Source organism: Camellia sinensis, chromosome 8 (assembly GCF_055761805.1).
Source record: "Camellia sinensis isolate YWXY chromosome 8, ASM5576180v1, whole genome shotgun sequence".
NCBI classification, from domain to species: domain Eukaryota; kingdom Viridiplantae; phylum Streptophyta; class Magnoliopsida; order Ericales; family Theaceae; genus Camellia; species Camellia sinensis.
In genome coordinates, this window is record NC_138968.1 from 190,953,145 (window position 1) to 191,097,323 (window position 144,179).

General features: G+C 37.3%; 3 protein-coding genes and 1 long non-coding RNA gene across 5 annotated transcripts; 1 reads left to right on the plus strand and 3 right to left on the minus strand.

Moving 5' to 3' along the window:
• Positions 1 to 3,158: 3,158 nt before the first annotated feature.
• LOC114268701 (rho GDP-dissociation inhibitor 1) lies at positions 3,159 to 7,041 on the minus strand. Its single transcript, XM_028209913.2, has 5 exons — positions 6,297 to 7,041; positions 6,121 to 6,187; positions 4,795 to 5,013; positions 4,571 to 4,695; positions 3,159 to 3,638 (listed from the first exon to the last, which is right to left on the minus strand). The coding sequence occupies exons 1-5, from the start codon at positions 6,504 to 6,506 to the stop codon at positions 3,564 to 3,566; spliced, it is 696 nt and encodes a 231-aa protein (XP_028065714.1). The 5' UTR covers positions 6,507 to 7,041; the 3' UTR covers positions 3,159 to 3,563.
• A 50,773-nt stretch (positions 7,042 to 57,814) lies between these two features.
• Positions 57,815 to 61,756, plus strand: LOC114268727 (uncharacterized). Its single transcript, XM_082884449.1, has 6 exons — positions 57,815 to 58,468; positions 59,148 to 59,259; positions 59,359 to 59,530; positions 59,658 to 59,845; positions 60,295 to 60,439; positions 61,433 to 61,756. The coding sequence occupies exons 1-5, from the start codon at positions 57,954 to 57,956 to the stop codon at positions 60,415 to 60,417; spliced, it is 1,110 nt and encodes a 369-aa protein (XP_082740575.1). The 5' UTR covers positions 57,815 to 57,953; the 3' UTR covers positions 60,418 to 60,439; positions 61,433 to 61,756.
• A 1,276-nt stretch (positions 61,757 to 63,032) lies between these two features.
• Positions 63,033 to 77,339, minus strand: NHX3 (Na+/H+ (sodium hydrogen) exchanger 3). Of its 2 annotated transcripts, none has more exons than XM_028209915.2 (14): positions 77,130 to 77,339; positions 75,987 to 76,105; positions 75,790 to 75,887; positions 75,592 to 75,651; positions 75,423 to 75,469; positions 75,130 to 75,324; positions 74,406 to 74,452; positions 74,258 to 74,324; positions 66,995 to 67,095; positions 66,679 to 66,780; positions 65,604 to 65,748; positions 65,460 to 65,522; positions 65,221 to 65,304; positions 63,033 to 63,664 (listed from the first exon to the last, which is right to left on the minus strand). In XM_028209915.2, exons 1-14 carry the CDS (start codon positions 77,286 to 77,288, stop codon positions 63,392 to 63,394), a joined length of 1,560 nt encoding a protein of 519 aa, XP_028065716.2. In that variant the 5' UTR covers positions 77,289 to 77,339; the 3' UTR covers positions 63,033 to 63,391. The 2 variants fall into 2 exon arrangements, with proteins under 2 accessions (XP_028065716.2, XP_028065718.2); XM_028209917.2 differs by having other exon boundaries at positions 65,163 to 65,304.
• A 9,207-nt stretch (positions 77,340 to 86,546) lies between these two features.
• Positions 86,547 to 88,562, minus strand: LOC114268734 (uncharacterized). The gene is made up of 2 exons (XR_003631394.2): positions 87,991 to 88,562; positions 86,547 to 87,162 (listed from the first exon to the last, which is right to left on the minus strand). It is a non-coding gene; the product is annotated as an uncharacterized LOC114268734 (long non-coding RNA).
• Positions 88,563 to 144,179: the final 55,617 nt, after the last annotated feature.

Consider the following 144,179-nt stretch of genomic DNA (forward strand, 5'->3'; position numbering starts at 1 on the left):
CACTTTCCAAACACCCACTAGTCTATTTAATTCCCCATTGACTCAAAAAGTCACCGGCCAACTGGCCATTTGTCTTATTTCTTTGCACGATCTCCTCTTCTTGATTTGCTATTATTATTTGTTTGTTATTTAGGTCAAGTTTAACGTATTGTAAAAAAATTAAAAAATTAAAAAGTTATTTAAAAATTAAAAAGTTAATACTATTCATCAAAAATTAACAATTATGGCTCCACAACTCACCATCCTAATTTTTTCCTACAAATCAATTTTTATAATTTTTTATTACACATTTTTTCATAAAAAGTCAAAAAATTAATCAAAACATTCATATTTTCTTTCTTAATTTTGTAATCCAAAAAGATAAAAAATACATTTATTTTAAATACCCTAAATAACCCCTTATTTTTTCTACAAATCACAAAGAGAAGAACAAAATTTTAAGAGGCAGTAGTTAATTCCCAATCTCAACAACATGCTATAATATAGAGATCGGAACCATTAATTTATGAGATTAGCCCTGTTTAGTAAAGTTGTGGGAAAGTGCTTATAGTTTATGCCTAAACAGCTTATAGCTTATAACTATGAACATAAACTGATTTATGACTTATAAATTAAGCATCTCCTGTCCCACTCAAAGAATAAGCTGATTTCTAACTTCCAAAAAGCTGTAAGCTATAAGTTATAAGTTAAACCAAACACATCAAAATAGCTTAAATTAAGTTGAAAGCTAAAATAAGCTGCTTTTAAGTTCTGCCAAACAGGCACATTAAAGCGAAGGGGTTCATCATGAATTGAGTGAGCGAGCGCCATTTTTAGAACTTTCATAAAAAGTCACGTTTTTTTATCATTTTATGAAAACGTAAGTAGCTAAAAACGTAATAAAATTAGTTTGGAAAGGGTAAAAAACGTAAGTGTGAAATTATAAATTAGGGCATATGATAAAAAAATAAAAAATAAATAAATTTCTTATGTTGGGTAAAGATATTTTAGTCATTTTAATTTGATTTGACACTATAAATAAATATTAAACAAAAAAGTAAAAAGTCAACTTTTTATCAACTTTCCAAATCACTTTTCAAAAAGCTAAAAAACTTGGTAAAAAATCAAAAATCCACTTTTTACTAACTTTTCAAAACATTCATTCATCATATTAACATTAGGAGTTTTCTTAAGTGTGCAAGTGCACACCATGTGCCACTTACACAAAAAGTGTAAGTGTAAGGTGTAAGTATAAGTATAAGGTGTAAGTGTAAGGTGTAAGTGTAAGGTGTAAGGTGTAAGTGGGTTGCACATGGTGTGCAACCTCAAAAAAGGTGTAAGTGTAAGGTTTAATTTTTTACAAAAGGTGTAAGTGTAAGGTGTAAGTGTAAGGTATAAGGTGTAAGGTGTAAGTTGCACACCATAACCAAACCCTTAACATTATTATCTGCAGGAGTTTGTGCATCCAGAACACTCATGAAAAGTACACATTTGCCCAAACAACATTGATTTAAGCCACTACTTTTAGTGCTCTAATAGAACACTAATAACATAACAATAAACAAAAAATATAAAATAAAAACAAATCAAAACTAAAACATCACATCACTGTAGGTGAAATTTACTGACAACTTATTAGAGTTATCTTTAAAGCTCAAAAATTAGAGTGTTTCAAAGCATTTTTCTTTGCCCAAGAGATCAATTACTTAGGAACCAACATTCATTTAAGTCAATGTGGTTAGATGAGGATGCAACCAGCAAGCTCTCTATGCATTTTTCTTGATTATCAAGTTGCATCCACAGTAGCTTCGACCCATTACCCATTGAGCAAGGATCCTCTAAAGTGATTTTTTCCTAAAGTTTCCTAAAGTGTTACATTGTGTGGTTGAGATTTACTGGCAAGTCACATCAATTTTTCTGATGTGACTTGCCAGTAAATCTCAACCACACAATGTAGGGAAACTTTAGGAAAATTTGTTTGGTAAATAGTTTTGGAAAAGAGGTTTGATTTGAGTGGAGAATTATTGATGTGACATTTGATATGTGATATAAAAATTTACAACTCATAACTAAATATTCAATTCAAAATTATTTTAAAGCACATAAAAAATTTAAAAATTTTCAGAAAATATTTGTCATGATTATGTAAATCAATTGCAAAAAAAAATTAAAAAAAATAAAAAATAAAAAAAATCTGGAAATCAGCCGGACATCCGGGTGGACATCTGGGTGGTCTACCGGGTGGTCTTCCTTTGGACAGAAAACACGCCTGTGTGCACAGAGTTCTCTGCAGAGAGTGTAGAAAATTGATTTGAAAACGTAACCAAACATCATGCTCCAAAACACACGTAGAAAATTGATTTGAGAATACAAACAAACAGAGCCTATGTAATTCATAGAGACAATAGAATAATAATTCAACAGCACTAAATAATTTTTCTTCGTAAAGACTATCTGAACATAGAAAAAAAAAATCCAAAACTCATTTAAATAACCCTTAATTCATAATCAACTATTGTTTGAGGACACTTAGGCTCGTTTGGGAAGCGACCGGTTTAGTCAAAAAGTCAAAAAGTTATTAAAAAAAATCAAAAAGTCAACAACACATAAAAAAAAATAAAAAATTCTCTTTTCTCTCTACTTTTTACACATCTTTTCGTAAAAAGCTAAAAAATCATCCAAAACATACTAGTTTTTTTTATATCACATTTTATTCAAAAAATTAAAAAATTACTAAAAAAATCTATTCCCAAACAAGGCCTTAGACATAAAATAAATCTTTAATATATACTTTTTAAAATTGATAGAAGAGACATAAAGAAAGGAAAACCATCGTCACACAACAAATAAATAAGTTTCAAATCCATGTATTACACCTACAAAAGGGATAAAGCATCTTACGCATTAACTCAATCCTGAAGTCTTCATACCTAAAATGATTCAAAGACACAGATTACTTGTTATGGGTATGTTTTTTAGAGTAGCTAGTTGTCAAAAGATTCATAAAAGAGAGAAAAACGAGATTCTATACCTCTACGATAATATAAGAGCAATAGTAATATGCCTGGAAGAAATGCAATCAAAATTATTTGAGTTGAGATGAAGCAATGATCTCCATCTTTATCACCAGTACTTAAAAAAATTGCCAAAGATAAAGTGATCAGTGTTGGATCTGATCATACTTCAATTGGGAAATCCTGTGTTATTAAACACAAAATTGATACATGGCCATTTTCAACTCTTCTTGGTAATGACAAAAGATGGTCAATGAACCATGATATACATTCTTGTCAACTGTTGACAGTAGTTATACAAAAATGGCTTAACCAAGGCAAAAAGATGTGCTTAATAACATCTAGAATGCCTCGTTTGCACAGGTCTAGAAGCGCAGACGAGAACAAAAAAAAGCAATCAAATATGATGGAAAATCCGGAGTCTTTTTTTTTTTATTGGAGATTACAACTCAAGAGAAACTCTCTAGCCGCCTCCTTTTTCTATTCTCCGATACTAATGGATTGCATTGCAGTTCCAGCAGCAGGATTCAGAGTGGTAATTGAGAGCGAGAGCAAGGAAAGTTTATTGGTTTAGATTGGCCATTCTTTCTGGATACCAAATGTGTAGTTAATTTCCAAGTAGCACTTGTTGTCATCATCAATAAACTGCATAGAGGTGTGAAAACAATGAGAAATCAAAATGGTATAGGCAAACAAAAGCGATCATATTGTACTTGGCTTTTGAAAACATACGTCCGTGGTATCGTATACAGTCAAAACAAGCAACCACCCCAAGAAATCATATTAAAACAGGGTATGGGTATAATTAAAAACTCTGTTATTCTATCACCAAACTTTTATAATATGTCATCAGATTGCTATCTGTGGTCCCAGTTCAATGTTTAAGATTGATTAACAGCAAGAAGTAATAGTTCGATTAAATTATATCATAATTTTCAAAAAGTTGGTGACCATCGTTTATTTATTAGAAGTTTCTCAATTGATTATTAGGACAAGGAAAAGCACCCACTGGGCACTAGAAGGTAAAGTTGATTGCTTTCACAAAATAGAATATTAAAAATGAATTCAGTTCATACACAAGGAGAGATCAATGTCTGTTTGGCAAGAAATGCAGGAAATAAATGCCAACTCGGATTGAGAAACATTAAAAATGCAAAAATGCTATTCTTCCAAAATTTTCATATAGAATCATGTGTCCATGGCAATTTTGTTATTGCAAGCATTTTGATGGGTTCAAAGTCTAACAGCACATCATTCTGTATTTATTATTAATTTTTTTACATGTTTTCTATTTGTATGTCATTACTCTTTAAAATGCACCATTCACAAACTAAACGAAAAATGCATCTTTATTACTCCTATTTGTCAACCAAGTTTAAGAAGACCTTGCATCATGCCAGAAGATCATTTTACATTTGAGTGCAGTAGAAGTCATTCTTTGTTGAAGTTGCTTCCAAAGATACATGTAATTGATTTTACACTGGGAAGATTTTAAGATCATGAACATTCCTGATTATAATGAATCTTAGAACCACACACACACATGCACACACAAAAAAGAAAAAAAGATTGTTTACCTTTGTTTTTGCTGAATATGATCCTCTTGCAAACATACCGGAGGGGGTAGTCTCTTCCGGCATCTCGTGTATGTAAGGCTCCGCCTGAGGACTGAAGGTTCCAAGCATCTCCTTCGAGCTGTCGACTGAAACCAAAAACACTCAGAGTCTTAACATCAAACTTTTTTGGAGATTCATTCAAAAGAATGAACCTTATTTCTGAGAGAGAGAGAGAGGGAGTGTACCCTTGAGACCAGTTTTCCAAACAGTGTTGATGTACCTCAGGCCGGAAACAATATTATTGCTGACCTGAACTGCGAATCTCAGACAGTAATGGGTTCCTTCTTTCAGTGTAAACCACACTCCTTTGGGGTCCCCATTCTCAGGAATTTGAAGAACAATATCAGATCTACCAGGGCAGAGGATAGTAAGGCTCAAAATCTTGACATCTGGTTCTAGAGTTTCTACAAAATAGAAGAACAGTTGAAGATAAAAATGTACAAGCCTCATCATCCCATTTGAAAGTAAACCAATAAATTTAGTTGAAAACAGAATCAAGAATTGAGAGACTACTAAAATTTGTAAAGCTCAATTCCTGTTATAGATAATCACAAATTAAAACGTGGAAGGCATAAGATGTTGACTGGCAAATAACAAGATAATAACAGACCAAGTTTCCCCTCTCCAAATATATATATATATATATATATGTATTTGTTTTTTTTGGTAAAGCAAAAAATAATTTGTTTATTTCTTGGTTAATGCAAAACAAACAAAATATGAGATGTTTCACCCAACCCGCACCAAATAGTTCAGAAAAAGACTTTGCAGAGTTAAAAATAGAAGAAAGTACTAGCTGTGTTTATAGTTTCAGTTACAAGAATATGCTGAACAGGAATCAAAATTGAACAGGAATCAAATCAAAATTGAACAGGAATCAAAATTGAACCCTGTTAGAAATTTGTACCATTTTCTTTTTAAGTTGACAGTTAAAAGTTAGTAGAAACTACAATGAGTCAGTCCCAAATACTAGAATGGAAAATTTATTTCGATCATGTTTGACAAAAACAACGGAAACTAGTTCTGTTCTGTCCCCTTCAAGAAATTATTTATAACAAACAGTGAACAATTGAATATATTCTAGAAATAATGAAATGTTGTTATCATGTCATAGCAGGAACTCTATCGGATTTAGTCCGTTCGTAAACTAAGGGAGAGAAGTAGAAAGATTATGGTTTCTCACTTAGGTGGAGAAAAAAAAAATTGTTCACGATTTTTTTGGAAGACGAGGACCCATGTTGTTTCATTTTCTTTATTTTGTATTTAAATGGTAGTCTCCAAATCTAGCCAATTTTGATGAAAACTTATCTCTTTCCCTTTCACATCAATTATCTTATCTCATCAATCATCCAAACAATTGATAATAATTCTCTTTCTTTTTTCTCATCAAACCCCTCGATTTCAAACGGGTTGTTGACAAGTTGTATCTACATATTTGTTTGTTTGTGTTTGGTCAGACTCTTTACACTTCAATTGTTGATTAACAAACAAACATATATGCAACAAAGTACCTCCAACCGAATTGACATCAACACTGCCAAGAAGCTGTTCTTTCCACCGCCTCAAACTCTCGTCATCCTGACCCAACACAGAATCACAAGTTCAAGAACATCTTGATAACAATCAAGAACATACTAATAACTTTGATTTTTCAAAAAAAAAAAAACAAACAAACAAACCAACCAACCTTGTCCTTTTCAAGATGTTCTTTGATACTACACTTGGGACCCAACTGCAAACGTGCCTCTTCTTCCTCCTCCTCTGTCGCATAAAAAGAAGCTTCACTCGGCTGTCTGCTAAGCACCTCTCCATCACTCGAATCTTCTACTTGCCCTGTTGAAACTCTCGGTTGGGTTGGTTTTGTTTCAGAGGCTTCATTATCTTCATCCAAACCCATTGTTTTACAGAACTCAAAACAACCCCAAATTTCTCAAATACCCACCAAAAAGCAGTGAAAACTCGGCAGACCCACAAAACTCAAACAATCAAAATCACAAAAACAACGAGACCCAGAAAAGAATACCTTTTTGGGGGTCAAAGAATCACAAGAAGGTAATGATTAAACCATGTGTAGGGAAATTGGATTTGGGGGTTTTGATTTGAGAGGTGTTTGTGGTGGAAAAAATGATGATGAAAGGGAGAGGAGAAAGAGAGGTGTGAAAGTGTTTGAACGAATTGGGAAAGGGTCGTGTGGTGATCCGGAGATGGGAATTGTGGAGAGATTGGAGGTAAAGTGGATTTGTGTGTCTGCTTGAAAGCATTGCCATGATTGTAGTGAAAAACTGACAAAAACTACAATCCCACAGAGCGCAAAGGAAGGCGATAAACCCGCCATTTTGGGCTTTTGACCGCTCCCTCGGGGGCATCTTGTTTCCCCAACAAAACCCTAAGGCCTTGTTTGTTTGAGAAGTAATATTTTGACAAATTACAAATAAGTGGAACAGTTATAAAATAATTGCATAATAAATATTAAAAAATAAAAAAAATAGTGTAATTTTGACGCACAGGAAGAGGAGTTACGCCCAACACAAAAATAGATTTCCACCATGCAAGTGAATTGCACCACCATCCACCATGAAATTGTGATATTTTTACACTGTTCTACTGAAATGTCATGTTTGCTAATATTTCACATTAAAAAGTCAAAAAAATATTATAAATTGGCAAATTATTTTGTCTATTTTTTACACTTTTTTTTTTTTTATAAAAACTTATTAAAAAAATTAATTTCCGAACAAATTTTAAAATAAAATTTTCCATTTCAAACCTAATTTGGTGGTTTGCTATTTTACTCTTTATGCGCCATTCGTATAAAAAAAAAAAAAAATAGATTCATTGAATATATAAACCAAATGTTGGAATGATAGTTATTTACAAAAGAAATTGATGCTATATTTTTTAAATCATGCTTATAATTGATTTTTTCAATATAAATGTATTTTCATCACTTATTATTAATATCCGATCAAGTTACCTTTTGGCATTGATGGATAGCTCTCCTACCCAAAATTTTACCAAAGAGAAGCTTATCCTTTGGTTGATTAAATCTATTTGTTCATTTTTAAAAGTTTTTTTTTTATATGTAAATTATTTATAAGGAAAATAAAAATATGAGCATTGTCTAGTGTTCATGTCCAAATATTTAAATATTAAAATAGTTGCATAATTGCTAAATTAAATATGTCATGTAATAGTAATAATAAGAAAATTTGTTTAATGATCAGGCTTTTATTGAACTCCATCTTTTCATTTGATCCCATGTAAATTTTGACAATTAATCAGTGTATTTGATTTTAGTTTTATGAATTTATCTAAAAATTTAGTTTTTTGTTTTTCGCTTTGTTTTTTAGTGAATATTTTAAAATTTTAAGCCATTTTTTTACTTTTTAGATGCACTTTGCTTATATGTATCTAAATAGTAAAATATTTGTGAAAAAATATTTTATAAAATTAGTAAATACACAAAAAATGTATTAATTTTTTTAATATATTTTTGGTATTTGGTGAATTTTTAAAAAAAAATTTCACAAATATTATATATTTTTAAGTATATTTATGTTAGGTGTGTCTAAACATTAAAAAAAAATACTTAAAATATTAAAAAAAATTCAGTTAAAACAAAAAAAATACAGAAAACGAAAAAATAAATTTTTCTAAAAAATGAATATTAAAAACTGAAAACAAACCGAGTCAATAATTTTTTTTATACTAAACATTATTTGTTGTTCTCATAAAGTAGTAATTTTGAGTTGGTTGAAATGATTAAAAAAAAAAAAAACACTTTCAATTCTTGTAACAAAAATGTTTTGGAACTCTAATTTGTGAGTTCTAATAGCTCTAATAGTCCTGCTAGGTAGCTCGAATCCATCAAGGCTTGAATTGCTCGAGGTGCCAAAATGACGTCGTTTTGGCACCCTTTTTTTTTTTTTTTTTTTCTTCTTTTCTCCTTCCATAACTTAGAATATAAAAAAAAAGATATAGAGGAGAGAAAAAATCAAAAAAATGAAACAAGATCTATGCTGGTTAGATCTATGTATATACAGATCTACTCTACCATCCCTCTGTTTCTTCTCTTATTATTCTTCTTTTGTACTTTCTGCTCCACCACCACAACACCCAAAATCAAAATCAAAATCAAAAATCACAGATCAGGGAGCAGAGAGATAGAGATACACAGAACAGAGAGAGAGAGATCTATACAGATCGGGGAACAGAAAAAGAAAGAGATACACACAGAGAGAGAGATATACACATAACAGAGAGAGAGATATAGATCTGTGTATACACACAGAGGATGGCGGCGCCCTTGGGTGGAGCTCTCTCTCTCCCTGTTCCCTCTCATTCTTCTCTCTTTTCTCTTCATCTCTCTTCTCTCTCTCTTCCTCATTCCCTCTGTTTAAGAGATAAAAGAAAGGGCAAAAAAAATCCAAAATGATGTCGTTTTGAAATTCGGGCTACTTAAGCCTTGGAAATTTCAAGCTTTGAAACAATTTTTTAGATCTAATGTGTGTGTGGGGCCATCTAATGTGATATTTTGGCATTTTTTTTATTTTTTATTTTTTATTTTCCACCTCACTAGAGCTCAATTAGAGCTCTAGTTTTAGAGGAATATATCATTATTGTACTTGTAAAACTTACGAGTCTTCCATCATGTTTTTCTATCTGTGTTTCATTTGATGTTACATTCAATAAAAATCAAAACTTATTTCATTTAGGATTGTTTTGAGAAGTTAGTTAAAAGTTATTTTTTTTATAAAAAAATGTAAAAATATAGAGAGATGATATAACTCAAAATAAGTTAAAAATTAAAAGAATATTTTTAACCATCTTTCCAAAAGAAGTCTTATGTTTTAGGCCAACTAAATTTTGTTTACTAATTATTATTGCATATCAAAAGATGTTTGTTTACTTTTGATTTACTCCAAGGTAAAAGGCACGGAACAAAATTAGTAGAAGAATTTTTGGGAGTCCATCAATAAAAAATTGTTAAACACACTTTATATATATATATATATATATATATTTAGACTATATGAACTATTGGGGATATATATAATTTAGACTATAAGAATTATTGGGGAGGATGTCAATAAATAATAAGAAAATGTGATAGCATTTAACAAAGTTAAAAATGAATATATAATAATTATTTTAGGAAAAATGTTACAAACTTGCAATTTAGAAGTATAATTCATTTACAATGATATGTTAGAGTTGAACCTTAAATAATTAAATTTATATAAATTTACGACAAATAAAAAATTAATACTTAATTTATCATGTCATTGTGAATAAATCTAGAGACTTGTCATGAGTCTAAATTTTTTTCTCTTATTTTAAACGTCAAGTGACTTTAGACCACTTCTTACAAAAACTCTTACTATACAAATTATATATAGCAACGAATTTTTATACAACTCTAAATTTTTTAAATAAATATTATCCCATCTAAAATAAATAAATAAAAATAATATTTATAAGTAAAAAGTGTTGGACAATATTCACTGTATTTAAAAAGATTTAATTCTGTTGTTTACAAAACAACAACAAGAATAAAAGAAATAGAGAAAATGAGAGAATATGTTTGATTACTAAAATCAAACTCGAAATAAAAATAAATAAATAAAAAAAAAAGCAGATTTTATTTTGTTACAAAAACAAAATTAAAATCTGAATAAATAAAAAATAAAAACAACACTGAAAGTAATTAAATAACTTACTTGATTTAATTTCTTCGAATTATTTTTCTGATCAAGTCCAGTGTTTAACACTGTGTCCTTAAGACAGATTCGTCCTCTCCACGGTGCTTTCAGAATTCGGACGTCTATCTCCCAGGATGAAATCCAATTTAATTTGAATTCTGGATTTTATTTTAATAAAAAATAGAATTAAATTCAAATGTTTTTGGCCCAAAAAGATTAGAAGCCCAACCCGACCGGACGGACGGCGGCGGCGGCGGGCGCGCGCGTGTGGTGATTTTTTGGGTCCAATGGGTCTAGCCCATTTTGCCCATAACCTCTCCCTCTAAAACACTTGGGTACCCCTTGGGGCACACCCCAAGTATCTCACCCTAAGCCTTATAAACCCTTTCAAACCTTCCCACCAAATCAATGTGGGACAAGCCAATTTACAACCTTAAGGAATTTCCACCAAAACTCCATTTCCATGGAGCACACTTTGGCTTCAATTTCCCATTCACTCGGTAATGGTTTTGAGCAACCAAATATACAACGTGAATCACAACGCGGCATAGAACGCGTTACCACTTTGACCCGAGTAAATCGACACTCGGGGCCCACCTAAAAAATAGACCGAACTTAGGAAAAAATTCTTGTTTTGTCCAGAATTTTATAACCATTTCCAACAATCCCCCACATGAATGGAATTTGATGACAACGGAAATGCAACAATATGCAGACTTTAACGAAAGAGTATAAGTCGAAAATATCTTGCATCAGGATAGGTAGTTTTCGGCTTTGAACCTTCCCTAGTGATAACCTATCGGACTTACTGGCTAACCAATGGACGCGATGCCTTGAATTGTTCAGCTGTTTGTGTAAGCCAAGACAATAGATTTCAAACAAAATATCTTCTAACACATCGTGGTTCTCACTGCTGTGTTCATTCTGGCCTTGAACGCGCCTGGTTTTCATAAGTGTTTCTAGAGAATTTAGCCTTTGCATTCTCATAGAACCGGCCCCAGTTCAACACTCATATAGGTGATTCTTATTGTGAGTATCTCTTTATACTCGTCTTGATTTTATGCCTTAATCAAGATATAAGTAATCATTAAAAGCAAAGCTTATCCTTATACCCCTGCAGACAACATATGTTGCAGATATCACTCTCACCATAGGAATGGGTAGGAATTTTAATCCCTTGGTGATTTCTGGTGAGCCATACATAACTTAGTTGTTCCTTTGAACTTAGTTCTTGGGATCTCCAGTCATATAAGTAGGGTTACCATTATGACGACTCTTATGTAATAGGCTTTAATCCCATCCCCTTCGATGAACTATACACTAGCTCTTTTGTCAAACCTTTTGTTAACGGATCCGCAATATTCTCTTTAGATTTTATATAATCTATTGAGATTATTCCGTTTGACAACAATTGCCTTACGGTATTATGTCGACGACGAATATGTCGTGACTTACCATTATACATATGATTCTGTGCCCTGCCTATTGCAGATTGACTATCACAATGAATGCAAATAGCTGGCACAGGTTTTGGCCACATTGGAATGTCTTCTAAGAAGTGACGAAGCCATTCTGCTTCTTCACCTGCTTTGTCTAAAGCAATGAACTCGGATTCCATTGTGGATCGTGCGATGCACGTTTGTTTCGTGGACTTCCAAGAAACAGCAGCGCCTCCTAGAGTAAAGACATATCCACTAGTGGATTTTGAATCTTTAGTATCCGATATCCAATTGGCATCACAATAACCTTCGAGTACTGTTGGATATCGAGTAAAGTTCAAACCATGATCACGAGTAAATCTTAGATATCTAAGAACTCGAATGATCGCTTTCCAATGGTCTTCTCCAGGGTTACTAGTGTACCTACTCAATTTACTTATAGCATAAGCTATATCAGGACGAGTACAATTCATTAGGTACATTAGGCTTCCAATGATTTGGGAGTATTTTAACTGAGACACTGCATCACCTTTATTTTTCGATAAATAAAGACTGATGTCTACAGGTGTTCTAGCTAAATTCAAATCATCCTTGATAAATTTATCAAGAATTTTCTCAATATAATGAGATTGAGATAATGCATATCCGTCAGATGTTTTAGTAATTTTCATTCCTAATATAACATCTGCGACCCCCATATCTTTCATATCAAATCTTTTGTTAAGCATCTGCTTAGTTGATTTGATCATGTTTTGACTGCTTCCAATGATAAGCATGTCATCCACATAAAGACAAACTATGACATATCCTTGGTCAGTGTTTTTAACATAGACGCATTTGTCACATTCGTTTATCTTAAACCCATTAGTAAGCATTGCATGATCAAATTTTTCATGCCATTGCTTAGGTGCTTGTTTTAATCCATAAAGGGATTTTACAAGTCGACAAACTTTCTTTTCTTGCCCTGATACTACAAACCCTTCGGGTTGTTCCATATAGATCTCTTCATTTAGATCACCGTTTAAGAAAGCTGTTTAACATCCATTTGATGTATTTCTAATTTAAACAACGCTGCTATAGAAATAAGCATGCGAATGGATGTTATTCTTGTCACAGGGGAATATGTGTTAAAATAGTCCAGACCTTCCTTTTGTCTGTAACCTTTAACAACAAGTCTTGCTTTATACTTGTCAATTGAACCATCTGCTTTCATTTTTCTCTTGAATATCCATTTATATCCAAGAGGTTTAGAACCTGGTGGAAGATCCACCAATTCCCAAGTATGATTTTGCATAATGGATTCAATTTCATTATTAACAGCCTCTTTCCACAAAGGTGCTTCAGGACCTGTCATTGCTGCCTTAAAGCTTTGAGGTTCATTTTCTAACAAGTATGTCAGAAAATCTGGACCAAAGGATTTTGATGTTCTCGCTCTTTTACTTCGTCTTGGTTCATCATTAGTTAAATCCTGTTGGTCGAGACTATTACTAGTCTCTTGTGTTTGATTGTCATTAATCTCTTGACTTTGTGTACAATCATAAGTTCTTTTCTGTGAACTTAATTCCTGTCCTTTCTTGTAAGGAAAGACATGTTCAAAAAACACAGCATTCCTTGACTCTATAATAGTGTTCACATTTATATCAGGTATATCTGATTTATAAGTCAGAAACCGATATGCACTACTATTCTGAGCATAACCAATAAACACACAATCTACTGTTTTTGGTCCTATCTTAGTCTTTTTAGGAACAGGTACTTCAACTTTTGCCAAACACCCCCACACTTTTAAGTATTTGTAGGAAGGTGGTCGACCTTTCCACAATTCATAAGGAATGCTTTTGGTTTTCTTGTGGGGTATTCTATTAAGAACATAATTAGCAGACAATATTGCTTCCCCCCACAAGTTCTGTGGTAAGCCTGAACTTAGTAACATGGCATTCATCATTTCTTTTACGGTTCTATTCTTCCTTTCAGCAATTCCATTTTGCTGTGGAGAATAAGGGGCTGTAGTTTGGTGAATAATGCCATGTTGTGCACAAAATTCATTTAATGGTGCATCATATTCACCACCCCTATCACTTCTAACCATTTTAATGGTTTTACCAAGTTGATTTTCAACTTCTGTTTTGTAGAGTTTAAACATTTCTAAGGCTTCATCTTTACTTCTAAGTAAATAAACATAACAATATCTTGTGCAATCATCGATAAATGTTATGAAATACTTTTTGCCACCTCTAGTTTGAATAAATTTTAAATCACATACATCAGTATGAATTAATTCTAGAGGTTCGGTTTTTCTTTCAACCGATTTAAATGGAGCCTTAGTTAGTTTCGCTTCTACACAAATTTCACATTTATGATTAGGATTAATTTCAAACTTTGGTATATAATCTAAACCAATTAATCTACGCAAAGCATCAAAATTCACATGTCCTAATCTACCATGCCATAAATTTGACTCAAGAATATAAACAAAAGATGTGTTATTCTTATTCATAGCAACTTTTGGTACAACTGTCATTACATTCAACTTAAAGAGACCATCACTCATGTATCCCTTACCAACATACATACCACTTTTTGTTAATACAAATTTATCAGACTCAAATACAAGCCTAAAACCATTTTTACTTAACAAAGACCCAGAAACTAAATTCTTCCGGATGTCAGGTACATGTAGTACGTTGTTGAGGGTCAGTTCTTTCCCTGATGTCATCTTCAAGATTACTTTCCCTTGTCCAGCCACAGTAGAAGTAGAAGAATTTCCCATGAAAAGTTGTTCACCATTTGCAGCCTCATTGTAGGTAGTGAACATCTTCTTGTCCGCACATATGTGACGAGTTGCTCCAGTGTCAACCCACCACTCTTTGGGATTTCCAACCAAGTTAGCCTCAGACACCACAGCAGAAAGGTTGATGTCATTCACTCCGTCAGAGATGTAATCCAATTCTGTTACATTGGCCTGATTGATGGTCTTCTTACTTGTACTTCCATGATTCTTTTTAGGGCGGCGGCAGTCAGAAGCTCGATGTCCAGTTTTGCCACAGTTATAGCATTTTCCTTTGAACTTCTTGCTACTATCGCCTTGTTTAGGACCATCTTCAGTAAACTTCCTCTTTTTGTTATGTGGTTTATGAACTTGTTCAACCACATTTGCCTTGGACTCAATGGGATTTTTCCCATTCCTCTTTTCAGCCTTTCGGTTATCTTCTTCAATTCTTAATCTTACAATCAATTCATCCATAGTCATCTCTTTGCGTTTATGTTTTAAATAATTTTTGAAATCTTTCCAAGCCGGTGGTAACTTTTCCACTAAAGCAGCGACTTGGAATGACTCGCTAATAGACATACCTTCTGAATGAATATCATGCAAAATTATTTGAAAACTTTGAACTTGAGATATCACCGTTTGGGAGTCTACCATAACAAAGTCCAGAAATTTACCGACGACAAATTTCTTCGTGCCGGTATCTTCTGTCTTGTATTTCTTCTCCAAAGAATCCCACAATTCTTTTGCTGTTTTCAGAGGACTGTATACATTATATAGCATATTGTCAAGGCCATTTAGGATGTAGTTTCTGCACAGGAAATCTGAATGTTTCCAAGCATCTACAGCGGCAACAACTTGCCGATCACTTTCACCCTCTTTAAGTGCTGGAGCCTCTTCATGGAGAAACCGGGCCAAATTAAGAGTTGTAAGATAGAACAGCATCTTCTGCTGCCATCTCTTAAACTCGGTACCATTAAATTTTTCCGGTTTTTCTCCATGATTGATTGGTACATGAACATGGTTCTGGATAGGGACCGATGTAGGTGTAACAATAGGAGTACCACTGCCAGATGCAGTTTCAGTTGTAGTAGCCATAATCTCTGATTACAAAAATCAGAAAATATTAAAACACAAATTAATTTTTTAGTTACTAAAACCAGAAAATAATTATAACAACAAAATAATTTTATTTTCCTTGTTACTAAAACTAGAAAAATAAAATATCACAAGAATTTTCGGTAATACCAAATAATATTCTGAATTGTTAATGACACCAGTATCGTACTACTAGTAGTTGTCAAAGAAAAGAGACAGTATATTACTACTATCTGTCAAATAGCATAAATCACTATTTGTTTTTCCAACCAGAATATTAATTTGAAAACACAGAAAATTAAATACAATGAAGATACCCAAAAAGGAATCTGTCTTAAGATTGTTGGACAATCTTCACTGTATTTAAAAAGATTTAATTCTGTTGTGTACAAAACAACAACAAGAATAAAAGAAATAGAGAAAAGGAGAGAATATGTTTGATTACTAAAATCAAACTCGAAATAAAAATAAATAAATAAAAAAAAACAGATTTTATTTTGTTACAAAAATAAAATTAAAATCTGAATAAATAAACAAATAAAAACAACACTGAAAGTAATTAAATAACTTACTTGATTTAATTTCTTCGAATTATTTTTCTGATCAAGTCCAGTGTTTAACACTGTGTCCTTAAGACAGATTCGTCCTCTCCACGGTGCTTTCAGAATTCGGACGTCTATCTTCCAAGATGAAATGATCCACCACAAACAATAGCAGCACTACTAACTGTTTGCCTTACGAACACACTAAGTGTTTACACTCTTTCTTTCGGAAATAAAATGCAGCAAGATGAAGAATAGAATTAACAGAGGTGAAATACGAAATTTCTGAATGCAAAACATCAAATGAGGGTGGTCCTATTTATAGATGTGAAGGTGGCTCTTGGATTTGAATTGAACAGGTATGTGGCTCTTGGTTTTGAATTGAACATGTATGATACCTGTTGGTTTTTGAATTTCAAACAGATAGCAATTACGGGAAGGGCCCTGTTTGGGTGTGCACTAATTCTAAAACAGTTTATTTCTGTTTGAAAACGGGAAGGGCCCTGTTTGGATGAACAAAAAATCCAAACCAATTTAATTTGAATTCTGGATTTTATTTTAATAAAAAATAGAATTAAATTCAAATGTTTTTGGCCCAAAAAAATTAGAAGCCCAACCCGCCCGACCGGACGGACGGCGGCGGGCGCGCGCGTGTGGTGATTTTTTGGGTCCAATGGGTCTAGCCCATTTTGCCCATAACCTCTCCCTCTAAAACACTTGGGTACCCCTTGGGGCACACCTCAAGTATCTCACCCTAAGCCTTATAAACCCTTTCAAACCTTCCCACCAAATCAATGTGGGACAAGCCAATTTACAACCTTAAGGAATTTCCACCAAAACTCCATTTCCATGGAGCACACTTTGGCTTCAATTTCTCATTCACTCGGTAATGGTTTTGAGCAACCAAATATACAACGTGAATCACAACGCGGCATAGAACGCGTTACCACTTTGACCCGAGTAAATCGACACTCGGGGCCCACCTAAAAAATAGACCGAACTTAGGAAAAAATTCTGGTTTTATTCAGAATTTTATAACCATTTCCAACAAAAAGTTTATCCTATAATATTTAAACTATTTTTTATCTAAAAAAATAGACCAAAATAAATATGTGAATAGCAATGATATAAAAAATTCATTGTTACTAATAATGCGTTTCTTACTAAGAGATTTTTATTTCTCGTAATTTTTTTGCTATCTAAACAGAGTCTTAAGAAAAAAATATATTTTTTTTTATAAAAATTATAATTATCAAATTTTATTTATTCTTAGTAGTTAATACTTGCAAGGAAAAAAGAAGGGGAATTTTTTTTAAGGTCTCTATTATTAAAATTTTATAGGATAAATGACATGTAATATTTTCATAGTAGTTGCGATTCCTTAACATTTTTTTAGAGAAATTTTGATTCAGATAAATTTTGATCCAGAGAAATTTTAATCTAGAAAAATTTCAGAAATTTCAATCCAGAGAAATTTTGATCCAAATAAATTTCAAACAAAATTCTACATGTTTTGAAATTTCTCTGTTTGCTCAATTTCTATGAATTTCTCTATATTTTCAAATTTCTTTATATTTTAAAATTTTTTTGATTTGAAATTTCTCTGATTTTCTCATAACTTTATCTGTGTTGACCAAATCAATAAAAAATGTGTTTTGATTCAACTAGAGAAACAAGACGTTTGTTTTGTCAAAAAAATGTTTTACAGAAAATATTTTCCTCACTTTCCTGGCATCTGAAAAAGTTTTTTTTTTTTAATTTTTTTATGATCTAGAAAATAAACTTATTTGGTCTAAATTACTAGAACATTAATTTTGAGATTGCAAAAAGAGGTGGTTTGAGATATTCTAAATAAATATATTTTTTGACTTTTCATAAAAAAATTGTGTAAAAAAATAAAGAAGAGAGATTGATAGATATTGATTGATGTGACCTAAATAAATGTATATATAAAAAATATTTTTTTTTTTTTAGGGTATGGCTTCTGTCCAGTCCGGGATTGGACTGGACCGTGCTGTTGGGCCCATGGGGGCACACTAAGGATCCCGTTTTGATAATCTGAACTGCAATATGTAGAACTCGTCGAGTACTATATGCCTGTAAAAAATCACATTGATCGGATATCGATAGCTATATGATCAAATCAATTTTTTGTCAACCGTTAATTTGTTCACCGTCCAATTTTTTTAATACGAAACTGATTTGATCACATAGCTATAGATATCCGATCAACGTGATTTTTTACAAGCATATAGTACTCGACGCGTTCTACACATTGAACGGTTCAAATGATCAAAATGAGACCCGTTATGGGCCCCCACGGGCCCAACAGCACAATCCAATCCAATCCTTGACGGGACAGAAGTCATACCCTTTTTTTTAATACATACCAAACACAGAAAAGTTTTTTAAAAATATGTTTTAGGGCAAATTACACTATAATTTGGGACTCGTGTCACTTTAGTCCCTGACTTTTCAATTGTGACACATTTGATCCTGAATTTTAAATATTGTTCCAAATAAGGACAATTGAAGATACCATTGTTTAATTTCAAGGGCAAAATTGTCAATTTAATAAAATATAAACTAATTTGATAAAAATAAATATCAAAAAAATATTTCTAATTTTTTTAAAATTATTTTAATCCACCAATGATAAAATTATGTAAAATTGATAAAAATTAATAAAAATTACATGATTAATTTTTAAAAATTAATTTTACATGATCATCATCCAAACACATAATAAAAATTAATTTGGTAAAAAAAATAAATAAATATCTAAAAGATTTATCGATTTTATATAATTTTATTTTTAGTGGCTAAAAATAATTTTTAAAAATTAAAAAATATTTGTTTGACATTTATTTTTGTCAAATTAATTTATATTTTATCAAATTTACGATTTTTCCCTTGAAAAATCTAATGATATCTTTAATTATCCTTATTTGAAACGAAATTCAAAATTCATAGTCAAATATGTCACAATTAAAAAGTTAAACACTAAATTAACATAAACTCTAAATTATAAAAACTATTAATGTAATTCACCCTATGTTTTATATATAGCCGAAACAAATGAGATAGTGGAAAGTAGATATAAACCTTTCTATTTGTTTGGTTCCACAATAGACATCTTAGACTCTGTTAATGGCCTCAGCTGCTAGCTGTAATAGGAGGCGAGAGTGAACCATTTTTGGCCTACGAGCGTTCTGATTAGGCACTCGGTCGTGTCTTGAGGCCGCGTTGCACCACTGTTCCAGCACAGTATTGAAGACACGACCCCCGTCAAAAACCTTCGAAACTCAAACTCTCTCTCGTGAGTCTTCATCTCTCTCCAAAATTAGAGTCAAATACAAGGCAACAATTCAACATTCAAGCAATCAGCAACAAATGGCATTCCGAAAACGAGGCAATTGAGACGGATGTCGGAGCTTTGTGGATCTGTGTGGCAGAAGCGAAGAGATTGAAACCGTTCGATGCTTGGAGATAGCGAAGTCAAGAAGAAAGTATAGAGAGAGTGAGTATGACATATATATATATATATATATATAGAGTAGCGTATATTCATGTCTGAAGGCACGGTCTAAGATTAGAATATAATTGTAATCTCAATACTATTTAATAAATTATTAATTATCAATTATTAATTTAATATAATTGTAGTCTCAACCCTTCTTGTCTTAAAATTAAATTATCAATTATAAAGATGAAATTATGCCTTCAACCTGTAAATTCAAGTTTCTATACCAAGAAAATGGCATAGGCAAACAACTATTGTTGAGCTTTGGTAACCCACCATGAAACAAACTCAAAAACATCTATCTAAGTTTACAGAAGCGGTGGGAGTTTCCAATCAAATGAAGGGATTTGAAATTAAAGTTTATAAGAACATAGGCGAGTTTTCAAATGAAATTCAATTGAGGCCCAAATAATTTTATTTTAGTTTAATTACGTGTTTATGCGATCTTTAAGTTGTTGTTTTGTTCTTTCATTTACTGTCAACAATAAAGCAAAAAGTTTTGCAAGCGGGTAAAGAACAAAGTTTTCTAACAATCAAAACACATCCAAACTCAATGTTTGAACTTTCAAGGAAGGAGAAAAAAAGAAGCTTGAAAACAAAAACCTATTTGAAATATTTTTGACAAATTTTCTACCGACTTAAAAGCTTAGAAATAAAACGTCCACTGTTTAATTGAGATTGAGATGGGATCAACTCCAAAATATATTATTATTAACTCTAAAATTGGACATCTGTATGAAGTTACATGTCAAATAGAAGACTGATTATTGCAAAAGGGAAGCACTGTGTGCTGTACATGAAATCTTAAAAGTAATACAAAATATTATCAACCAACAAATCCAAAAAACAAATCTTTCAGGATTCAGAATTCAAACAACAAATCCAAACAACATAATCAACCAACAACAACGATCAAGAGCAGAGAAAGGGAAATTCAAGAGACAATGTAAAATACCTCTATTTTGGTGTTGAACGATAGGTCTTGAAGCCACTATTGGGAAATTAAAAAACAATAAAAAAAATTTGAGTTATTGACATAGAATGGTAAAGCTAAAGAAGTCTCAAGAAGGTCTATTAGTGTGTCTCCAATCTGGGAGTCCTTTGCATAATATATAAGACAATCAGTAGCGATGGGTCATCACTCATGTCCATTTATGTGTGTCCATCTCTCACCTCACCCTTTGCCTTCTTCTATGCAAACATTTCAACTGTCATATTTGTAATCTCTCAATCTCTTCTTCTGTGTATCTATGCTATTTTCATCTTACCCCTTCAAATACCAACCACCAATCTTATCATTCTCTGTAATAATTTTTAGCATAATAATCTTGTAATTTAAACATCTAATTGATTGTCTTTTGGGGTTTGAACTATCCTTAAATCACCCATGCAAGATTATTATACATTTTTTGTGTGTGCATAGAATCCTAGTATCTATATATACACACATAGTGAATACATTGCTTGATTATTCACGATGATTTCAAATGAGGGCACGTCGAAAGATTGTTCACTAAATAATTTGACCATTTCTATAATTAGAGGATGATTAGTCAGTTGCGCAAAGCATGGGGTTGCCAAATCAAAAAAAATATTGCAAATGAAAAAGAGAAAAAAAGATAAGTGTGTGCATGTTTGATTAGCAAGCCACAAAATTAAATACAGACACAGTTAGCAGAATTACTATTAAAGGGTTTTGACACATATGTATACTACTAACTAATGATGCGCTTGGAATGTGTCCTATGCATTCATAAACACTGGAATGTAGCCCATGCATTAATAGAGCGAGAAGACCAGCAAGAAAAAATTATGGGATGAAAAGTTTCTGCAGCAAGAAAAGTTTCTAGGCTGATAAGAAAAAAATAAAATTTTACCTGGGTTTCTTTGTAAGGCTATGTGCTTTGTTGCAAAGGAGGGGCTTTGTTTGCAGTTTCAAATCCTTAGACTATATCACATTTATACAAATAGATTATCATATCAAAACCCAAATAAAAATGTTAGATTCCCACACCCTCACATTTACACAAATCATATCACATTTTACACAAATAGAAAACCCAAATAAAACTCCTTGATTCTCACACCCTCTTCCAAAAAAAACCCTAACCCAACATGGTACAAATGAAAATACAACGGAACAATAACAAAGGAGAGGGAAAAAAAGTGAGAATTCAACCTTTTACATTGGAGTTGTGTGAATTGAGCTGTATAAAGGAAAGTCGGATGGTGCTAATGTGGTAGAGAGAGAGAGAGCTTGGGAAGAGGAAGAGGTGTGGTGAAAATGAGAGGAAGAGGTGTGAAAGAGAATGAAGTTTCAAATTTTGAAATCAAAATGAGGGTGAAAGAGAGAAGATGTCTGTGACATGTGAGAGTTAAGACATGTTTGAGATGTGAGAGACATGAGAGTTGGGTGGGAACCCAAATAGCTAAATCTGGACCATTCAAACTGAATAAAACTGATCTTAACCATTGAAATATCCCAATAAAACTCTTCTCAACTGTATTTAGGCTCTATTTGAAAATTGCTAACTTAGTTAATTTTCTAATTTTCGACCAAAAAAAAAGAATCTATAAAAAAATGATAAAATATTTTATAGTGATTTTAAAATTTTTAATTAGAAATTATAATTTTGAAACAGACTTTAAATTTATTTATTTTTTACACACCCAACCCAAAGAGCTAAAGGGCCGAGTCGACTCAATTTTTTTTCCACTCTCATTCAAACCATAATTCCCAAACGGGTTGCAAATCATAATTCGATTAGAAGCAGGTGAGTTTTTTTTCATCCAATCTTGTCAAGTCGGTCGACCAATGAATGATAAAATTGAGCCTCAACTTGTGAACTATACATAACACAATACTATCTTAGTTAAAAAAATGTTACATGAATCATCCAAAAGCACACAACATAGAAAAACCAAAGCAATGAAACCCAAGGATCTCAAAACTCAAAAACAGGTTCTAATTGCTTCTTTGAAATCAATGTTAAAGGGAAAATATAACTAAAATTAAACCCAAGGTTCATTAAATAAAATTAACTGTACTATTTTTTAAACAAAGATTACAACCAAATACTTAAGCATACATCCACATATATGAATGTTTCATAAGGGTAAAGTTTTGTCAAGATTTGGGGTTAGCAGTTCAGATTATACAGAATTAGAAATGAGCAACCAAACGAACCCCTAAGAAGTGAGGCAGTGACTTGAAGAATAAAAAAATGTTTCTAACAAATTGCTATCAAAATGGTGAGTTTTCTTACCTATCAAAATGATGTTGAGGTTTTCATTTTCTAGAGTTCCAAGAATTAAAAACCCATAATACCTTTTGTGGGTAACAAAACAGAGCAGAAAGAGAAGAAGAAAGAGATTACCTTGTGTTGGCTACATATTTTGTAAAAGCCAGTTACAGTTCGACACGTGACAGAGTAAGGGTAATAAAGGAAGGTTATTCAAGTCTTCAATCCTGATCGTACACGTGGCAATAAATATTGGTTCCCACATGATCTGAGTAACACTAGATCAATAACGGGATGCAAGATAACATAGTTTCAACGGTTATTCATATTCAAATTCAAGTACAAGAGGGAAGTTCAACTGCCAGTAATGGCGTAATGGAGCTACTTGTAAGGAAGCATGATCAGCGATCATGGAGGAGCAGTTCGACGGTTCGAAGTGCAGTTCGAAGGTCATCACTGACGAGTATAAATAGCAAGGCAGCCCCCAGAAGAAAAGGGGACTCAGATCATACAAATCAGTCATTTACTTCATATATTTTCTTTTCCAGTCTTTTACATTTTCAGTCTTTAAATACCTGTTCTTTAAATACCTGCACTTTAAATACCCGCACTGCACTTCGATTCATAGGAGTAGCTTCAAGTAAATTCAAGTAGATTGCTGTTGTAAACCTCTCCAAGGCTGAGTCTGGACCATTGTAAGTGTTCATTTTTATGAAATACTTCAATTGTTCTTCATATTACTGTTATTCCTTTTAATTTCTCCTAAGTCAAGCCACCAGTAAAAGTCCTATTCATTGAGGCTGAAAGAACTAAAACACAATCGTCTGGTAATTGGTTGGCAATCACAATTTCTGTAAGGACTGATTGATCCTTGCTGGCACGCTCATATTTACAAAAATACCCTTCGAAAAGCCAAAAAGTCAACATATATTTTTGGCACGCCCAGTGGGACCTAATTAAAAATGGCTAGAAGAAGACGACAAAGAGAAAATGAACGCTTGGAAGAAGGCGTGGAAGGAGAGGTAGAAATACCAAATGCAGAGGATAATGTGGTAACACATCCTGTGGAAACTCCTATATTGTCAGAACCTATGGTCGAACAGACCAGTACTTCTGGACAAGAACCATATGTTCATATTATTGGACGAAACCAAGGAATTGGACCATCCACTGTGCCATTTACTCAACCAACAAATCCATGGGATGGTTTAGTAGATGCCATGGGACAACAATTAATGAACACAATGGAAAGGTGGACAACATCCTTTTTGGATCGAATGAATAACCACCAACCAACAAACACAAGATATACGGAGGAAGTTGTAAATGTCCCCCAACAAAGATTGGCTAGAGAAAAACAGCCTATGCAAGTTAATGGACATCATAATGGTCAAACTAGTACCCAAAACTTTGAAAGACCATCACCTCAGTCTTGGTATGAACCCATTTCAAGGCCTATAGCAGGCCAAAATGCCTCAGTACTTAATAATGAAGCCACACAAGTTGGTGGATCTGGCCAAGTACAAGAAACTGGCATAAGAATGGTTACAAATCCCATGTTCGAAGCCATACCTGGCACAAGGGGGTACACTAATCCCTTATTCGAATTTACACCCGGGGGGTTTGAGGGTTTTCCTACAAATGGCAGAGACACAACACCTGTTCCAGCACCTTTTGCAGGTCCTTTCGCAGGTCATGCTCAAAGGGGTTACCCATACCCTCAACAGCAACCTGCACTGCAAGGACAACCAGCCCCAAATTTACCACCTTATGGACCAAGAGGACCACAAGCACAAGTTTGTCTACCAAATCCTGTGTTTGTCCCTCCAGTAGTGGTTCAGCAGGCACAAAATATGGTCCCTAGAGACCAGATTGCTGATATTGTTAGGGAGATATGTGGACCAATGGCTCGGGGGGTCCAGACTCCTATATACAGAAAACCATACCCAGAATGGGTAGATAGGGTACATGAATACCCAAGGGGATTCAGGATACCAGATTTTACCCTTTTTTATGGGACTGGAAATCAATCAACGATAGAACATATTGCTAGGTTTGCTGCTCAATGCGGTGAATTTACTAACCATGACTATATGAAACTGAGATTATTTCCAAATTCCCTAACGGGGGGAGCATTTGTTTGGTACATCAACCTTACACCTGGCTCCATTCAAAATTGGCAACAAATGGAAGAGGCATTTCATGCCCAATTCTTCCAATCAGAGCCAGAAGTATCTATGGCAGATTTGGCTAGATTGAGTCAAAGGCCTGAAGAAAAGGCTACTCAGTTTGTTGCCAGATTTAAAAGGGCTCGAAATAAATGTAGAGTCATCCTGCCAGAGCCAGAATTCATCAGATTGGCTCAAAATGGTTTAGAATTCAGGCTTCGAAAGAAGTTTGATTCAACTGAATTCAGAGATTTGGTCGAACTGACCTATAAGGTGTCTCGATATGAAGCATTATTAGAAGAGGAACAAGATCGAAATAATGCATCATATAAGACATATTATAGAGATCCTAATTATGAAATAGATGCAGCAGAGATTGTAGGCAAAGAACCTGTAATCTGTGAAGCATTAATTCATAAGGATACAACTATAGACCAGCAGTTTAAAAAGAAAGACTTTCACAGAAAATACTCTTTCGATTTAACAAAAGCAGATGACATCTTGGATCATTTGCTCGCGGCTAATTTCCTTAAGTTACCTAAAGGAGTAAAACTACCATCTCCAGATGAACTGAAAGGAAAAGTATACTGTAAATGGCATAATTCTTGGTCTCACTCGACTAAAAACTGCATTGTTTTTCGAGACAGGATCCAAGAACAGATTCGAAAAGGAAGTTTGAAGTTCTCAGCTAAAACAGAAAAAGCCATGGGAATTGACAGTGATCCCTTTCCAGAAGTTGGAGAGGCAGCAGCCAATGTCATTACATCAGACTTCCAGAACTTGTCCTTGACAGAATTGGAGGAAGTTAATGTGCAGATGCATGTTGCTAATCAAACCAACATCAAGAAGAATACTAGAAGCCCACCAGTTGTTGAACAGGGTTTCTCGCACCAAAGGGAACACTCTGATGAAGAATCACTGGATGATGATTCTTTAGAAGCAGCGGTGATGCAGAGAATGTGCCCCAGGTGCAGACTCAGTTACAAGTGGTTGAAGGGGCTTCCAACTGATGGGAAGCAATACTACAGGGATGTTCAGAGACGTCCTAAGTCAACCAATGCTTACAACAAAAGGCCGTATCCGGCTAGTGATAGGCAGAGACCACCAGTGGTTGAGCCTGTGGTGAACAGAATGCATGACAAAGGCAAGAAGCTCTTGCATGAATCCAGGCCACATAACTATTATAGAATGGAGAGTAGCCATTCTGAAAGAAAACTGAAGAGAGGTTCAGTTCATGGAATCAAAGCCAGAGATTGGCCCCCTAGACCAGTTTCACGCAGGACAGAAAATGGTCACCCTTATCGAAGGTCTGAATCAGATTCAAAACATGAGGACAAAACCAAGCACTTACCTTCACGGCCAGTTTCGAAGATGGCTTCGAAGGTAGAAAAGGGCAGATCAGCGTCTGAATCAGCAAGTTCATGGGTACCTGGAGTCCCAGACTGGTTTGTAATGCAAAACAAACCTAGAGAATTGCCTGTTCGAGGAGATGTTGTAAACCAAGGCAGGATGATCAGGCCTCCTATGGTGGCTCCGAATAACTGGGTGCTGCTTAAACACCCAAAGACAAGGGAACCAGACATGGTCCCAGTCATCTCAAGATCACAGAGAAGAAAAATTCAGCGCAGGTACACCCAGTATCAGAAAGATCTGAAGGAAAGTGGAGAAAATTCTTCACCAATCAAAACGGAAGGAAGGCAGAACCCAAAGTCAGACTATGCTCCAAAGCCAGTTCCACAGAGCAAAGTGGTCTGCAGCCGAGAACAGTTGGCCAAGGTTCATTCTGAACTGAAAACTAGAGAGAAGGCTAGTTTGGTAGGGTTGGAGAAAGCTCTGATGGAGACAGATAGTGAGACCGAAGAAGAGATTAGCATAAGCCAGAAGAAAGAGGTCGTGGAGGAAGAGATGTTCGAAGCCTTCATGGCTAAGCAAACGTTTCTGACTGAAGAGCCAGTTGAGAAAGATCCTTCGAAGGGATCAGTTAGCAATGAAATACCAGAATGCATCATGCAGGATGTTTCTGAGGGAGACGACCAAAGTAACCAAGAGGGGCAACAAGTACAGCCAGCCATCCAGTTTGGCTCATTTCCCCCAGTATCAGTGAACATGGTACACATACTACCACAGGAATTCCAAGCTGGAGATGAAAATCAAGAGGGCAGGAAGCTGATCCAGTTCAGATCTCTAGTGAAGACTCGCAAGCAAGTATGGTGCAAGATAATTTCGAAATGGTTACCCCGATGGAAGATGAATATGAAAGTGAGGAAGTGGTAAGCATCAATCTATCGTATCCATTTGAGTACCCCTCAGATTCGATGACACAGCACGTCAGGCCTTTGTACATCAAGGCTTTCTTTGATGGGATACAGCTGAACCGAGTCCTGATAGACAATGGGGCAGCAGTAAACCTACTCCCGAAATCTTCTTTGAAGAAACTAGGAAAAAAGAATCCCAGGTTGATACCAACCAGCACAACCATTGCTGGTTTTGCTGGAGATAAGCAAATGGCTCAGGGGATTCTACCCATTAATTTAAGTGTGGGAACCAGGGATTGCATGACAGCATTCTTCGTAATCGACAGTAATGCTAAATATAATGCTTTGCTTGGAAGGGATTGGATCCACACTAACAAATGTGTTCCTTCTTCTTTACATCAGAAAATCATGATGGCTTTAGGCAATGGAGAGACAGAGGAAATCGATGCAGATCCTCAACCCTTCATAGCCTGTGCAGACTTTGCGGAGGCTAAATTGTATATTGAGGGAGTGACACCGCTCAGTATACTGATGAAAGATGACAGTTCAGCCGAAGTGACGGCTGATGAGGAGGTGACACACCTGAAGCACTTAGTCCAAGAAAGTGCTGATGAAGAGGTTGTCCTTAGAGATGACAATGATGCCTGGTTATAGGCAAAGAGAGGAACCACAAGAAGCCAAGTCCTTGGCTTTGATTAAATTTTCAGCATTGGATATAAAAGCAATAGTCCAGAAAGTTCAGGAGCAAGAGAGAGAGGCCATGATAATTGGCTGCAAACAGCAGCAGCAACAGGCTAGAGTCTTGACTCTTGGTAAGTACTGTGCCTTGGACATTGAAACAAAAGTCCAGGAGATACAGGAAGAGGAAGCCTTGTGGACAGATTTTGTCTATGAGGAGGAGGGCAGAGATATTGAATTGAAGAACTTGGGGGCAGAACCAAGCTTGAAGATCACTTCAAAGGTAGAAGAAACCAGAGGGAGTTCTCATACACAAGACCCTTTAGAAGAAGTAAATCTAGGGGAAGGTTCTGTACAACAGCCCACTTATATAAGTGCTTGTTTGAATGCTCTGGACAGAAACCAGCTATTGGTTGTTCTGAAGAAATACAAAGATTGCTTTGCATGGTCTTATAATGAACTACCAGGATTGGATAGGTCATTAGTGGAACATAGGCTCCCCATGAAGCCTAATTTCAAGCCTTACAAGCAGAAACCAAGGAGGATGAGTCCAGAAGTAATTCAGAAGGTTAAGGAAGAGATCCTTAGACTCCTCAAGGCAGGTTTTATTAGAACAGCCAGGTATGTCGAGTGGCTATCTAATATTGTGCCTGTAGTCAAGAAGAATGGCAAAATGAGAGTATGTATCGATTTCAGAAACTTAAATCTGGCGACTCCCAAAGATGAGTACCCTATGCCTATAGTGGACTTGCTGGTAGACAGTTCAGCAGGTCACCAAGTCTTGTCAATGATGGATGGGCATTCCGGCTATAACCAAATCTGCATTGCAGAGGAAGATATCCACAAGACAGCATTCAGAAGTCCTGGGAATATTGGCACCTTTGAATGGGTTAAAATGCCATTTGGTCTAAAGAATGCTGGAGCTACATATCAAAGAGCCATGAACACTATCTTTCATGACCTCATTGGAGGGTATTTAGAATGTTATATTGATGACATTGTGGTTAAATCCCAATCCATGGAAGAGCACCTGTTTCACTTAGAAGCAGCCTTTGAAAGAATGAGGAGGTTCAAATTAAAGCTCAACCCTCTTAAATGTGCCTTTGGCGTATCATCTGGAAACTTCTTGGGTTATGTGGTACACAAGAAAGGAATACAGATTGACCAGAACAAAGCCAAAACCATCATTGCAGCCAGGCCTCCATCAAGTAAGAAAGAATTGCAGAAGTTCCTTGGACAGGTTAACTTTCTTCGAAGGTTTATTTCTAACACTGCAGGGAAAACTAAAGTATTTTCTTCCTTGTTAAGGCTGAAAGCTGAAGAAGAATTCGTGTGGTTAGCAGAGCATCAAATTGCTTTCGAAGGTATCAAAGCCTACTTGGCTAACCCTCCAGTGCTGATGCCACCAAAGGGGAACAAGCCCTTGAAGTTGTACATAGCTGCAGCAGAGGATTCATTGGGAGCCTTCTTGGCCCAAGACAACGAAGAAGGCAAGGAGCAAGCTATTTATTACCTTAGTAGGTTTTTAAATTCTTGTGAATGTAAATATTCAGCTGTTGAAAAGCTATGTCTTGCTTTATATTTTGCTGCAATAAAATTGAGATATTATCTTTTGCCTACAACTGTCTTGGTAATTGCAACCACAGATTTGGTTAAATATATGTTATCTAGACCAATGTTGAGGGGAAGAATTGGCAAATGGATACTTGCCTTGTCAGAATTTCATCTAGAATATGTCCCTCAAAGGGCAGTAAAAGGGCAGGTTTTAGCCAATTTTTTGGCAGATCATCCATCTCACACAGAGAGCCAGGAGATAATGGAGCTTGGTATGGTTAATGTCGAGCCATGGCAGATGTGGTTTGATGGGTCGAAAGCCAATGGTTTAATTGGAATTGGTGTTGTAATAAGATCTCCACAAGGGGTAGAAACCACACATGGTTTCAGAGTAGATGAAACTACCTGTTCTAATAACCAGGCTGAATATGAAGCCTTAATTGTGGGACTAGAGATTCTTATTGGATTACAAGTACATGCAGTTGACATATTCGGAGATTCTCAATTGGTGGTTAACCAAGTGAAAGGAATTTTCAAATGTCAAAGCATAAGTATCTTGCCATATTATGTTGTTGCATTACATTTGCTTTCTCAGTTTCAAATAGCAAATGTAACCCATGTTCCAAGATTCTTGAATAATAGAGCCAATGATGTGGCTCAGAAAGCTTCGAACTTCAAGAGAAGGGATAATACCCAAAGGGACATAAGCCAAACAACATATCAGAGATTAATACAACCTTCGAATAAAAGGAATGTGATCTTGGAAGTCAATCATAATGACTTACAAGAACAAGATTGGAGGCATCCAATAATGCAGTACTTGGCTGGTCCATCTTCGAAGGCCAGTAGAAAAGTCAAATTGCAGTCTATGCAATATATGATATATGGTAATGCTCTCTACAAAAGGGGGGAGATGGCTTATTGTTAGAATGCTTAGGCCCGAAAGAAGCATTAACAGCCATGGCTGAGGTTCATGAAGGCATCTGTGGTGCTCATCAACCTGGTGTAAAAATGAGGTGGTTGCTTCGAAGGCATTCCTATTATTGGCCAACTGTAACAACCCTCATACTGTTTACTGATTAGGGACTGATTGATTACCGATAATCACCGATTACTGCTAAACGAAACTGATAATGATTGATAACTGACTGATAATCGAACTGAATGAAATACTGAACTGACTGACTGAAATTGAAACTGAATTGACTGAGTATATGTTAGTTAATTGCATTCTATCTGTTTGATTGTCTGATTATCTGTTCATGTTTATATGTTTAAACTGCTAATTGAAGGCCTTATCGGCGGCCGAAGTAGAAACCGATTGATGTTCCGTGACCCTCATAATTTATGTGATTTTGTAGTATAATTATCTGAAAATTGATTAGGTATGATTAAATTAGATTAAAATAAGCTAATTAAAGAGTTTGGTTTATTTACCATATTGCCACCCTTAGTGGCACATTACCTAGTGATGCTAGAGCCTTGCATACTTGACTCAAAACATTTCCATCAGCCATTTCTCTTGAGCCTAGCCGACCATGGGAGGGAGAGAGTGAGAGAACTTGTCTTCCATCTTGGGTTTGCTTGCTAATTGAAGAATTGTTGAAGTGTTGATTGCTACTTTGAACTCCTAGACCTTGAACACAAGACTAAGGTAGGACATTCATCTTCTTGTTGTTGTCTTAGAATCCATTCTTGCACAATTCATGCTTTAATTGTAGAGTTAAGCCATGTTTTGGTGCATACATGTTGGATTGAAGCTCATCTCTTGCATGCATGTTAGTATTGTTGCATTTTGAGGTTGATTACATGGACATTAGTACATGCATGCTCATATTGTTGTTATAGACCATGTTTTCATCTGGTTTTGAAGAAATGAGCTCATTTGAACAAGCTTTGGAGCTTTAATTTGGTTTAAAAACTCATGCATGACATGTTTGAATGTTGTTCTTGAAAATGGGTTTGAATGTGGTTTTAATTGACTCACCTTTGGGGCTTGAATTCATAAATTGAGCTTTGAAACTTGTTATACATTGAATTTAGTGATGTTTTCCAGAATTTGGGCCCAAGAGGTCGAGTTTGGAGTGGTAGAATGCTTGGTTTGAGCTTGGGAGGCAGATCTGGAAATTCCAGATTTGGCTTCCTCGCTCGAGCGAAGGGTTCCCCGCTCGAGCGAGCACCTTTGTCCAGGGCTCCGCTCGAGCGACCATCGAGCGACCATCGCACGTAAAATCTCAGCATCCAGTACTTTTACTGTTTTGCAGACCGCTCGAGCGAAGGATTCCTCGCTCGAGCGAAGCCTTTGATTTTGGACTTACGCTCGAGCGGAGAAAGTCTCGCTCGAGCGAAGCCCCTATTTTCAGCAAAGTTTGCGAAATGTTTTCTAAGTGTATCTTTGCATCCTCATCTCATCCTAGGCATTCTTAGGCCTAGTTTAAGACATTTAGATGAGGATATCGTTGTAGAACACACCAAGGCAAATTAGGGATTAAGTTATGATATTTCCCAACTGTGTAGCTTAGTGTGTGTTCAATCTGTTAACTGTGTAGGGTTGGCGACTGGGGAGACACGCTCTAGCATACTGTAGCCCAGAACTCTGTGAGTAACGATTGTGTAAAGATATGTTCACAAATGATTATTTTCTGAACAACTGAACTGTACTGTTTTCTGAACTGATTACTGTTAACTGAATGAATGTATGTCCTTTATTTCTGAACTGTACTGTGGCATCCTTAGTACCTACTGTTACTGTTACTGTTACAGAGATCTCTGTCGGTTCCCTCGTGGAACCACTACTATTTACTGACTGATGGCCATCATTACTGTTCGGTCTTTCAAGACCTACTGTTACTGTTATGCTAATGGATGTACCACATATGACTGTTTACTGTACTGAACGACTGAAATACTGATTGAATTGAACTGTTTTCATTACTGTAAGGACATTCATTCTAAACCTCTTTACGCTTTATGTTATTCACTGGGCTTTAGCTCACTGCTCATATATATATGTAGGTGTACAGGCACCAGACCACAGCTAGAGGCGTCAGGGTTACTCCAGTTTTGTCAAGCCAGCCTTTGTGCCTCACTGCGAGGTTCCGAGTTGCCATGCTATGGCTTGGGGGTGTTTTGTTTGTTTTTCCCCCTTCTGTACTGTTTTACTGTTCTGTATAGACCGAGTGTTACTGTACTGTTATCTAGGGTCGAGTCCCTAGTCTGAATGATTGTAAATATTGTGTATACTGTTCTGTACTGTTTATGTATAAATGTATGAAAAGCCTTTTTGCATACAGACTGTCACAGCTCAATGGACACTATTTATTTACTGTATTGGCTTCCGCCAGGCCCTGTACTCTGTTTTACTGTATTACTGTTCTGCAGGCCTTCGGTAATCTCGGATTACTGGCCGGTTACGGTGCTAAACCCATAGGGCGGGGTTTGGGTCGTGACACCAACCATCCTTAAAGACTGCATAGAATATGCAAAGGGGTGTCAGGCATGTCAAAAGCATGGCACAATAAGGCACGTGCCCATAACTGACCTACATGCAGTAGTGAAGCCTTGGCCATTCAGAGGGTAGGCCATGGATATGATGGGAAAAATACACCCACCTTCTTCGAAACATCATTGTTTCATTCTAGTGGCCACTGATTACTTCACTAAATGGGTCGAAGCTAAGCCATACAAGGCTGTAGACCAAACAGAGGTTATTGGTTTTATTAAAGATTTGATCCATAGATTTGGCATCCCGCAAACCATAACAGTTGATAATGGAACTGTGTTTGATGGGAAGATGGTGAAGTCTTTTGTGGCAGAATTTGGAATTAGTCTTATTAATTCCACACCCTATTATGCACAAGCTAATGGTCAAGCTGAGTCATCCAATAAGTCTTTGAAAAAAGGAATACAAAAGGTTGTGGATGACAATCCCAGGGATTGGCATAACCTATTGTTGGATGTTCTGTGGGCATATAGAACCTCACCGAGGTCAAGCACAGGAGTCACTCCCTATGCCTTGGTATATGGACATGATGCAGTCTTACCTGTAGAGATTAATGTTAAATCTTTGAGAGTAAGATGTCAAGATCAATTGAATCCTGAACAATACCATCAAAGTATGTGCTTAGAATTAGAAGGCATAGATGAAGCCAGAATTTTGGCATTAAATAGCATTCTTTTTCAAAAGAAGAAAGCAGCCAAGAATTATAATAAGAAAGTCAAACATATTGGCTTTGATGAAGGTGATTTGGTATGGAAAACAATACTCCCAATTGGGATTAAAAGCCATGAGTTTGGCAAATGGTCACCTAACTGAGAAGGACCATATCAAATTCATAGGGTTCTGCCTTTTGGAGCATACCATTTAAGAAATTTGAATGGTTATGTACATCCCAAAAAGATTAATGGCAGATATTTAAAACCTTATTTTCCAACCATTTGGAAAACACAAGGGATAGAGTAAACACCACATGCAAAAACACAAGCTTGCTCAAATGATATACAAAATATTGTGCTTTCATAAAGAATCAAGTACATTGTGCCACAAATTGGCCCAAAAATCATTACAATGCTTTAATTGTTTTTGTACAATAGCTTTCCTATTACTAAGGGAAGGAAATAATTGAATAGCCACAGCCATGTCTTCTTTTCGATCAGCCAGCCCTTGATTGGTGATGTGCAGTTTCTTATCAGTTCGAACCAAGGCTTGGTTTACTGCGGCTAACTCCTCTTCAAGCTGAGCTTTCTTCTCCAGAAGTTGGACTCGAAAGTGGGAGGCAAAAGAGTGTTGTTCTTTCAGAGTTGATACTTCAGTATGCACTTGAGAAACAAAACTCTGGTCCTTAGCCAGCTTCTCATCCGCAGTCTTAGCAGCATGGCAAATGTTGAGATAAAAATCAATAGTAGCTGCAGCCTGAGATAGATGACTTAAGACACTCATGGCAGACTGCTCAGCAATGTTACAGCATTGAAGGAACCCATTCCTGATGATAGGCCGTTGTAAAGCCTCGAAGGGGATCCTTGAAAAAGAAGTCAACAGTTGCAAACATGTGTCCAAATCTACTGAAGGTGCAAAAGGCTTGTTGCTGGAGGAAGGAGAACTCTTGAAGATTTCCAGTAGGGAGTCAGCCAAGGCTAATGGCTCAGCTTCAGCAGTAGAGGTGGGAGAGGTAGAAGGTATGTCAAAGAGACTAGCTAGTCTTCCTTCAAAAATGTCTACCTCGTCCCTTGACATGAAGGGCATAGAGAGTGTTGTGGTGGAAGACACAAAGGGCTGCATAGGGATGGGAGAAACGGATGGAGCATCTTTGGCACCCTCTATGGTCTTGGCCACCAGCAAATCAAGTGAAGAGGGGCTGGAAGTGGGCATTGGTGATGAGCCATGAATTGAAGAGCTACTAGTGTCCTCTGCGGGAGAATCAACTGCCACTGGGAATGGAGCAGCAGCTGGGGTTTCTGTAAAGGACGGAAAAAGAGCAAGGCTCGAAGGAAAAATAGACTGAGGTAGGTCATGAGCCAAAAAAGGGAGGTATGACTTTAATCCAAGAAGAAGAGATGCAGGAATACTGGGACTTAAGGAAGGTACGTCAAATATAGGCTTTGGAAGTGGAAATACGATTCGAACAACCCTGACATTCTGCATTTGATCAACCTCAACCGAAATTGAGGAAGGCCTCATTGGAAAGGTGAGTGCAGTAGTTGTCGCTGCAAAAGGAAGAAATGCAGAACAATGTTAAACTTCAATACCACAAGCTGACAAAGTAAAAAACAGTAGAGGTATGAAAGAAATTACTTGTTCCAGAGGCACTGGTACTGATGGGAGAACTGCGGAGAGAATAGTGTCCAGCAGTCTGTTGTTTTCTGGCTAGTTCCCTTTGCAATGCATCAGCAGCAGCAGCTCTCTCTCTTAAAATTTGTTGCTGCCGTCTTTTCTCAGCCCTTTCAAAGACGACTATGGCTTTGGAATGTTCTCGTTCCACGGCCTTGGTGGCTGCCTCATGAAGGAGATCTTCGATCAAGGCAGTAGTTGAAGCAGTCATTTTCCTTCTCTTTCCTATTGCTTGGGCAATTGTCTCAGAATCAGAATCCTCATCAAAGTTGGAAGGGGAGATATCAAACTCAGAAGAAGAGACAGTAATCTTTCTTCTCTTTTTTCTTTGAATTGGCATTGTCTGCTCCTTAATTGTTTTCTCAGCTCCTTCAGCCTGAGGTTCGGATTCCTTAAAAATAACCTTCTCCTCTACTTCCCTAATGGTTGTCTCTTCTTGGGACAAATCAATCATCCTTTTCCTCCTCATCAAGGGTGACGCATACTCTTGATCTTTTGCATCTTCTTTTCCTTTTTCTTGCACCTCAATTGTTTTCTTCTCAGGCTCAAGCAGTCTCTGCTTCTTTTGTTTCTGATCACCTTCAACTAAATAAACTTCCATATTACTCACCCACCAACTCTGATATCTCTTCAAAAAGGTGCCTTGAGGAATGAAAGAGATGTACTCAAAAGTGGCCAGATCATCCATAAACTTGAAGGTTGCCTCTTCTAGCCTTGACTTTCGAACCTTCAAATCTCTTTTGGTCAGAGTTAGGTTGGTGTTGCTGCAGAGAGGTATTGGAACTCCTTGTGTGAGGCCAAATTGTCTAGCAAATTGAGTAGGACAATAAGGCTCAGCTATGCATTTATAGGCTTTGGGGTTGGTGGTCCCAATAAACAGTTCTCTAGGGATCAGTAGGGAAGCCCACATATCTTTGTGAATAGGCAAGGCACAGAGCCTGTCACTGAGGAAGTGGTTCAACCAGGCTGGACCTATGCTAGCTTCGAAGGGACGGAAACAGTGATCAGGTAGAGCAGCTGGTAGTTGATGAAAGAAGGAGAAATAAAAGGCAAAAGTAGCTGGATAAAGTGAAGCATTGGCTAGTTTTATGCCATGAGTAAGAGAGTGTAGCCCAGAAAATTTAAGACATTTGGATTGTAGTTCAGTAAAATAGGCAAAGAGCCAAAGCTGAAGGATCCAAAATGGTCCCCCTTGATTAGCATCTAAGGGTTTCTCACAAAAGAGGGAACAAACTCTATATACATGACCCAGAATGTATGGGGCTAAGGCTACTCTTTTCTGCAAAACCAAGGCTTTGGCAATAGGAGCAAATTCAGGCATGATTCTTTGGGAGGAGGTGCAGAAAAGAAATTTGCAAAGCCAATATAACAAAAAGGAAAAGAATTCCCTATCAGTTACTGGACCTACTCTTTTGTTCTCGGCTCTAACAAAATCACTGTAAGATGAATTGAGAGAGGGGAGGGAGAAAGGAACTGCTAAGTCAGAAAAATCTGGTGTGATGGGGGTACCAATGGGGGATACTCCTAATAGATGGCAAATATCAAGAACAGTGGGGGCCATCATCCCACATCTGAATTGAAAGAAATTGAAGACGGGGTTCCAAAAGCACAAAACAGTAGGAACTAGGAAAGGGTCCTCTGAGATAGTTACCCTAGATAGTCGAAGGGCATCGAGGAGGCAGAGCTCTTGGAGATCCAGTGTCTTAGCAGGAATGATCCGATCATACCATTCTTGCCATTCCGGTCTTATCGTGGGCCAGCATCGATGAGGACGATTGCTTTTCCAGTTCTTCCAGTCAAGGCCACCTTCATAAAGGAGACGTTGGTCCACCAGACGCGGATATAAGGTTGGGAGCTCAGTAAGGACTTCCTTAAAAATTGGTCCGAGCACGTAGTTCTGCTGCTCATGATGACGAGGGACGAAGATACGCCCATCGATAGCGCTTTTCTCTCCAGCCTTGTACTTCTCACATTCTGCGTCAATAAGCCTCTTCAAAGCTAAAGATGAGCCCACGCGCTCTGGGGCTGGCACTTTTTGTGAAGAAGAAGCCATTGATGATACACTCTTCAGAAGATGAAGACCGAAGCAAAGAGGAACCAGTAGAGAGAAGGGTTTGTAAAAGGCAAGAGATTTCGGAACACGAAACGAGAGGGTTTTAAAATCTTTGTGTCCGAAATTATACCCCGTGAGTCGTTAAGTACTAAAAGTACGAATGCGAGGAATCTCTTTCAATATTGATAGTTTTGGAGGGAAAAAGCTTATTCCGGGATTGGGGCCAGCTTCGAAATGAAATATTTGGCTTCGAAGACAAGATGTTGGCGCCAAAAAATTAAATAACAACGGCTTCGAAATACATAAGCCGGCTTCGAAGCCTATTATATGCGTAAAGGTGCCAAATTGCTTGATTATTGGTCTATTTCAAAGGGTTTAAAGACCTGTTTAGGGATTATGAATCAAAGTAACGACCTTCGGAGCAAACCCTAATATTCTCTGAGTATGAGAAACACTGTTCAAAGCGTCAAAACCAATTGTTGGTTTTTTATACATATTACTCTTCGAAAGAAAAAATGGTCAATTTGAAATTGATTGATTATATTAACCATGACCATATGTTGGTTGTAATTGGTTTTGAGGAGTAATATTGTTAAAATTTAAAGCATTAATTCCAGACGATATTGGCCAGAATTGTCAATTTTACTCCATAAATTGGAATAAGACATGTTGGTTCTTTTAGTACTTCATTAAACAATTGACTCGAATGATGAGATTGTTCAATTCGAAGTTATGAGTTAGCTTTTAGAGATAAAAGGAAACAGAGTCAAACAGTGTTAAGTACAGAAAGACTTTGTTTATATTAAAGCCAAGACGATTACATTAAGTGACCCTATCTGGGTACAAATTCAAGTTCATAAAAATAAGGAATAGAATAAATAACAAGGTCATGAAATTTTGTCCAGCAATGGTCAATAAATTTCTGTTCTTTCTTTATTATTTCTTCTATCTCTTCTAAAGTTGGCTGCATAAGCTGATGAGCTCTCACTTCATAATAGAGTTCTTCAGCCTTTGTTTCGAAAGCCTCTTCCCTCGATTTTTGTTCCAATTCATCCATAACCAAATCGTCCCAGTACGCAGAATATTTATTCTTGAAGTCATCGAACTCTTCGATAAAATTTTCTGCTTCATACTGGGCATGAATTCGGAGAGATAAAAGTTGATCCAGAGATTGGATGGTGATCTTAGAATTCCGATGCCAGTAGAGGAGCACCGGAAGTTGATCTAGGAACATGTGAAGCTCTGCTTGGGCAAGAGGGTTGAGGACACAACCCCTAGCCAGGACATCACAAGCCCATTGAAAGTTCTTAAGAGGTATGTCATCCTCAAGAACATTGAAGGGCAGGTGGGAGAAAGCCGCGAGCAGAAGTTGAGCTTGCTTTCGCTCGGCTGGAGAAGGGGGTGACGGAGGTTGGTAAGGTGGAAAAACTTTGTCCATTGGAAGGGCAAGTCTTAGTTTCTCTGTCCAGGAAAGAATGGGAGAAGGAGGAGGAGAAGATGGTCCTGCTTCGGAAGATGGAAAGGGAATAGATGGCTCTGCTTCAGAAGACAAAGGGGAGGGAGCAGATGTTTCTATCTCAGAAGATGCAGAAGAAGGTGTGGATGCCTCTATCATGGGAGATGACATGAGAGCAGAAGGGACAAAGGCGTTCATATAATCAAGCCAATCAGAAGAACAAATCTTCGCCTTCTTGGCTAAGAATGAAGGGGTGTACCCTTGTGCTTCTTCTGGGCGCTGGGCAGGGTGCGTTATCTTTGTAGGCATGAAAGAAGTATACCAAGCCACAAGCAGAGTCTCTTCCAAGCTACGTCGAAGGTCAATGGGCACGTAAGGGTAGACCACTGAGCTTCGAGCGTAGGAGGGAAACTCCAAGGGGTCAGTAAACTCAACAAAATGGTGATTGATTCGCTCCCTTAAATCATAAGTCTCAGGAGTTGACCAGCTTGTCCAGCCAGAAGCTCCAGAGGGTGAAGAGGTTACAGCTTCATCCCATGCAGAGGTCTGTGAAGAAGAGTTTCCTAAGTCCATATTTGCAACTTGTCGAAGCAAAGGCTTGAGAGTAGTTCGGTCAAAATACAAAGGGAGCTTGGGGGAAGAACTCTTTGTATCTGTAAGTTTGTAAACCAAGGGATTAAAGGCAATGTGTTCGTAGTCCAAAGGTTTATAATCTGCAAAAGCCTCCATTACCTGAATAGAGAAGGGTGGGTAAAGGTGGCTAATGAATGCGTGGAGGTTCTTTCGAGGGGGAATAACATCACTCAAAGGCTCTTCATATGCTTGATCAGTAGAAAGGGAAGTTGATACAGCCATAGCCTGTTCGAATACTAAGGTATTGGGATGTTCGACGAGTTAATGCAAATGATCACCAAATGGATGACGGTTGTGTTTCCAGAATTTGGACTCCATACACGTTCTAGAGGCGCGGGAAAACTGTAATCCACTAATATCACCAAGTATTGGGTATATTAGTGCGGGGGTAATGTTGGCTACATATTTTGTAAAAGCCAGTTACAGTTCGACACGTGACAGAGTAAGGGTAATAAAGGAAGGTTATTCAAGCCTTCAATCTTGATCGTACACGTGGCAATAAATATTGGTTCCCACATGATCTGAGTAACACTAGATCAATAACGGGATGCAAGATAACATAGTTTCAACGGTTATTCATATTCAAATTCAAGTACAAGAGGGAAGTTCAACTGCCAGTAATGACGTAATGGAGCTACTTGTAAGGAAGCATGATCAGCGATCATGGAGGAGCAGTTCGACGGTTCGAAGTGCAGTTCGAAGGTCATCACTGAAGAGTATAAATAGCAGGGCAGCCCCCAGAAGAAAAGGGGACTCAGATCATACAAATCAGTCATTTACTTCATATATTTTCTTTTCCAGTCTTTTACATTTCCAGTCTTTAAATACCTGTTCTTTAAATATTTGCACTTTAAATACCCGCACTGCACTTCGATTCATAGGAGTAGCTTCAAGTAAATTCAAGTAGATTGCTGTTGTAAACCTCTCCAAGGCTGAGTCTGGACCATTGTAAGTGTTCATTTTTATGAAATACTTCAATTGTTCTTCATATTACTGTTATTCCTTTTAATTTCTCCTAAGTCAAGCCACCAGTAAAAGTCCTCTTCATTGAGGCTGAAAGAACTAAAACACAATCGTCTGGTAATTGGTTGGCAATCACAATTTCTGTAAGGACTGATTGATCCTTGCTGGCACGCTCACATTTACAAAAATACCCTTCGAAAAGCCAAAAAGCCAACACCTTGGTGAGAATAAATTCAGTTACTGCTCTAGAGTCGGAAATTTCTATTTGGTAATTGGAAAAAACAATGATATCAAAAATGAAAGAGAAGCGAGGAATTTCAAAAATTAACAATTGTATATTTCAATGAGAGGAAAGAAAAATTTATATAATATCTTAAAACAGGAAAAACAATTCACACCTTAATTTAAAAAATAGAAAATAAATAAACTTCTATCATTAAAACAGGTAAAACAATCAAACAATAGATCATTGAAAAAGAATACTCTTCTATCATTAAAACAAACATTGCAAAATCAATAAAACATTGTGAAGAGGAAATATAATTTTTTATAATATCTCCTCTATGACATGAAAATATTACTTCAAACCCCAATGACAACATTTTCAGATTAATGTTGGGATGACAATTGCTATAAAATTGATGTTGGGATTAATCCCAATATCTCCAAACATTTTGTCCCAAGATTAATCCTAAGATTAATGTTGGGATGACAATTGCTATAAAATTGATGTTGGGATTAATCCCAATATCTCCAAACATTTTGTCCCAAGATTAATCCCAAGATTAATGTTGGGATGACAGTGTATACCCGTAATAAAATTGGACAAGAGAAGATTAATCCCAAGATTATTTCTCCTTTAGCAATGAGAGGAAAGAAAAATTTAATTCACACCTTAATTAAAAAAAAAATAGAAAATAAATAAACCTCTATCATTAAAACAGGTAAAACAATCAAAAAATAGCTCATTGAAAAAGAAAACTCTTCTATCATTAAAACAAACATTGCAAAATCAATAGAACATTGTGAAGAGGAAAGAAAAATTTATATAATATCTCCTCTATGACATGAAATTATTACTTCAAACCCCAATGACAACATTTTGAGATTAATGTTAAGATGACAGTTGCTATAAAATTGATGTTGGGATTAATCCTGAGACAATAAAAAGACCCCAATGACATGAAACAAACAATATTACTTCAAACCCCAATGACAACATTTTGAGATTAATGTTGGGATAACAGTTGCTATAAAATTGATGTTGGGATTAATGTTCGAAAATAATTTCATAATTGAAACAATAAATGATGGGGGAAAAAATTAAAAATTAAAAATAATACTAATGGAGAATTCTAAGAAAATAAAAAGATCTTCACTAATGAGATTAATTAAAGTTTGAACAGTATGATGGTATACTTGATATACTCGATATACTTAGAGGAGTCAACATGAGAAGAAGAAGCAGCACAAAAAGAAATTGACAATATCAAAAAACAATAAATTTATGTTTCTATACTGAACACAAAACTAATTAGGTAAATAGAAATCAAGTCGATTACTCGGTTCCATGTGCAGTATTGCTGATGTGTCCAGAAGATTGAGGTCTTCAGTTATACAACCACCCTTCAATCCAAATTACCTGCTTCAAATAATTAAAAAGAGTTTCAAATTTAATGTTGTCCCGTTACCTTTCTAATACAGATTTCACTTAGGTATGCTACACTTGGTTGGCGTTAAACAAAAGAAAAATTTATAATAACAAAAGAAAGGTAACGGGATAACATGAAAAAGAAAAAAATCAATTAACAGAATTTCAAAATCAATTAACTGAAAAAGATTCATATCCTAACAATTAACAGAATAAAAATTTAAAGCCATGGTTGTCTAACTTGGCCATACAAATCCTAACTATTAACACATTCATTCATCAAATTGTAGGTATGTTTTTTTTTATTTCATCATTAACACATGACACATGACCAAAAAAATAAAAAATAATTTTTTTTTTGTTGTGTTCAATCATATACCTACAAATCATACATATAGCAAGCATGATGGATGATAATTTCCTACAAATCAAAATAGTTTATGGATGAAATCACAACCACTCCAACCACAGAGGATATCAATCATATACCTACAAATCAACAATTTTATGGGAAGAAGAATGCCATGGTTGCAATAAGAGTAATGAATTTCTAGTTAAAAGTAGAAATCAAACACATAAGAATACCATGTAATCCTCTTTATCATCAAATGTTGTTTCATATTTGTGTGGGTGTATTTTGAGTTATTGACTCCTAATATTATTGTTTCATACAAATTTAAATAAACCCATCAAATCCATTTCAAATTATTAGAAATCAAAACCCATCAAACCCATTTCAGAAATCACAACCACTCCAACCACAACAATTAAAATAGTTTACACTGAATTAAAGTTAGAGACTTACAGTTTTCACCATCTCTCTACGTTTACTTTGGGAAGACAAATTATTAGAAATTAGAAATCAAATTATTAGAAATCCATTTAACTTCGAATTTTTACGAATTAAACCCATCAAATCCATTTCAAATTTCAGAAATCAAAACCCATCAAACCCATTTCAGAAATCACAACGTACTCAATTTTCAAATAAATATAAAATGCATAACACAATGTCAACCAATAGCTAAAGGATCAACTATGGAATAAGTACAGAGCTAAGCACAAATTTCAACTTATTGTTTTGTAAACCTTTTGCCAATCCTAGAATAAAAATATATGGGAGAAAGAAAAAGAATATTACACAGTTGCAGCAACTGGGTTCCTTGGCAATCACATAACTAAGCCAATTATGTATTACCTAACGGGCCAATTCAAAATATAAATGCACAAATAGATAAATAAATAAATAAATTTTTAAAGGATATTAGACCTCGTTTGGAATAAGTTATTTTAATAATTTTAATTTTTTTATTAAAATATAAGGTAAAAAAATTAATATATTTTGAATAACTTTTTAATTTTTTATGAAAAATTGTACAAAATAGAGAGAAATTTTTTTCTTTTTATTTTTTGGTATAGGTAGTTTACTTTTAATTTTTTGTTTGATTTTTAAAATTTTAAGCTAAAATATTGAGAGCTAAGACAATGAAATTCTCAAAAGACAATGAAATTCTTAAATTTTTTCTTTTCTAGTCAACTACCATGAAATCAAGAAAAGACCCATATCGAGACTCATAAAACACTAAAGGAAAAATGAATAACTCCATAGAATTGTTCAAATCTCTAGTTACAGAAGCGAATTTAAATGCCAATGAATGAAAATCAAACCTATAAATGAACGAATCCAGTTGATCTTGAACCACAAAATATCTATAAAATTCAATAAAATATTTATATATGTACATACAATCTCCCTCTCTATATTAGTGTGTGTGTAGTAAAGATTAAATCATGCTACATACTGCTAAGTAGGGCTGCAAATGAACCGAGCTGTTCATGAACAGCTCGAAGCTCGGCTCGTTAACAGCTCGTTTAAGCTAGTTCGATTACCAAACGAGCCGAGCCGAGCTCGAGCTTTGTTACCAAGCTCGATTATTAAACGAGTCGAGCTCGAGCTAATATGAGCTCGGCTCGATTAGGCTCGGCTCGATTACATTACATTATATTATATTATATTAGTCACAAAAAAAAAAATAAAAAATATTAATTATAACCAGTTTCCAAGTCATCAATAAATAATAAAATCTCCAAGTTATTAAAAAATAATAAACAATTAACAAAGCATTGTCCAGCAAAAAAGAAGTAAGAGAATGGAAAACAATTTATAATGGGTAAGATTCCTTCAAGTTGCCTTATCATTCGATGTGGGACAGCCACTGAACAAACTTCAAGTTGCCTTATCAAGTATCCCACATCGCTTATTTGACAAAATCAAAAGGGACAAGGGCTCTATATAAGTGGAGAAAGCCAACAACCAACCATTGCTTCAGCCTCACGAGCTGAGCTCGAGTTTTGCTTCAGTCTCACGAGTCGAGCTCGAGCTAAGTAATGTTGAGCTCGATTCGAGCTCGAGTCGAGCTCGAGCACTTAAAAATTTATTTGAGCCGAGCTAGAGCACGATGATGCTCGATTCGGCTCGGCTCGTTTGCAGCCCTACTGCTAAGCATATCTTCACACAAACTCACAAGGTACTATTGTTGACTTCCTCATTGACTTGTTACATTTAAAAACAAACACAGGTCTTAATCTCTGCAATTTCCAAATCAAATAATATGTAGAGCAATCCCATTACTATATTTTCTTTCTGTCAACAGGCTATTTACAATCTCAATTATGCATGATTATAGATTTTTTCTTTATATAGTGAAAAATTGAACAAACAAAACAACACCAACAACACCACCATCAATCCAAATCATCAATCGACTAAAAACACAACAATTAGTTACCTTACCCGTATTTTCTCTACCACGTTTGCCTTGTCGCTCTTCACCATCGACAGTTACCTCTGTTTCATGAATCTTCTTCTCTAACACACGTTACTTTTCCTTTGAATCCTTATCTTTTCGCCCCAAATTTTTTTCAGACTTCTGTTTTGACTCAACTTTGTTGCTACTCTTACTCTCATTTTTCTCTCCCACTAAACCCACACTCTCATATTTTTTCTCACCACCACCACCATCGTGCTTTTTACTACTTTTACTCTTCGAATCAACCAAAGCTTTCGACTTTGAAGTCTTATCCATATCGATCCTTGAACTTTCCACTTTCATCTCATCCCTACAACTATTCCACCTATCCAAATCGGCTTTCTCTTCCGACGCTTCGAACCGACATAATCTTCCGAAGCATCACCATTAGCATGACCAGACAGATCTTTACGATTCTCGCTCAAGACCGAATCCCTACAAACCGTACCTGAACCTTCCTCTTTGCCGTTCCGTTCCTTCATCTTCACATCCAATTTCGATTTCGAGTGCTCTCGAGCGTCTCTGGAACTGTGTTTGCTCTGTTTGTGAGATTTGTGGCGTGAACTCTGCGTCATAACTATGAAATAGCAGGAATAGAATGAGCCAAAAAACGATAATTCAAAACCCTCATTACCAAGTCCCCGCGGACCAAGTTCACGGCGGTCTCCGATTCAGTTGATGCAAGGAGACAGGATGTTGTAATGCGAAGGAAAGAGAGTGAGAGAGAACCCTATCTGAGAGAGAACCATATCAGTTTCACCATCTCTCTGCGTTTACTTTGGGAAGACATGGTGACGACAGAGGACGATCTGAGATCTGAGAAGGAGAGGAGATGAAGAGTGGCTGTCGGAGGAGATGAAGAGTGGCTGTCGGTGGAGATCGGAGGCGGCGCAACGGTGGAAGCGGAGCGACAGTGGAGAGGAGGGAGATGAAGAGAGAGAGAGCTCTTGAGACCTGAGAAATTGGAGAGAGAGTGAGAGAGTGTGCAAATAATGTTTGGGTGCAGGAGACAGGATTGTTTTGGGCGGGACGTTGAAAATATTACAAAGCATCTCAGTCATTCATGCTTAAAAACAACTCATCTCAACCGTTAAATTGAAATGTATCTCTGATACATTTTCACACAAATTCAAAAACTCTTCTCCCTTATTATATAGAAATATGGTTGTGGGTGAGATACATGAACGATCTTATGGCATCAGTAATAGAGCTGTTAATGTGTATTTTAGTGTCAGAATTTAATTTTTGGCCTGCCAAGAACAACAATGATTGGTACTATTAATTTTGTAGCACTAAACTAACACTAATGGGTTAGAAAATCAAAAGAAAAAAATAATAATAATAATACAAAAGTAAAACATCCTATCATGTGGGACTCATACCAATATTAGAGCTATTAGTACTCATCTTTTAGTGGCTGACAAGTGTATGTTTTTTGCAAACGATATCGTGCTAGTGGATGAGACTAGAGAAAGAATTAATACAAAGTTGGAGATTTGGAGAAAAATGCTTGAATCTAATGGTTTCCGAATAAACAGAAATAAGATAGAGTACATAAAGTGTAAATTTAGTAACAATAATAATGAAAGCAGATGAGAAGTGAAGATTGAGAACTAAGAATTGCCTAAGAGTGAACATTTTCGTTATTTATGGTCGATTATCACAATAGTGGAGGAGATTGATGCGAATATGGCCCATACGATTAAAGCGGGATGGTATAAGTGGAGAAGTGCGTCTGGGGTACTGTGCGATAAACGAATGCCCACTAGACTAAAATGTAAGTTCTATAGAATGGCTATTAGACCAGCGATGTTGTATGGGACGGAGTGTTGAGCAAACAAGAAACAACAAGTAGATAAGATGAGTGTGGTTGAGATGAGGATGCTAAAGTGGATGTGTAGCAAGACTAGACAATATATAATTATGAATGAGTGTATTCGGGAATGGGTAGGAGTAGCACCGATAGAAGATAAGTTGAGAGATAATCGATTGAGATGATTTGGTCACATTCAACGGAGACCAACAGATGCAGTAGTGAAGAGATGCGATACTGTAACGGTAGAGGGGAGTATTAGGAGACGAGGTACGCCTAAATTAACGTTGGCTAACGTTGTAAATAGAGATATGGATCTACTTAATTTGACTAACGAAATGACCTTTGATAGGGCCGCGTGGAGAAGAAGGATTCATGTAGTCGACCTCATTTGATAAGACTTAAGGCTTGGTTTGGTTTGGTTTGGGATATACATGTATATATTCTTAACACACACTTTAATATATCAATTGCACCATTATTCACTCTCTAAAATTAACAAACTCTTAACATACCTTAACATACATTTTTAGACTTCACTTTTATCACTTTTTGTTATATGACACGCTTTAACAAACATTTTTAGCCATCCAATTGTGGATGCTCTTAAGCTTAAAAAAAAATATTTTGGATCTTTTCTATTATTTAAATTTAGAGTGGAATGTTAAACTAAATATTAAAAAAAATAACTAAATGGAAAAAAAAGTGTTATTTGATTTGTCTTTTACTATGATGAGCTTATGAGGTGTTTTGAAAAGATGGTTAAAGTTGTCTTTTTTGTTTTTTTGAATTTTTTTGTGTAAAAAACATAAGAGATGACGTGACTCAAAATGAGTTGAAAACTAACTTTGACTTTTTTCATTGTTCCCAAATAGCCCCTATATTTTATCGTTACCATAAAAAAATATAAAAAAATAAAAGGACAATACTAAAGTGAAAAAGTTATTTATACTATATTTAGTTAAGAAATTTTAAAATATATATATATATATATATATTTCGAAGTAACTCATCAGTAAGTTCTAGGTCAACAACTTTGCCCTCCATACCTAATCAAGGGTTAGTCATTAATGAAGAAGATGTTGAAATACAAAATAATAACATTAATTTAAACTGGAACATCCCAAAATCACCAATTAAAGAAATTTATAAGACTACTTTTTTGCAGAATACTTTTCATGTTAATTTGCATGTTAAAACCATTGAACAAGTTTATGCCTTAACAAAACCTAGAGAAACCTGTCAATTATTTGATTCTAATCTAATCAAAAGACATTTAAAAAATGGTAAGAATTTCATTCATCTCGGATTAATCCAAGTCGGTGTTAAGCCATTAACCCCACAAGGAAAAGATGCTTCTGTTTTACTATGTCTAAGAGATGCTCGTTTTATTGATTACAATGATAGTTTAATGGGAATGATGGAAACTGGTCTACATAAAGGTCCAGCTCATTTTGATTGTTTTCCTGATTTCACACTTAATTTACGTGATCCACATATTTTGAAAGCATTAACTTTAAATATTCAATTAAATAGTTCATTTACTAATATGTTAGAAAATGTTCATAATATTGCTCTAATTTATCGTGTTCATTATAAATGCATGAAAACGAATTTAAACGTTCAGGCCTTACACAAAAGTCCAAAAGATAAAACTCTGTTAATTCAAAGTAGTAATAATGAATCACATATTAATGTTCCCTAAATGATTGAATGGAAAAACATTACTCTTCCCGATCAATGGCTTACCACTAATGAAAATTATAAACATAATCAACAACAATCTTCAATTCAAGATGTCCAAGATATTCAACAATATAATGATGGTTCTATTCGAATCAAATTTAATCGGAGTCAATCCTCTAGGCATAGTACATCTAGTGTTCCTTCTGAAATTACAACTGAAGATGAAATATTTAATACTCCTTTATTTCGAAAAAATAGTCAAATCCATCAAGGTCAAACCACTCAAACTTCCCACAATAAACTAAAAGGCATTGATAATTCTACCACTTCTCAGATTAGTAAACCTGTTTATACTACGACTACACATTTTCCTGAAGAAGAAATAGCCTCAAATAATTCCCCAACTCAAACTGATTTCGAAGAATTGATACCACCTGTGAATCCCCAGTTAATGACAATTAAAAAGGATTTTCAACCTAATTTAGATAAATTACTTATTGAATTTAGATCCAAAGAAAACAGAACTAAACGACATGCTTACCGTGCTAAATATAATTCTGCTCAGCAATCCAGAATAACTAGAGAATGGTATGATTTTATGGTTCAATATGGTTTTGAATTATCCTTCTTTGATTATATGGATCAATATTACAAAAAGATCAACACAATCACCAAACATAAATGGAAAACTTCTCCTAATACTTCTGTTAGCTCCAATCATCCTCCATTGGCAACTATAATTATTGATCATCAGGGTTCTGAAGTTCCAGCCTCTCCTTTTAAATTACCTGGTACTGATTCTGAAATGAAAAAAGTTATTGAACAAAATAATTATACTAATCAATGTTTAACAACAATTGGTAAGCAATTAGATAAACTAGAAATTAATTTAGAGGAACAACAATCTGCTAAAACTACTAAAACCCTAGATCAACCTTTACTAAATCTTCCCAGTCATCGTTCTAAACGAACCAGCCTAGTTACTAATGATCAGTCTACCGTCAAAGCTATTGAACAATTATTTACTAAATTAACTCCCAATGATACTTCTACATCTAAAGATAAAGGTCTTACTGTTTTAAATCAACAACCTATTACCAACACTGTTTCTGATCACTCCGAAACTGACACTACTGATAATGAAATAAATCAATTAGCCCAACAGTTCCAACCTTCTAATCTTAATAAAATTCATTATCCCACAGTTAATCCTCAAACTACTAAAAATTGGTATTCTCGACCTACTCCACCTGACCTCCAATTTGAAGAAACTAATATTAGTAATCAATTTTCTGTTTCTGCTAAACGATTATATGAATGGAATATTGATGGTCAAAGTGAAGATCAAATCCTGCAAAAATTAAATCATTTATCCATGGTAGCAAATAGTTATCTTAGTAATTATCCTCAATATTCTCAACCTGAAATTGTTTCCTTACTCACCTCTGGTTTTACTGGTATGCTCAAATCTTGGTGGGAAAAATACCTTACTGAAGAACAACGCGATACAATCATCTATGCTAATCAAACTGATGAAAATGGTCTACCCATCTTTGATGAATCTATAGGATGTTGTCACCCTGATGGTATTAATCAACTAATATATACAATAGTTCGACATTTTATTGGTACACCTACAAATATTTATTCTCGAATCCATGATCAACTAAGTAATCTTAACTGTCCAACCTTAAGTGATTTTAGATGGTATAAAGATGTATTCACCTCTAGAGTTATGTTAAGAGACGACTGTACTAAACCCTTCTGGAAAGAGAAATTTATTAATGGATTACCTAGCTTATTTGCTCACAAAATTAGAGATGTTCTTAGTCAACCTACTGGTATTATTGAATATGATAATTTAACATATGGTGATATCATTAGCACTATACAAAAAGAAGGTTTAAAAATGTGTATTGATCTTAAACTTACTCAGAAAGCTAATAAAGATAAACATAAAACTAAATATGAATTAGGCAATTTCTGTGAACAATATGGTTTACCTCCTGTTGCACCCTCTCGTAGGAAATCACACAAATACTCCAAACATAAATCATCATACAAACATTCCAATAAATATAAATATAAGAAGAACTATACACCTTCCAAATCCAATGATAAATTCTATACTAAACCCAAAAAGAAATATTATAAATCCAAATCCCATCCAAAATCTAAATCAACTAAAGATGTTACTTGTTATAATTGTGGTCAAAAATGACATTATTCAAATAAATGTAAAGACAAACAAAAATTAAAAGACAAAGTTAATCAACTCCAAATTGATGATAATTCCAAAAATCAATTATATGAAATCTTTCAATTAAATCAAACTATTAGTAGTTCTTCTTCTGATCATCCAGATACTTCATCTAATTCCCAATCACCTAGTGATGATTCCGATAATGATATTAAAATAGGTTGTAATAATGTTTGTTGTAAACCGGTTAAACAAATTACTGTTCTCACCAAAAGTACCCAAGAAGAATTCACTCTAATCGACCTAATTAGTAAATTAGACAATCCCAAGTTAAAACAAAAATATACTGATAAATTAAAATCCTTATTAATCCATTCGGATACCAAACCAAAGTTTGACAAACCAATAATCAGTCTATCCAAAACTTTAGAAAGATTTAAAACTAAACAAAAAGAAGCAACATTACAAGATTTACAACAAGAAATCAATCAAATTAAACAAACAATCAAAGAATTACAACATAAAGATAAAAAACTAGAAGATGAAATTATTACTTTAAAAATTAATAAAAGTTTAGATAATTTCCAACCTAATAATCAGGAATCTCCACATGAATCTGAACATGATTCTGATCCTAATCCAGATAACTTAATATTTGATAACCAATCACGTCAATCTCAATCCAATCATCCTGAAGAAAAACGACTAAGTCTAATCAACAAACTTTACATTCAAAAGTGGTATTCTAAAATCAAAATAATTGTTAATGATTTTGAATTAGAATTAATTGCTTTAATTAATACTGGTGCTGATTTAAATTGCATACAAGAAGGATTACTTCCTACTACATATTATGAAAAATGTCAAGAAAAATTAACTTATGCTAATGGTACTAAAATGCATATCAAATGTAAATTACCAAAAGTACATGTTTGCCAAGACAATGTATGTTTTAAAACCTCTTTTGTTCTAGTTACCAATATGACTGATAAAATTATTTTAGGATCTCCATTTATCTATTTATTATATCCTTTTACTACATCTAGTACAGGAATAACTACGCATGTTTTAGGACAACCTGTTACGTTCAAATTTTTATCTCCTCCTGAACTATTACACTTAAACCAATTAAAAGATTGTTCTATTTCTCATCAAATTAACCGCCTAACTCGACATTTAAAATTTCTTAAAGAAGAAATAAATCACAAACGCATTGACCAACAATTAACTAATCCAGTTCTTGTTTCCCAAATTAATGATTTTAAATTAAAACTTGAATCAACTGTTTGCTCCACTTTACCTACTGCATTTTGGCATAGGAAAAAACATGTAGTTACCTTACCATATATTAAAAATTTTGATGAAAGACATATCCCTACTAAATCTAGACCAATTCAAATGAATCATGAATTACTTGAAATGTGCAAAAAAGAAATTAATGACTTACTACAAAATCGAATCATTAGTCCAAGTAAATCACCATGGTCTTGCTCTGCTTTTTATGTTAATAAAAATGCTGAATTAGAACGCGGTGTTCCTCGCCTAGTTATCAATTATAAACCTTTGAATGATGTTTTAGAATGGATTCGGTATCCTATTCCTAATAAAAAAGATTTAATTAAATGACTTAGTCAAGCCGTTATTTTTAGTAAGTTCGATTTAAAAAGTGGTTTTTGGCAAATACAAATTCATCCTAAAGATAGATATAAAACTGCATTCAACACACCCTTTGGTCAATATGAATGGAATGTCATGCCATTTGGTTTAAAAAATGCTCCTAGCGAATTTCAACATATCATGAATGACATATTCAACCCTTTTAGTCATTTTTCCATTGTTTACATTGACGATATACTAATTTTTTCAAAATCACTTAGTGAACATTGGAAACATTTAACTGCATTCTTTTACACAATTAAAAGTCATGGTCTTGTTATTTCTGCTCCTAAAATTAAATTATTTCAAACGAAAATTCGCTTTTTAGGATATGATATTCATCATAATACTATCCTACCCATTAGTCGATCCATTGAATTTGTATCCAAATTTCCTGATGAAATTCTTGATAAAACTCAATTACAAAGGTTCTTAGGTTCCCTCAATTATATTGCTGAATTTTATAAAGACCTTAGGAAAACTTGTCAACCTCTATTTGATAGGTTAAAGGATAATCCTCCTCATTGGTCTTCTGTTCATACTTCTATTGTCCAACAAGTCAAACAATATGTCAAGTCCCTTCCTTGTCTTGGTATTCCCACTGAAAATTCATTCAAAATTATTCAAACTGATGCCTCCGATATTGGTTATGGTGGCATTCTACTTCAGCAACTTACTCATCGCATTCACCGCCTCAAATTAGCTCGACCAACTACCAAAAGAGCCCAATACATCAATTACCAACAGATTCAAGCTCGCCGCAATTTACTTGCTCACAACTACAACTGTTTACATCATCATCAAGATTATTTAGATCTTCTTTCTGGTTGCTAATCACTGTTTATTATTTCACAGATGTCTCGCCCAAAGCCTCCTTCCAAGGCTTTGGTCCCCTCTTCCAGCAAACCAAATCAACTTATTGTCCCTCCTCCTTTGGAATCAATCACCCCATCCTATTCACTTGATATGGCTAATCGTTACCAAGCTCTTGGTAACCTTTGTCGCCCTGATTACTCTACTGCATTGGCTTCTGATCCTTTTGCTCCTAGTCAATCAGTTTCAGTCACTCCATTCCCAGCTAACCCAGTCCGGTCATCCAAAACTGAATACACCAAATCACATATTACCAACTTATTCTATAAAGAACCCAGTCACCCAAAGAGCCAAATCCTTAATGACATTGCTAAATCCTATTTTGGTCCTGGATGCCATTTCACCCTTTCACATCCAGAGAAAACACTCTCCTATTACAAAGATATTTTGCTTCATCATCAATCAATCCTGATCAAACCGATCCAAGATCGCACTTATGCTTATAAGATTCTGTACCATTCCATTTACATTCACAACATTGTTTTCTTAGCTGAATGGGGTCCTCCATACCAGCTTCGTGATTTGCCTGGTCATTCTATTCAGTATAATTACCATGATTACATTGATGCCTGGTTCAAGATTTTCTTGTACCAGAATGAAACTTTTAGCCATTCTTGGTTCATTTCATTTGATCAAAAATTCAAGTCTGAATTACCTTCCTGGTTTCTGAGATGGTGGAATCACTATGGTGCCATTTCAGATATCCTCCCTGATAATCTACTTGAATTAATCAACTATTTTGCTGCTGTTTACCCATTCACCACTCATCAGAGATCATTCCCACTATTGTTAATTTTTATAGCCAAGTATAAAATCCCTTGGATATTTAAATGGCATTATGGGATTGATGGTAACATAATTATCCGACATCACTCAGTCAAATGGTGGGCTAAATTCAATTTGCCCCGCATATTTGAAATTGTTCATGAAGAATTTCCATGTGCTCCAACCCCTGCAATGGTCAAAGCCCAGCAGATCCCAACTGCTGCAATCAGTCAAAGAAGTCAGCCCAGCCTTTCTCCAATCAATCTTGGAAGCCCCTCATCCAGTGGTTTCAAGCCCAAATCCAAATCAGTTCAATCAACACATTCAAAATCAAAGGCTAAGACCAAAGCTTCTGCAGCTCCGGCCCAGCCCAAAGACCAGGCCAAATCCAAATCAAAATCCAAAGCTACGGCTAAGCCCATTTCACCTCCTGCTCAGCCCAAAGCTAAATCAAAGGTCAAGCCCAAGTTATCCAGAGATGAACTGCTCCAATTAGCAAGACAAATTACAGATCAAGTTGAAGCCCAATCTGCTTCCAGTTCAGACCAGTCAGAAGAAGGTTCAACCAGCATACATTCTTCTGAAGAATCAACTAATCAGTATTCAGGCCCAGAGTTTCAAGATGCGCAGGACCCATTTGCATAATCAACATAGGATTCCCTATAAATACAAATTAGCTTCAATCAATACTCTTTTGAGAAAAGCTGCTAATTTATATTTATATTGATTCCTTTATTCACATGTTCCACCTAAAGTAGTGAATAGTAAAAGTTACTGTTCACTTTTACTGTTCACCGTCACTATTCACCCAATCAACTTTTGCTAAAGGCTGCTCAGTTGTGCAATCACTCCACCGAAAGCATCCGACAGCATCTCCTTTGCTGCATAATCTGCCAGCTGCTTTCAGAAGTCACATGCTCACTGTTCTGCTTTTTATTCCTTTATATTGTAGTCAATTGTAAGCATTCAGGCATTCGAAAATTTTCTTCTCCTTCATTGTTGTAAGAAAAACCAGAGTGTGCTGAGTGCTCCTTCAGTTTTTCCCTTTGCACCTAGTTAAGATCCTTGTAGTTGCTACAATTGTAATTGTAAGTTGTTTTCTGTTATTAAAAATGTTTTGATTATGTTTTGATTAAACATATTTTGATTAAACATATTTTGAAAACATATTTCCAGTGCTTAGTTCTTATCTGATGTTCTTATTTTGATTTCGTAATCCATCTTCCTTCATATATATATATGCTGCTCCCGCCTTATATATATATATATATATATAATTAAATAAAATATAAGTATATTTTATTTATATTCTACATATTTTTTTATAAAAAATTTCCTCAAACTTTTCAATGTAAAAAGAAAAAAATTAAAGATTTGAGAATACCAGCGGATTAGATTGATTTGGACAGGTTGATGGTAAAATTGACAAATGGATATGCGGATAACATTTGCCAATCCACCTATATATATAAAGGAAAATGTTTGAGGGTCATAATTTTTGTGATCATAATGGCTCAAAATTATTAAAATGATGTCGTTTTGATATGTTTTGCACCCAAAACGATGTCGTTTTGACAGTTTTGAGCCATTATAGCCACAAAAATTGTGGCTCTCTAACATTATTGATATATAAATATGTAAAATTACTTGCTTGGAAAGTTTGGTTTTGGTTTTGGTTTTGGTTTTTTTATTTTTATTTTTATTTTTTTCATTAAAAGATAAATTTGTTACAAAATTAAAAAAAAATAATAATTTAAACAAAATATTACATCAAATCTTATAATCATTTCATTTTTTATCTTATCAACATCACATCCTATCATAAAAAAATCCAACTATCTTCCTAAATACAAAAAAAAAAAAAATTCTCTAATAATATCCTACAACTAAAAAAATCTAAAAAAAATCCACTTGCCCACTAAGCTCCGTTTGGAAAAAAAAAAAACCAGGCTTTTTTGACTAAAATATCCACAAAAAACAAAATAGGCTATTTTAGCCACAAAAAAACAAAATATCAAATCCAACCCATAATCATTACAATCCTCTCTTATAAAAAAAGTCAAAAAAGCCAAAAAGTCAAAAAGCCCTTCCCAAACCAGGCTAAAATAGCCCAGGCTAAAATAGCTAAAAAGCCAAAAAACCAACCCACTTCCCAAACGGAGGCTAAGTAACACATAGCCTTCATTTTATTGCAATTTTTATTTATTATTAATTTCAGTGAATTTTAACTAACATCATTCATTCAATTAATTTGTAAGTTTTTTTTGGTTAAAATTTAAAATAAAAACAAAATTCTATTTGAAATTACAAAAAAATAAATAAATTATATGTTGTAATTTTTTTTAACAAGGTTGGGGTTGGGCTGAAAAATAATCAATCCATCAAACTTTTGAATATGAATAATACTATATATACTAATTAATATACATACTAGTATACTAATAGATGATTTAACATCATTTGTATGGTTTTAGATATTTGTAATTTATATAATAAATGTGGTCAATAATAATATCATAACACTAGTTGGTGCATGTAGCACTAGGGAAAATTCTATTTTCACACACTTAATTATCTCAATTCAAATCATTTAAGTATACACACTTTATAATTTAATTATTAATTAGTTTTCTCAGTCTACACACTAAATGTATCAATTATACCCTTCACTCATTTTATTGTACACACATCCCTTCAACCCTCCTTCCACACATTTGTCTCTCCTTTCACATGCTACTGCTATGGTTTGAAAATTTGTAGACTCACAGTACTACAACAGTCAAAATAAGATCCACAATGAACAATTTTGCTCTATTGAAGACCTCCATTCTCAGAGAAAAGGAAATAAAAAAATCTTAACCTAATTCTTCAGTCTTGTTAATTAATTTTAGTTCATCTACCCAGTTTTTCAATCATAAACCAAAGAGATATGCAGAGAGATAAAATTAAATAAATAAAATAAGTTGACTTGAATAGACATTAAACATATATAAGGAATTGACCAAACCCCAAATCCTAGATCGATATGAGTAAAGAAAACACCATGGGAGTACTAAATCTTAGCTAACTATTATTATTATTTTTTTGAGTATTTATTTAATTTGGTTTCTTCACACTTACCATTGATTGGAGAATTAATCGAGTGTTGATTTCAAGGAATCAATGAGTGCAAATAGTTCGTATTGTATGTATCATATTGGAAAACCTCACTTCTTAGATAATAATAATAATAATAATAATAATAATAATCCTCAACCCAGTTCTTCAATCTTCTTAATTAATTTTAGTTCCTCAATCCAGTTCTTCATTTATAAACCAAAGAGCATTTTATGTTGATAAGAAGATAAATAAAAAATAATTAATCATAAACCAAAGAGCAAAGCATGTTCACTACTTTTTTGAGGGCTATGCTTTGTTGATTAACAATCCTTAACATAGTTCTTCAATTTTCTTAGTTAATTTCAGTTGAATCTCAAAAAAAAAAAAAAAATGCAATCTCTCTCAACATGTGACAACAATAGAAAAACTAGGATTTATTTATTTATTTTTTAAATTCAAAAGGTGTATATTTAATTTTTTTATTCTTAAAAGATGTGTATAATTTTTTTTTTCAAATAATATTATAAATATTGTTAGATGTGTAATATAATTATTTTTATTTAAGATATAATTATTATTAAATTAATATTTAATTAAATATGTACCCTGAGCTAATTATGTGTTTGAAAATAAAATTTCCTAGCACCACCGTTTGAATTTTAATTAATGAATAATGATTTTTTTTTTTCCCAAAATAATCCAAACCGACTCAGCGGATGCCTCTACTTCACTCAACAGGTAACCCGAGGGCTATTTCGACATTTCACGTTTCTATAAAATGGAGAAATTGTAGAGAGAGGAGAGAGAAAGAGAGCGACTGGAAGAGAGAGAGACAGACACAGAAAGAGAAGGAAGAGAGAGAGAGAGAGAGAGAGAGAGGATAATATATGTATGAGTGAGAGAGGGGCAACAATGGTGTCCGACCAGGACATAGCCGAAGCACTGGAGTTTCTTCTTCGCGAAACAAACCCTAGTTCCCCAATCACCTCCCTAAACGGTGTCGTCCAGCAGTTGGAGTCGAAACTAGGGTTAGACCTCTCCCACAAGGTCGATTTCATCCGTACCCAGATCCAGTTCCTATTCCGATCTCACCCACCACCACCTCCTCCGCCGCCGCAACAACAACAACCCCATCTCCACCACCACCACCACCACCACCACCATCACCATCAACAACAACAACAACAACAACAGCAACAGCAACAACCTCCTCCCAAAGATCACTTTCTCCTCCACCAAAACCCTAATTTCCATGCCGCTCCTTCGCAGCTCCCTCCCAATTTCACCGTTCACCGGCCACAGCATCCGCCTCCGGCGACAAAGACTGAATCTTTGGTCACCGATGTGGCTACCCCCGCCGCCTCTAGTACTGCTGTTGCTACCCCTGCTGAAACCCCCAAAGAGATGTATGTTTTCATTAGCGAGAAATCGATTTAAGTTTCTACTAAATTTGTAATTTAGGATATGCATGATTGGTTTATTGAAGTATGAAATATATGTGAAGTTACAGTCTTTAACTCAGGAGATGATTTGTTTTTCTATAAAAAAAAATAAAAAATATTGGGTTAATTCTCAAATTGTAATCCTGATTGTGTTCCATCATTTTCATTTACAAAGAGTTCCCCGTTTGTGATTCTCATTTTACTAATCAGACAAATGCAACCATTTTATACCTCTTAAACATAGAGCACTTTAAAAACTGAATTACTTACACCTTTAAAGTCTATATATTACCAACCAAACACTATCGCATGTGGCATACCACGTTATTGTTCCTTGTACTGGAACGATCTGTGTTTCAGATAACATAGCCATGTTCCTAGTGAAATTTTGTTCCCTTGAGGGGTGTTTTTGTCTAAACGGTTACACTACTTCACCCTCTAAAGTCCAACTGCATTTGGTTATATGGAATTATCCCCAATGATTTAGTAAAAAAAACTGATCTCATACTCATTCATACTCATTTCAACTCTCATGTGTGTGGCTGCCTTTTTCCAGTAACCTTTCTCAGTGAGATTCTCATATTGGAATGTGTCATTTGATCCTTGGCTTATGGTGGTCGTGTTATTTATTGTCTCTTTGCAGTGCCCAACCTGCAAAAAAAAGAAGAGGTGGCCCAGGGGGGTTAAACAAGCTTTGTGGGGTTTCACCTGAACTTCAGGTCATTGTCGGGCATCCAGCACTGCCTAGAACTGAGGTTCAGACTCCTGGATAAGATATTCTTTGTTTAAAATAAAAAATAAAAATAATCCTTTTGAATATTGTTTCTTCTAAAGTTGTATTCTGGTTGGTTCAGATTGTAAAGCAGCTGTGGGCGTACATAAGGAAAAACAATCTTCAAGATCCAAGTAACAAACGGAAGATAATTTGTAATGATGAGCTGCGTTTGGTGTTTGAGACAGACTGTACTGACATGTTCAAGATGAATAAATTGCTAGCTAAACATATCATCTCTCTTGAGCCTAAAAGTATGTGTCTGTCGCTACAGTGCTTTTCATGTTCTACTTTTGCTTTACCCCCCCCCCCCCCTCCCCCCCTCCTTGGCGACTTTGAGCCATGCACGGATTAAGAACTGCATTGTTTTGATGCTTTCAGAACCGGTAGGTCAAAATTCTAAGAAACCGAAAGTCGAAGTGGAATCAGGGACCAAAAGTGGCGAATCTGGTCCAGTTGTGGTAATATCTGAAGCACTTGCAAATTTTTTTGGTATGGGTGGAAGAGAGATGCTGCATTCTGAAGTCATAAGACGTGTTTGGGAATACATAAAGTTCAACCAACTCGGGGTGTGTAAACCAACTGCATGGCTCAGTTCAATTTATTTTGTTAGAAATTTATCTTGATATGATAGGTTTATTAACTACAAGAACTTGATTGATATGGCCATTAGTTTTTGTGAGACCTGTAGTTAATTTGGGACATAAACATGTTATGATACTGACTGAGAAATGTGAAAGATACATTAAACGTTATTAATTGCTAGGGACGAAATTGCCAACATACACCCTTAGAAAAGAAGTGGCAAGTCCATTTTTCTTTTTCTAAATTTGCACTTTCAAGGATATGTAATACTTCGCCTCTCTTCTGAGATTCTCATGAGAATTACTTAATTTTATAATTTTGTGTTACTCTATTTTTGGTATTTGGATGTTAATGGTTGGTAAGATTACAGTAATTTAGTACAGTAGTTATATTGCTACGTAATCTGTATCAACCTTTTTTCCTTAATTTCCAGGATCCTCTGAGTTCCATGGTGATCCAATGTGATACAAAGCTTCAAGAGCTGTTTGGATGTGCAACCATTTCATCATTGGGGATCCCTGAGATGTTAGCACGCCATCATCTATTTAAGAGATGATGACAAATGATATCGTTGACAGGTTAGTATGTTTAGTTACTATATATATGCATTGTTTACTTGCATATTTTTCTTGGCAGCTTTTGTCCTTCACTTTTGCTCAATATGCTTGATCTTGAGACCATTGCTCTTCAGGGAAGGACCCATTGAAATTCATTTATATAAAATGATTAGAACTTAATATGGGCATGAAATGAAGTTCAATGCATTGTCATTCTCTCAAGTTTCTCATCACTTCAATTTGAGGCAGTCGAGGCATGTGATATTAAAATTCATCATAGGCAATGAAGTGTTTTTTTTTTTTGGTCTTTTTTTTTTTAAGTATTTTTTTTCCCCACGCGATAGAATATTAGTAGGTTAGTAGTGTTAGATTATCACAACAGGCTGACACCACTCTGTTGACTCAAATCTGAGACCTCACCTCACTGGCACCTAGGTGCCTCCTCATGACCACTTGGGCTACAGCGCAAGTCTATTGGGGCCATGAAAGTAAAGATGCAACTCTTTTTAGTTTCTTGTCCCACATTTGGCTTCTGAATTTTTAAAAGTCTAATTTAAATATATTTGTTTGCTTGGGAGACATACAATTGTGATGTATCAGTTTTTTTAGAATTACTCTCTCTTTCCAGTTTGCTTTCCTCCCTCTGCGCTCAGGCACACCATAAGAAAAGTAAATTTGAGTAACATTTACTCAAGTCTTTAGTGGTTTGTTGCGTTGACATTATTGCATGCTATATGTGTTGTGTTCTTTTTGGCTTTGCTTGAATTTATTGTAGCCAGTACTGCATTGGATGACTTAATTTCTGTTTCGGCAATGACTCTCAGATGGGGTAGGCTGCATAAATTATTTTTTTGCTATTTTTCTCTGTTAAGTTCTATATTCTCTTATTATAGTAGCATTAAAATTGAAATGAAATATTTTAGTTCATATTTAAATTGCTCCACAATGGATGACTTGATTTTCTAGCCATACTAGCTGTGATTCAACATTAATGAATTGTATGATTCCTTGCAGATACATGGTGTTTAATCTAACCTACTGGGTTCTGACGTTATAGCAAATACTACCCCGAATGGTTTATTTGTGTTTAGATTTCATGTTCACTCAGCTAGGTAAGTTGTGAGTAGAAAGAAAACGGAAAGGGGCTAATGGTGAGTTGTGTTGTGTACCTAGCACCAATAGTCCTCAGGTTATGTTTTTGTTATTTGGCATATCTTAGGGTTTACATTTCTGCTGGAATTTCTAACCGTTGTAAAATGCAGTCAATAGGAAAACAGGCGTCAATGTAAAGGATGATATTAACCCCCTATCTGATTATGCAAAACAGTATTAACTTAAGATCCACATCTTCTTAGTTGTGCGATTTCACTAAAAGGTTGCTTTCTTGGTTGTTACAATGGAAAAATCGTTTGCATGACAGGTGGTCTCGCTGAATTTGGGATGCATACAGGTTATCTGTTTGTGAATTAGGATTCATTTGCAAAGTGGGTTGGTTTTTGTTTATTTTAGTTTGGGACTAAAGTCTCGTTTGGAAAGAGTTTTCTAGTTTTTTTGACTTTTTGTGAGAAAAAGAATGTAATATTATGGGTTTGATATGATGTTTTTTTTTATTAGATTAAAAAATTTATTTTGTCTTTTTGTGATTAAAATAGTTCCAAACTTAACCCAACCTAGCTTCCCAAATTTGGATGGTGTTTACCTAAGCTATCACCCACATTAATATCTCTGTAGAAATTCTTTTATATCTTGGTATAATATGCACTAGCATTTTACACATGATTTATGACAGTTGGTTGGCAGTTTGTTCTCGTCTTAATTTTCCTGGATTTTCTCGGTTTTGGGAGGGAGACACATGATTTATGACAGTTGGTTGGCAGTTTGTTCTCGTCTTAATTTTCGTGGATTTTCTCGGTTTGGGGGGGGGGGGGGCGCAGTATTATAGTTATATTGGTAAGATTTTAGTTTGAAAATGCTTTTCATCATTGAAAGTAAAAAATATTTTTTGTTAGAATAAATTTATTTTCCATTAACCCCAAAAAAATATATTGGCCATGTTTGGTTTATGTTTTAGAAAAAAAATTCAGAATTTTTTTTTTGAAAAATTAAAAATTAGTTTGGTGAAAACAAATATAAAAAATATAATCTAAAATTTTTAAAAATTATGTTAGACCCTGTAAGATAAATTGTTTAAAAATGACAAGCAATTTTTTTTTTTTTTTCTTTCACTAAATTTATTTTTAGTTTTTTCTTAAAAAAAATCTTTGTTTTTGAAAATCAAATCAAATCAAGCCATTGACTTTTGTTTTTAGTACAAGACACTAGAAAAACGCAAAAGATTGTTTTTTTTGTTGAAACCAATAGAACCGTGATGTATATTTAAACTTTGAATTTGATTCAGATAAGTCAATTTGAGAGAGGCATTTAAATGACACAGCCTCAAAAAACTCAACTCCAGTTGTTTCCTATTGGTGCTTTGGTGTTCTGTTTGTAAAAACGAACACATTTAACTTGAGGAGCATTCAGTAAAAGCATTCTATTCTTCTATAGAAGATGATTTCACTTCTCAATTGCAATTTCACAGCCAACAACGATAAGCAAATTTACTACAAGAAAAGAGCTGGGGACAATCTGATCTGCGTTCAGCTTTTTACCTCTAAAATTTACAAAAATTTAACACGACATCTCAACTAAGCAATACTACACCCTGCTGCCTCCAACTGCAGCTGGATGAGTTGGCAGTTTTGTCAACAGCTAGAAGAAGCCACATAACACCAGAGTTACATCAGAGTATCCGCGTCACATTTAAATTAAATTAACCAACCGAGCCATTCCCAACATCAGAGTTACATATAATCTAGACGCAACACATTTTGAGTTAACCTTATTGTTACCAACATCAAGAGTTACATAGTTTACTGTGATTTGACCCGAGATAATTTGCAGTACTGTTCAACCTTGTTTTCCTGGAGTTGATCACACAACATAAGACTGGTCAGCACGCGGCCTGCCAAATATTGGTCGCATGTAATTATCATCAAACATCCTCCAGTAGTAATGAATGGTGAACACAGGTCTTTCCATTAGCATTGACAAACTATCCTTTGCACGGATAATATTGGTTGCGGTAGATTCTTCGAAGGAAACAAAAGGAAGGGTCAGATCCTCTTTGGGGGACCTTGGTTCCTGGCTATGGGAACAATGGGGAAGCAAATAGTTTATGAGTGGCTTTGTGAGGAAACCAAAAACCTGCAATGGGAATTGTTTTATTCTCAAAACTCCACCATTGGAAGACAAGGTTTATGGAATGTACATGTTTCTAAAGTGTAACTTTGGAATAGTTTACGATTTCAAGCGCATTTGTACCAACATCATAGTTGTCAAATCGAGATTCGTATCGTGAATCGAAATGACTTTGTACCGAATCGCGAATCGAATCGAATCAAATCGAATCGTGAATCGTAAAGATTTGGTCACTTTTTTAAAATTACGTAAAAATATATATTTACACATTTAGATATTAAATATATCTTATGAATATGAAATATTTAGACTTAAATCAATGAAAATGTTATTTTGAGTGATAATCATGCAATTTAACAGGTAAGTAGTTAACAAAGATTCTTATGTAAGATCTGTTGGCAAATAAATTTCAACTAAATTTATGACACGTATAGAGCCTATGATGGGAAGGTTGTAAGTAATCACTTCCCAAAAAAAGATCAACATGATAATAAAACGGTACGAAAGATGACACATGTAGAGCCTACATCAAGGACACCACACATGATGAAACCCCAAAGATCAATCGGGTTAATAAGATATACGATTAATCAGATAGCGCTATTATTTAAAATTCAAATGGCGCTATCAATATCTGCTTAACAAGATCACTATCTTACTTTTTTTTTTTTTTAGATATTTCTTATCAACCATTCTTAATAAAGTTAATAACCAAATACACAAATTATCAATTTTCAAAATAACAATAATTAATAACGATATTGATATTTGGACAATAAGCATACATACTTTTCTAAGTAACAGTGAGCAAATAATAAGAAAGAATTATTTAGAATATTTTATTTTAAAGCCTAAAACATTTTCAAAGTTATAACAGACCTCACATATGTAATATTCAATTTAATAAAATAACAATAGCTAATTCATAGTGTAACTTTAATCTTAAACATCTTTAGAAGATATATTATGATTTTTTAAAGGGAAAAAAAATGAGAAGAAAGGTTAAAAATATGTTGGGTCTGACTGAATCTGGATTCTATTAAAAACTTCATGATCACTAAAATAACAACAAATTATGTATACATGTTGGTTATTTTGGTATTAAACGCTATTAAAAGTTGTATTATGTCATTCATTCTCACTAAAAACATGAAGAAAAAAATAGTCGAAAATATGCCGGACACAATAATTTAAAAAATTACATGAATCATAAAAAGTGAATTGAATCGTAAATCGATTGTGAATCGTGCGATTCACTAGAGATTTACTTCCAAAATAGATTCACCCATAGATTCGTATCAATTTTGCAAAAAATTTGAATTGAATCGTGAATCGAATCGCGAATCGTAAGATTTTGATAAAAGAGAGATTCACCTATAGATTCGTATCGATTTTGCAAAAATTGTGAATCGAATCGTGAATCGAATCGCGAATCGTAAGATTCTGATAACAGAGACCAACATGATAACAAGAAAAGAATAAAAACTTTATAGGTCACACTTACAACTATCTAGGAGTTGATTAACAGTAGTAGTGAAGAGCATATAACTATATTAACTCACGATTGTGCTGAAGAGAACAACAATAATCGTGGTGGTAACCATTGTTGCATTAAGCGGGTCCCATGTAACACCAGAGTATGTGAACTGCATGAAACAATAAAGAATTTTTTACCTTACTATTTAAAGAGAATCTATTGCAGTAACCATTCATAATTTCCTACCGGGCCGTCTAAAAATCATCAAAGCAGTTTGGGAGAGGAGGGGGGGGGGGGGGGGGGGGGGGGTGGGGGAAAGCACACCTGTTTGAATGCCAAAGCAATAGAGACAGCCCCTCTCATCAGCCCAGCCCACCATATTACTATCTATGTAAAACAGCAGGTCATCGAAAGTATGTCAGAAATTTTCTTTGTATGTGGTCAAAATACAGAGATTATAATATTCACCTGGTGTTTGAACGTGATTGATGATGATCTGTCAGCATTTCGGTTCATGTAATTGGAAAAAGCAGAGAGAGGAAACACAAAAGCCGCACGCCCAAGGCAAATGAGAAAGATTGTAGAAGCATATATGCCCAATGAAGTCCCAAAACTGCAACCAGGAAAAGGGTGCAGAAGAGTGTTCTTTGTTTAGTTATAGAGGACTCATAATCTGGTAAATTTTGTGTAAAGGAGAGAGGGTTCTATTGATTTTACACATATCATCCTCCCTATGTGCACACATAGTTTTGTGCTTGTGTCTCAAGCGTACTTAGAAATCCTGAGAGCAGTTAGAATTTGCTCAGATGTCGGATTGAGAAGAATCCCTAAGCAGCAGGCTTGCGAGCATTTCAAAAAAATTCAAAAGAGTCCATGTTCAGAAGGTCCATACGCAATATTTTTATCAATCATACCAGCAGCATCAATAAATTAATCTCAGCTGGTGATATTTGAGAGAAATAATTATTTGACGGGGAAAAAGAAAAGGTTCTCGGTCGTACTTCTGATTGCAAAACAGAGTACCTCAAAGAGGACAATTAATTTTTCTTGGTGAACAATGGTCCCAAGCAGTTTGGGGTTGCTAACAACAGCGTTTGTTTATTTGTTTTAAAAAAGGAAGAAGGATGTGAAACCTTAATAATTCTTGTGGTCAATAGAAGTCATAGTCCTTGTGCTTGGTCCTGGACCAAGTGTAGTCTTCATGTGATGAAAACTATTTCAGGAAAGGATGACTATTTAGTAAGGAATAGAATTTTGTAATCTTCAAGAATTAGCTTTTCATTTAGTTTATTAACAGAGAGGATCTTCAAGTCATCTGCTGATAATTGCTTGCTTTTGCTCAAACTAAAGGGAAAGAAAAAGGGTAGACAAAAATATGATGGCTTGTCTGCTTGAGTACTAATCAGCTAGCTATATGGAAATGGAAGTGGTGGATACGATGTATTTTTTGAAAAAACAACATGCAAATACCAATTGTGTGATAATAAGTTCATGAGGTAGAAATTTATGAGACATTAATGGACAAACTTGTGTCAATTGTTACCTCAACTTGCTCGTCCTCCATTTTTCAATGTCTAGAGCATCCATTCCCACATAAAGAAATATGAAAGTTTCTGCAATAAAAGACATTGTGGCAAATGCATGCCTGCATCACAAGGTTAGAGAAGTGATGAAACCATCTCTACCTGATTATAATTTGTTTGTTCATAAGTTCATTTGTTTACTTTCTGCAAAAAATGTAAATAGGCAGAAAGGGTAGGACATCTTAGATCTCCAAACAATACTGAATCAATCCTAACAGGTGTGAAAAACATGTCATGGAAAATAACTACATTACTGCATAATCAATTCATACGTGCCTGGATGTAATTCTTGAACTCTCAGTCACATTGTGCCATGCATAATGAGACATTAGAATCCCACAAAAGAAGACAGTGAGAATTCCACTGAGCTGTAACAGCTGAAGAGAGCAATAAAAAAATTGAATCAATAAACTGCATGTATTGGCTTAAGCATCTATAATTCAAAGACAACTTTGCAAGAAACCAACAAAGTCCGCAAGCAAAATTTGATAAGAAAAGACAATGCCCAAATTAGGGCTCTCCCACTACGTTTACTCCTTGTGAAGGCCGGCATAGCTCCAATGCTCGGAAAAAGTTTTCTTTGGCTGTTTGTATAGCGATCCGGGTTTTTCCTCCATTGGTTTTGTATTCCGGACTCGGTTCCGTGGATCTCTGTTGTTGCATGTGTTGTATTTCCGTCCTTTAACTCTTTGATTTTGAGTTTAGAAATGTCTTGGGCGTGTTTCGAACAGGTTGGTTGAGTTTTGGTCTCTAATGTTGTTGCCTAAATTTTTGATGATCCGCTCGAACGGGTCCCTTTGCGCTCGAGCGGAGTTTGCATCCTTTCAGCATTTTGTGCGTTTGTAAAAATACTGCAGGGGTGTTTTTCACGCTCGAGCGGATTTCCTTACGCTCGAGCGGGTCGTGCTCGAGCGGGTATCTGACGCTCGAGCGAGTATTCGAAGTCTGTAAAAGTACTGGAGGAGTGTAATCTACGCTCGAGTGGGTCCCTTTGCACTCGAGCGGGTAGTGCTTTGATGTTGTGCCTTGGCGCTCGAGCGGGTATTTTTGCGCTTGAGCGGGTGAAGCTTTTGTGTCTTACGCTCGAGCGTCCTAATCTCCATTCGAGCGGGTCATACGTATATCAGATCGCAGCTGGGTCATTTTAAATCACTTTTTCAATTTTCTCTCTCTCTAACTTTTCAAAACCCTAATTTCGGCAGCCTTTCTCTCTACACTCTCTCTCTCTCTCTCTCTCTCTCTCTCTAAGAATCCATCTAGTTCTAGAGTGTTTCTACCTTGGTTCCTTTGTATAAAAGGTAGAGTTTGGCTTGGGCTATCTTTGGATCCGAAAAAGTGTTGATTTGGAGCATCTTTGGGTTTCTTCATCTTTCCCTTTGGGCTTCAAACTTTGAGGTAAGGATAACTACTCATATTATGGTCTTTGACATAAACTTGTAGTCATTTTGATTTAATGTTGTAGTTAGGAAAGTTTGGGAGTTAGGGTTTCAAACCTTAAAATGTGTAAAGAGGGGTTTTTGTTCCATTGAACTAAATATGTGTATTTGAGCCTTAAAATGAAGTTGTTGAGATTTAATGACAAGTCACATTAATTTTTTAGCATTAAATCTCAACCACACAATACACTACTTTAGAAAACTTTAGGAAAAAAACAATCTAGAAGATCCTTGGTGCTATTGATGATATTTGGACCTTTGGGTCAATATTGAGAAAAATGGGAAAATACCTTAGTTGGGATTAATTGGGTCATTTGTGAAATTAACGACATTTATTATGAGATAATGAAATTGGTTTAGAAATAATGGAATTGAGAAGTTATGAGAATAAATGGTGGAGTTGGATTGATTAATCACTCACCCTTTAAAATTGTTGATAATTTATCTGTTGACGCATTTATTATCTGTTTAGAAATAATTACTTTGGGCTATCGGTGAAGGATAGTCTTGATTGTTGTAGACACTGCATGATAATTAGGTGAATTAAAACTAATCAATTAGATATGTCATTGAATATGACGGATGGAATAACATATTGAATATGTGCTTTGCTTGATCATTGTTTATGATAAGTGTTTAAATACATTATATGTATATTGTTTGGGAGGAGATAGGGGATGTACTCCATGGTTTGAGAGGAGATAGGGGATGGACTCCATTAATACAGCAAATATGTGTATTAATTGAAGTATTAGAAGTGTTTTAATATGAGTTGTAGTCTCATGTGAATTGTGAAGTATGGAAGTGTTTTAATATGAGTTATAGTCTCATCAATGAATTGTTTGGCCAGGTTCTGAGCTATGATTATGAATTGAATTGTTTGGCCAGGTTCTGAGCCATGTTTATGAATTGAATTGGTTAAGTAAAGGCAAGTGGAATGAAACATGGACATATTTGTCATGGAACTGGAATATGTTATAAGTTGGTGGATGGACTCCATTAATACAGCAAATATGTGTATTAATTGAAGTATTAGAAGTGTTTTAATATGAGTTGTAGTCTCATGTGAATTGTGAAGTATGGAAGTGTTTTAATATGAGTTATAGTCTCATCAATGAATTGTTTGGCCAGGTTCTGAGCTATGATTATGAATTGAATTGTTTGGCCAGGTTCTGAGCCATGTTTATGAATTGAATTGGTTTAGTAAAGGAAAGTGGAATGAAACATGGACATATTTGTCATGGAACTGGAATATGTTATAAGTTGGTTTATATGAGTTAAACATTTATTAAATGCTAATGTTTTAGTTATTGCTCATATTATGTTTAACATATCTCTACTGGGCGTTGGCTCACCCTATATGAGACATCATTTTCAAGTGCAGGTGATATGCCACCTCCAACGATGTAGCTTGAGAGGTTGTAGAAGCTGAAGGCTTACTTTTGTAATTATTTTGTGTATTACATGTATGTCAAGCCAATGGCTTATTTTGTGTAAAGAGTTAGAACTCCATTTTTGTTGAACCCAAGTGTTGACTTGGAAAATTGTAAGCCTATAGGGCATTTACTTTTGTTATCAACATGTAATATCTCTGGTAAAAATATTCTGATGTTGGGAATATGATATCTCTTTCTTGTATCATGAATGTATGATTATGGGCTTATTTTGAGAACGTGACAGTTTGTGCAAATGTTGAAGTAATTAAGCCTATCATTGTAAGAATTCTGAAGAATTTCTGTATATTCAATTGTATTTACTGAACAAAAAATACATCACTTATATAGAACATTAAATCCTAATCCTAAACGAATACATCACTGATATAGAATTCTAATAGATATAGAACACTAATCCTAAATAGGAAACAAGAATAAACCTAAACCAATCCTAAATAGGAAACAACAAGAATAAACCTAAACCAATCCCAAATAGGAAACAACTACATAGGAAACAATATTCACATAATATATATACTAATATTATTCTCACGCCCCCGCTCAAACTCAAGGTGTTTGGGCAGAAGCTAAGAGTTTGTCAAGAAGAAACTAAAACCGAGCAGTGGTGTGAGTCTTGGTAAAAAGTCAACAAACTGCAGAGCCGAATAGACGAAAAGAAGCGAGATAGAGCCGGACTGCAAATGCTGACGAACAAAGTGACAATCAATCTCAATATGCTTGGTCCGCTCATGAAAGACAGTGTTTTATGCAATCTGAATAGTACTATGGTTGTCACAATAGAAGGAGATCGGGGAAGACTGAGAGATGCCCAAGTCAGAAAGAAGACAATGAAGCTAGACAACTTCAACAGTAGCATGAGCCATAGCACGATACTCAGCTTTGGCAGTAGAGCGAGCAACAACAGTTTGTTTCTTGCTTTTCCAAGAGATAAAGGAATCGCCAAGAAACATACAGAAACCAGACGTGGACTTGCGATCAGTAACATCACCAGCCCAATCAGAATCAGCATAGGCCATCAAATCCAGAAAGGAAGTAGAGGATAATAGTAAACCCTAAAAGATAGTACCTCGGAGATAGCGAAGAATCTGAACCAAGGCAGCCCAATGTGTGGAGCAAGGAGTAGAGACAAACTGGCTAACCACATGAACAGCATAGGCAAGATCAGGACGAATAACCGTCAGATAGACTAAGCAACCCACGAGCTCTCGATATAGAGTACGATCATCCAGAAGAACCCTATCAGTAGTGTTGAGCTTTACATTAAGCTCAATAGGGGTATCAGAAATCTTAGTGTTAGTAAGACCGGCACGGTGAATAACCTCATTGGCATACTTGGCCTGAGAGAGAAAGTAGCTCTTGGGAGAAGAAACTACCTCAATACCAAGAAAATACCGCAATGGGCGTAGATCCTTTATTTTAAAGGTGCGGAAAAGACGCTGCTTGACCTCAGATATAGCAGAAGAGTTAGAACCGGTAATGATCATATCATCTACATACAGTAATAACGCAACAAATCCAGCAGAGGTATGGAGAAGAAATAAAGCAGAGTCCTGGGCACATGGATGAAACCCAAGCTCAGTAACAGCAGTTTGAAAGCGATCATACCAAGCACGAGGAAATTGTTTCAAACCATACAGAGTACGCCGAAGGCGATAAACCTGTCCAAAGGAATGGTGAAGGCCAGGAGGAGGACGCATGTAAACTTCCTCAGTGAGATGGCTATTAAGAAAAGCATTCTTAACATCTATCTGATAAAGAGGCCAAGAACGAACAGTAGCGATAGAGATCAAAGTACAGACAGTAGTCATCTTGGCAACAGGAGTAAAGGTCTCCTCATAATCAATACCATACTCCTATGAGAAACCTTTGGCAACCAGACGAGCTTTGTAGCGCTCAAGAGAACCATCAGAATAAGTCTTGACTTTGTAAACGCATTTGCAAGCAACTAGATTCTTACCAGTAGGCAAAGGAATCAACTCCCAAGTACTAGTTTTCTGTAAAGCAGACAACTCATCCTCCATAACTTGAACCCAATGAGGATCCTGACAGGCTTCCTTGTAAGATTGAGGTTCTGAAAAAGAGTGAATAGCAGACAAAAAAGTACAATAGGAAGCAGAAAAACATGTATTAGACCAACCCAACCTGTTTGGAGGATGACGTGCTCGAGTAGGATATCGGTGTGCAATAGGATCAAAGTCTTCAGAAGCAGGAGGATCAGCAGCAGGGGTAGAGACAACTGGTGGAGAAGGAGCCTTGCGACGAGAATAAACTAACAACGGAGGAGGAGAATAAACCGAAGGAGGAGTAGTAGCCAAAGGTGAAGTAGGAGGAGAAGATGGAATAAGCTTAGGAGGAACTGTGGAGATGTACTCGTCAGACGAAACCTCAGAAGGAAACGGATCAATATAAACCAAATCCTCTTTGGAAACTGGGGCAATGAGAGGAGGAAGATGAAAGTAAGATAGACGTTCGAGAAAAGAAACATGACGGGAGACATAAAGACGATGAGAAACATGGTCGTAACACCGATAGCCTTTCTTAGTAGGACTATTACCCAAAAAGACACAGAGAACAGACCGGGCACTAAGTTTGGTCCTATCTTTGCAAGGAAGAAAGACAAAACAGGCAGACCCAAACACACGAAGAAAGAAGTAGTTAGCAATTTGGGAGAACAAAGCCTCATAAGAAGACCGACCAGAAAGAAAGGAAGTAGGCATGCGGTTGAGAAGAAAAGCAGTAGTAAGAACTGCCTCTCCCCAGAATGGAGCCGGAACTGAGGCAGAGAAAAGAAGAAACCTAGATGTCTCAAGGAGATGATGGTGGTTACGCTCGGCTCAACCATTTTTGGCAGGTGTATCTGTACAGAAAGTTTGGTGAATGGTACCTAAATTGGCCAAATACTCACAGAACTCATTTTTAAAATATTCCCCACCCAAGTCAGATTGTAACACTTTAATTGTAGACCCAAACTGAGTAGTAACCATAGACTGAAAGGTACGGTATATCTGATAGAAATCAGATTTATGAGTCATAAGATAAACCCAAGTATAACGGGTGCAGTCATCAACAATGACACATAGTATGCAGAACCCCCTTTGGTGAGAATAGGAGAAGGGCCTTAGACATCAATATGAACTAAAGAAAACGGTGTAGTAGATATCGAAGTACTTTTAAGGAAAGGTAAGGCTGTCATTTTGACAAGTTTACACCCCGACACTCGGTAAGTTGACTAGGAGAAACTTTACCCAATATACCTGACTGAGCTAAAGACCGTAAGCGGTCAGTAGACAAATGCCCTAATTTGGAATGCCACAAATAGAAAGGACTTGACAGAGAATCTAACTGAAAAGAAAAAAAGGCAGTCGGTGAGATAGTCATAGGCAGATACAAGCTCTCCACTACATAAAGGTCTCCAACTCTACGGCCAGTCCCAATCTGTTGCTTGGACATCCGATCCTGCACATAACAGATAAAAGAAGAAAAGATAACATCAAAACCAGAGGCATCAAGTTGACTAATAGATAATAAACTGACAGATAACTGAGGAACATATAAGACAAATAAAATAGAGACTGCAGACATAGTAGACGGTAAGACAAACCCAATAGATATAACTGACATACCAGACCCATTAGTAGCATTGACAGTAATAGGAAGGGAGGGAGTACAATTCTGAAGTAAGGAGAGATGGGGAGGCATATAATGAGAGGCACCAGAGTCAAAAAGCCAGACAGACGAAGAGATACCTGAAGAAGACCTAAGCAAACTTGAATGAAGAGAGGAAACAATGGAGGCAGACGAAGATGGCTGGGAGGTAGACAGTGTATGCTGAAGTTGACTAATCTGAGCACTCAAGGAAGCTAAGTCAGGATCAGGAGCTGGAGTAGATGTAGTAGAACCGGCGGAAGCCTGAAAAATACTCGGAGAAGAAGGGCAAAACTGGGTCTGAGACTGCCGAGAATACGAGCCAAACAGACATCCCAATCCCTTCTTGGGACAGTGATACTTCTAATGGCCCCTCTGATGGCAGAAGGTACACTCATCTGAAGCAAGGAGCCCATTTTTGGGCTCTATGGAAGCTGAACCCGTCATCATCATAATGAATAATAAAAAAAAAAAACAATAGAGAACTGTAATAAACTAAAAGCTAATGGGGCAACTATGTAATATCAAGAAACTTGTTTGGTCCAAACAAGAATAAAAGAGAACAGTGGTCAGCCAAAGAAAAACACCCAGGTCCACCAGACTCAGAACGAGAGAGAGAGAGAGAAAGATGTCACGATGTAGGTCGTGACTCTGACAGGTGCGACTGATGTCACAATTCCAGCAACCGACGAAGACGAAGTCGAAGAACTGATGTCTTCCTTCCACTTCCTAAGAAAACTTACTCTGTCCTGTCTCTTTTCCTTCCACTCCTTTTCCCTAGTGGAAAAAGCATTTAGTTCCTACTCGTATTCGATCTGAAAAAACAAGTGGTGCCTTTGTGTACTGTAACACGAATTTAGGTTTGTTACTTATACTCTTTTGTCTCACTGGGAAAAAGCATATGGTTCCTACAAGTATGTAATCTGAAAATTAAAACATTACTGGCTTCACCTGCTGATCACAAATACCAGTTTGTTAATAAAATGGACAATCATCATTACCTCAGCCAACATGTAGGATAGATATGCCATTAACGTCATTAAAGCAATTTCACGAACACTTGAATGTCTGCAGACAAACAAAGAAAAAGATTTTGAAACCAACTACCATCTAGCTCTCATCAATTTTCATGTAGGTTACAATGCTTACTTCCCAAAATACAAGCCTTTGAGAATGTATGCTGTTGAAAGCCCAGTCTGCCAAAAAAAAGAAGAAAAGAAGCGAATAAGACAAATTTTTTTGGTTGCATTTGAGTTATAAAGCATGGTATGGTATCACAATCACCAGTAGCACATACATCAGTTGGGTGCTCAGTAGTAATGTTATCAAATCTGACTAATCTACACACGTGCTGACATGCACACAAAGTATGTAAGCAAGTCCCTGAATCATGACAGAAGTGGATAACTTCCTCTTTTCTTCTTAATCATATATAAACCCATCCCTCTCTACTCTGATTCTGTTAATTCACAAAATGTTTTAGTTGAATCAAACCCAACTAAAATGATTCCCTATACCTCATAGTGCATTTGAAATCCAATTTTAAGCCTCTATGGCATATGATTATCACTTAGTTTAAAACTCAGTTAGTAACCATTACCAACAGAAATCCATCTTAGGTGTAATGATAAGAGTGAAATTTGAGATGTGTTTCTAGCAAAATTAGCTTCACAAGGCAGAATCACACAGATCATCAGGAAGAGAGTAAAATAGGGCACAAGAAAGGTAAAATATCACATAGGATATAGTAAGATACCTAGCATGCTAATTAGGAACGCAACATCAAATGTATCAATCAAACCAGGATTAAGGTGTCAGTTTCAAGCTTTATGAACATAACATATTGTGCAATGTTGTAAGAATCTAAACTTACAGCAACTCCAAGAACAGTGCTTGTGGAGAATAGGTACAAGAAATCTACAAGGACATGAGCAGCTGCCCAGCCATCAAGTCTATTGACATCGATCTTTCCAACTGCATTAAAGAGAACAACTGATGTTGCATCATTCACTACTCCTTCCCCAAACACTAGACTGTACAGCAAAGGAGACTCATCTTGATGTAGAACCTGCGTGAAAATTCAAGATAGTTAGGAAATCCATGAAAATAATTGGCCATAATTCATGAAACTGAAGCAGTGAACTCAAATATACAGTGCTAACCAACCTGCAGTGTGCACACTGTATCTGTTGAGGAAAATATCGTTCCTATTGCTGAATCAAATTGGTAAGAAATAAGGTTGAGCCAATGAGTTATATGATAAAAGAAATGTTAGTACATTATCATGGCATGTTAAGCCAACACCTAAGGAAGGCAAGATGGATAAGGATCAAACCGAGATAGTCACGAGGAGTCAACCCAACAAACCCAATCTTAGGGAACATCCACCAGCTGCCTAAATAATAGTAACATTCAGTAAATTAGAGACCACTTAGATGAAATTAGTGTGTGAAAGCACACAAGAAACTTATCGAGAAGGAAATTACATCTGGAATAAATATGAAAAATAATGTATGACAGATAAATATATCACCAGCTGTGATAATGAGTGCTGATATGAAAACACCAACAACTCCAAACAGCAGGATGGTTAAGAAGTTTTGGAAGAACTGTTTCTTCTTGACCTGAAATCTGTTGAAAGAGCTAGAAAAGTCACCCACTGATACATTAACACAGCCATTTTGATTTGAACTAGTTCAAGAGTACAATTCATATGGAAGCTACCCTTACCCAGCATTAAATATTATAGGCGGAAGGAGATATATGAAGAACAGTTCTTCATCGAATCTTAGGATGTGAGAACTTTTCCCCTTGCTTATTAACAAGATTATTACTCCAGTAATGCATCCCTGATTTATAAATTTAAAATAATTCAAATAGAATTACGGCAGAAAGAAAGGGAAAAAAGTAACAAAATTAGTGCAAACCTTGTAACAGAAACAGAGGAAAAAATAAAAAATAAAAAAATCAGAGCCATAGTAATAGCATGACCGAATCTATTAGCCCATGTTGAGTTGGTGTGATGACTTATTGTGGTCTCTCTGTCTCTCAACCTTTGGATCCCTAACTTGGGTTTGCAAATGTAATTAGAAGCCAACAAAGCACAATGAGGATTGGTGTAAATCATTATCTTCTTTAGTCGTGGTACTTTGTAATTCCTATACTATCAGGATTTCACTAACATGACAAAGACGTGATTTCTCATACAAACGATTGATCAAAATATACTATGAAGACAAGAAACATTCATGTCTCTGCTTGCAAAATTGCACATATTCAACTTATGCCTCCTGAAACGCCATATTGAATTCTAATCCCAAGTGACACAGCTCTCACTTTTACCTTTTCAAATTAAAAAGATACGACCGACAATTTGCCTTTAGAAGTACCAAACTATTATGCTATATTTCGTTCGCTGAAATAAGATGGAATGGAATGGAATGGTCAGCTTACAATGGTGAATAATGATTTCATTTACAATGTGTCTTTGATTATTTTTCTACTCAATCAACCAAACATGGGAATAAAGACGACATTTTGATGGAATCCATTCCACTCCAATCTGGTGAACCAAACACTAGCTTTTAGTGCCAGACACAATCCCCATGAAATCCAACCATTTTCGAAGAGTTTTTTTCCCCCTTTCAAACCCCACTTTAAATTCCGTTCATTCCAAACACATCAAATTCCATTTCGAAATGGCAATTCAATTCCGTCAAATCCCCAGCAGCATTTCAAACACATTATAACGTATTTCATAATGAAATGTCAATTAAAATCTAGAATGTTCAATTCGCAATTGAGGTTCAACAATCAATCCATATATGGAAGGTAAGTACGTACTATGTAAAGAGAAAGGAAAAAAAAAATTACGATGAAAATAGCAGTAATGGATTCGTTAACCCATCGATTTTCTTCGAACAAGTGACCAATCACCAAACACAGACACAGAACTGCTACGAACACCGTTATCGGAACTACCTTGCCATGCCCATCACCCCCAAGGTTCATTACTGATTCAAAATACGCCATTACTTCACATCCGCAACTAATAAGAGAGAGAGAGAGAGAGAGAGAGAGAGAGAGGTGTGTTCGTTTGTTTGTTTGTTTGTTGCATTGCCCGGGAAAATGAAGAAGAGAATCGGGCAGTCCTAAGTGTACGCAAGTTAGTCTGACGCGTGGCACTTTTTCCATGACGTGTAGTGACACGTGTTCGAGTTTTGCATGTTGTCTCGCATCGCATGGTCGTCGCCATCCTCTGCGATTTTTTTTAAAAAAATTTTATTATTTTTTTGCCTTTTTATTCAAGAAAAGTAAGATTATTTTATTTTAAATTCATGATTAGTGTTTTTAAATTTTTTATTAAAATTTATTTTATTCTATTTAAAAAATACTAATATAAATTTTAACAACTCTACTAAGAAGTAGACAGATTATTCAAAAAATAGAATAAATCCGCAAGTGTATAGGTGTGTGCAGATAATTATTAGGACATAATTCTCCTTAAAGTGATGGGCCTTCGTTTTGTAGAATTCGTGGCCTTGATTTATAGCTATGACCCTCTTATTTTGGATTAGGCCCATTGTTCTAATTTGGTTGTGTTTTGGTCCATGATTATCCTTAATGTGATTTTGATCTCCACGTTTAAATGACTTAAGTTTTTTTAAAAAATAATAATAATAATAGATCGAGATTGGTTAAAAATTTGAAAGATTTAAAGTTGATTCGACTATCTAGACTTGTTGACTTATAAATTTTACCAGACGATTTAGATCTTATTAATGTATTAAAAAAATATATAAAACTTAAATATTTAAATCTATAACATAAGATTGCCAATAATGTATGTTAAAAACATATATATATATATATATATATTGGTCGTGTTATTATTAGTGATGGTATTCAGCCACATTCATAAAATTATAATTTTGAAGTCGTGTCGTGTTATTAGTGATGGTATTCGGTCATATCCATAAAATGATAATTTTGAAGTCATGTTATTATTAGTGATGGTATTTAGTCACATCCATTAAATGATAATTTTGGAGTCGTATTATTATTAATGATGGTATTTAATAGGGGTGGGTGTGGGTTGGTTGCGGCCACGGAACTTTCAATCCGCCATCCGTCTGTCAAATTGGCGGATTAGAAAAAATCAACCTGTATTCATCCGTTAATCTAGCAGATGTGAATTGAGAGGATTGGCGGATAGATGCGAATCGGTTTGGCCGTTTAAAATTTTATAAATTTTCAATATAATTCAACTTGTGCACTTCCTAAAAAAATATATATATTATAATCAATGACTTGAAAAAGTATTACAATCACTGCATGTCTCATTCAAAGAAAGAAAGTTTGAAACTTTAGAAAATTACAATCGCTGCATGCCTCACTTACATATTACAATCACAACATGCCTCATTCATATAAAGTATTACAATTTGTGATTCTTAAAATATAAAAACAATGCAAATCATCAAAATCATGAACATAACAATAGTAGAGATTGTATGTCTCTGTATTGTTACATCTATATCTGTTTTTGAAAACAAAAATCAACTAACATATATCATCTTTTTTATTTTTTATTTTTAGAATAGATTTAAAAATAAAAAAATATAGATAAATAATACATTTATTTTTTTCAATTCAAAAAATATATTCAAGTTGAAAACTATTTTTCAATAGAATATATTCAACAGAATATTTAAACTCCTTTTCAATTAAAAACACAAATAGAATATCTAAACAAATTGAAAACATGAAGTTTTATAAATTACCAGGGGTGCTCACGGTTTGGTGGTTCGGTTGCGGCCAAAGAAATCTCAAATCCGCTATCTGTCCAAAACTAGGCGGATTGGAAAAAATCAATCCGCAACCATCCGTTCGTCATCATGTATCTATATAAAATGTGGTGAATCGGTTCGATCGATCGATTTAGGCAGATTGAAATATCCACTGCTGACCCTAATATTCAGTGACATCCATGAAATGATAAAGGTCTATAGTTAGCTGGGCTAGTTTTAAAGAGCCGCACGCGGGCCTGTACTTTACGTAGGGGTCATTGAATGGGAAATTGTATCCACACTAAAAAATTAATTAACTTTTAGGGTCCGTTTGGCAAGTAAGGTTGGGGCTAAAATAGCCACAAAAGACAAAATAGGCTATTTTAGCCACAACAAACAAAATATCACATCCAACCCATAATCATTACACTCTTCTCTCACAAAAAAAGTTAAAAAAGCCAAAAAGCCAAAAAGCTCTTCCCAAACCAAGCTTTTTAGCCCAGGCTAAAATAGCCAAAAAAGCCAAAAAGCCAAAAAGCCAACCCACTACCCAAACGGAGGCTTAGTGTTTTATTAAAGGAAGATTTTCCAATAAATCCTAATTGTTGAACTTATGATCCAATTAGTCCCATATATTTTCTAATGATCCGTTTGGTCATTTCCGTTGAGAAAGGACGCAATTGCCATTAATATGGATGTTGGTGTACACGTTACAACTGGATGCGTGTGTGTTTGGTTAAGCGCGTGTGTCTTACGTGGTTAATGGTATGGTAGGAGTGTGTTACACCTTCATAATTTGAGATTGGTGGTGGTCACGTGACACATTCGTGGGTGCCACACAACAAGAAAGCGCACTAAGGCTTTTTATGCTGTAGTGTTTATGTGGGTTGTGTGACACGTGTTGACATTCGTCTCCATCTCCCTGAAAATGGAAAACAAATCGATACAGTCACAGATAAGATGTAGTAAACACATAGACACACAACCCACACACCATGAAAATGCATACACCAGTAAATACATACACATATAAACCACAAACCAAAAAAATGCACATACCAAGAAAATGCACATACAAGGAAAATACATCCGCACAACCACACCTATCCTAAAAACACAATACATAAACCCCCTGAAACACACGACCCACAGTCACACAAGCCACACACCAGACTGAGTCAACATTGCAAAGAACGAAACATCAACAGAAGCTTCAACATCGGTATGCCACCAACAAACGAAAAAATCAATGTTGCAAAAAGACACCGCGAAACACTGCACCGACACACAACCGTCACAACAAAACACCACGAAACATCAATTTTTCTAGGCAACCAAACAAAAAAGAACCAATGTTCTTCAATTTTCCTGAATTTTCTCAACCTCAAGTAAACAAACCCACAAAAATTACTCAATTCTCAGGCAGTTGAATTGGATTTATCTCTATGGTTTCTTGAATTTCTCTCTCTAGGGCCATCGAACAACAGACTGAGTCTCAAATTAGAGGAATTGGGTCGAGTTAGAATTAGGGTTTTCAGAGAAGAAGAAGAAGAAGAGAAAGGACGACGAGAGTGGCAAGAGTAGAGAGAGGAGAGAGAGAGAGTGATGAGATTGCATCAACCGATTTCTATATAAGACACCATTGCAAATTGGTGTTGGGGTTGTTATTGTAGGGTTGTCCTAAGTGTAATTCCCCAGCATGTTTGTGAGAATAAGAATTACAATGGAATAGCCATTAATGGACAGAGAGAGAATATGAAAGAGAGAGAGAGAGAGAGAATTGTTATGTGGAGTGGTTTGTTTGTCTGCTAGACGTATGAGTTAACAATCAAACACATCCAAATCAACAAAATGAAGGGTATAATCGTCCACGCCACAACGCCATACATGGAAAATAGGATCAAAAGGAATAAATCTCTCAACTTGTAGGACTTATTGGATCAAAAGTTTAAAGTTGGGACTGATTGGTATAATTGTTTGTGAGATGCGATTTATTGGTAAATAATCCTTTATTAAATTATTTAGGGTTATAATATATTCTTAGTATATTCTTTTCTTTCTTTCTTTCTTTTTTTTTTTTTTTTAAATTACTGTTTTGAGGTATACTTAAATAAAAAAACAAAGCTGCTACAGACCTCGAATGACATTAGCGCGAATGGAGCGAATGAAGTCGTCTGTCCATTCATTACGCACAACAATACCTGTGTGGATTTCACGCTCCTACAAAACAATATTACGACTTAGAAACAAACAATATTACGACCTAGCAGCTCTGCTTCTCTGGAGATAGAAAAACCACGACCTAGGTGGCGACGATGATGATGACCAAGGTGGCCACTGATGACAAAAAAGACCACTGGTGACCATTAACCACCGTCTACCACTCTCAAATTCCTTCGATTTCACTGAAAATTTTGGCTTCACCCACCAACAACGAATTGATTCGTGGGTCACTGGTATTGCTTCAAACATTGACATTTGCTTTACATTGGTTGAAATCTGGTTGGTCTATGATTTTGCTCATATTTTCTTTATATTGGTTGTAATCTTCTTGATCCATAACATGATTTTGATGTTTTTATATTGATGCATTGTATGTGTTTGTTGAAAGTCCACATAGAAAGAGATTGAACATTCATTAAACAAGATCTATTATCTATTTTGTAGAAAATGAAGATGTTTGAACTGTCTTTGTAGATAGCTCCCAGCTTACTTATTTTCTTCTTGTAGAAAATGAAGTTGTTATCCATTTTCTTCTTGTTTTTTGGTGGAATGCGATATGCCTATAACTTGAATTTTGTATGTGATAATTTTTGAATGTCATAAAGTATAGTGCTCCCCGCTCGTTTCTTTCTCGATAGCTCCCAGCGTGCTTTTTCTCGATATTGTCCTTTATCCTGATTGTCACATGTTTCACAAAATTCTCGATAGTGTCCCATCAAAATTCTATTTCACATGTTTTTGATCAGTTCCTGTTTCAAATGTTTTGAATTGTCAACCTAGAAGCTTCATTTTAGCAACAAAATGATGGAAGGTTCAAACAATCCTAGTTAGGAAGTTGAAGAACTTGAGAGTGGTGAAGTTGAAGAAACAAGGCAAGGGATGTGTTTTACTTCGAAGCAAGAAGTGTATGCATTTTATGCAAAATATGCGAAGCACTTTGGATTTGCTATAGCTTATGGAACACAAAATTTTGGTAATGATGGGGAACTAAAATACTTTGGAAATGAATGTACTCGGGCGAGGAGGAGAAGAAAAAAATTGGAAGTGAACCTGTTAGAACCATCTTTGTTATCTAAAAATGATTGTAAAACAAAAGTACGAGGGAGTCTACAAAAGGATGGAACATTTAAGTTGACAACCGTTGTGCTGGAGCATACTCATGACTTGGTTCCTAGTGACTCATGGCATTTTGCAATGAATAAGAGAATTCTAACTCCTGTGAAAAGAAGATTAGAAATAAACGATGAGGTAGGGATAGGGGTGGTTAGGAATTTCATTCTATGGCTGTTGAAGCGGGGGGATTTGAGGCATTAACATTTGACAAATGAAATGCACAGAATCACATTGAGAAGGCTAGAAGATTGAGGCTTGGAGTAGGAGATGCTGAATCAGTTGCGTTTTATTTTCATAGGATACAACAACAAAATTCGAACTTCTACTCTGAAATGAACTTTGATGGAGAAGGAAGCTTGCGAAACTTATTTTGGGCAGCTGCAAGGAGTACGGTAGCTTATAAATCATTTAGGGATGTTGCCACATTTGACACAACCTATCTGGCAAACAAATATGACATGCCGTTTGCTCTGTTTGTAGGAGTTAATCACTATGGGCAGTCAATTTTGTTTGGTTGGGCGTTGTTATGTAATGAGAACACTGAGACATTTGTATGGCTATTCAGAGCTTGGTTAAGTTACACGTCAGACACTCCTCCGAATGATATAATAGCTGACCAGTGCAAAGCTATGCAAAATGCCATATATATTGTCTTTCCACAGGCTCGACATCGTTGGTGTTTATGGCATATAATGAAGAAAATTCTGAAAAAATTGAGAGCCTATTCGCAATATGAATCCATAAAGTTTGCTTTGCAAAAGCCAGTTTATGAATCTTTCACAAAAAATGAATTTGATGAGGAATGGCAAGCAATGATTACAAAGTTTAGTCTACATGATATCGATTGGTTGGGGGTATTATATGATGAGCGACATAGGTGGATACGCCTATGTGAAAGACATTTTTTGGGCTGGTATGTCAACCACACAACGAAGTGAGAGCATGAATGCATTTTTTGATGGATATGTCAACTCGAAGACTACTTTAAAGCAATTTGTTGAACAGTATGACAATGCCTTGAGAAGTAAGGTGGAGAAAGAGGCCAAAACAGATTTTAAATCTCGAAACAAATTATATAATTGCCTAACGATATATGCTTTTGAGAAGCAATTCCGTGCAGCCTACACAAACGCAAAATTTAAAGAGGTTCAAGTAGAAATGAAACGATTATTGTATTGTGTTAGGTTTTTTCTTGGCAATCCCGTTTGAACAAAACTCATTTCAGTTGTACTTAATTTCGCACTTTTTATTTCAGTGAGGCTATGAGTGTTTAGATGCGAATCCAACCCGAATTGTGCCTTGCAGAGAAGTTTGTGATGTTAATGCTTTCAAAATTGCCACTTTGCTGATTATGACGAGGATCGAGCTGCCCGGTCAGCTCACGGGGGTCGAGGGGGCAGCGCCCCTTGGCGGGTCTGATGTAGCGCCACGGCGGGGTCGAGGGGCAGTGCCCCCGAAGCAAAATGCAATTTTGCATTCGAAGTTGCATGTCCGTTCTTGCTCGCTCGAGCGAAGGCTGCGCCTGTATAAAAACCTGAAAGAGATGATTTTACACTCGAGCGTAGGTTGTTTGGCTCGAGCGAAGCCACTTATGGAAAATACGCGTTTTTGGTTCCTCGCTCGAGCGAGAGAGTCTTCGCTCGAGCGAGCTTCGCAGTCCTAGATTTCTATAAGTACGAGTTTCTGTCAGATTTTAGGATTACTTCTCCAGATCTTCTTCTTGGGTTCTAGAGTTTATATCTGGAGATATTTTGCTAGTTTTTTTTTTATGTTTAATTGAGTATTCAACTCATGGGTTAATAAGAATACATCAAAGGTTCGTTTGTTCATTCTATACAAAAGAGAGAGTTGTTCTTCGGTGGATTCTGAAGAATTTGAGCCTGAAGCTTTGGTGGATTCTGGAGTGGCTCATCGTCAAGACAATTCTGAGGTGAAGACGGGGTTGGAAGAGACACATAGAGGTTGGATCAATTCGGGCGTGGATTCGCTAGGTAATTGAGAGTATACTTGTGTAATTCCTTTATATCTTCTTAGTGGATTGTTTTGTGGCTGTTGGCGTGATTTTTTTATCACAATTGGAGGTGTCCAATTGTGATTTTTTCACGTAAAATCGTTGTGTCGATTTGTCTTGATTGTTTGATTGGGATTGTTATATACTGCTTAAAATTGATACATAATCACAAATTAACATCTAGGGGATTTCTAGATTTTTCATATTGTCGTGTGACTTTTGTGGAAGAGAAAGGATCAATTTGTACTTATCATGTGAAAGAGGTTGTTCCAGTTGGTGAGCAAATGAAAAAAGTGGAATTTGTTATGTACTGTAATTCCATTGAATGTGACATCCAATGTATGCGTCGGTGGTTTGAGTTTAGGGGCATTATGTGTGCCCATTCACTTAGTGTGCTCCTTGAGAGGTCCACATATAAGGTTCTAGATAGATACATTGTGCTGAGATGGAGAAAAGATTTGAAAAGAGGGTACGCATGCATTCCTACCACATACACTACATATGAGGCTGTTCTGAATGCAAAGGTGCATGCTAACTACTACAAGACAATGGATGAAATTATAGAAATTGCTTCCAACGATGATGCCAAGCACAAAGTCATTTAACTTGGGTTGATAGAAATCAAGGATAGAGTGAGACAGGTTGAGGTGGATTGTGCGAGTGATGTGCCACCTTTTACTAGTATTGTCTAACCTTCTAATACTTCTCCCGAAACTCAAGCCAGTCGCAGTTCTACAAATGCAAACATGACTTGCAAGGTGCTTAGTCCGATGGTTGCTTGCCGAATAGGCCGTCCATGTACCAAACGGAAGGTTAGCAAGTGGATGAAATAGTAAATCGGTTGAAGAGAAAGAATAAAGAGGCATCAAAAGTACAGGTAAATTTTTTATTTTGTTTGATATGTAAATCTCAGAATTTTGTTTACTTCAACCACTCACCAATGTGTGTTCTTATAGGGTCGTAATTTGATTTTTGTTTCTATGGATGGAATGCAAGCGAGTCCATGTATTGATAGCACATAGGAGAGTATGTATGTACTGGTATGTTTTAAAGATATGACATGAATTTTTTTGCTTATTTTGATTTGCAAATATGTTTGTCACAAAATTTGTTCATATTATTTACTTTGTCATTAAATAGACACGAGGTAGCCCAATGCAAATGGTGGATAATATTGGAAGCGGATCTCTTAGTTATTCAGGAATGGTGACCAATACAAGTAGTCAAAGTGGACCAATTGCTTCAAAATTTGTTGAGTTGAATATAGATGTGGATCTAAATGCCCCTTTATATTTCTAGTTTTTTAGTAGTAATTTTAAGACTTTGTTTTGTAAACTTTCGATGCCTTGGTTTGTTTAGGATACAATCAAGTCTCATCATTTGTAATGTAATGGTTTAAAGTGATTTTGAATCCAATCAAGTCTCATCACTTGTTTTGTTAAGTTCTGTTACAGGTCTGAGCATAGCTTCCTGTAGGTTATGTTTTTTCGATTCTGTTGATGCTCACAGGCAGTGCTGGTTGCTGCTCTTCTACTCTGCTGAGCATCTGCTACACTGCTATACTTTGATGCTGATCTGCTATGTTGCCCGTTGTTCTGCTGCGCTACTATAGGCTTTGCGACTGTGTTGCTGTGCTGCTGTGTTATGCTGTTAAGCTGCTGCTGCTGAGTTGCTGCTGTGTTGTTTAGGTTCCCTATTTTTGTTATAGATATAGATGTTGAATAGGTGTTGGTTGGATGTTTGAACAAATATAGATTTTGGATGTTGAACAGTTTAATATATTTTTGTTATAGATATGGATGTTGAATAAGTGTTGGTTGGATATTTGAACAGATATAGATTCTGGATGTTGAACAATTTTATCTATTTTTGTTATAGATATGGATGTTGAACAAGTGTTGAACAGATATCTATTGTCTTGAACAGATATAATCTATTTTTGTTAAAGATATGGATGTTGAACATGTGTTGAATAGATGTTTGAACAGATGTTCAACAACAGTTTAATCTATTTTTGTTAGACATCTGTGTTGTTAGCCTTTTAGTTTAGGCACAAGTATTTCTTGATAAATCAATTGCAAAACCCATATGCATTTCTTCATAACTTTTTTGTTCACATCAGAACTCACAACAAAAACAGTAAATCATAGATAGTTGAAGAACCCAGCAACAAAACTCCACTATTGAACACAAAACCAGCACAATAACATTTACACCCAAACAAAAGCTCCACTGTTGCTTTGCTATAGATGGTTCAAGAACACAAAACCAGCATAATAACATATACACCCAAACCAAGAACTCTCTAAAACTCTCAAAACCAAATGTATAAGTTTACAACATTCATTTTAACACTAAACAAATTAACAACATTAGCATGTTAAAACCAATATACACTATGCTTGCCATTGTAAGGAATTTCATAGTTCCTACATCTGCCTCAAGCCGCTCCAATCTTCGCTCCAATTTGTCCAAAGCTTCATAGTTTCTTTCAAAATCATTCCTCCCGTCATCCTCATTGTTCCTATGACTAGGATTAGGCCTCCATTGGATATTTGATGCATTGCCAAGTTGGCTAGTAGGCGCCCACCATGCAAAGTAATCGCACTTGCCATCTGCACACTTGAAGTAAAGCCTCCCTGGATTTTTCAGTGAGTCTGATACCTTAATGGCCGTTTTTTTGTCACATTTGCAACCTCGATTTTCAAAAAGACGACCATCGTTGCTTGAACTAGTCGAGGTGTAAGCCATTGACATGTTACTCCTAACACTAGCATTTTCATAAATAATTAGTACATTAGTCAGCAAAAACAAAAACAACAGTAATAATGTGAAATGGCCCATGGAAGCACAAAGCATTTCATTGAGGCATTTTATCATACACTTTCAATTCTCACACATGCCTTCAATTCATCATTTCAATATGTTGATTTTTCTTCCAAAATCACAACACATTTCAGCATGTTTAAATTACTAACAAGTCTATTTGAACAAGTTTATTTTCATAACATTTTTTTGAAGACCTAGGTTCATTTCATGTACCAAGAACTCCACTGTTGACAAGTCCAAAACAACAAACCAATAATGTTAAGCTTGGAAGAAGGTTTCAACAATCCATGGAAAATTCACAATGAAACAAAATAGAGCAAGAAAAACAACAAATAATGGGCATAGAAAATTCATAATCAAACAGAGCAAGAAAAACAAAAAATAATGGAAAATTCACAATGAAACAAGAAGAAAATTGATAACAACTTCATTTTATACAAGAAGAAAATAAGTAAGCTGGGAATTGAACAAGTCTATTTTCATAACATTTTTCATTTCATGTACCAAGAACTCCACTGTTGACAAGTCTAGAACAACAAACCAATAATGTTAAGCTTGGAAGAAGGCTTCAACAATTCATGAAAAATTCACAATGAAACAAAACAGAGCAAGAAAAACAACAAATAATGGGCATGGAAAATTCATAATGAAACAAAGCAAGAAAAACAAAAAATAATGGGAGGATTTAAAAATGCAACATTTTTTTGAAAAATCACATAGCAACGTCGCCGGAAAAGGATTAATAAAAAAAAAATTCCAAAAATCTGACCTTTTCTTGGTTGTTAATAAAGGAGATTTGGGGATCTAGAGCTTGGGAATAGAGGAGATCTGGGGATTTAGGGCTTGGGTAAACAAAGCAACGTCGCCAAAAAATGCTGAAAGCCTTCCACTGCCGGCCGATGGGTTGGCTGAATTCACTTTGCTTAGTGGACCGAATCAATTTATAGGTTTCAATAGAGAGAGAGATGGAAGCTTCATTTTTGGGTTTGAGCCTTTGTTAATGGGTTTGTTCTATTTTGTGGGGTTGAATACAGTAAAATAGAAGAGAGGGCTGAGCGTAGAGCGTGAATCACATGCGTCGAGGCATTCGCGCCTCACTTTGTCGAGGCACCAATCATTTTTCATAAAACAAATTCAAAAATTCAAATTACTTTTGAAAACTTTTGAAAAATCTTTTTTTTGTTTGCAATACATACAATAAATACAAACAAGGAATTCAAGATCGACAAAGGAGGACAATGAAGGAGGAAAAAAGAGTGAACTTCGCGTTTGGACTTTCATAATAGAACAAAGTGAATTTGTTCAGTTCTGAAAGTCTGAACAATAATGACGAAAAATGAATTGAATATTCTCTTTTATGTAAAACAACACAGATATCAATAATTTTACTTTGATATATGAATGAATATTTATCTCCTCTTTAATGGATTGTTTTAAAAAATTATTTTGATTATTACTCTAATTCATTGTTTAATTTTGTTCAAACTTTATTCTATTTGCAAGTAACAATATAATTAAAAAAAACATTGAAATTGAAGATAATGATGAGTTTTGGTAGGGTAACTTAGAGTTTTGGAGTGAGGAAGAAAAAAAAGAGAAGAAAATAATTAAAACTTGAGAAATAAGATGAAGAGATTTGAATAAGAATAATATGTATAATTGATTAAGATATATCATGAAAAAATTTATTTCAAAATTTAATATATACTATCCTTATTAACAAATTTATATTAAAATATAATAAGAATTAAAAAATTTAAATTTAAGGTTGCGTTGGGTTTAGTTTTAGAATTATGATTTGAAAATGGAGTTGCAATTTGAGTTCGTGAGTTTTTGAATTATGATTTGAAAAAATAAAATTTGTTTAGTTATGAGTTTTGAATGAATTTTGAATGAATTTTAAATTAAGTTTTGAATTTTTGAAATGAGTTTAGAAATGAGAAAAGTTATTTGATTATGAGTTTTGAAATAAGTTTTCAAAACTTAATTAAAAAACTTATAACTCATAATCAAACACACAACTCAAAACTCTATTAAACTTTATATTGAAAACTCACAATCAAACTCTTTTTATAATTCAATTCAAAAAAAATAATTATTGCAAAAATAATTTTTTTATTAAAAAAATTTTAAAAATTCCAAAAATGTATTTTTATTTAAAATATTAAAAATATATATATTATTTTTTGTTAAAAAAATATCCAGCTTGCGCTTTAAAATTACTTTTGATTGTATATTTAGTTGGAAATTTTTTCTTAATTGATTTGTTTAAAAATGTTTTTTTATTTTTTAAAAATTATTGTGACAAATTAATTTTTATTAATTTTTGTTAATTTTAAATAAATGGCCAAATAATTTGTCATTTTGGTTTAAAAAAATAATTTATATATTTAAAAAATATCAAAAACAAATATATATATATATATATATATTTAAATAACAGGTGCCAAAAAAAAAAAAAAGTACTGGTCAATCGGCCGAACGTCCCAATCCGCTCTTTTTAAAATTTAAAATTCAAAAACTCTCTCCCCTGCTAAACATATTCTCAAGTGAGTTTTGAAATATGGTCTTAAAATTAATTTTTAAAAGCTTACATAAAATAAAATACAACAATGATTCATCCCACTAAAAACATCACCACTAATAGCACTAATGCATTAAAAAAGTAAAAAAAAAAAAAAAAAACACAACTCCAAGACCAAAACATCACATCATTAATGACGGGACCCACTATCACCTAATTAGTGGGAGCACTAATTAGTGCTCCCAAGTATTTTTCAATAAAATATTAAAACATAAGAATAGAATCATGTTTGAAGAGTTAAACCATACGTAGCCTAAATTTAACTAACAGCTTGTGTTGTGGGTTCAAATAGAATGGCGCCCGTTGGATCGAAAAGACAACCTTGTCACTCCAACTGGCTTTTGTATTAGTTCACTTCATACACGGATTTTTTTGTGACTTTTCAGTGTATGCCTTTCGCCACTCCTTTGCTAAAAAACACCAAAGAAATGAGTGTATGCCTTTCGCCACTTCTTTGCAATTTAAATGAGTAGGAATAAAAAATAATAATAATAAAATTAATATTATAATGTGTACTTAACTTAAGTGATATGAGTTTTCGTACTTAAATTCATGATCATGGGTTCAAGCCTTGCCCATCTCTTTATTTAACTTTTTTTTTAAAAATAAAAAATACTGTCACATGACATGAGGAGAGTAAAGCTTCAGGACAGCATAAAAGGTGCTTCAGGACACCATAAAAGGTGTTCACTTTATAACTTCAGGACACCATAAAAGGTGTTCACTTTATAATAGTATAGATATACATAGATAGATAGATAGATAGATAGATAGATATATATATATATATATATACATTTTTACAACCAAACAACTCAAATTCAACATAATAAAATTATATTAAAATAATAATAAAACATGGGTAATCTTTAATCCTATTGGATTAAATTAAATTTGATTAAACTTGAAAATAAAGCTGTTTTTTTTAAACATAATATTTGTCTTTAATATTTGTTCTTTTAGTCCTTTTTTTTTTTTTTATAGTGTTTTTGGTGAAAATTATAATAACAGTTCGATAGGTATGTGAATACATGTCATTTTCCTCCTTGAATAATTCAACACGAAGTCTCAAACGCGGCTTTGAATGCGCTCCACCCATCTCCCTGCCAAATGCTCCCCCACGAACGTGACAGCCTGCAAACAATTTTTAATTTTTTTTTTCATTTTGTATAATATTTTACTCTCAAGGCCAAATTTGATTGTCCAATAATTAGATAGCCTACCATTATGAGTATGGTGAGATTAAAATTGTATTTGAATCATGAATTTAAATAGATATTTTAAAAAAATAAAAAAAATTAAATGAAATATATTTATATTTCACATATATTTTACATAATTTTTTTGTTTTTTTTTTCGTTTTTAAATCCATACTAAAATTCATAATCTAAACACAATATAAATGATGAGATTTCTAATACTGTAACGATATCAAATTGGAAAAATAAGATTAGTTATATATGTTTATATACTAATGTTGTATGATCTTACTTGGTTGAAATGAAATTTTAGAAATTATATAAAAATCTCAATACTTAATGATCTTTAACCGTCAAATCTATGGGACTGGATTGTAAATTACAAATCCTCATGAAAATGTTAACAATTCTATAATGCTCTTATTTTCATACCATTTTTACAATTTGATGATACTACTAGTCCCTGAGGAACGGGTCAGGTTGATCCATACTTCCCGCACCGTTGTCTGATCGCTAGGCTCATTGAGAAACCTGCACAAGAGTCCAATGGAAAACGGGAGTCCCTCAGCGAACCCTCCGACGAACAAGTCAGACAAGAAAAATTAATGGAATATAGAGATAGGATGGTGATAAAGAACTTAACATTCTTTTTGTTTTAGAAACCTGCTTATATCCTTTGTTCATCATTTCCTTGTCCACTCCGACCTGTCATGTTGGCCGAAAGCCTATGTTTTAGCTTGCCTTGTTCATGGTGAGGCTGTTTTGTCCCGACGTGAAGGGGTTCTCGCATTTAATGCTGCGGGGAACCTCATTAATGGCTGATGTGTGGTGTAATAACTCTGCAGGATTTTTGTCTGTTTATGTGGCTGGTTCTTCTCTTGACAAGTGTTTAGATGTCATTGGTCTTTGGTGCAACGTTGGGCTCCAGCAAGGTTGGGCTTTAGTGTTTGAATTATATATTGGGCTCTAAGTGGTGGGCCAAAAGCCCCTATAGGCTCACCTATGTCAGTAGTCCCACATTTCTAAGTGCAGCTTCAATGAAGGGAATAAGAAAGAAGACGGGGGTTGTGAGAGATCAACGAAGAGAAGACCGATTGGGAGATGAGCCGACCGTGAAGGGTGACCGAGTGAGAAGGCCGACTGCGAGGAGGGCCGACCGTGAAGGGTGACCGAGGGAGAAGGTCGACTGTGCGGGGGGCCGACTGTGAAGGGTGACCGAGTGAGAAGGCCAACTGTAAGGAGGATTGACCGCGAAGGGTCTGCGAGGAGGGCCGACCCGAAGGGTGACCAAGTGAGAAGGCTGACTGCGAGGAGAGCCGACCGCGAAGGGTGACTGAGTGAGAAGGCCGACTGCGAGGAGGGCCGACCCGAAGGCTGACCGAGTGAGAAGGCTGACTGCGAGGAGAGTCGACCGCGAAGGGTGACCGAGTGAGAAGGCTGACTGCGAAGAGGGCCGACCGTACCGAGGGAGAAGGCCGACTACGAGGAGGGCCGACCGCGAAGGGTGACCGAGTGAGAAGGGGAATGGCGGCGTGGGGGGCTCGAGACGTGGCGTGGCACGTGATGATGTGAAGTGGAATAGATATGGAAGGGGAAGAGAGTAGTGGATCGTGGTCGTACACGTGGCACAATCCTATAATAAGGAAAGTGATGCGTTAGCAAGAAATGAAGGGATAGGCTGATATAGGGCGTTGAAGAAATGTGGGCGAAAGTTTTCGAAAATTTTCAAACTGGCGAAATTTAATCTTGACCCTTGGAATATAGGCAAACCGTGGCCATTTGGAGTTATTCGCTTTATCTACCTTATTGCAAAAAACCAACACATCCCAAAGGTGAACTCATTTGTTTCGTGTGACACGCCTCTGTAACATTTTGCGAACCTCCTTATGCCAGCGTCCGAAGCGATATGTAAACATGTAGGAAGAATGGCTCGAGATGAAGTGCCAGCCGCAAGGCTTGACTCATTGGGAGATGACGACGCAGTGGAGTTGGAGGAACAGTATCGAGCGGAGCGGAGAGAGGATGGGGGAACTAGGCAAGTGGCGCGGGCTCGTCCGATGACAATGATCGCAGCCGCTAGGCCAATTAGCCAAGTGGAGCCGGACCACTGGCATACCAAAGCCAACAAATCTACGTTTACGGCGGAGGAGTTGGAGGAGGTACGGAGGAAGTATCAGATTCCTGTGGAGATAGAGCTGAGGCTGCCCACACCAAAGGAGAGATCGTCGGATACGCGGCCAACAGAGTTCACGTTGTAGGAGGAGGCACTGCACCGGAGAGGGCTAAAACTACTACTCCCCCCGAATAGTGGTGGACGTACTTAACAAGCTAGAGGTGGCGCTAGGACAGTTGATGTCGAACGCTTGGAAAATACTAATGGCCTGCGCGAGCGCCTGGCCGCAGGCTACTGAAGGGGCAGCAATGACAGTGGAGGAATTCTTCTCTTGTTACAAGGCCTCCGGTCAACAGGAGACGCGGGTGACCTTGCAGGCAGTGGTGGGTCGGGGTCTAGTGGCAGGCTTGCCATCTTCGGTGAAAAGGTGGAGGCCGAGATGGTTTTATGTATTAGTGAACGGTGAGAGAGGAGTTCGCACAACATGGAAAGTCCCCACAAAATCGGTGGAGCCAAAGTTAGATGTGGAGGCCAAAAATAGGGTGAAAAAGGTAAAGAAGTAGAGGGAGGAGAAAGGGGTGAAGTGGGATGATCTGATCCTTCCTTCAACTCTTTTTGCTTTGAGATTGGGACCGCAGCCGACGGAGAAGGATTCGGCGAGGGAGGAGCTGGAGGCGCAGAGGAAGGTAGAGGAGGCGGAAGACAGGAGAGCGTTCTCCAAAGTGGACAAGTATAAGGAAACACAGTTGGGGCCTGCCCCTAAACTGGTGATGAGGGAGCGGGTCCGACCGTGTCCCTAACCGTTGGGAGACAAAGACTTAATTGACTTTGCTCCACTGCTGGCCCTAGAAAATCTGCTGCCTCATCCACATATTACAATCACAGCATGCCTCATCCACATAAAGTATTACAATCTGTGATTTTTAAAATATAAAAACAATTCAAATCATCAAAATCATGAATAGAGCAGTAGTAGAGATTGTATGCCTCTGTATTATTATATCTATATCTGTTTTTTTAAAAAAAAAAAATCAACCAACATATATTATCTTTTTTATTTATTATTTTTAAAGTTAGATTTAAAAAAATATATATAAATAACACATTTATTTTTTTTCAATTCAAAAAATATATTCAAATTGAAAACTATTTTTAACAGAATATATTCAACAGAATATTTAAACTCCTTTTCAATTAAAAACATAAATAGAATATCTAAATAAATTAAAAACATAAAGTTTTACAAATTACTAGGGGTGTTTGTGGTTTGGCGGTTCGGTTGCGACCAAAAGAATCTCAAATCCGCTATCTGTCCAAAACTAGATGGATTGGGAAAAATCAATCCGCAACCACCTGTTCGTCATCACGTATCTGTCTAAAATGCGGTGAATCGGTTCGATCAGTCGATTTAGACGGATCGATATATTCACTACTCACCCTAATATTCAGAGACATCCATGAAACGATAAAGGTCTATAGTTAGTTGGCCTAGTTTTAATGAGCCGCACGTGGGCTTGTACTTTACGTAGGGGTCGTTGAATGGAAAATCAGTCCCGATTTCGAATATTAAATTAAAAACTCTAAAACCATCACTAATGAGGTGGCAAGTGTAAGAAAAATAAATAAATAAATAAAGGTCAAATTATCATATCAATAATGAGTTTATATGATGTTATGTCATTAATAGTGTTGAATTAGTGATATGAAGTATTTTTCAATGAGGAATTTTATGTACACTAAGGTGCCGTTTGGTAACACTTACGTTTTCAGTTTTCTGTTTATATTTACAAAAATTTTAAAAACTCAAATAAAAACCCGTTTGGTAAATTTTTGATTTATAAATCAGTGGTCTCATTTTATAAATTTGGCCAAAAAATGTAAACTCAAAAAATGTGTTTCCGTTTTGAGTTTTCAATTTTTTTTTTTTTACTACCAAACACTAGCCACCACTCGCCACCATTTTCCACCATCGTCTTCCGCCACCACCACCCACCCCCCACTACCACCACCTGCCACCACCTGCTACCACCACCCACCCCTCACCGCCACCGCCGCCACCACCACCACCCACCACCCACCTACCATTCACCCGCCACCTGCCGCTTGCCACTACCATCCATCGCCCGCCACCACCACCCTCCACCTACCGGCCACCACCATCCACCACCCACCACTACCAGCCACCCACCACCACTTACCACCTGCTATCCACCCGACGCCACCACTCACCATCCACCACCACCATCACCCACCCGCCACCACCACCCACTCGCTACCACCCACCACCGTCACCCACCCACCACCACCCGCCACCTACTCGCCACCACCCGCCAACTCGCTACCATCCGCCACCGTCACCCACCCACCCACCCACCCACCCACCCACCACCACCACCACCACCACTCGCCACCACCCACCCACCATCACCACTCGCCACCACCACCCACCCGCCACCATCCTCCACCACCCGCCATCCGCCACCCGCCACGTCACCCACCCACCCACCCACCACCACCACCCACCCATCACCACCCACCAACACCCGTTACCTACCACCTACCGTCACCACTTTCCACCACCGTCTTCCGCCGCCACTTGCCACCACTTACCATTTCTCACTCTTTTTTTATATTTTTTAAATTTTTTAAACATTTTGTCAATTACCAAACGCGTTTGTAGTTTATGTTTTTCTAAAAATAAACAAAAACCAATTTATGAAATTTTTGTAAATATAAACTGAAAACGTAAACGTTACCAAACAGACCCTAAAAAATTAATTAACTTTTAGTGTTTTATGTATTCAGCGACATCCATGAAATGATAAAGGGCTATAGTTAGTTGGGCTAGTTTTAATGAGCCGCAAGTGGGCCTGTACCTTCCGTAAGGGTCCTTAAATGGGAAATTGTATCTGCACTCAAAAATTAATAGGCGTCTGACCCAAAGGTTCAAGCCCAACATATCATACCCCATTTAGACCCAAAACAAATTTAATACTCCATTAAGTCCTCAAATTAACAATAAGACGAAAATACCCACAATATATCATCCAATTTACACGCGCGCAACCATCTCCCACGTCCCCATCATCTCAGTCCGATCAGTACACTGTCACGTCTCCGCCGCTCGAAATCGACTCCTCAGTCCTCCATCTCTCTTCCATTCAACTTCATCCCCTCTGAAACCCTAACCCTAACCAGAAAACGTAACCGTTCATCTTCATCACCCACAATCATCTCAGTCTGATCAGTACACTGTTACATCTACGCCGCTCGAAATCGCATTCTCAATCCTCCATCTCTCCTCCGTTCGACTCCATTCCCTCTGAAACCCTACCCTAACCACAAAACCAAATCGTTCATCTTCAACACAACACCAAGCCGTTCATATTCTCCAATCGGCGACTCTCAACAACACGAAGAACCATCACCACTCTGAAGTGATTTCATAGTTCCTGACTTCCGATTCACAAAAATGGGGGAAAAAAGTAACATCTCTCTTCACCTATTCATTATTTTTCATTCACATTTGTGCATTATTCTTTCATATTTCGTATATACACATTTTACATACTTCCAAATGTATAAACCCTCTTTTATATATAGTCCCCTGTTTTTCAACATTCTAAACACTGTTTTTACACATAAATCCCTGTTTTTACACATTCAACACCTTATTCTTATTCTTGTTGTTCAATATTGGCTTCTTTTATTCTTATTTTTGAATTTTTAATCTTCTTGTTGTTATTGTTGCTTTTTACAAAATACAATGGGCTGTTCCTATTGTTCATACTGTTTCCTTATAAAAACTGCAACATCATAGTGTTTTATTTCATCACTATACAAGTAACATATCTAAATTTATTCAAACTGCAAATGAAACTGCAAAATTACACAGTTTAACCACTACTCAAAACAAATAGCTAACTTATTATAAAGTGCAAATCAAACTGTCAAATTATACAGTTTCGTAACTGTTACCAACAAAATACATATAACTTCATATTAAACTGCATATAAAACTTCAAAATTATACAGTTTTGTCACTATATTACTCATACCCTGCTGTCACTTTCATTTTCTCAGAAATAGCTGTTGGAAGATATTGGAAGAAACAAACCCATATGCCCACAAATCCAATCAGGGACTTAACCATCTCCCCTTTTGAAAGTCCATCTCCTGTATCCACTAAAATGCCACCACCATCTCCCCATCCACAAAAAACCAAACCACCACACCCAAAAACAACCAAACCCAACAGACTCCACCAAAAAACCCACAAAACAACCACACCACCTACAAGAAAAAGCCCAAGAACTACACCACAGGCCCCACCCACCTAACAAACACCAACCACACCTCCAACCACAACAAAAACAAACAAAAGAAAGCCAACAAAAAATCAAGAAGCTCCTCCAACCAAAAAAAGAAAGCTCCAAGAAAGCCAATCAACTCCCAAAACAAAAACCAAGGCATCAAAAGAAAAAAAAGCAGCAATCCCTACAAAGAGAGTCCAACAATTTAATTATCGTTCTAACATCGGAACGGTAATCAAACTGTTGAAGGGGGTCAAATTCACAAAAGCCCAACAGACAGAGCTACAAAAAACCCCTTTTTGGCCCCTTATAAATGCTCTCTCCTCAACACAACTGAAGGCCTCTTGGTGCAGATGCTACAATTCCATTGTAGCAGAAATGACAACACTCTACAACAAAAGAAAAAGATCATTTGTACTTGGCAAAAAGAAAATGAAACTCAGAAGCAGTGATGTCAAGCTCATTTTTGGTATCGACTGTGGAGAAGACAGCATCACCACCAAATCCTATGCAAGACCAAAGGATTTTGAGCTTCCATTTTACAAACGAAGATGCAAATCAGTCAAGAGATTGGATGGCAAGTCTTTGACCAAAATGTTTCAACAAACAAAAAAGGAAAATCAACCAATGATCGTCAAGATCTTGCAAGGGTAATCACCCTTTACTTGTGCTTGAAACTTCTCATGCCCACAACAGGCCATACACTCAGTTGGAGTTTCCTCAACTATGTTGACAATCTCAACAACATCAAGAAGTACAATTGGGTTAAGACAATAAAAGACACACTGATGAATTCAATGGCAAATGCAAACAACAACCCAAGGCATGTCACTGGATGCGTCATGTTACTCTTGGTAAACACATTACTCAACTACTTCCCACAAAAATATCAGACATCCACCTATTTCTAACTATCTAACATATTTCAACTTTTTTTTTTTTTTTTACAGTACTGGTACTGTGAGCACAGTAAACTCCTCCAACCATCCAACAAAGAAGGCTTCCCAAGGTTTATGAAATGGAACCTTGGCAAAATGTACTCCAAGTGGAAACACATCAGCCTTGCTCACTTTGAAAAGGTATTCAAACTCTTCTATACTATCATAGCACAAATCTATTCAACACTCCTTTCATATTCATTGTAGTACAAATCATATTATGAAACTGTGAAAATTTTCAGTTTCAAAGCACACACTTCTTTAACATCACTCATGTTATGAAATTGTAACATTTTTCAATTTCAAAAAACATATTTCGACACTTAACCCACATTACTCACAGTACAACTCATCTTATGAAACTGACCAAATTTACAGTATTACCGATATATGCCACATTGTTCCAATGCAGGTTAACCAAAATGCTTTAACCCCAACTGAACAAGAAATACAATTATTGCATATCAATCAAAGCACATCAACAGACTCTTCAGCAAAGAAACAAGATCATAAAAAGGACAATAAGCAAAAAAAGAAAACAAAAGCAACAAAAAAAAGAAGACTTCTAGACAGTGATGAGGATGACTTTCTCGAAGAAGAACATCATTCAGAATCAGAATCAGAATCAGAACAAAAAGAACAACAAAAAAAAAAAAAGAAAAGAAAGCAAAAACCACAAGAAGAACCAAAAAGTGATGAACAAGAAGAAAAGAGTGATGATGAAAAAAATCAAGTGACTGATGAAGAAGAAACTGAAGAAGAAGAAAAAGAAGAAGAAGAAGAAGAAGAACAACAACAACAAGAAAAAGAAGAAGAACCTAATGAACAACAAGACAATGCAAAGCAGAAGAAAGACAACAAACAAAATGTGATCAACAAGAAGACCTTGATGAAGAAGAAGACCAAAAACAAGAACAAGAAGAACAACAAACAAACCAACAAGAAAAAGTCAATGAACAAGAACTGACAAACCAACAAGAAGAACTGCAAGAGAAATCTGACATATTTCATGCACAAGGTAAACTATTGTCTAATACTAAAGCATACTGCAAAATTTCATTAAACTAACCAAAACACAATCCAACATTTTTATAGGTCATGACCAACCACAAACACCAACCAAAGAGGACGACAAGGACAAGCTCATATCAGCCATGAGAGCACAAATGCAAGAAATGGAACAAAAATTCATGGCTGAATTGCGTAAAAAAGAAGATCAATTGAAGGAAATGTCCACCAAAAAAACTGGCAGTCCCCAACACAGATCCATGGTCAAGAGAATCAAACAAAAATCAAGAAAACAAGCACATGACCCAGATTTTGAATACCAACCAATGACCAAACCCAAAGAAGATGCAAGAAACAAGACACAAACTGCTGCTGATGTACCTAAACCAACACAGGGTACCGATGAAGAAAAAGAGAAGAAGAATGACAACAAAAAAAAGGGTGCTCATGAAGCAAAACAACAGCAGAAAGAAAAGATGCAAGAACATATTGGCAAAGAGAAAGCAGTTGCTGCTGAAACAATCCCAAAAGAGCATGCCAATCAAAAGAAGACAAAACTTCAAGTATTGGAAAGTGATGATGATTTCCAGGAAGAATCAATCCCAAACAAGCCACTCGCCATTTCATGCCGCAAAACAAACAAGGTTTGGCATAGCCTATTCAAAAAAGACCAAGACCAAATTCAACTCATCAATAACACACAATCAAGTGCTTGTGTCTGGTCTGGCAGCGAAGATGAAAACTGCATATACTTTTCAGATATATGCAGATTAACCAACAGGGAACCCTTATATGGAAATGTAGGTCTCCAACTACACAATTTTACAGTTTCTGTACATATTTAATAACCTATTCCACAAACCTAACACATTCTCATATATAACATGTTTCAGGTCATTGATGCCTTCTCAGAAAAGCAATTGGCACTCCAACCAACCATTGAAGAATTTGAGAAAAACGATCTAGTCTTTGCAAGCAATCCATATGCAGGAAGATCTTACGGTTTCTCAACACTCATCAATGTAAGCAAAACTTAACATACCTTACAACTGCAAAATTTTCTACTTTCTCAACTTGTATTACTACATAGTTTTATAACATATTTCAAACATATATATAACTTACAAACTCCACTACAAAACCAAGATCAAGCACTGAGAGAAAAACTGATGGACAGCCTTTTTTCAGAAGCAATGAAAAACAGATATATCCATTTTCCAATCAACCACGACAACCATTGGACAATTGTGGTTTTTGACAATGCTGATGGAATATGGAGACACTATAACTCTTTGAGACCAGCAAAAGATTGCCACAACAAGCACTTTGAAATTGCAAAGCAAATTGTAAGTTAAAATAAAATTTCATACTTAGTTCCATTCCTTTACAAACATCTCAACTCATCACTATAACTAACAAAAACACCCACTAACTATTTTGTAGCAACAACATCACCTGAGATGGAATAAAGCATTACTCAGCAAACAAGGAAACATGTTATCATCTCAAGAGTGCGAGACAGAAATTGCATCAATTGAGGAATGCCCACAACAAACCCCACACTCGTAAGATACAAAATCTATAAACTAATCTTCCAATATGCTAAATTTTGCAGTTTCACCTAACTAATTAACTTCATCTCAAACACTGTAGGAATGATTGTGCAATCGCCGTCTGCAATGTTATCAAACAATATCTCAATTGGCAACCTGTGCAGAAAAAACTTCGTCCAACTGAGTGGGTCAAATTTCGAGCACAAATCATCAATCAATTCCTCAATGATGAGAACCGATCCTGGAAACTTGAGCACTACCAAATGTTGACAAAACATACCAAACCATAGAAACAATGAACAAACTTCTTGACAATACAAATATTCAAGGGAACATATCTTTGTACCTTTTTTTTAAATTTTTTTTCTATTTTTCTTTTTTAACATGTGACAAGTACTTTATATACTTTTGGGAATGATCTTTTTCTGGTTATTATGGTTATAGTGAAAATGATTGATGTTGTTGTTGCTCTTCTTCTTGTTATTATTATTGTGGTTCTTCTTCTGATTGTTTGTCTACTTGTTTGTGGTTGCATATATTTTTATACAGTAAAGGTTGTTTCTAATAATTCTTCAAACTGCAAAATTTTGCAGTTTCATCAGCTTGTTTCTAATAATTTTTAAAACTGTAAAATTATGCGGTTTCATCAGGTTGTTTCTAATAATTCTTAAAACTGTAAAATTATACAGTTTTCTCGCTATGAAATATGAACTGCATTTCCATATTATACTGTTTCAATAAGAAATTTTCAACAACCTTCTCTGCATTCCATAAAAATAAAAAACAAAACCAAACTGTTACAAAACAACTTCAATAAGTAAAGAACACATCAAGAAACAAAAAACAATTCAACCAACTTTATTCATTACTTCCATAATACCAAGTATCACATTTTTTATTATCATAATTCCTCAAATTCAAATACAAATCCAAAAGAATAGATTGTGGCCTCAAATAGCAGCCTTGCACGTCCTCTTATTGTGATTCCCATATTTCAAGCACCTCCCACACTTGATTTGCTTCACATTCTCACCCTTAGAAAGTATCCTCTTCTTCTTGTTCTGCCCGGACTGCTTCTTCGTTAGAAGAGGTTTGATAACCGAACTACTGGCACCATCAAAGTCAAATCTCTCACTTGAAGGCACTGGATAAACAGATTCCTTGTATGACTCTCTAAAACAATCTACATGAAAAAAAAATATCAATGAAACCATACACATCTCTACCACTACTACGCAAAGCATGCACAGCATGACAACAAGGAAAACCATTCAATTGCCATTCATGGCAAGAACAAGTCTGTCTACCAATATCAACATAAAAAGAAATAGAAGAATGAACCTCAAGCACAGTATCACTAGCAACAATCACATCCCAAGACTTAGCTAGCTCCAAAGAGTCCACCAACTTCTTTTCCATAACTGGACACAATTTCGTAGTCCATCTTCTAGATTCAGCTCTTCTATCCGACAATTGAGTCATGATTTGAACCCTAATCATATCAACCATACAAGTAATAGGCAACTCACGGGCCCCACCAATCCAATTATTGTAAGACTCGACAGCATTAGATGACATCTCACCATATCGTTTCCCTCTAAAAAATGTATTGGCCCACTTATCATTTTGCAAACCATCCAACATACTATCAACTCTACCATTCCCAGCAATACGCCTCAATTTCTCCATATAATGTTGGAAAGAAGCAACCGTTGGCACATAAGCACATTTAACTAATATTTTCATCAAACACAGCTTATAGTTAGTACGAAGTCCCACCAATTTGTCAATCAAATTTCTCTTCAAATGATTCAAACAATATGCATGATGTGCATTGGGAAAAACCACTGAAAGAGCGTCTAGCAATCCATGTTGACGGTCCGACACAAAAGTCAATCTCCGGCCTGAACCAACAGCCTTCAACAACTGACTTAAGAACCACATCCAATTATCTTAATTTTCAGCGTCAACAATCGCAAAAGCCAAAGGAAACAAACCTGCAAACAAAACCACATGAAACTGCAAAAATTAGCAGACTCACAATACAATAACACATTGACAAACTAAACCAATACTAACTGCAAATAAATACATAGCGTGATTACCATCCTTTGATGTTGCTGCAAGCAAATGCCCCTTGTAACGCCCCTTCAAAAATGTACCATCAACAAACAACAACGAACGACAAAATTGAAAGCCATACAAACATCTATGAAATGCCACAAACAACCTCCGAAAACACCCACTACTTTCATCCACTTCTAATTCAAACACACTTTCCGGATTCGTTCTCATAGCCGTCTCAAGGTACCATCGAAGCTGGTCAAAAGAAGTTGCAAAATCACCAAACAACCCACCTCTTGCCTTATCAACTCCTAACCATGCAACCCGATAAGAAACATCTATACCATATTGCTTCTTCAACTTTTTTTTAACTTCAATAGGACGAGTCAACGGATTATCACTAATATCATTTTGCACAATATCAGACACAAGTCTAGAACCAATCATTTTGCTACAAGATCTACGAGCAACAACCCCACAAGTATGCACATTATCCAACTTCATTATAAAAAAAACACCAGAATCCATCAACACCCTTCCATGCACAAACCATTTACAACCCGTAGACGACTTCATCATACATTCAGCGGTTACTCTTGTTGCATCGTTCTTCAAATAATTCACTGCAAAACCACACTCAACTGCATACTTAGCCAATGCAATGCGAAACCCCGGCACTCCACCTTCAAATTCTTGACCAACACTATGTATAATCCCCTTCCAACTAGCAGACAACAAAACTCTCTCTGGTTCTGGATAAAAACTACGTAACAAACCACCAACATCATCACAATCATTCACAAAAGAACTCTCACAAGTTACAGAATCAATCCTATAAGAATTACCATCATCAACCTCCACAACTCTCTTATCCCCCACAATAACATCAACAACATGACAACCACTACCACCTACCATTGACAACATATTCCCCAAATCATCATCACATTCAACAATATAATTAGAATATCCAGGAACAGAGAAAAACAAACAAAAGTTACCAACACTCAACTCCTTGAACTTCGCACATATTTTCTCAACAACTTCATCATAACTACATCCCTCACTAATCTTAATAGCAGCACAACAATTACTGTATTTGCACATTAACATGAAACACCGCTCCATACTACAAAATCACAAACCAACAAACAATTGTTCACAGATTCCAAACTGCAAAATTATACAGTTACAACATATCAATACCAACAGTGCACAATTTACAATTCCAAATTGCAAAATTATACACTTACAACATATCAGTATCAAAATACCAGAATTCACAATTCCAAAATACAACTTCAAAACACATTACACTATATGACAAACAAAATCAACAAAATCAAAATCAAACAAACAAAATTCGCCAAACACAAACCACATATCATGCAAATTTGCTTATCTATATATACATACATATATATCGACAAATACAAACCACATACACACACAGACATATATATATATATATATACATATATATGTATATCTATGTATCGACAGATACATACATACACATACATATATCTATCACCAGAGAGAGAGAGAGAGAGAACGTACGCAGATATCGCCTGTACACAGAGATTCAAATCGCACAACTAAATCCACATCACAGCACAATGAGATCGACCACACAGCACAATGAGATCGCCACAACGAAGAGAAATCGAGATCGCGGAGATGAAGATTTGATTTCCTTTTTTTAAACGGAGCAAAAATTTGATTTTTCACGTATATATAGATCTCAAAACAAAGGATAATACAGTCATTTAAAAATACGAAAATAAAAAACGGGACCTCTGGGTATAAAACTTAAAAAACGGTGGACATATTGATCTATTAAAAATAAATTGGGATTAGAAGGGAAATAGATCCCCTACATAGGACTACATGGTAATTTTCCCAAATTAATTAACTTTTAGTGTTTATTAAATTATTTAGGGTTATAATATATTCTTAGTATATTCTTTTCTTTTCTTTTTTTTAAATTACTTATACCTAAATAAAACAAATTCAAAATTTTAAATTATTATTGGAAATTTTTGAATTTTTTTTTTTTTTGTTCGCACACATACAATGAACATAATCAAGGAATCTAGTATCGAGAAAGGAGGAAGACGAAGGAGAAAGAAAGGGTGAACTTCGCGTTTGGACTTCCATGATAGAACAAAGTGAATTTGTTTAGTTTTGAAAGTCTGAACACTAATGAGGAAAAATGAATTGAATATTCTCTTTTATGTAAAAAAACACAGATATCAATAATTTTACTTTGATATTTGTATGAATACTTATCTCATCTTTGATGGATTGTTTTAAAAAATTATTTTGATTATTACTCTTATTCATTGTTTAATTTTGTTCAAACTTTATTCGATTTACAAGTAACAATATAATAAATAAAAAAGAACACTGAAATTGATGATGATGATGAGTTTTGGTAGGGTAACTTAGAGTTTTGGAGTGAGGAAGAAGAAAAAGATGAGAAAATAATTAAAACTTGAGAAATAAGATGAAGAGATTTAAATAAGAATAATATGTATAATTGATTAAGATATATCATGAAAAAAATTATTTCAAAATTTAATTTATACTATCCTTATTAATAAATTTATATTAAAATATAATAAGAATTTTAAATTTTAAATTTAAGGTTGCGTTGGGTTGGGTTTAGTTTTAGAATTGTGATTTGAAAATAGAGTTGTATTTTGAGTTCGTGAGTTTTTGAATTATAATTTGAAAAGATAAAATTTGTTTGGTTATGAGTTTTGAATTGAATTTTAAATTAAGTTTTGAATTTTTAAAATGAGTTTAGAAATGAGAAAAGTTGTTTGATTATGAATTTTTAAATGGGTTTTCAAAATTTAATTAAAAAACTTATAACTCATAATCAAACATGCAACTCAAAACTCTATTAAAATTTATACTCAAAACTCACAATCAAACTCTTTTTATAATTCAATTAAAAAAAATAATTATTGCAAAAATAAAATTTTTATTTAAAAAATTTTAAAAATTCCAAAAATGTATTTTATTTAAAATATTAAAAATACATATATTGTTTTTTGTTAAGAAAATATCCAGCTAGTGCTTTAAAATTACTTTTGATTGTATATTTAGTTGGAATTTTTTTTTAATTGTTTTGTTTAAATTTTTTATTTTTTTATTTTTTTAAAATTATTGTGACAAATTAATTTTTATTTAAATTATTTTTTGTTAATTTTAAATAAATGGCCAAATAATTTGTCATTTTGGTTTTAAAAAATAATTTATATATTCAAATAACAAGTGCAAAAAAAAAATGTTTTGATCAATCGATCGGACGTCCCAATCCGTTCTTTTCAAAATTCAAAATTCAAAATTCAAAATTCAAAAACTCTCTCTTGTGCCAAAAATATTCTCAAAGAAGTTTTGAAATATAGTCTTAAAATTAATTTTTAAAAACTTAAATAAAATAAAACATTAAAACGTAAGAATAGAATCATGTTTCAAGAGTTAACCCAAGCATAACCTAAATTTAACTAACAACAATGATTTATATCACTAAAAAATATATTACTAATAACACTAACACATTGAGAATAACAAAAAAAACAAGACATAAAAAATGTACAGAATCCATTATCACATTATTAATGCTTTCAAACATTTTTCTTTAACTAATAGTTTGTGCGTTCAAATAGAATGGCGCCCGTTGAATCGAAAAGACAACCTTGTCACTCCAACTGGCTTTTGCACTAGTTCACTTCACACACGAATTTTTTTGTGACTATTCAGTGTATGCCTTTCGCCACTCCTTTGCCAAAAAACACTAAAGAAACCCCCCAAAACAACTTTATATATATATATATATATATTCACAACCAAACAACTCAAATTTAACATAATTAAATTTTATTAAAATAATAATAAAATATGGATAATCTTTAATCGTATTGGATTAAATTAAATTTGATTAAACTTGAAAATAAAGCTGTTTTTTTAAACATAATATTTGTTTTTAATATTTGTTCTTTGAGTCCTTTTTTTTTTTTTTTTTTTATAGTGTTTTTGGTGAAAATTATAATAACAGTTCGATAGGTATATGAATACATGTCATTTTCCTCCTTGAATAATTCAACACGAACTCTCAAACGCGGCTTTGAATGCGCTCCACCCATCTCCCTACCAAATGCTCCCCCACGAACGTGACAGCCTGCAAACAATTTTTAATTTTTTTTTTCATTTTGTATAATATTTTACTCTCAAGGCCAAATTTGATTGTCCAATAATTAGATAGCCTACCATTATGAGTATGGTGAGATTAAAATTGTATTTGAATCATAAATTCAAATAGATATTTTAAAAAAATTAAAAAAAAAATTATTTACATTTCACATATATTTTACATAATTTTTTTATTTTTTTTTCTTTTTAAATCCATACTAAAATTCATAATCTAAACACAATATAAATGATAAGATTTCTAATACTGTAACGATATCAAATTGGAAAAATAAGATTAGTTATATATGTTTATATACTAATGTTGTATGATCTTACTTGGTTGAAATGAAATTTTAGAAATTATATAAAAATCTCTATACTTTAATGATCTTTAACCGTCAAATCTATGGGACTGGATTGTAAATTATAAATCCTCATGAAAATGTTAACAATTCTATAATGCTCTTATTTTCATACCATTTTTACAATTGAACAAAATTTATGTAGAGCCCACTATAAGTATTAGTTGAGATAAATCCTAAACATCCTTGTAACAATCGCTCATACTAATTCGTATATTCACTTGATCATATTATAACATACATTTATTCTAATGTATGTTCTTTTTTTCTTAATTTTTTATTGATCAGTTCTAACGTATGTGAATGCACAATTTTACATAAATATTATTACACATTTATTATTATTTTCCAATTCAAAACATTTATCATTAAAATATTGTGTGTGTCAATTTCCGACCACACTGCTAAACGGTATTCGGCTAGAGAACACTGGCAGAATAGATTAAACCCAAACGACCTGTCAACAAAAAGAAGAGATTCCGGCGGTGGTTCGTCCACCCGCAGACACTTCGACGATCAAGTCAGTTATCTTTCAAAGCTAGTAAAAGTGCTTAACTCACTATTCAGAATATCAAAAGCGTACCTTAGACCCACGAGGGTGCCTCTATTTTATAGCCAACACTGACCTAATCTCAATAGAAGCCTAACTTTAATGGTCTCTGGATTACTGCTAATCTTGAACTCCCAGTAAGATTGGGATAAACTCTCTAAGAGTCTTATTTTTATCCAAACTGAAGTCCTTCCCAATTTTAGAGCTCTTGTCCCTTACCCGCTTATCCTGGATTTCGATATTCTCACAAATAACCTTAGCCTTGCCGAGATTATTTCGGCTTCATAACCAGGACACGTGGCACCTCGGCTGGCACTTCGGTGCCACCTCAGCCACATGTTGTCACTAAAAAATTATGTCCCTACAACTGTCCCCTAGGTTCTATTACCTCAGCATCCTGAGGTGATGGAACCTATATCATTTCTTCTATTTAGCACGTCGTCTAAGCTTGCCTTGTCCTTCATTACCGAGGTCACCATTCATCGGCTCAATACCACCAAGACTTAGTCTGTTTTCATCAATGCTTCAAGACCAATAACCAGGTTCGTTCAAATTTCCCAGCCAAGATCGTCCCCCTAGCTGAGGTCCTGCTCCATTAAATCAAGAACTCCAAGAGTTTCAACACGCGTATGAGCTATCACGCTGAGTATTTCAACCGTTTCAGCTACACGTTCTTCCCCCACTGAGCTGTGTCTGACACGCGCCATCAAGTCGCATTGCACTTTTGTACGCCGTCTGACAAGCACGTCGTCCTAGGCACCATAATTGCCATTTTGTCGCCATTTCATGTGTTTGATCAAAATCACTTATCTCTTTCTCTCTCTGTCTTTTCACTTTTGCATCTTCGTTCTCGTTCAAACTTTCTCTCTCAAACCCTCCATTGCTGCTTTCGCGAAGCTTTCTGCAACTAGTTTCACTCTCCCCTTCCAGCGAGGCTTTCGCTGTACTTCTTTGCTCACTGCCACCGTCTGACACCAGCGTATTTCACATCGGCCTTTTTCTTCTTGGTAAGCCACTGCTCCTCTTATTTTAATTTTTTGTTTTACTCCAAAGAACTCCACTGCTGTATTTGCTGCATTTGCGTACTTGCTCATGTCTTTGATCGTTAATTTGTATCTTGAATTCCACCATGTATTGAGTTTGTTTGTTTCATGATTCCGTTTTTGCCCAATCCATTCTTGATTATACACACACTGGTTACATATTTGTTGATTTTTGCCACTGTGTTCTTGATAGCTCATCACCATTCTTGATTCTGAATCACTGTTCTTGTTTTTGTTTTTTGTTTTTTGTGTCTTTTTTCAGATTCTTGCATTCAGTCCTTCCGAATTTTACGAAAAACTGAAACAAATTCCCTTTGGATCTTTCAGAAAAATTTGCCCCAACACACTTGCAGTTTTTAGCCGAGGTCCCTCAAACCCCTCAAAACACTTCCTTTTGAAATCCAATACTTTCCCCTTAAGCTAACATCATGGATATGTGGAGGTATAGGGTAGACACCCCAACCAAGTTAGAATATTTCAGGCAGGAGTTTTCCATCCCTACCGATGTCCATCTGAGGTTGGCAGGGGAGGAAGACTCCATCATGCCGAACAAGAACTTCATGCCCTTCTCTGTCGTAGCCTTCACAGAATGTGGACTCAGGTTTCCACTTCACCTCCTTTTCCTAGAAGTCCTCCATTACTATAAATTGAATTCAATGCAGCTTGCCATTAACTCTTACCGAGTTATCAATGGCATAATAGCCTTAGCAAAAAGAGAGAACGCTAGGGTTACTCTTGCCGACATCCAGTATTGCTACACCATGTGTGGCCTTAAGTCAGAAAAAGGCTACATCTACTATCTTAAGCCGAGGTCAACCCAATACAAACTTATCGCCGACCTCTCTGATTCCAACAAGGGTGCCGGGGATGATTATTTTATTGTCTTGAGCAACTGGGAATTCTCACTAGATGAGGACCTCCATCTATATCCCTTGAGCCGATCAGCTTTTAAAGAGGGTGATGGTAAGAACCAAGAGTCACCTTACTTGCTCTTAAGTCTTTAACACTTTGTTCCTTCTATATATGTGCTAACGTCTGTTTTGTCGTACAGCTCTCCTTTAGCCACCAAAGGATTTTCACAAGTCCTACTTTCCCAACAAGGACTTTAAGAAGCTGTTGAACTTGCCAATCGATCAACGCAAGGCTCCTCTGCTCCTGAATTTTATCCCGACTTATAGATCCATACTCCCCGACGTTCCAAGAAAAAACAAGAGCAAGTCTTCTCCATCAGCTACAACTCCGCAAGCTGAATCGTCAAGGCTTGACCAAGGATCAAGATCTGATCCAGTAGAGCAGCCTTCTACCTCGGTTCCGCAACTAATCCCACATTCCCAACGCAAACGCCGACGTAGAACTGCAATCGCCGCCGAGATGGGTCGTAAGAAAGCTGTTGCAGACGACCTTTTAGCCGATATCCCCGACACTGTCACCGCACAACTAGCACCATTCTAGCCTCAGCCAAAGCCGAAACAAAAAAGGCTGAAGAAGGCCCAACCCAAGGCAACGGTGACTCAGATTGATACTGAGGATACCTTGTCGATTTCAAAATTAGCCGAGGGTGAGAAGAGCTCCTCCGCCGCCGAGAAGAGGCCTGCCGAGGCCGAGCCATCCGAATCCACCAAGTCAAAGAGGCCGAGGTCGGCCTCTGCGGCCACCTCGGGTCTCTCAAATCTGACACCCCCTGGGCCCCCCCAATCACAATTAAGGACAAGCCAGTCAGAGCTGGTGACAGTACCGATGACATTGAAGTCGGTGTTGCCCTCTCTACTGCATTGTTCTTTCCCAACGATCTCAACTGTAACATCGAGATGAACGAGTAAAAAAATTTCGCTCTAATGTTGCAACACTCCGTCCAACTAAGCCCTTAGCACTTGGTACTTTTCATTTTCTACTATTTCCTACTTAGAGAGTTTTTACTAACATCCGTTATTTTCCATTCTTCTAGGAGATCCAGCATGGTCACTCATTTGTAATGCAAGCCTTAAACATTAAGAAGGAGTTGGCAAATAAGACCAAGGAGGTTGCTAGTTTGCAGAGGGCCATTAACAAGGCTGAGGCCAAGATAAAGACTTTAACAAACCAGGCCAAGGAAGCCAAAAAAACTAAGGACAAGGCCAATGAGAGGGCATGAGCTGCCGAGGCCATTGCCAAAGTTCTCGAAGTCGAAAAAAAAGAGGCCGAGAAAAAGAAAGCCGAAGCTCAGGCTGAGCTTATTGCTGCCCTTGCCACAAGGACGCCGAGATCAAAATGGCTGATGAGAAGGCGTACGCCGATGGGGCAGCCGACGTCAAGGAAGATTACAAGAAACAAGTGAAGCAAGCATGCAACAAGGGTTTCACCCTTGGTTGGATAGCTGCTCTGAAGAAGTTGGCTGTCCCTGAGGACTCTCCCCTCAAAAATGCCAACAACCTTATCTTGTCATTCCTCCCTACTCCAAGCCAATCCGAGGACGAGGCTGAGTCCGAGGAGGAAGCTGAGGCCGAAAAGAAAAAAGAAACTGTTGGGGCCAAGTCCCCTACTCTGAATGAGCAAGTCGTGGACTTGTCTCGAGATGAAGCGGATGAGGTTTCCAAAGATGCTACCCCTGAGAAGATGATGTCTGATGCGCCTATCGCCGAGAAGAGCCTCGACCAGACTCTTCAAAAGATCGATGCCGAGCTCGCGGCTGAGAAGGCTGCTGAGAAGTCTTCTCAACTGTCTTTTGGGACCGAGACACAACCCGCCACCGACGCTGAGTAGTTTATTTTGACGCCTTTCCCTATTTCTTGTACTTTGTACTTTTTCTCTTACTTTTGAAACATTGTAAGCTTTAATTTGGCCGACGTGCCACTTTTGTAATCTGCACAATTATTCTTCAATGTCAGGCCGATGTGCTTTCTTTTCTTATCTGAATGCTGTAGAAACTCCATTTTTGACTAACCTTAAGACTCAGAAGTCATTGATTGAGCACTCGGTGATTGCGTATGTTGTGCTCGTTTCGAGGTTTTGGAGTTCTTGGCCGAGAGCCTCACCTCCGGACCTCGGGACCCTTTGTGCTTTGACTCGGTCTGCAGACAAAGTCTTGTTTTCTCTTTCCGGAGAGAGGGAGAGGTCTTATAGACCATCTCTCAGTGGTCGTAGACTACTTTTCGTGGTCATAGGCCACTGTTCCGGTTTGGAGACTAGTTTCTGGTTTTTCGGGGCCGTCAGCCATGCGCCTCGGCTCGAGACCGCTTAACATTCTCCGTTTGGCATATTTTTTGGAACACACCTTGTTTCCTCTATCTAGAGGGACATTGTGGTCCGGACGATCACTTTTGTGGCCGTACGCCACTTTTGGTGCTCAACAGCCAGTTTTCGGGGCACCTGGCCGCGCGCTTTGCCCCCTAAACTTTCGTTTTGCATCCGTGTTGGTTCATTTTTGGCATGAACCTTGTTTTCCTTGTTTGGGAGGTGGTACAAGGGTGGGAGACCACCTTTTCTCCTTGGAGACCACGTTCTCCCCGCCAGTCAGTTTTCTTGTCGAGAAGCTAGTTTTTTTGGTCTTTGGGCCACATTTGCTGGTCTCCCACCACACCACTAGCTTGTTTTCAATGTGGAGACCACCATTTGCCTTGACCGACCAGTTTTTATCCGAGAGACCACTTGACCTGGTCGGCCGACCAGGGAAAGTGGTCGGCCGACCACCTTTTCTGGTTAGCCATTTCCCTCATATTTTGTCTATTTGAGTGGATGCCAACTGTGCCAGCTGGAAGGCACAGACTGTATCATCTTGAGCCTTGTTTTTTAGCTTCTTAAAGAAGCTTTGGCCTTGTTTGTCTATAAGAGAGGCCCTCCCCCTCCTTAAACCAGGGTCAGATTTTCTCTAAGGCAAAACAATACATATCTCTCTATATCTCTGTATTTTGGCTCATAAGGTGCATTGTTCTTGACCCTTTTACACTACACCTCATAGCCATACACTTCCACCATTGATTTGAGGTTCTTAGGGGTTGTTTTCAGAGGTCAAAGAGCTGGTTTTTGGTCCCAAAGTTGGCTGATTTTGCTAAGCTTCAAGGGTAATCACTTTTCCCTCTTTTAAGCATTATTTTGATCCTTCTCTTAGCCTCATTTTCATGCTTATTTGAGCTTTGTTGTTAAATGAAAAAAGGTTCATATTTAAGTCATTTTCATGTTTGTTTAAGGCTCTTTTGGTGTTGGGGGTCATCTACTCTCTTACATGCTCTATTTAGCCTTGTTTTGAGCCATGCCATGAGACCTTTGTATTGAGATTTGCTTGGCCTTTTAGCCACTGAAATCCAGTAGATTTTCAGTGGTTGGCATGTGGTTTTGAGGGCCAAAATCAGAGAGGGGTGACCCTCTCTCTTTTGGCCTTGTTTGCTTGCATTTTTGACTTTCCAAGGGAGCATATATTTCCACACTTCCTAACCTTGGTTCAAGCCCTTTTTAATGAATTTTAGGACCTATCTAGACTCTGTCTATGGCTGGTTTGGTCACCTTTTGTTTGCCTCTTGCATGTGTAAAACAATCCCTTGTATAGCCTATCAATGTAGCACATCATTCTTGCATGTATTGGTCATGTTTCAGTGGGTTTTTGGCCATCGTTTGGCATGCCATGATTCTGTTTTTGGCTGGTTTGGTAGCCTCTCATATGCTTTACATGCTTGTAGTGTAAATCATGTTCACTAGCTAGCATATTTTGGCCATGCTCCAAACTGATTTTGTTCATATTTTGGGCTGCCTTAGCTCTTTTTTGAGGTCCCTTGGTCGAATGATGCTTGCCATGAATGGTTGTAGTGTAATAGCCTTACTTAGCCTTGAGTTTTGAATCCCCTTGCATACTTAACTTATGGTGTTTGCATGTTTTAGCATCATTGAGCATGATATTTCAGAGTTTATTTCATGGTCATATTCTCATGTTTGTCACTCTTTCAATGTGTTTGAGAGTTGCATCATTTTACCCCATTTATGAGCCTTTGCATTGAGCTTCATTCTTATGCCTTTCAAGCCACCATCTTGGCTCATTTTGCCACTGTTTTGGGCTTGCTTAAGGTCTGTTTGGAGTTGGTTTTGTCATTTGAGCATCGCCTTGTATGCCTCTAGTGTAATGTGCTTCACTAGCTTCGGTGCTTGATCCTTTCAACATGCAATTGTGTGAATTGTTTGCATGATTCAGGGCCATTTTGTATGTCATTTCAGAGCTGAAACATGTGTCATTGTATGCTATATTTCATCCTTCAATGCTTTTGTAGAGTTTCATTTTGGGCCCTTGGGCTTAGGTCCTTGCATTGTGTATGCTAGCATGAGTTTTGGAGTCTTGTTTTCATCATGTTTGGCCACTGATTTGGGTGTAGCTGAGGCCCATTCATTTTGGTTTAAGTCTATTTTTGCATTGAGTATGCCATTGTATTCCATAGCATTGAGTATGCCACATTGTCGCATGATTGATCATTGCATTGTGCATGCCTTGTTCATCTCATTGTGTATGTTAGTTCTTAGGTGCATTGTGTATGCTAAGTACCACGTGCATTGAGTATGCCATTGTTAGTTCATAGCATTGTGTATGCTAGTTGCATGTTTTCATGTCATCATTTGCATGTTTGCATCACTTAGTTGCATAACATTTAGGTTGCATACCTAGAGTTGCATTTGTGCATGCCATGTTATGTGTTGTATTGTGTTTGGAATAGGAGTTAGTCCGAACACGGGAAGCGAGGGATGTTTTATACTTGAAGTGATGAAACGTGCCTCAATCTCCGGTCGCCGACACTCTTGACTACCCATGACCAAGTTGTTGGCTTTAGGTACTTGTGTGTACATTCATTTCACATTGAGTCGTACAATTCGGCTCCTCGGCCATCATGTATCAAAATGCGTGATTGGTGGCCCGAGGGTCGAGGACTACACTTCCTTGAGCTTATGCAATGATGGGGAGAGTGGTCGCGCACACATGTTGCAAATACTTCGCCGTGCATCTCTCTTTCCTTTTGTTGCAAAAAACCAGAAACCAAAAGAGGAAACTGGTCGGCAGCCTTCCCACAGATTCCCAGGGTGGAGTTTCATCTCTCTGGAGCTTTGTGCAAGTTTTTGAAATCAATTGCAAACAAAGGCAAGCCGACAAACTGACTCGAGCATACATGCATCCTTTATCATTCAAGGCAGAGCTGAGGCAGTCCACATTCATGTAGCTTGCATGCTAGTTTAATTGCTTACTTAGTTAGTTTGTTAATTAATTAGAGTTGTGTAATAATTAGCTGTAATTTATTATTCATTTTGGTTGTGTAATAACTAGCTTAATTAGATTGGCTAAGATTAGCTAGTTGGTGTTGTATTATTTATTCGGACCCTCCGTCGAGAGGGCCAACTGTTGTAATAAGTGTGCGTGTGTGTGATGCATGTCTTCTAACCCTCATTTCTTTCTCCCTTTTATTTACCAACTTATGATGGTTAGTTTTAGGGCATGTTTCCATTAGCATCCTTATGCTCACATGTTTGTATCCATTCATCTGTCTTGCATGCACCGGGCTCGGCGCATCATACTAACTGCATTGTATTTCAATTCCGAGTTGAATACATGTTATCTGTAACATCTCATATGCCATCTTAGAATAGCCAAGCCTATCTTAGTTGCATTTTGCATGTGTTGCATTAGCCATCTTAAAATGAATTGGGATCATGCATTGATTACTAACTAGTTTCTATTTTGGCTTGGAGTACTCGGTGAGTGTTTATGTTTTAGCATCCTTGCATATGTGTGAGTGACTGCCATGATAGCATGCTTGCCATGAGGCTAACTGCTTATGTGATATACTTGTTTGAATGCCTGTGGGTGAAGGTTAGATTATTTAAATTGGAATAATTCATCGATTGCGAGTTTTAAGCCCACTTGAGAGTGACAAATCACCATGTTTTCTAAGCCCACTTGAGGGTGGCAAAATCCGCATTTTAGCCTACTTGCGAGTAACAAACCGCTTTCAAAAACAAACATGAGATGTTTTGTTCCAACTTAGACGATCCAGTCTATACTTGTATGCTATGCGCATCACGTAGCAATTCTAGGCTAATAAACCAGAATACTAGCACATATGTTTTCAAAAACAAGATATCATGTTTAGTAGTGGCCGATCTTTGATCGGACGAGCGGGGGTGCTCATTGCATGACCTTCCCCAATCGTACCCAAGTTCTCGAGCCGAGGCAACTTTGGTGATAACGGACACGTGGCCTTAGGCACGAGTTAGGGTTTCCTAAATTCTCCCAAAATAAAATATTTAAGTGGCGACTCTGTATCTAGCAAATCAGTCCATGTTTGGCACTTCTTTCTAAAAATCAGTTTTTCAAAATGATTTGCCGGATTTGGACTCTTTGGTGATTTATCAATCTCGTATTGCACTTTGTGAGATCAGATTAAGAACCGTGACATTGAGTCCGAACTGTAGTAAGGCCAATGAACAAAGCGGGATTTTTCCGGGACGTTCGGGGACGTCTACAAATGCACTCTCTAATTTCTTCTCTCAGTGTGATTGAATGTTTGTCTTCCTTTTATTATCATGTATGATTCTATACTTAGAATATTTTGTATGTTTCTTCAAAGTACACCTTAACTGTGTAATTTCCTCGGTATGAAATACCTCGAATATACTTAAAAGTAGTTTTATCTTGGCCTTGAACTAACACTTGAAAATATTTTTGATATTATTTTCACAAGTGTCATTTACTATTTGCCAACTCACTCTTCTTACCAAGGTTTCTGTCTTCCACTATCTTCCAAATCTTGGTAATATGGTAATCTCGGCAATATTTTGTAGATACTTCTTTAGAAATAACTTTGGCTTAACTTCAACTTGTAAATTGTTCTTAATTTTAACAAGTGTTAAACCAATTTTCTTTCAACATGACCCCGGCTTAACTTCAATTTGTAAATTCTTCTCAAAATTTCAACAAGTGTTAAACCAGTTTTAGCATGTAAACTCCAACTTTCGAGCATTATTCTTCCAACTCTTTGCCCCTTAATGTGAACTTAAGTTCCACTTGGGTTCTCATTAAGCACGTGGCATTGATCTTGTCGCCGAGATCAGATTCAAACAAAGGCTAGTCGAGGTCATTAACCTCGGTCTCCTTGTTAATCTAACTGATATAGGTTAATTCAACTTAGTTCAACCCTATTATATGCAAGTAAAAACTCTCTCATATAATAAGTCTAAGTTATTCGTCATGTTTCAATCAGAAACATCGCCAACTTAGTTCAACTCTATTATATGCAAGTAGAAACTCTATCATATAATAAGTCTAAGTTATTCGTCATGTTTCAATCAGAAACATCGCCAACTTAGTTCAACCCTATTATATGCAAGTAGAAACTTTGCCATATAATAAGTCTAAGTTAGTCGTCGTGTTTCAATCAGAAACATCGTCAAGTGACTAGTTAGTCATACTACACAAGTTTTAAAAAATCAAGTTAAGACTTTATTATTACTTCGACTAATAACCAGAAACTTAAAAACAAAAGATCTAATGATAGAAAAACTTCATATTGCAAGTATTCCAGGGTTTTGGCAACTCTTTGCCTTCACTGTCTTTAAGCCGATATGCACCATTGCCCAGGACCGAGGTGATTCTATAAGGTCCCTCCTAATTTGGGCCAAGCTTGCCCTCTCGGGGATCCTTCTTGTTGCCAACGACTTTTCTCAGGACGAGGACCCTAACTTGAAACTCTCGTGGGTTGACTTTTTTATTGTAAGCCCTGGCAAGTTGCTGCTGGTATGCCCCTCACTAAATTTCTGCTTTCTTTTTTTTTTCTTATAGCAGATTCAGATCTCAGGCCAAGAACGCCTCATTGGTCCTATTTTCTACTCTCTGGGTTTTGATCCCAGGGATGCTGACCTCCAGTGGGATTACTACCTCTGTGCCAAAAGCCATGACAAAAGGAGATTTCCCAGTTGATCTTCTCGGCGTAGTCCAATATGTCCAAAGTACACTGGACAACTCATCCACCCACTTTCCCTTTGCTGCTTCCAGCCTCTTTTTGATCTTATCCAAGATGACTTTGTTGGATGCTTCTGCTTGACCATTACTCTGGGGAAAGCTTGGAGTAGAGTAATAATTCTTGATCTTGTACTTTACACAAAAGCTCTTGATTAGCTTACTGTCAAACTGTGTACCATTGCCTGCAATTATTGCTTTTGGAATCCCAAATCTGGTGATGATGTTCTTCCGTATGAAGTTCTTGATATCAATGTCCCAAATCTTTATAAGGGGTTCAGCTTCAATCCACTTGGTGAAGTAATCTGTTGCCACTAGCAAGTACTTCCTTTGTCCAGTTGCTTGAGGCAGTTGTCCAACAAGATCCATGCCCCATTGGGCAAATGGCCAAGGGCTGGACACTGGGTTTAAGTCTGCTGCTGGTTGTTGTATCAAAAGTGCAAATCTCTGACACTTCTCACGTTTTCTAACATAGGCTTCAACATCTTTTTGCATATAGGGCCACTAGTAGCCCTGAGTAATGGCCCTGTGAGCAAGTTACCTGCCCCTAGTGTGGTTTCCACATACTCCTTCATGTATCTCATATAAGAAGTCTTCAACAAGTGAAGGACACACACACCTCAAAAGGAAACCAGTAAAAGACCTTCTGTAGAGATGCCCCTCTACTGTCAAACTGAATCTTGCTGACTTCAGTCTGATCTTGTGTGCTTCTTTATGATCATCTGGTAGTTTTTCCTCTTTTAGGAAAGCTATTATTGCATCCATCCAGTTTGGTCCCATCTCCACACACATTGCTTTATGCTCTGTGTTTAGTGGTTCTATGCTTGGACCTAATAAGTAGTCCACCATTATCGTTCTTGCCTCTCTAGGTTTTATTGCACTAGCCAGGTTGGCCAGAGCATCAACATGGCTGTTGTCATCTCGGCTAACCTGCTGTAGTCGGCAATTCTAGAATAAGGCTACTAGTCTGCCCACCTCCTTTACATAGGTCGATATCCTTTCATCTCGGGCTGCGTATGCGCCTGTTGCCTAGTTGACGATAAGCTAAGAGTCACAGAAGACTATTACCTCGTCAGCTTCTATTGCTACTGCCAGTTTTAATCCTGTGATTAGTGCTTCATACTTTGCTTCATTGTTTGAGGCTCTAAACCCCAAACGAAAGGATTGTTCCAGTACCTGTCCATCTGGCGACACTAGCACTACTCCTGCCCCCGCTCCTTGTCGGTTTGAACTCCTATCGACAAACAGCCGGAAGGAGTCGCCGATGTAAATACTGCATGGCTTGAGTTTCTCTTTTTTCCTCTATTTGGCTGTCCCCATCTGGGTTTCTCCTTAACGGAGCCCGATGTGTGATGGTGCTTGGTGTGAACTCGGCCACGAAGTCGGCCAAAACTTGACCTTTGATTGCTGTTCTGGGTTTGAATTCTAGGTCATATTGGCCCAACACCACTGCCCATCTGGCTATTCTGCCTATCAGATCTCCCTGTTGCAATAGGGATTTCAAGGGATGCTTAGTTAACACCACAATTTTGTGGGCTTGAAAGTAATGATTCAGCTTCTTGGAAGCCATTACTAAAGCCAGTGTTAACTTTTTTATGGGTAGATATCTGGTCTCTGCATCCGCTAGGGTCTTACTCATGTAGTAGACTGTCCTTTGCTCTCCTTTTTCTTCCCTGATTACTACTGGACTCACTGCATGTTCTAAAACTGCCAAGTACAAGAACAACTCCTCTCCTGGTACTGGATTTGAGAGAACTGGAGCTATGGTCAAATACTTCTTCAAGTCATCCAAGATAGCTTCGCATTCTTCTGTCCATAAGAAGTCTGTGGCTTTCTTCACTAAACTGAAGAAAGGTTTACATTTGTTAGAGCTTCTACTTATGAACCTATTCAGGGCCGCAGCCCTTCCAGTCAACATCTGCACTTGCTTTGCCGATGTTGGGCTTTCCAACTCTAAAATGGCCTTGATTTGATCGGGGCTAGCCTCAATGCCCCTTCTGGTAACCAAGTATCCTAAGAACTTACCAGACCCAACTCTAAATGTGCACTTCGATGCATTGAGTCGGAGCCGATATGTTCTAAGGATGTCAAAAACTGCCTGTAGGTCGGCCAGATGATTTTCATGTTCCTTGGTCTTCACGACCATGTCATCTATGTATACCTCCACTGTTCCAACTATTAGATACCTGAACATCTTGGTCACCAATCTTTGGTAAGTTGCTCATGCATTTTTTATTGGTAAGTTGCTCATGCATTTTTTAACCCAAAAGGCATCACTCTGTAGCAATATAGCCCTTTTGAGGTGATGAATGCAGTCTTCTTCTCATCTGGGAGGTACATAGCTATTTGATGTTACCCTATGTATGCACGTAGGAAGCTCATCCTTCCATGCCCTGAAGTGACATCCACCAATTGGTCAATCTTGGGTAGTGGGAAACTGCCTTTGGGACAAGCCTTGTTCAAGCTGGTGAAGTACATACAGACCCTCCACTTCCTATTTTTCTTCTTTACAACTACCGTATTTGATAACCATGTCAGGTAATTTACCTCTCGAATGGCCTTAGTCTCCAGAAGTTTTTCTACCTCCTCTTCTACTGCCTTGACATGCATTAACGTCGGCCTTCTTGCTCGCTAGATGATAGGTTTAGCCGACCTGTCAACATTTAGTTTATGGCAAATGACCTCGGGGTCAATGCCAGGCATCTCGTACGGCGTCCAGGCAAACACCTCAATGTTTGCTCTCAAGAATGCCTCTAATTCTTTTTCCTCTTCCTCAGCCAAGCCCGAGCCGAGAAGGAAGAAGCGCTCTTCATCCTCTTGCTGGACAAGGATTTTCTTCAAGGCTTCCTCATTCTTTTTGCTGGCTCTTTGTTGACGTCCTCTAGGACTTCCATGTTCTCGTCTTCAATCTCTACTAGTTCTGCTTCGCGTATGTTGTAGGTGGATTTCATTATTGCCATGGAGCAATTCTTTGCCTGTACTTGATCCTCTCTGGCCTCCTCAATTCCGTGCTCTGTTGGGAACCGCAACAACTGGTGCAATGTTGAGAGAACAACCCCCATTGCATGCAGCCATGGCCTTCCCAGGATAGCATTGTAAGGGGAGGGAGTGTCAATTACTGTGAACTTAGTTTTTGTCTTCTTGGTGCCAGCCTACACCTCCAAGCTAACTGCTCCCAAGGGCCATGTTGGCGTTCCATTGAACCCGACCATTGGACTATTGGATTATTCCAGATCATCTTGGTGGAGGCTAAGCTCCTTGTAACACCTGACATACATGATGTCATAAGAGCTGCCTTGGTCAATTAAGATGCGCATCACTTGGCATTCTCCAATCTGGGAGGATATTACTAAGGCATCGTTGTGGGGATGTTGCACCATCTCTAGGTCGTCTTCAGTAAAGGACACCACTGGTGTAATGACCTCGACCTCCGATTAATGCTAATTCATGATTAATTATGCTTAATAGTAATTTAGGAAGGAGTTGGGATTTATTTGCATGTGTATTGCATTATTTATGTGTTGCTATCTGTTTGTGATAAAATGATTTATTCATGTCTTTGACTATAAATTGCGAATTGAAAGCCTTATCGGCGTCCGAATCAGAAATCGACCTGATTTATGTGCTAGTTAGGATTTATAGAATTTTATGGTAGATTTAATTAAAATTCAGCTCGGAGTGATTAAATTAGATTAAATAATACTTGATGAAACATAGATTTAGTGAATGCTCGTAATTACACTTTTGCCCCTTAGTCGGTCATTTTGTCTAATCTTGATTAGGAGCTCTTCATAACATTTCCTCAACCATTTTGTGACCAAGAAACGTAGGAGAGTGAGAGAAGTGAAAACTTAGCTTCATCAAGAGTTTTGGCTTAGAGACTTGAGGAATTGCTAGAAGATTTGCAAAATTGAGCTTCCTCACCTATAATTCAAGACTTAAGGTAGGAGACTCATCCTCTCACTTATGTATTTGAGTTGTTCTAGCATGGTCCATGGTGATATTAGTGATAGAAGTCTAGTTGTGGCTTAAAATGTTAAATTTAGAGCTAAATCATGCATGCATGTGCATATCTTGAAGTTTAAAGTTATTTTCGTGGAAATTCTTGCATGCATGTTTAAATTTTGGTTGAAGTCCATGATTTCATCTTGTTTCTGAAAGAATTGGCTCTTAGGAGCATGAATTGGAAGCCTTGAGGTTGATTAGATTCATGCATGCTACATATCCATCATGTTCTTGAAGTTTATTTGAAAATTGTGCTTAATTGAACTACCTTTGGGCTTTGATTTCTCAAATTGATCTTTGAAACATGTCATATTATGAGTTTACAAGGGTTTTCTAGAAAATTAGCCCAAAAGGATCAAATTTGATGCATTGTAGTTGAGTTTTGAGCTTGAGGTTCGAATTTGGCAATTCCATATTTTGGATTCACGCTCGAGCAGGGAACTCCACGCTCGAGCGTACATGCTGGGTTCATGCAGTACACTCAAGCGGGTAAAATGACGCTCGAGCGGGAATTTCGTGTATCCAGTTCTTTGCTTGTGTTTACAGTCTGCTCGAACGGGGTAATGCACGCTCGAACGAGGACTTGTGTCTCACGCTCGAGCGGGTATTGAGCACCCCTCGAGCGTGAATTTCTTGCATCTAGCACTTTTACTGTAGCTTGAAGTCCCCTCGAGTGGAGTAATCCATGCTCGAGTGGATTCCTTTTGTCTGCATGTCCGCTCGAGCGTATAAGGCCACGCTCGAGCGGGACCCCTATTTCAGCCAAATTTTGAAAAGTATTTTAAAGCGTATCTTTGCATCCTCATTCCATCCTAGGCATTCCTAAGCCATGTTTTAGACTCTGTAATGAGGATAAGAGATTAGAAACACACTAAGAGCCAACGAAATAAGTTTTGTACAATTGGAACGTGTGTTTCAAGTGTGTATCTGTTATGCGTTGTGTAGGTCACGTGCCACGTCCGTCTGATTGATCTGCTCTGTCTGTCTGTCTCCGAGCCCACTGTGAGTAATAACTCTGTAAAGTTATGTTCAACTTAAGTATTTTCTGACTAGTATTGTATGATCTGCTTTTCTGAAATGCCATCTGAAGAATTATGAATGAATGTCCTATTTTCTGAAAAGTATTTGTGGCACCCTTAGTTCACGTGGCCCTCACCCGGGGGTAACAATACCGCGGCCAATCTGCATGTGGCCCTCGCCCGGGGGTAACAATACCGCGGCCAATCTGCACGTGGCCCTTGCCTGGGGTAACAATACCATGGCTACTTGCGCGCAAGTTATGGACCTTTGTGGTCATTGGTACCAACTATGTATGTGGGTCTCTGAACCAATCTGTTCTGATAGCTAATGGGTGTACCATGTATGATCTTATGCAAAATCTGAATATGCAAATGTATATGAATCTGTTTCTGTTTTGAAGTCTGATTACGCTCTGAATTAAATACTGGATTCTAACTTGTGATGGACATCATTCATATAACCCCTTTACTCTATTATTATTCACTTGGTTTTCGCTCACAATTTATATTATATATGTAGGTGAGCCGGCATGTGACCAGGGCCAGAGTTGACGGCTCTCTATACCGTTTTTGTCAGCCAACCGCTGTGCCTCCCGAGGAGGTTCCGATCGAGTCTAACACCAAGGCTGTTTTTGTATTTCATGCTAGTTTTTGTGAGCACTGTACAGTCAGATCTTGCGAAGTTCACTTCTGTAAATATTTTGTAAATACTGTGTATCTGGACTGGCATGCTTATATATATATTGATACGTTTTAAAATATTCTGTCCCATGTACGTTATCACAGCTCATTGGACCTTGTCTATTTTGTATTATTGCTTCCGCAGCCCCTTATTATTTGTTAATCAATTCAGAGGCCTTTGGTAATCCACGAATTACTGGCCGGTTACGGTGCTAAACCCATAGGGGCAGGTTTGAGTCGTGTCAGCTGGTCCCTAGCACTCGTCTGCCCTAGGTCTTTTCTGCTTGACCTGGTACGCATGTTGCAAGTGTTTTACCTTCTGAGTCTCCCCACGTATTTCGTTCTCATTGACCTTCGAATGGATCACATTGATCACTCAAGGTCCGCCTGCTTGCGGTTGGGGTGCTAGAGGAGGCGGTGCTGCCAGTGCCGGAGGCAGTCTTGCTTGCTCTTCCTTTGTCCTGGCCTCGTCTACAAGGTCCCCTAAATGACCTTGCCTTACCAGGTCTTCTAGATGTGCCTTCAGGGCTCTACACCCTTGAGTCAGATGCCTATCTTCGTTGTGGTAAGCACAGTGCTTGCCAAGGCTTCTTCCCATAAATTCACCAGGGTCCCTTACTAGTGCTCTGTAATAAGGCTGATTTAGGATTTTCTCCAAGACTTTGTAAATTGGGATTTAGAATACGGTTGTGACTGCTTGTGCAGCCCTTAGTCCTGTTTCTAGCTTATTGTATCTGCCATTACTTTGGCCTCGCTTTGGCGAGCCGTTCCCCTTCTCTTGTTTCGATGCCTTTGTCCCCAGCGTGTCTTCCTCGGCCCTCGCATATTTCTCAATTCTGGCTATCAGTTCCTCCATACTTTTTGGCAGTGTCTTTGCCAATGATTTTTGAAGCAAACAATTATCTTTAAGGCCGTTCTTAAAAGACGCGACCGCCACCTCTTGGTTGCATCTTGGTATCCGGTTGAATACCTCATAGTACCTCTTGGCATAGGCCCTAAGGCTTTCATCATCGCTGATTCTCAAAGCCGTTAGGGAGTCCACCTTTAATGGCTGTAGCTTGTTTGTCACAAACCTGGCCACAAACATCTCGGCTAGGCCTTCTTAGGTCTTCACAGTTCCTTTCGGCAACTTGTGAAACCAGTTTGATGTAATTTTCCCGAAGGACGAGAGGAACACCTTACAAAGCAACGGCTCGTTCCCGGTGTATAATGCCCCATCGAGTTCAGGTATAAGCCGACGTGAAAGTTGGGGTCTGACTTACCGTCGTATATCTAGAATCTCGGCATACTGAACCTTTTCGGGGCCTTAAATTTGTCCAACTCTACTGAGAACGACGTTCTCGACTTAACCGGGGAGGTTACCTCGGCATCGTGTTGCTTCCTCTGGAGGTAAACCCTCAGATCCTCCTTGGTCCGCCCAGGAGCTCGGCTATTTCAGGATTTTAATCTTTTCGGTGCACCGTTTGCGGTGTCATTGTGAGTCCTCTCAGATCTCTCTCTGTTAGTTGCATCGAAACAGAGCTCATTCCCTTGAACATGTCGATGTTCTTTGGGTTCATCTTCCTTGGTACGATGCGTCTTCCGTGAATCTCCTTTTATTGACTCTCCTTGTCCAACCTCCCTTGAAGGTGGGTGAGAGTGTTCCTTGGTTCTGACGTGCTGGGGGGCTACAGGGACTGTTTTATGCCCTTCCTTCTGGGCATTGTTCTTGGCCTCTAGAATCGGCGTGTCTTGTAACGGGAACGGCGGCTGCATGACGTTGTTCTACATCATGAAATTAACGACCGTTTACAGGTTCGCCAATTTGTCTGTCATTCCCTTCATCTCTTCGTCCCTTTGCAGGCATCTATCTTTCCATACCTAGAGGTCGTCCTCGTTATAATACCCGCTTTGGTCTGATTTCTTTGGTACGTCGCCCTCCTGGCCGACATCTTTATCTCCGTGATTCTTATCACGAGTCTCTTCGTTGCAGTTGTCTTCTTCAACGTCAAGGTCAATGTGCTTGCCGCTCCCAGTAGGGATGTCGTCTCCAACATTTTCTTTCTGTCCGTTGTTGGCCATCTATTCCTCTTTGTTTCCCACAGACGGCGCCAAATTGTGTGTGTCAATTTCCGACCACACTGCCAAACAGGTACTCAGCTGGAGAACACTGGCAGAATAGATTAAACCCGAACAACCTGTCAACAAAAATAAGAGATTCCTGCGGTGATTCGTCCACCCGGGGGCACTCCGACGATCAAGTCAGTTATCTTTCAAAGATAGTAAAAGAGCTTAACTCACTATTCAGAATATCAAAAGCATACCTTAGACCCACAAGGGTGCCTCTATTTTATAGCCAACACTGACTTAATCCTAATAGAAGCCTAACTTTAATGGTTTTTGGATTACTGTTAATCTTGGACTCTTAGTAGGATTGTGATAAACTCTCTATGAGTTTTATCTTTATCCAAGCTGAAGTCCTCCCCAATTTTAGAGCTTTTGTCCCATACCCGCTTATTCCAAATTCCGGTATTCTCGCAGATAACCTCGGCCTTGCCGCGATTATCTCGGCGTCATGACCAAGATACGTGGCACCTCGACTGGCACTTTGGTGCCACCTCGGCAGCGTGTTATCACTACAAAATTATGTCCCCACAAATATATATATCACTTTGGCCTTGTTTGATAAGTGAGTTTTTGGCTAAAATCTATAAAAAGAGAAAATATGTTAAAATATAAAATGTCACATTAAATTGATAATCATTTAATTTTTTATCTCACAAATATCACATCAAACTACAAAAAAAATCAATTCATCTTCCTAAATACAAAAGTTTCACTTTTTTAAAATAATCAAAAACTAAAGGGTAAATTACATTGACACTCTCTTGAGGTTTGGTCCAATTATTATCCATTCTTTGACGTTTTGGAAATTACATTTTTATTCCTGTGATTAATAGTCTCATTTCACAAACCCCCTACTTATATAAAAGGTAACAACTCTTAGTAAAAAAACAGAGAAAATTGTATTAAAAAAAGAAGTAAAAGAAAAGGAAATAAAAGAAAAAGTAAAGTAAAGAAAAAAAAGAAAGAGTACATAAGTTTAATATTTTCATTCTATTTAAATAATTATAATAATAAAAGTTCCAAACGTAAAAAAAGTGATATGTAAATAAATATAATTTACGAAAAGTAAAATAGTCAACCTACGAAATGTGACTTTTGTTTGTGCATATAATCATATTCGACCAACTCATCATGCTGATGTGGCACATTCTGACTTGTCCATCTTATTTCCCTTCACGTGCAACCCCACTTGCTTACATATGGCTTTTCCAGAACCATCGCAACAACCTTCCTATCCCAATAATGACATCATATTATATTACACAAATTCACATTAGATAGTAAAAATTCCCTCCTAGATTAGTACTAAAAGTTAATTAATTAGTACAAGATTAAGATATATATATAGAAACACAGAGAGTGTCCTAAGTTCCTGTCATTGTTTGACTTGGGCTTCTGGTGTATTTTAACAAATTTTTTATTGCAATTTAATATGAGTTAGGTAGGGGCAAATAATAGAAAAATAAAAAATAAAATTTGATCAAGAAGCACTAGCATTTATTCTGATTTGTTAAAGCAACAATCACTTTGAACAATGATATGGTCGGTCATTAGTTGAGATATGTATATATATTACTTTTCTAATGCATGTATTTAAATTTAAATTCAAGATTATAATTATAAATAAGTTGAGTGAAATCAAATAGTGGGTTGTTTTAAGAGAAAATATCAAATCATTAGTTTTTGAAATGAATAATTACAAATTAGTGATAAATTTTATAAATATTAATAATTAAAAACATAAATTTTTCTGTGATTTTATAATTATTTTTGAAAAAATAGACTAAAATGTTATTTTTCTCTTGTTTTAATTTGACTTAAAAATTTAATAAGTTTCATAACGTATTTAAGTTTGACTTATTTAAATGAGTTTTTGTCAAATTAAACTCTAAACTGAGGCTTATTTTGAGAACACAAGCTAAAAGTTAAAAGTCAGTTTTTAACTCATTTTGAGTCATATCACTTCTCATATAAAATAGAAAAAAAAAAAACTAAAAAAAATCCAAAAAATAACTTTTAACTATTTTCTCAAAACGTAATGAGTTGTTTACTTGAATTATAAAATATATTCAAATTTTGAGGTGATTTCAAACAAATCAAACACGAATTTTCCTAGAATAATTCGATTAAATTTTCAAATCCTATTCTAAATATGTTTTATTGGCTTGGACTCTTTCGCTCCTGGCTCTGCTGGATTGTCAATCGGTGAGCAATATAATGAAGTAGCACATGGCGTGATTTTGTTAATTTTAGTTTCCAAACAATGTATAATATTTTTTATAACGGGAAACAAATAGTGTATAATTGGGTTGTACTTTCTTTTGTTTTATAACAAACTTCTTTTTTGTCTTGTTTGAGAATAAAAAACATTTACGACCAATTAGGACCAGATTTTTTATTTTTTTGTTTCTAATAGTCTTGAGTTTTTCTACATTCAAGATACTTCTTTGAAAGTTTTTTTATTTTATATTTTTATGAGTCGTTGCCAGAAAATCATTTTGAGTCATATGATTTTCATTCACCTTAACTTTTGAAAAATATTTAAGACTCATAATTTTTTTTGACAATTGTACTCAAGATGGTGCGATATTATGTGTTAATTTTTAATTTATAACTCATCAAATGATATAGGATCAAATTCTCTTGACACATCATTATGAGTGTGAATTTATAAAAAAATTATTTGGTGCTTGTAAAATATTACGTAACGATATTTCTCACTAATTACAAACATCCATACCATCTCTTTCATCAATCAAAATATTATTAAAATATCACATGACAATATCCAAAACCAACCAATAACTTGTCGAATTTGTAGGGTTAAAAATAAATCTCATATCACTAGAGTTGGGCGAAGTGGGAATCTAAGTACATTTTTCACGTTCCTTTTAATTTAACGATTTTTTTTTCCTTTTATTTTTTCTGGTTATTGCTTGGTTTCTGGGTCTCTTTCACTGCCACTTTCATTAATGGAAAAAGGTTTGCATTGTGCAAACGCCATCGTTTTCACATGTGAAATTGTGGTCCTCTTGTCTTCTTTTAGCACTCTGAATAGTCTAATTTCACAATGACAGTCATAATAATCTTGTGAATAAATCTTAATTGCATAAAATGTCAATGTCTACAAGGAGATCTATGTATTAATAAATGAGTACGAGACTTATTCATTTGTGTTTGAGAGTGAAAAAAAAAACAAGAAGTAAAAAATGAAATTATATTTTGTATTTATATATATATTTTTTGCACTAGTTTAAAAGAAATTTTTTATATCTTTTAATCTAAAATTCTAAACCAAATTAAACCAAACCAAGCCTAGCCTTAAGTCCCATCAAATGGGGTCGGCTACATAAATCTTTCTTCTCTACGCGGTCCCATCAAAGGCCATTTTATTAGTCAAATTAAGTAGATTCATATCTCTATTTAAAACGCTAGTCAACGTTAATCTAGGTTTACCCCGTTCCCTAACACTTCTATCTACCGTTATAGTATCGCATTTCTTTACTACTGTCTCTGTTGGTCTCCGTTAAATATGACCAAACCATCTCAAACGATTCTCTCTCAACTTATCTTCTATCGGTGCTACTCATACCCATTCCCGAATACACTCATTCCTAATCCTGTCTTGTCTAGTCTTACCACACATCCACCTTAGCATCCTCATCTTAGCCACACTCATCTTATCTACATGTTGTTTCTTGGTTGCCCAACACTCCATCCCATTCTATAAAACTTACCTTTTAGTCTAATGGGTATTTGTTTATCGCACAATACCCCAGACGCACTTCTCCACTTACACCATCCCGCCTTAATCCTATGGACCACATCTGCATCAATCTCTCCCGCTGTTGTGATAATCGACCCTAAATAACGAAAATGTTCACTCTTAGGCAATTCTTGGTTCTCAATCTTCACTCCTCCTCTGCTTTCATTGTTACTGTACGGGGAGGAAATAATTCTCCTCGTATAATCCTGTTGACCAAGTCCACGCTCCTCCGTACGACGTCGCTTTGTCACCTGAAAACACAAACGTGAGCTAGCCGGCGGGTGTGTGCCGGAAACCTCTCCGATGCCTAAGTCAGAAAACTTGACAAACAGACAAAGCTCAAAGTTCTCAGAAAGATTGTGTTCAATTACCTCCTCCAAGGTGATGCTTGTAGGCTTTTATAAGTTTCCTGTGGCACAATCCTAGTAGGACTTGTATTTCTCCATGCAGAGTCCTCCTAGGATTCATTCTCCTAAGGATAATGCTTATCCTTTTACACCCTCCCCCACTGCTTAAACCAAGTGGGATGGTTTTCTTTATGGCCGAACTTCCAGTTGACCGAAGTAAAATTGGCTATAGCGAGCCACAGAGGGCCGAACTATACTTAGCTCGGTCTTCTCCTCCAACTCTTTACTTCGGCAGCCCTGTTCAACCTTGATGTGCTTAATTCAAGCTTCCAAGTAACAAGTTCTGACCGACCTAACCATTGTAAGTCACGACCGGACTAATTCCGACACCGGCCTTCCCAGAACATACTGTGACCGGACTAACTCTGAGACCGGCCTAACTGTGAGTTCCCTCCAGACCGGAGTAATTTTACTCTTCCTTGGGCCGAAGTAACGATCTCTTCTTGAGCCGGAGTAATTTCACCTCCTTGGGCCGAAGTAACTTTGTCTTCCCAAGGCCGGAGTAACTTTGCCCTTCTAGGCCGGAGTGTCTATTGCGGCCTTCTTACTTAGTCCTTCGCGTTTTGGGCCTCAATGCCCAACTCTCAGCTCGGCCCAATTTTTCCCAAAAATTACCCTCTCAATTGCCCCTTAATTCCATCTGTGCAACATGATCGGGATTACCAATCCATCAGCCGAGCTGACGTCGTTTTAAGCTATTCCAGCCGAGCTAAAAACCCTCGAACTTTTCAGCCGAACTAATTTTACTCCGGGCCCTGGTTTGTCCGGTCAAAAACGTCTCTTCAATCATAGTGTCTGTAACGCTTCCCATTCCAGTGACACGTGGCAGGCTCTGATTGGCTAAGGACGGCTGTCACGCCGTCTTCGTGTTTTGAGATCTTGAAACAGTTCCCGCCCAAATTTTGGGCTCTCTAACAAAAGTGAACCCTGAGGCTAGGGTACCTTCACTTTTACCACCCTTCATACTCTCTCTCTGCTTTTTTGGCTGCTCGAGTTCTTGAGTTTTGAGCTTACTGTGTTCGTGCTTCCGTTGCTGCTACTGCTCCATCTTCAACTTCTTCTTCTCCAAACTGTAAGTTCTGAGAAAACTTGTTGTTTTTTTGCTTTCTTCATTTCTGTTTTCTCTATCTGGGTGAAGCATGCTTGTGTATTCCTTGTTTTTGCTTCTGTACTTTCATGAAAAAATGAATAGAACTTGTATGTGTATGAACTGTTATGTAGAAAAACAAGCCTTAGATCCAAAATCACATTGCGACCGAACTAGGATTCTGTTTGCCCCTAATATGTAGATTTCTGTAGTCAATAACCGAACTAGAACTTGTAGGAATGTCAGTAGTTTCTTCTGAACCACTCTAGCCAAGATAAGATTACCGAACAAGCTTGCATATACCGAACTAGGTACTTCGGTCTCCAACCGAGCTAAGACCTTGGGGCCAAGCCGGCTTTCTTAGTTCTGAAACCGAACTCAGAAAGCCGCCCCTAGGGGCTCAGCCGGAGTAACTTTCCTCACATCGCAACCGATTTAGGCCTTGGGACTAAACCAGCTTTCTTAGTTTTTTGACCGAACTCAGAAAGCTGCCCCTAGACGTTAAACCGGTCTAAACTGCTCAAAACCGAGTTAGGAAACCTTCTGATGAGCCGAGGTAGAACCAGCCCACTAAGCCGAAGTAGGATTTGTATATCTTGCTTATAATTTGTAGCGCGGTCCAACGATCTGTGCTTAACCCCTTTGTTTTCTACTTTGCAGACTTAGGTTGCCCAGGCACTCCTGCGTGTGCTCAACCGAGCTACTGAGCCTAGTTTTTGTACCGAAATAATTTATTCATAAATTATACAACAAATGGGTAAGTATAGATATTTAGTCGAAACCCCTGGTGGCATGGCCGAATTTAGGCAAGATTACCAGATTCCTAATGATGTCCATCTGACGTTTGGCCGAAAAAGATGCTACCCCCTGGAACAATGAAGGCTTCGTCCCCTTTACCCTTCAATCCATAATAGAAACCGGACTACGGTTTCCTGTCCAACCGCTAATCTGCGAATTTCTTAGACAGACTAGGTTATGCCCCACCCAACTATCCACCAATACATATCGTATTATAATGGGGATAGCCGCATTAAACCACCAAACCGGACTAAATCTTGGTCTGGCCGAGATCTTTCACCAATACTCTATTGGCTCAAAGAATGCTGGGTGGGTCTACTACCTCAGAATTCGCCGCCGTCGAGAGAAGATAATTAAACACACTCCGGATAAAGATCTTAATGATGATGATTTCTTTTGGGTCTCTGGGAACTTTGAGGATTTTCAAGCTCAAATTCCTGGCCGACCTATAAATTGGAAAATGGGAGAGCCTGGTAATTTTACTTCGGTCTTCTGCTTTGTGTGTTATCTCGGTTGTTTAGTCTATTAGCCGAACTAACACTTCTCTCTTTTTTGCAGATTTCGCCCATCTCCATTCCTTGTATAGCTATCCCAACCTCGGAGTTTTGCGAGCCGCATTCCGGATTAAAGAAAGAGATTGGGCCAAGCTACTAAATTTTGAGCCGACCTATCGCTACAGCGGTCGCCGAAAAGCAAGGGTGACTGACTTCCTTCTTGAAGAGGCACCGGAGCCGGACCCAACTTTGCCCGAGATAAGACTTGTCCCTCTAACCGCAGAAGAAGAGATGGCGAAGAGGAGCAGAGTCAGGGCCCTTCTAACCTCGACGACCAGAGCCGAAGTACCACCGACGGTTGAGGTTCAGCCTGCCGTTGTGGCCCTCTCTTCTCAACGACCTTCTTTATCTCGGCCCTCCAAACGCGCCCGATCTACACCGACCGAACAGCAACTTGTTGATGAGGTCGAATCCATCCCACAAAGTCCTCAACCTTCAACCCAACCGGAGCAAACTGACCGACTTGGATCTCCGAAGTGGGCTCCCCTGCTGACCTTCAACGACCGAGATATCAAAGCCACTGATTCGGTCGTGGCCGAAAAAGATCATCAACTGGCCTTTAACTGGGCCAAAAGTGTGTGCCTCCCCAAGGATATGGAGCACCACTTAAAGCAACTAAATACTGAAATGAAGTCAATCCAGGCCACATCGAAGTCCATGATCTTGGTAAGTAGCTCTATCTGTTTTTGTCGCCTAAATTTCCCAACTCTTACTTCGGTTCTAAAGATATCTTTGCTTTGCCAGGCCTTACAAAAGAACAATGTTACATACAAGAAAGTTCAAGAACTAAGGAGAACTACAAGGCAAGCGATGGCAGAAGCCGAGGCAAAGGCGGCCGGACTAGCGAAGGCCGAAAGGAAACTGGTCGAGCTAGAAGCCACGAACAACCGTCTTGCCGATCTTGTTAGTTCGGCTGAAGCGGAGAAGGAGAAAGCGGCCATTGCTATGAAAGATAAATATCTGCGGGAGTTGGTGAAGCTTGAGAGGAGGAAAGACGCCGAAATAGGCGAATTAAGAAAAAACATGGAGGAAGCCGAAAAGGAGGGCTATAAACAAGGTTACAAGAAGGCCGAAGACGCCTATGTCAAACAATGTGACGCTGCAAAGGAGCTGTTCTTCAAATGCGGCTGGAGGGCGGCAGTGGAGAAGCTCGGTCAAGATCAACAGACCGAGGTCTTCAACCCTCCAGATTATTTTATACCGAAGTCCCTGGCGGAGTACGCGGTTGCTCTGCAACAACAGTTTTTGGAAGACTCTGACTCTGATGATGCCTCTGATGAAGATACTCCGGCCGAAAATGTGGACCAGCCAGTTCGGTCGGTGCCCACTGCTGAAGGCCTAACTGTTGATCCTCCCAGTGGAACCGTAGCCGAAGTGGCTCACCCTAGTGTGAATGAGCTCCCTCCAGAGACCGGTCTTCAAGTTGATGCCGATGCGGTTTTCGACGCTGAAATTGATGAACTTTTCTCTTGATTTTTTCCTTTTTCTCCTTTGTAACCGAACTAAGCCCCCTTGTAATGACTTCTCTTTGAATGAAAATTTTACTTCTCTTATTCCGGTTATTGTGTGTATGCTTGCGTTTGTAATGTCTTCTATTCATTCCAAGTGTTATTTCGGTTTTTGGTTGGTTACACTATACTTAAGCGGAGAAGGAGAAAGCGGCCATTGCTATGAAAGATAAATATCTACGGGAGTTGGTGAAGCTTGAGAGGAGGAAAGACGCCGAAATAGGCGAATTAAGAAAAAACATGGAGGAAGCCGAAAAGGAGGGCTATAAACAAGGTTACAAGAAGGCCGAAGACGCCTATGTCAAACAATGTGACGCTGCAAAGGAGCTGTTCTTCAAATGCGGCTGGAGGGCGGCAGTGGAGAAGCTCGGTCAAGATCAACAGACCGAGGTCTTCAACCCTCCAGATTATTTTATACCGAAGTCCCTGGCGGAGTACGCGGCTGCTCTGCAACAACAGTTTTTGGAAGACTCTGACTCTGATGATGCCTCTGATGAAGATACTCCGGCCGAAAATGTGGACCAGCCAGTTCGGTCGGTGCCCACTGCTGAAGGCCTAACTGTTGATCCTCCCAGTGGAACCGTAGCCGAAGTGGCTCACCCTAGTGTGAATGAGCTCCCTCCAGAGACCGGTCTTCAAGTTGATGTCGATGCGGTTTTCGACGCTGAAATTGATGAACTTTTCTCTTGATTTTTTCCTTTTTTTCCTTTGTAACCGAACTAAGCCCCCTTGTAATGACTTCTCTTTGAATGAAAATTTTACTTCTCTTATTCCGGTTATTGTGTGTATGCTTGCGTTTGTAATGTCTTCTATTCACTCCAAGTGTTATTTCGGTTTTTGGTTGGTTACACTATACTTACCAGCCAACCACTCCTTAGCCGACATAATTACTTCGGCTGAGGAGTATTAAGTGTTGGTTTAATCCAGCCAACCACTCTTCAGCCTTACACTTACTTCGGCTGAAGAGTAACAAGAGTTGGTTTATTCCAGCCAACCACTCTTCAGCCATGTACTTACTTCGGCTAAGGAGTACAAAGTGTTGGTTTATTCCAGCCAACCATTCTTCAGCCATACACTTACTTCGGCTGAAGAGTAACAAGAGTTGGTTTATTCCAGCCAACCACTCTTCAGCCTTACACTTACTTCGGCTGAAGAGTAACAAGTGTTGGTTTATTCCAGCCAACCACTCTTCAGCCTTACACTTACTTCGGCTGAAGAGTAACAAGTGTTGGTTTATTCCAGCCAACCATTCTTCAGCCTCACACTTACTTCGGCTGAAGAGTAACAAGAGTTGGTTTATTCCAGCCAACCACTCTTCAGCCTCACACTTACTTCGGCTGAAGAGTAACAAGAGTTGGTTTATTCCAGCCAACCACTCTTCAGCCTTGCACTTACTTCGGCTGAAGAGTAACAAGTGTTGGTTTATTCCAGCCAACCACTCTTCAGTCTTACACTTACTTCGGCTGAAGAGTAACAAGTGTTGGTTTATTCCAGCCAACCATTCTTCAGCCTCACACTTACTTCGGCTGAAGAGTAACAAGAGTTGGTTTATTCCAGCCAACCACTCTTCAGCCTCACACTTACTTCGGCTGAAGAGTAACAAGAGTTGGTTTATTCCAGCCAACCACTCTTCAGCCTTGCACTTACTTCGGCTGAAGAGTAACAAGTGTTGGTTTATTCCAGCCAACCATTCTTCAGCCTCACACTTACTTCGGCTGAAGAGTAACAAGAGTTGGTTTATTCCAGCCAACCACTCTTCAGCCTTGCACTTACTTCAGCTGAAGAGTAACAAGTGTTGGTTTATTCCAGCCAACCATTCTTCAGCCTCACACTTACTTCGGCTGAAGAGTAACAAGAGTTGGTTTATTCCAGCCAACCACTCTTCAGCCTCACACTTACTTCGGCTGAAGAGTAACAAGAGTTGGTTTATTCCAGCCAACCACTCTTCAGCCTTGCACTTACTTCGGCTGAAGAGTAACAAGTGTTGGTTTATTCCAGCCAACCATTCTTCAGCCTCACACTTACTTCGGCTGAAGAGTAACAAGAGTTGGTTTATTCCAGCCAACCACTCTTCAGCCTTGCACTTACTTCGGCTGAAGAGTAACAAGTGTTGGTTTATTCCAGCCAACAATTGAAGTTAGTTTTTCCAGCTAACTTCGAGTATTTGGTTATTCCGACCAAATGTCCTGCAGCCCGGATCCTTATCCTAGGCTTAGGAAGGGTGTTGGTTTAATCCAGCCAACCTCTAAGTTTGTTTTTCCGGCTAACTTAGAATGGAATGCTTACAATATACTCAAGTCTTGAAAGCTAACTTTTACAAAGAGTAATCTGTGCTAAAAAGAATCTCATTTTATTGAAGGAAGAGAAAATTACATAATGTTTGAAAGATAAAAGCTAAAAGTAAAATATCTTGAGATTGGCCGTATTCCATGGCCTAGGGATTGCCTTGCCATCCTTGTCTTCTAGGTGGTATGCCCCTTTGCTGGCTAACCCAACCACCTTATAAGGACCTTCCCAATTTGGGCCTAACTTGCCGTCTCCTGGGACCAAGGTGTTTCCCATTACTTTGCGCAGTACCCAATCGCCAATTTTGAATTGTCTTGGATGAACCTTTTTGCTGTATTTTTTGATTAACTCTCGTTGGTATGAGGCGATGTGGACTAATGCTCTTTCTCTTCTTTCTTCTGCAAGGTTGAGTTCTAGGGCTATGGCTTCTCCATTTAAGTCTGGATCAAAATTTTCGCTTCGTATTGTGGGGAGACCAACTTCTAGTGGGATCACTGCCTCCATTCCATAGGCTAAGGAGAATGGTGTTTCTCCAGTTGATCGCCGAGGGGTGGTGCGGTAAGCCCATAAGACGTGAGGAAGTTCATCCGCCCACTTGCCTTTTGCTTTTTCTAGCCTTTTCTTTAGTCCATCCAAGACGACTTTATTTGATGCTTCAGCTTGTCCATTCGCTTGAGGATATGCCGGTGTGGAATTGTAGAACTCTATCTTGTATTCTTCACAAAAGCTTCTGAAGATTCTGCCGTCAAACTGAGTTCCATTGTCTGAGATCAGTGCTTTTGGTATGCCAAACCGAGTGATGATATTTTGCCAAACAAACTTCTTCACATCTTTTTCTTTGATTGACGCCAATGCTTCTGCTTCCACCCACTTTGTGAAGTAGTCTGTTGCTGCGAGAAAGAATTTTCTGCCCCCGGGCGCAGTTGGAAGTGGTCCTACTATGTCCAAGCCCCACATTGCGAAAGACCATGGGCTAGTTAAGGGTAGGAGTTCTCTTGCTGGTTGATGTATTTGGTGTGCGAATTTCTGGCATTTTTCACACTTCTTCACATATTTCTCTGAGTCTGCTTGCATATATGGCCACCAATATCCTTGCGAAATAGCCCTGTAAGCGAGCGACCTTCCCCCTTGATGACTTCCACACACCCCTTCGTGTATTTCAAACAGGAATGCTTCTACTTTGCTGGGATGAACGCACTTGAGGTAAGGCCCAGAGAACGACTTCTTGTATAATGCCAAAGATGGAGATAGCCAAAATCGCTGCGACTTTGCCCTTATTCTGTTGGCTTCTTTTTTCTCTTCTGGTAGGATGCCGTCTTTCAGGAACAGGATGATGGGATCCATCCAGGAAGGGCCTAATTCTGCGCAGCATACTTCTTCTGCTTCGGGGTCTTCTATGCTTGGCCTTGGTAAGAAGTCGATGAGTAATGGATGAGGGATTGATGTATCTGCCATCGAGGCAAGGCCTGCTAGCTCGTCCGCTCGGCTGTTTTCCTCCCTGCCAATTTGTTCTATCCTTACCACATCAAACTTCTTGATCTCTGTTCTGACTAACTCTTGGTATTTGGCCATTCTGTCGTCCTTTGCTTCGTATTCGCCAGAAATTTGGTTTACCACTAGCAGAGAGTCACTGTACACCATTAGTTCGGTTGCTTTCATGAAGTGTGCCGACTTGAGTCCTGCGAGAAGCGCCTCATACTCCGCTTCATTGTTGGATGCTGGGAAGCCAAGGTTGATTGCTTGCTCTATAACCAGGCCGTCTGGAGAGATGAGGACTATGCCAAGCCCTGCACCATGTCGGTTGGATGCTCCATCCACAAAGAGCTTCCACATCTCTCCAACGAATAGTTTCCAGCAAGTGGAAGGATCAGATGATGTCGTGAGGTCAAGAATGGTGTTTTCTTCAAGGTCCATGTTGGCTGTCTGCCCTTCGTCCTCTGTTTGAACTGTTGGTGAGCCTTTGTTTGGCTCTTCCTTGTTGTCCTTAGTATGGTCTGCCTTTGTGCTTGATGGACTACCTTCCACTAGGGGTTGCGCTATTCCGGCGTCAACTTCCGTCCCTAGTTCGGTTAATGGACTACCTCCCACTAGGGGTTGCGCTGTTCTGGCGTCAACTTCCATCCCTAGTTCGGTTGTGTCAGTCAGGTCGACTGGGCAGATATGATGACTTCCAGGAGTAAATTCTGCGACGAAGTCTGCCAAAGATTGAGCTTTTATTGCGGTTTTAGGTTGGAATTTGACGTCGAATTGTCCCAACTCTACTGCCCATTTCAAAATTCGCCCACTGAAGTTCGCCCTTTCAAACAGAGCTTTTAGTGGAAAGGCTGTGAGGACGATTATGGTGTGGGCGTGAAAGTAATGCGCCAACTTTCTGGATGCCATCATTAACGCTAATGCTAGCTTCTCTAAGGGCAAGTACCTTGTTTCGGCTCCCAACAATGTCTTGCTTACATAAAAGATAGGCAAGTGTTGTATTCCTTCTGCACGAACCAACACCGCGCTGACTGCATGCTGAGAGACTGCCAGGTACAAAAAGAGTTCTTCACCAGGTACTGGAGTAACAAGTAGTGGTGGGGAAGACATGTACTCCTTCAAGCTTTCCAGAGCTCGGTCGCATTCTTCATCCCACTCAAACTTGGCCTTTAAAGCTTGGAAGAATGGTCGTAGCCTGTCTGATGACCTGCTTATGAACCGGTTGAGTGCAGCCGCCATTCCAGTGAGATGCTGCACTTCTTTGACTGAGTTTGGTCTCTCCAACTCCTGGATTGCTTTGATCTGAGAGGGGTCTGCTTCTATACCTCGGTTGGTCACCAGGAAGCCCAAGAATTTGCCAGATCCAACTCCGAATGCGCATTTGGACGCGTTGAGGCGCAACTTGTGTTTCTTCAGGATCTGGAACATCTCGTCCAAATCTTTCAGATGGTCATTCTTATCCTTGCTTTTGACCACCATATCGTCGATGTAAGCCTCCATTGTTCTGCCTAACAATGGTTCAAACATCTTGGTGACCATCCTTTGGAATGTCGCCCCTGCGTTCTTTAGGCCAAAGGGCATGACCTTGTAGCAATATAACCCCCTTGGTGTTGTGAAGGATGTGACCTCCTGGTCTGGTTCATGCATGGCGATCTGGTGGTAGCCTCTGTATGCATCCAAGAAGCTGAGTCGGTTATGCCCTGCCGTTAGGTCCACCAGTTGATCTATCCTTGGTAGAGGGAAGCTATCTTTTGGGCACGCCTTGTTGACCGTTTTGTAGTCGACGCAGACACGCCATTTACCGTTCTTTTTTGGCACTACGACGGTGTTGGAGATCCATCTGGGGTAGTGCACTTCCCTTATCGCCCCTGCCTCCAGCAGGTTGCCTACCTCTTCTGCCACTATTTCGGCGTGGTGGAGTGCCGATCTGCGTGTGCATTGAATGACTGGTCTGGCAGATGGGTGGACATTGAGTTGGTGACTGATGAAGTTTGGATCAATGCCTGGCATGTCGTAAGGTGTCCAGGCAAACACTTCGATATTAGAGGTCAAGAATTCCAAGACCTCTAATCTCTCAGCGCTGGACAATGATGAGCCAAGCAAGAAGAACTTATCCGGGTTCTTCTCATCTATTTTTACCTCCACCAAGTCTTCCACCGCTTTCTGATCAGCCTCTTTGCCGACGTCCGCGAATAGTTCATTACTCTCTGGTTCTTCCACCGAATGAACGTATCCTTTGGCAGCTCGGCTTCCATTTGCTGTGGCGAAGCACTGTTTTGACATGATCTGATCGCCATAGACTTCTTCGATTATACCGGTGTCATTGGGGAACCGCATTACCTGATGGTATGATGACGCTACCGAACGCATGGCATGCAGCCATGTTCTGCCCAGGATGATGTTGTAGGTGGAGGGGACCTTCAATACCCAGAACTCCACCTGTTTTGATACACTTCCTGCTCTGACTGGAAGGATTATTTTGCCGACAGGCCACTCTGGCATGGAGTTGAATCCAATCAGGGGAGAAACTGCAGGTGCCAAGTCTTTGTCGTGCAGCTTTAGTTGTTTGAATGTGTCGTAATACATGATCTCACATGAACTACCCTGGTCAATCAGAATCCGCTTGACGTCAAAATCCTTGACTCGGAGAGTGACAACCAGGGCATCATTATGGGGGCAGTAAATTTGTTCCAAGTCCTTATCCGAAAAGGACATGACGTTTGTTGCCTCTGTCCTCCCCTTCTTGATGGCGGATTGGGCACTTAATACTTCCCTAAAGTGCTCAGCCTTCTTGATCGAACCTCTAAGCTTGCATACGCGCTCAGGTTCAAAAACTCCATGAATTACATTGATAATGCCTTGTGGTGGTGCATCGTTTGGCATTCTGTTGGGTTGGTCATTATGACCTTGGGGGGCCGGCTGCACTCCTCCTTCAATGTATTCGTCCAAGTGGCCTGCTGCCACCAATTCTTCCAAGTGCTGTCTCAGTGGCGTGCAATTCTCAGTTCGGTGCCCCTTTTCTTTGTGGAAAGTGCACCGTGATCTGTCATCGTAATTCTTCTGAGCTTCCCCGAGCTTGGCTGGCCACTTGACGAATGGCTCGTCTTTTATTTCGCTCAGAATCCGATATATTGGTTTTTTGAACACCGTTGTTATGGCAGTGCGGATTCTCAACCATCTTTTGTCTGGGTCTTCTCCGTTATCTCGTCTGCCACGCCCGTTTTTGTTACTTCGGTCGACCGTGTTGACCTTGGCAGGGGTTTTCTTTTCTGGTGCTGTGGTCGTACTTGATTTTGCTTTAGCACGCGCGCCATCCTCTTCTACCCTGATGTGCTGATGCACTCTTTCCATCAGGGCCTCCATGGTGAGGGGTGGCGTCATGGTGATCGAGTCTTTTAGTCGGTTCCCTACTGGTAGGCCTCTTTTATATTGCGCAATGGCTAGATTGGTGGGGCAGTCTCCAATCTGGTTGAATGTCTCCCAGTAGCGACTGTTGTAAGATCTGAGGGTCTCTTTTTCACCCATATCGATGGAGAGTAACTGGTCTATCTCCACCGGTGTTTTAGTATTTGTCCGAAACCTTGTTACGAACGCTTCTGCCAATTGGGCCTAGGAGGCTATGCTGCCCTCTGGGAGTTTTTCGAACCAAGTCAAGCCTAAGTCGCCCAGACTTGATGGGAAGAGTATGCACATTAGGGCCTCGTTTCGCCTGTACACAGCCATGACTTGGCGAAAGTGGCTCAGGTGAGAATACGGATCCGTCTTCCCTTCATATGTATTGAACTTCGGCTGAAGGAAGCCTGATGGTAGGGGTGCGTTTTCGATCGCTGGGACAAACGGTGAAGTCTGTAGTCTTGCCAATGCCTTGTCCGTTGGTTCGTAGGCCGGTCGCGGTATTGGCATTCCAACCTCGACGCTTCCGTGCGTCCGAGGAGCCAACCGTTGTAAGGCCGAAACTCGGTGTGGATCCCTTGCCCTGGCATCCTCCTTGCATCGTGCTTTTTCTTCTAGCACGGTTCGTAAGTCGGATGACCTGGGTAGCTTGGTTTGTCTGGATCTGGTTTGGTGCGAATGTGAAGGCCAATACGTGCTTCCTTCAGTGTATGATCTTTCGGATCTCGTCCTTTCAGACCTAGAGTGACGAGTCCTTGAGGACAAGGAGTGAGTGTCGCCTGTCCTGAGGCTTCTGCTCTCTCCTTGGGAGGGCGTAGTATTCCTACTACGATTCTCTGAGTGGCGAGGGGGCGTCTTATGCTTGCGCCCCTCTCCTGTCGCCACATCTTTAGTCTTCATCTGGCGTTTCAAAGCCTCCATGTCCGCCGCCATCTTTTGAATTAGTTCATCTTGTTCCTTCACGCGATCTTCCAGGGCTTGAGGATCAATCCTCCTCCTTTGCCTGTCAGGACTCTGAGAGTGGCGAGGGCTGCTATTCTGCCTTCCCCTGCCACTCCTCCTGGAGTTATGTTGTTGGGGCTCCAGATCTGCCATAGGAGGGACAGAGGGTAATCCTTCGCGCCTTGCGCCCCCCTTTGGAGTTAGTCCGTCGACGGCGGACTGCGGCAAGTCTTCAATGTGTGCCATTGAATGAGAAAAGGAGAAGCTTGGTCAAGAGGTTTTTGTTCTTGTCTGTTCTTCCCACAGACGGCGCCAATTGTACGGGGAGGAAATAATTCTCCTCGTATAATCCTGTTGACCAAGTCCACGCTCCTCCGTACGACGTCGCTTTGTCACCTGAAAATACAAACGTGAGCTAGCCGGCGGGTGTGTGCCGGAAACCTCTCCGATGCCTAAGTCAGAAAACTTGACAAACAGACAAAGCTCAAAGTTCTCAGAAAGATTGTGTTCAATTACCTCCTCCAAGGTGATGCTTGTAGGCTTTTATAAGTTTCCTGTGGCACAATCCTAGTAGGACTTGTATTTCTCCATGCAGAGTCCTCCTAGGATTCATTCTCCTAAGGATAATGCTTATCCTTTTACACCCTCCCCCACTGCTTAAACCAAGTGGGATGGTTTTCTTTATGGCCGAACTTCCAGTTGACCGAAGTAAAATTGGCTATAGCGAGCCACAGAGGGCCGAACTATACTTAGCTCGGTCTTCTCCTCCAACTCTTTACTTCGGCAGCCCTGTTCAACCTTGATGTGCTTAATTCAAGCTTCCAAGTAACAAGTTCTGACCGACCTAACCATTGTAAGTCACGACCGGACTAATTCCGACACCGGCCTTCCCAGAACATACTGTGACCGGACTAACTCTGAGACCGGCCTAACTGTGAGTTCCCTCCAGACCGGAGTAATTTTACTCTTCCTTGGGCCGAAGTAACGATCTCTTCTTGAGCCGGAGTAATTTCACCTCCTTGGGCCGAAGTAACTTTGTCTTCCCAAGGCCGGAGTAACTTTGCCCTTCTGGGCCGGAGTGTCTATTGCGGCTTTCTTACTTAGTCCTTCGCGTTTTGGGCCTCAATGCCCAACTCTCAGCTCGGCCCAATTTTTCCCAAAAATTACCCTCTCAGTTACTGTTACTAAATTTACACTCCATATATTCTGTCTTAGTTCTGCTTATCCAGAATCCTTTAGATTCAAGAGCTTTTCTCTAAATTTCTAATTTTGTGTTAACTCCTTCTCTAGTCTCATCCACTAGCACAATATCGTCTGCAAAAAGCATGCACCATGACATGTCATCCTGAATATTTATCGTCAACTCGTCCGTAACGAAAGCAAAAAGATAAAGACTTAAGGTAGATCTTTGGTGTAACCCTACAGTGATAGGAAATTCATTTGTCTCTCCCGCTGGCAATCTAATAGTGGTCACCACCCCTTCATACATGTCCCTAATCACGTCAATGTAACCTTTTGTCACCCCTTTCTTCTCTAACACCCACCATATTATATCCCGGGACACTCTGTCATATGCTTTCTCAAGGTCGATAAACACCATATGAATGTCTCTTTTCTTTTCTTTATACTTTTCTATTACTCTCCTCAAAAGATAGATCGCTTCCATTGTTGACCTACCAGGCATAAACCCAAATTAATTCTTTGACACCTCTGTTATATCTTGCAATCGGCGTTCCATCACCCTCTCTCACACTTACATTATATGACACATTAGCTTGATTCCTCTATAGTTGTTACAATTCTGGACATCACCTTTATTCTTATAGATTGACACTAAAATACTCTTCCTCCACTCATCTGGCATGTTCTTAGTCAACAAAATTTTGCTAAACAACCTAGTCAACCAACCAACTCCCTTTTTACACAAACACTTCCAAGCTTCAATAGGGATATCATCAGGTCCTAACGCCTTATTTGATTTCATCTTCTTAAGTGCAAATTCCACTTCAAAGTTCCTAATCCTGTGATAGAACCTATAGTCTTG

Bases quoted from the DNA above. Each gene is read 5' to 3' on its own strand.
- LOC114268701 (XM_028209913.2), bottom strand. From the start codon at position 6,506: ATGGGTTTGGATGAAGATAATGAAGCCTCTGAAACAAAACCAACCCAA. The intron at 5,014-6,120 runs GTACTTTGTTGC...TCTATTTTGTAG, and splicing joins TGATGTCAATTCGGTTGGAG to AAACTCTAGAACCAGATGTC. The intron at 4,696-4,794 runs GTACACTCCCTC...TTTTGGTTTCAG, and splicing joins TTGGAAAACTGGTCTCAAGG to TCGACAGCTCGAAGGAGATG.
- LOC114268727 (XM_082884449.1), top strand. From the start codon at position 57,954: ATGAGTGAGAGAGGGGCAACAATGGTGTCCGACCAGGACATAGCCGAA. The intron at 58,469-59,147 runs GTATGTTTTCAT...GTCTCTTTGCAG, and splicing joins GCTGAAACCCCCAAAGAGAT to TGCCCAACCTGCAAAAAAAA. The intron at 59,531-59,657 runs GTATGTGTCTGT...TGATGCTTTCAG, and splicing joins CATCTCTCTTGAGCCTAAAA to AACCGGTAGGTCAAAATTCT.
- NHX3 (XM_028209915.2), bottom strand. From the start codon at position 77,288: ATGGCGTATTTTGAATCAGTAATGAACCTTGGGGGTGATGGGCATGGC. The intron at 66,781-66,994 runs GCACGTATGAAT...CTTGTGATGCAG, and splicing joins AGTTCAAGAATTACATCCAG to GCATGCATTTGCCACAATGT. The intron at 65,305-65,459 runs GTGTGCTTTCCC...TGTTTCATGCAG, and splicing joins TTGCTTTGGCATTCAAACAG to TTCACATACTCTGGTGTTAC.